This window comes from Scyliorhinus canicula, chromosome 3 (assembly GCF_902713615.1).
Source record: "Scyliorhinus canicula chromosome 3, sScyCan1.1, whole genome shotgun sequence".
NCBI lineage: Eukaryota > Metazoa > Chordata > Chondrichthyes > Carcharhiniformes > Scyliorhinidae > Scyliorhinus > Scyliorhinus canicula.
In genome coordinates this window covers 97,274,978-97,419,156 of record NC_052148.1, presented here as the reverse complement: position 1 = coordinate 97,419,156, position 144,179 = coordinate 97,274,978, and the positions used below count along the sequence as shown (strand labels likewise).

The window sequence follows — 144,179 nt, the reverse complement described above, 5'->3', positions numbered from 1 at the left end:
GGCTGCCCGCGTGTCAGCAGCGCGACCAGGCCACCGGGACACACAGGTATCCCGTGGCAGGCAGCTGCCGAGGTGTCGACTAACCTCCGTCTAACATGTCCCGTTTCTCTGCCCCCACCACCCTTCTGTAGGTTAGCACGATGTATGGGAACAGAACGGCTATGTTCTGCGCAGTGGTTGGGGCCGCTGCACTGCATTTGGCGATGCAGCAGCATCCACAGCCACAACCCGCAGTGGATGCAGGGCCAGCTACAGCAGCAGAGGGAAGGGCCGAGGAGTTGCCAGTCGTCGAACAGCATGGGGGGGAGGAGGAGGAGGGGGAGAAGGAGAGAGTGAGGGTGCAGCCACGGCGCCAGAGGCGACGACCAAAGCCGAGGGTGTACCGTGTCCGGGTCTCTTTCCTAACAATGATGGACATCATCTGCAGGAGGAGACTCCGGCTGAGTAGGCAGACGGTGATACATATCTGCCAACTCCTGTCGCACCTCGCCCCACGTGGAACGGGGGGAGGACACGCGATCCCGGTTGCCATCAAGGTGACGGTCACTCTTAACTTCTATGCTACCGGCTCCTTCCAGTCTCCGAGCGGGGACCTCTCCGGGATCTCCCAGTCATCGGTCCACAGGTGTATCCGGGATGTGACCGACGCCCTCTATGCCATCGCGGACCGCTACATCACCTTTCCCGAGGACCAAGCAAGTCAAGACTCACGAGCTCGTGGATTTGCCAGCATGGCCGGGATACCGAGGGTGCAGGGGGCAATCGATTGTGTTCACGTCCCCATGCGCCCGCCTGCAGGGGACAGGGATGTGTTCACAAACAGAAGGGGGACATACTCCATGAATATCCAGGTGGTATGCGACCCCCACATGAGGATCATGAACGTCTCTGCAAGGTTCCCAGGGAGTGTGCATGACTCCTACATACTGGCGCAGTCGTTCATCCCTGCGATGTTTGAGGGACGTCCCCCCCGGCTGAGGGGCTGGTTGCTAGGCGACAGGGGTTATCCGCTGAGGTCTTGGCTGATGGCGCCTATACGGAGGCCTCAGACCAATGCGGAAACACGATACAACGAGGCCCATGCAGCAACCAGGGGTGTGGTGGAGCGCTGCCTTGGCCTCCTGAAGATGAGATTCAGGTGCCTGGACCGCTCCGGAGGGGCCCTGCAGTACCAGGCCGAAAGGGTCGCTCGCATTGTTGTGGTCTGCTGTGCGCTGCACAACATCGCGATGCAGAGGGGAGATTACCTGCTGCAGGAGGCGGAGGGAGAAGCCAGTGGCAGTGGTTCCAGCACAGAGGAGGAGGAGGGGGAGGAGGAGGAGGAGGAGGAGGAGGCTGGTGGAGTGGCGGGCACAGCACGCAGACACGACCCAGGTGCTGGTGATGTCCAGGAGGCGGCACGACAGACCCGGCGAGGACGGCGGGCACGCGACGCCTTGGTGGCAGCACGGTTCACGCATCGCATGTGACGTCCCCGCTGAACACCAAACCACCACCTGCATCGCTAGTCGTGCAGAGGGTCAACACACAACTTCCACCACCACAACCCCCCCCCACCCCCCCTCAGTGTACCCTGCTCCACTTCGACATCACCCTTACCACTGGGTCCAGACGGTATGGCACAACATTGATGGCTGTGTCAGCGGGTGTGATCAGTGCCATGTGGAATGATGACAGCCCGCTCTGCGATGAGCTGTGATCTCAGAATCGTTAGAGAGAATCTGACCCATGGCAATAGCTGAACCATCCACCTTGGCGGCCGCTGAGATCGTCACTGACACTCCATCACGTGCCCGCGTGGGCTAGCTGTGGGAGGGGGTAGGGGCAAGGACTGCACACCCAGCACCGAAGTTTCACCACTCGTCAACCCCAGCGACACTCGGTCACCATCACAAATCCTGTGGCTGTGGAACAATCACACGGTATTACAAGTAAGGTGGAACAGTGCGTTTAATGTTAACAATTATTTACAGGTGCCCTAGCCCCTACAACTAAACTGTGCCCTTCACCCGTGCCAACTTACTCTGTGTCTATCTTAGTTGCCTTAGGGGCCCTACCACTACGTCTACGTGAGACCCCAGATGATACAGCAGGAGTGGAGGAGGATTGCTGCGAATCGCCCCCCTCGACTCGTTTCTCCTTGGCCAAGCGTTTCCTGGGGCGACCCGGCCTTGATGGGCCAGGCTGCTCTGCGGGCGTCTCGGGTGACGTTGTGCCACCCTGCTCTGCCTGCTGCCCACCCGATGCACCAGGGATGGGACGGGGGGAGGCCGAGAATTCCGGGACGTCCCGTGATGGACTTAATGGGACGGACCCAGAAACCTCCTCCTCCCTCGGGGAGCCCGGTGGCCCCCGGGGCCTCACTTTGGGACAGAGGTGCAAGCGGGGAGGTGCCCCGTCGCACCACCGACACCTGGCGCTGCCAGTCCTGGAGGCCTGCAACGGTATCCACCAGGATCCGAAGATTTTCAGAGACGGAGTCCAGGGAGTTAGACATTCCCGCCAGGGACTGTGCGATCTCAACCTGTGAGTGCACGACGCCATCCAGCACATGTGTCAGGCGGTTGATGCTCTCGGCGACTGACTGCTGCGACTGGCCAATGACCTGGTGAGACTGGGCCAAGGCCTGCAGGGCGCCGGCAATGTCGTTTTGGCTCTGGCACATTGCTGCCTGTGAGAGGGCAACCCTGTCCAGGGCCGAGGATGACGCGTGCATATGAACCCCAACGCCTTGCATCACCTGACCCATTGCCTCCACCGCGGATGCCATCCGTGCGGTGTCGGACTGGGTCTCTGCCATGAGCGGCACCACTCCCTGCTCGTGGACGCGGTTCGACTCCTCTAACAACGTCTGCAGAGTCTGGAAGGAAGCCCTCATCCCGTCATTAACCTTACACTACGGGCAATTTAGCATGGCCAATCCACCTAACCCGCACATCTTTGGACTGTGGGAGGAAACCGGAGCACCCGGAGGAAACCCACGCACACACGGGGAGGACGTGCAGACTCCACACAGACAGTGACCCAGCCGGGAATCGAACCTGGGACCCTGGAGCTGTGAAGCATTGATGCTAACCACCATGCTACCGTGAGGCCCCGTTATTTTCATTACAGTCACAGGTATAATTCCCTAGTCCTGTGATAGAAATAGAATGGACTGGTGACTCCTGGACACCGGGTGAATCCGCCCTCTGGGTGTTTAAATGAGCAATTCTGCTCATTTAAATATTCAGATCTGGATCTCGTCCAGTGAGGGTGAGGTCCAGATTTCACCAGGTGGAGTGAGTTGGGCGTCTCCGAGCAAGGTTTCATTCCTGGTGCGAGGCCTGATTTGGGTGGGGCGTGTGATTCACCCGTTGCGGCTGGATCTGTGGAGGGCTCAAGGGGTCGCTGAATCACGCCCTCAATCTATTGGGTCAAGTTTTTAAAGCAGGATCAAGAACCCAGAGCCCAGGTGGATTCTGGGTCCCAAACCTATGTCTCATTTGCTTAACTCACATGATGCTATTTTCAAATGCAAATGCCCTACTTGGGCAGGAGACAAGCTGAGCATCTGATTGGTAGCATTGAGGTTTTTCAGCAGGTGGGAGTTGCCTGCCTGGTGACAGCAGTAGACAGGCGGAAGCCATGATGGAATCTGCCAATGCCTTGCTGAGGAGAGCAGACAGCCTCTCAAAGGGCCAACAGCGTTTAGATATGAGACAGAATGTGAACAGGTATAACACTCATAATCAGGCACAGGATAACCGAGGACCCAATAATCCCTCTGTAGGGAAACTAACAACTATGCACAATCTGACCTCCTCGGCACATTAACAAACTCCGAATGGAGCTTAATGGGCTATTACGTGGAGGGGGAGACGTTTCCCCATTCCCTCCTCACTGTCTTCACTCTGAAAATTGCAGACTGTCCTGGAGGCATCAGAATCCAGAAACCATCTCCAGAACTGGGATATCTGAATTGCCCCCCCCACTGGGTCATGTTCCTGCCAGCAATTTAAAATCCAGCTCATTGTTCCTATTTAAAGCTGTTTGTAATGGCTGTTATAACAAAGTTAACATTTCAGGTCGATGGTATTCCTTCATCTGATGATGTCCCTCTTAATGGGTAGTGTCAAACAGTCCCTTTGTTCTCTGTCTGTGAACTCATTACCCTCAGGGTCCTACTGTGGTATTGTGTGAAGCAAATAATGGCATGATGGGAAAACTAGTCAAGTCTTCTTTGTACAATTGAATTTAACCTAAGACACAGATTCAGAATACACATAGACAGCATGTCCTGAGAACTGGGTGACTCTGAGAGTCTAGATAAGGCTTGAACTTAAAAGCAGTCTCAATACATAACAAGCTGAACAACTATCTCTTCCTGTTCCTAAACAAATTCTTCCCTTTCTTAAAACAAAGACAAGATAATGATATGAAACTCCAGTCCCCTAAAGGTCAGCAAGGTGACGCCATTGTAACGATTATTACTTATGTTTTACTTTCGATCAAATTCCTGACCAAGTTGTATTCATGTTATCTTGATCCTATAATGTATAAAAATCATCTTATTCTTCTGTGAGATCGCAGACTTGGGACGGACTCAGCAGTTTGTATTTGACTGCCTTCCGACTTCAAAAGTCTCAGCCATTTACTGCTAGCAGACAGTTCTAATTCGGAAATAAAGTTCAGTTTTGCTTACCTAATGAATCATGCTTGTATTTCTCTATCACAGTCAAGACGCGGGGAAAATATAAAATACAACACTACTGTCTATCATATTTGTTTGTTCACTTCCTCAAATGTGAGTCAGAATGTTCAGAAGTGGAGAAGAAAAACTGGAAGGAAATTTTTCAATTAAAGGGGAGAACTTATTAACATTTTAACTTTTTCTTTCCCTTCATAGGGTGTACTTATTGGCTGAGGGTTGCTAATCCTGGCTTGCACCATGATAACACTGTGGGGCAAAGCTCAGAGGCAGGCCATAATAACTACCAGTTCCAGTGCAGGGATTAAACCCACAATGGTTGTGTTATTCTGTGCCACCTAGAAAACCAAATCTAGCCCTGTCTTTGGTCAACACAATGAAAACACAAAACAGGGAAAGCAGGGAGCAGCCCTTCCTCCTCATTATTCTCCTTATTCTTCACATATGCATGAAGGGGTGGCATGGTGGCGCAGTGGTTAGCACTGCTGAGGACCCAGGTTCAATCCCGGCTTCGGGTCACTGTCCGTGTGAAGTTTTCACATTCTCCCCATGTCTGTGTGGGTCTCACCCCCGCAACCCCAAAATATGTGCAGGGTCGGTGGATTGGCCACGGTAAATTGCCCCTTAATTGGAAAAAAATAATAGGGTACTCTAAATTTATTTTTTTTAAATTAAGCCATGAATAATTTATTGAGTCTATGAGGCAGAAAATGGTTTAGCCATGACAAAAAAAGAGTTAAGCATACTTCTCAAAATGTTGAATCCTCTCTTGAAAATCGATGTGTGGTTTGATTAGCTGTGCTTGGAAAGTTTACCATCAAATGATTTATGTGCACCAAAGAAACGCTCAATACATTTGTTCTAACAGAACTGGAAGACATCATAGTTGGAAATAAAGCCTGCAAAAGGTTGGATTTGCAACAAAGCTTGAACAATTTAGGAATAGTAAAAGGCTTTGCATGTCTTCAAATTCAACTGCAAGGCGAAGTGTTCAAAGTGTCCACTTACTGAACTGAGAGTGATGTTTGTCTGGAAACAGGATAACTTTTTCAGTCAACAGGTTTCAAATGTTCCACTGAAAGGAAATCCAAATGAAAATATTGATTGATAATAAAAAAAAACAGGTTTCAGACACTAGATGGATGTATGTTGGTGACATCCCAAAAGCTTTCTCAGAAAATATTGCTGCATACCACACATCTTCAAAGGACTCAATTATCATGCTCCCTGTAAAGATTCCTCCCAAGACATTCAAAACCATTAAGAGGATCTTTGTCAAATAACTTGTGGACAGGCAAACAAACCAACACCAGCAAACTTATGTTTCCAGGAACTGTTAAACACTGGATAGTTCTTTATCTGTGCACTGTAATTTGATGTTTTTATTGAAGGCCTATGAAAAGTAAATAGAAGAGTCTCTGGGGCCAACAGAATGGAAGAGAACTGAAAATATTGCATGTCTTATCTAAACAAAGTAAAAAATAAATAATGTGGCTTTAACATAACTCAGAATAGTAATAAGGAACACTTTAAAGAGAATGAGTGAGAGTGAAGAAATTTTTTTAAAAACATATTTGTACCTATATATTCTCTTTCATGAGTGCCCCAAAGCATTACAGCTAATGGAGTATATCATTATTATAATGTAGGAAACTTGGCAGCAAATTTACACACAGCAAGCCTGTATACACAGCAATGTCATAATGACCAAATAATCTGGGACAGAATTCTCCATTTGGAATACTAAGGGCTGGTTTCTCCGATTCTGCAGCGTTTGGTCTTATGACCAAAAAGTTACCGCCGTGCCCGCATCGATACTCTGCCCAGCGGGGGGAGCAGCCACCCCACGTAAAGCTTTACCTGCGATACGGGCGCAGAATGGCCGAGTCCGTAGCTGCACATATGCACGGCGGCGGCCTGTGGCGGCTGCGCTGGAGAACATGGCGCCAGCCGCGCACGGACCCAGCCTGCTTAAAACCACCCCCCCCCCGAAACCCCCCTTGCCACCCCAGGACCAGCCCCCACCAGTCCCCCAAGCCCCCGCCGAAGCCCCACCTGCCATCGGAACAGCTCCCCCCCCCCGACCCCAACTGTGGCGCCGCTACGAAAAGTCAGAGGACGCATGTCCCACATCGCTGGGAAGTCGGCCTATTGGGGACGGAGCATCAGGGGAGGACCTCGGATGACATCCTGAGACCGTCCCAATGTTTTTCAGAGAGCGGCGCATCCGAAAAATGGTACCGGCCCTGATTTTGGCGTAAAAAGGGATTCTCCAGCCGACCGCCGAATGCAATTTTGGCATCAGCAATTGGAGAATACCGCCCTAAGTTCTCCAGTCGGAGTAGAATCGCTCCTGGAATGCGGTGGTGCTGGAGCGACGCCTGGGAGTGATTTCCTCTCTCTTGTCATGCACATTTATGCATCGCAGGCAGCTAACACGATTCCATTCAGAATCCCACTATTGGGCTGCCATTTTGAGTGGGAGGTCCCATACCAAAGTCCAGCAGCTGGCCCTTCTCCCCGCCCCCCACCCCCAATAATGCAAATCCTGCCCCCACCCCCAGCTGAGAAGCAGGGAAATCCTCTCCCCCCCACCCCACTCCCCACATTCCACAGGAATTACGGTTCATCCTCCCCACAGTACGCACGGATGAGGGTGACCCCCCCATCAGAACCCCCAACAGAGACTCCCCATCAAAACTCCCCATCAGAACCCCAAAAGAAACCCCCTATCAGAACCCCCCATCAGACACCCCATATTAGAGACCTCCATATCAAAGACCCCACATCCTGGGCGGAATTCTCTGACCCCCCCGGTGGGTCGGAGAATCGCCCGGGGCCGGCGTCAATCCCGCACCCGCCGTGTCCCGAACTCACCACCCCCCGAGATTCGACAGGGGCGGGAATTACGCTGCGCCGGTCGCCGGGCCCCCCGCGGCGATTCTCCGGCCCGCGATGGGCCGATGTCCCGCCGCTGACAGGCCTTTCCCGCCGGCATGGTTTAAACCGCCTCTGGTACCGGCGGGATTAGCGGTGCGGGCGGGCTCCAGGGTCCTGGGGGGTGGGGCACCGGGCAATCTGACCCCTGGGGTGCCCCCACGGTGGCCTGGCCTGCGATCAGGGCCCATCGATCGGCGGACGGGCCTGTGCCGTGGGGGCACTCTTTTTCTTCCGCCTCCACCATGGCCTTCATCATGGCGGAGGAGGAAGTGACCCCCTCCCCTGCGCATGCGCCGGTATGATGTCAGCAGCCGCTGACGCGCCACCGCATGTGCGGACTTACGCCGGCCGGCAAAATCCTTTCGGCCCCGGCTGGCATGGCAGCAAAGGCCGTTCACACCAGCCGGCAGAGTGGAAACCACTCCAGCGCGGGCCTAGCCCCTAAAGGTGCGGAGAATTCCGCACCTCTGGGGCAGCCCGATGCCGGAGTGGTTCACGCCACTCTGACAGGCCGGGACTTCCCGCCCAGCTGGGTAGGGGAGAATCCCGGCCCAGATACCCCCATGTCAGAGACCCCTACCAATCAGACCCCCCCATAAGAGACTCCCATATCAGTGGCGCCACCATCATACCCGCCCCCATCAGAGACCCTCCTATCAGAGACCCCCATCAGTCACCCCTGCCTGGAAACTAAAGTGAAGTCCAGGCAAAAACAGTGAAAAGCTCCTTCCACCTGCCTCTCAAACAGAAGTGTAGAAAATAGCAGATGTTATTTCATGGAAAGCCAAAATACATCACAAGACTTTAAACCCCTTTGGACCCTTTGATCTGTGAGGCTTCTATTCACTTTCAAAGAGAAACAGCTTCAGTAGGCTGTAACTGACAGGGTAATAGCTTCCAGAAAGCAGGTATCTGGATTGTTTATTTTCATTTCACTTCATGCTTGAATGTGTCTCAAGTACCCTGCTGTGAAGCTACCCATAATGATTCTAAACATCTAGGAGATAAATACTTTCACTTCCTCGTTTTCTCAGCAGAAATCACTTAATTTCTTTTGATGTGGTGAAGACCTGTCAATCATAACTAGATTCTCCCGCTGCATCAGAAACCCAACTACTGGTGGTGGGCAGCAGAGAATCCACCCCTTGTTGGTTAGTGAAGCTGATTTGAGGGATGAATATTGGCCAGGACACCAGGCACAACACTCCCACGCTTCTTCAAAATAGTGCCATTGGATCTTTTATATTACCCTCAGAAAGCAAACAGGGCATTGGTTTAACATTCCAGCCAAAAGTTTGCACTTCTGACAGTGCAGCACTCCCTCTGTTCCACACTGAGTGTCAGTCTGGATTTGGGGGTCTCAGGCTTCTGGGGTGGAAATTAAACAACCTTCAGACTCACAAGGAAAAGTGATGGCAACTGAGCCATAATGTTTTATATACCATATTTAATTGTGGGATAGCAGAAACCAAATCAAAGGAAATGTATTCAAGTTGAGATATTTATATTAATTAGTATGGGATAATACACAAATTGCAAATACCAGACATAGTAAGAAACTGTTAAACGCTGGTGTTTAGAGAGATTTGGGTGTCATTGCATATAATACCTGGAAATGTATGTTGGCCTTTATTGCAACAGTAAGAAAGTCTTGCTGTAATTGATGAGACCACAACAGGGCTACTGTGTACAGTTTTGGTCTCCTTGCCTAAGAAAGGACGTACTTGTCTTACTTGTACAACAAACATCCACTCATTAATCGGGGAAGATAACTGGGTTAGTGATACAGAGTTTATAGGATCATTACGTTTTGGGCCTGACTCTTTAATTTAAGGCAAATTGGAGGAATGAATGGAGTCATGTGACCTGATCTGAATTCTGCCTGACAACACATTTGGGTGATTTGATTGTTAAAGCTTGTGTGGGTTTGTTGCGGAGATCAATGTGGCGGAGGAGGGCAGACTGTCCCTCTGTAAAGAAGGTGCAAGATATTCACACCTGGAAGCAATAATGAGAGCATCTGTGTTGACCATGGTTAGCCGATTAGTCTCAAAGTATCACAGTGAGGTATTAAGAATGTCAAATTTCATAAACAGCTATACAATTGTCTATTTAATTTCACAACAGAATATAATTAAGGGCCTGAAGGATAGAAAATTAGTAATTCTACCTGGATACAATGTCCATATGATTCACATTGTCATCAGGATGGGCTTTAGCAAGGAATATGCGATAGGAAGCCATCGTAAGGTGGGTCTTCAGGTTCTCCTGAAAGATTCTTGAACCTCACGGACACAGTCAGTCTGCAAGAATCAGAGAGAGAAAACAGAGAGAAAGGGGCAGCTAGCCTCTGTTGTTCACCATGTAGAATGGAGATGGGAGATTGTGCTCAGGTCCCAAAATCATGATGATTTAAATGGGGCTGGAAGATTCTTCCAGCTTTGGCTAAAGGCAAGAATCTTCAGGGTAACCCTCACCATGAAAGTCAATTCAAGGATTAGAAGCCATCCAGCTAGAAAAGGAGAAAGGAAACACAGCCCGGGAGATGACAGTAGCTTTGGACTGGTTCCAGGAGAACAAAGTGTTTACTAAAGGGGCAGAGTAAAGTGGAATTGTGGAGGGGATTTTCTTCCACTTCAAAAGTTAAATGGGGAACCTTTTCTGTAGTTTAGAGTATAACTTGCCTACTGAAATAATATTTAGTCACAGTTTCTTTTAGTTTGTTTGTTACAGCAAAAGTCTTTAAACTGGAAATCACTCCAGTCAGTCACTGGAAAATTAACTATCTTCCTGAAAGTCATAAATGTCGAACTAGACCATAGCAGCTGTCCTATGGGGAGAGATTGAGTAGAACAAACCCATACTTATTAAAAGAATGAAAGATAATCTTAAGGAAATATGGAAGATTCTGAGAAGGCTTCTCAGGTGAGATTGTAAAAGGCTATTTCCCCAGGCTGGAGAGTCTAGAACTGGGGGCAATAGTCACAGGATAAGGAACAGATCATTTCAGATTGAGATGAGGATAGGTTTCTTCACTTTCTTCAATCAAGGGGTTGTGGATCTTTTGATACCTACCTCAGAGGAATGTGACTGCTCAATTAGCGAATGTATTCAAGACTGAAACTAATCAATTTCTTGGACTACAAGGCGGTCAAGGATATGTGGTCTGGAAAATGGAGTTGAGGCCAGAGATCAGCTTATTAAATGGCTGAAGTGGCACAGCAGGCTTGTGGGGCCATAGTTCCTGCTCCTGCTCCTATTTCTTGTGTTCTTATGCAGTAAAAGTGACTGTTAGAGCTTGTCCTCAAAGGATAAGAGTCAGAGTCAACATGGTTTTATGAAAGGTAAATCATGTTTGACTAATTTGCTAGAGTTCTTCGAAGATGTAACGAACCAAGTGGATAATGGGGATCCTGTAGATGTAGTATACCTGGACTTCCAGAAGGCATTTGATAAGGGGCTGCACACAATGTCAGATCACACGGGATTAGGGGTAATTTATTAGTTTGGACAGAAGACTGGCTGATGGACAGAAGGCAGAGAGTCGGAATAAATGAGTAATTTTCTGGATGGCAAGATTTAACTAGTGGGGAGCCACAGGATTCGGTCATTGGGCCCCAACTATTTACAATCAATATTAACGACTTGGATACAGGGATGGAAGGTTCTATAGTGAAATTTGCAAATGTCACTAAAATAGGTGGGACAGTAAGTTGCAATGAGAAAATAAGAACCTTACAAATGGATATAGATCAGTGGGCCAAAATGCTGCAGATAGAGTTTAATGTGAATAAGTGTGAGGCTATCTATTTTGGTGGGAAAAATGGAAAGGCAACTTATTATCTAAATGGGGAGAACTTTGGGGTGCTCCAATTCAGAGGGACCTGGGTGTCCTCGTGCATGAGTTGCAGAAAACTAGCATGCAGGTACAGTAGGTAATAAAGAAAGCAAATGTGTTGACGCCAGAGTAAACACCAGAGTGGTGCACACCAGTGTCAACGGGCCTCCTGGCCCAGTGATTCAGAGGCCCTCAGGGGGCCAGCACGGCACCAGAGCAACGGCCCTGCACTGCCGGCGGGGCCCTGCAATTATCTCCAAACCCATCTCCAAACGCCATGGCCTTGGCCTCAGCTCCTCCCTCTGCGGCTGGATCCTGAACGTCCTAACCCCAAGGCCACAATCAGTAAGGATAGGCAACAACACCTCTTCTACGATGATCCACAACACCAGTGCCCCACAAGGCTGTGTCTTCAGCCCCCTACTATGCCCCTTATACACCTATGACTGTGTGGCCAAATTCCCCTCCAACTCGATTTTCTGATGACACCACCGTAGTGGGTCGGATCTCAAACAATGACAAGACAGAGTACAGGAATGAGGTTGAGAATCTGGTGGACTGGCGTGACGACAATAACCTCTCCCCCAATGTCGACAAAATGAAGCAGATTGTCATCAACCTCAGGAAACGTAGTGGAGAACATGTCCCTATCTACATCAATGGGAACGTAGTAGAAAGGGTCGAGAGCTTTAGGTTTTTAGGTGTCCAGATCACCAACAACCTGTCCTGGTCCCCCCATGCCGAAACTAAAGTTAAGAAATCCCACCAACGACTCTACTTTCTCAGAAGACTAAGGAACTTTGGCATGTCAGCCATGACTCTCACCAACTTTTACATGTGCACCATCAAAATCATTCTTTCTGGTTGTATCACAACTTGGTATGGATCCTGCTCTGCCCAAGACCACAATAAACTACAAAATGTCATGAATGTAACCCAATCCATCACGTAAACCAGCCTCCCATCCATTGATTCTGTCTACAATTACCGCTGCCTTGGAAAGGCACCCAGCATAATTAAAGACCCCACGCACCCCCAACATACTCTCTTCCACCGTCTTCTGTCAGGAAAAAGATACAAAAGTTTGAGGTAACGTACCAACCGACTCAAGAACAGCTTCTTCCCTGCTGCCATCAGACCTTTGAAAGGACCTACCTCGTATTAAGGTGATCTTTTTTCTGCCCCCTAGCTATGACTGTCACATTACAGTCTGTAGTCTCTCCTTCCTTCCCTATGTCCGGTATGCGTTGTCTGTATAACATGCAAAAACAATACTTATCACTGTATACTAATACATGTCATAATAAATAAATCAAATTTTTAATAAAAGATTGAGGAAAGATCAAATTGAGGTCTGTATAATAAAAGGTATGAATAAAGTAGGCATGGAGCAGATGCTTCCTCTTGTGGGGCATTCTAAAACCAGAGGTCAGAGTCTCAGGATAAGAGTTAGCAAACTTAAAAGAGATGAGGAGAAACTATTTCTTCCAAAGGGTCGTGAATCTGTGGAATTTGCGACCCCAGAGTGCGGTGGATGCTGGGATAGTGCGTAAATTTAAGGAGGACTTAGACATATTTTTAATTAGTAATGGGTTGAAGGGCTATGGAGAATAGACAAGACGGTGGAGTTGAAGCCATGATGAGATCAGCCATGATCGTATTGAATGGTGGCGCTGGCTCGAGAGGCTAAATTGCCGACTCCTGCTCCTAGTTCTTATGTTGTAAGAAATAACTATTCTGTCCAATTCCACCTTCCAGCTCTTCGTCTGTAGCCCTGTCGGTAACAGAACCTCAAGCACAAATCTGATGTTCTTGATGAATAAGGGGATTTCTTGATTAATAAGGGGATCAGGGATTATGGGAAGAAGGCAGGAGAATGGAGATAAGGAACATATCAGACATGATCAAATGGCGGAGCAGACTTGATGGCCTGAAAGTCCTAATTCTGCTCCTATATCTTATAGTCTTGTGGATAAGTTTTATGCTTTTTACTGACCTTGTTTTGAGCCAGTGGGAGCTCAATACTAAAACTGTAATGACTGGCCCATAGCCCCAGAACTGGTGGGCGTGATTCTCCGCTCCCCACGCCGGGTGGGAGAATCACGGGAGGGCCCCCCGACAAATTTCACGCCCCCCGCCCCCCCTGCGATTCTCCCCCCCCCCCCCCCCCCCCCCCCCCCCCCCCCCCCCCCCCCCCCCAGCTCGGAAGAATCGCCGCTCGCCATTTTTCACGGCGCACGCCGATTCTCTGACCCGGATGGGCCGAGCGGCCTGCCGTTCGCAACCGTTTCACGACGGCGGCAACCACACCTGGTCACTGCCGTCATGAAACAGGTGAGATATGCCCGTTTGAGGCTTGTGGGGGGAGTACAGGGGAAAGAGCACCACAACTGTGTTCGGGAGGGCACAGGCCCGCGATCGGTGCCCACCGATCGTCGGGCCGGCGTCCATATCGGACGAACTATTTCCCCTCCGCCGCCCCGCAAGAAAAGCCGCCACATCTTGCGGGGCAGCTGAGGGGAAAGACGGCCACTGTGCATGCGCGGGTTCATGCCGTCAGCGTCATGACGTCAGCCGCGCATGCGCGGATTGGAGCCGGCCAACCTGCGCATGCGCTGCTGACGTCATTAGGCACGCCGGCGCGTCATTCTTGGCGCGACACCCCCGCAGCCGAGAATTACGGAGCGCCGCTCCTAGCCCCGCCAGGAGGGGAGAATAGGGGGCGAGGAGCGGCCTCCGAGGCCGTCGTGAAACTCGGCCGAGTTCACGACGGCCCTCCCGATTTTTCCCGGGAGCGGAGAATTCCGCCCGGTATCTTCGCATCCTTGCCATTCAGGTCTTACAGTATTGGAATATGCAGTCAGATTTCCAACCTCCCCTTGATTTTTCAAGTGCTGTGTACAGTAGCAAAGAAGACTAGAGACAACGGCTTGCTGCTGCAATGAAGGCCGCAGCAATTAGTTGCGATAATAGAAGCTTCCATAGTTGTGTAAAAAAATGAGGCAACACAGAAATTGTCCTTCAGCCAAAACAGCAGAAACATTGAGGTGTGTTGACTCTTCTTTTTATTTGACATCAGGCATGTTCCAATGGAGCATTAGATATGTGACCTTATTTGAATATATTCATTCATTTGAGCTCTGCCCAAAGGCAGGTTCTTGACTCAATTTCTGCCATTGTTTCATCCTGAGCTATTTTCTTGGCAGCTTTTGTCAGTGGATGTTTGCCAGTGCCTTCCACTCTCAGGGGCAGGGTAGCATGGTAGCACACGTGGCTAGCACTGTGGCTTCACAGCACCAGGGTCCCAGGTTCGATTCCCGGCTTGGGTCACTGTCTGTGTGGTGTCTGCACGTTCTCCCTGTGTCTGCGTGGGTTTCCTCCGAGTGCTCCGGTTTCCTCCCAAAGTCCAAAGACGTGCAGGTTAGGTCGATTAGCAATGATAAATTGCCCTTAGTGTCCAAAAGTATTAGGAGGGGGTTATTGGATTATGGGGATAGGGTAGAAGTGAGGGCTTAAGTGGGTCAGTGCAGACCCGATGGGCCAAATGGCCTCCTTTTGCACGGTATGTTCTGTGAGGAGGCAGGGTCCCAAGTCTAACTAAGGAATAAATAGGAATAAATCCATATTGTTGGGGCTATTCTGAACCCTGTGCTAGCCGTCTACCTAATCGAGTTAACCAATTCCCATTCAAATAGATCAGTCACCGTAATTCATAGAATCATAGAATTTACAGTGCAGAAGGAGGCCATTCAGCCCATCGAGTCTGCACCGGCTCTTGGAAAGAACACCCTACCCAAGGTCAACAACTCCACCCTATCCCCATAACCCAGTAACCCCACCCAACACTAAGGGCAATTTTGGACACTAAGGGCAATTTATCATGGCCAATCCACCTAACCTGCACATCTTTGGACTGTGGGAGGAAACCGGAGCACCCGGAGGAAACCCACGCACACACGGGGAGGATGTGCAGACTCCGCACAGACAATAGGAAATCGGTTGTGACATTTCCTTTCAATGTGACATTTTCGGGATGTGAGTATCACTGACAGAGCCAGCATTTATTTCCCATCCCTAACTGCCCTCCATTTCAGAGAGCATTTGAGAGTGTTTTTTAAAAATAAATTTAGAGTACCCAATTCATTTTTTCCAATTAAGGGGCAATTTAGCGTGGCCAATCGACCTACCCTGCGCATCTTTGGGTTGTGGGGGCGAAACCCCCGCAAACACGGGGAGAATGTGCAAACTCCACATGGACAGTGACCCAGAGCCGGGATCAAACCTGGGACCTTGGCGCCGTGAGGCCGCAGGGCTAGCCCACTCCGCCACCGTGCTGTAGATCTGGAGTCACATGAAGGCCAGACCAAGTAAGGATGGCAGATTTCCTTCCCTAAAGGACATTAGTGAGCCAGATGGGTTTTTACAACAATTGACAATAGTGTTATGGTCATCATTGGAACTAATTTTATTTCAGATTTTTTTTAAAAATTGAAATCAAATTTCACAATCTGCCATGGCAAGATTTGAATCAGGTCCCTAGGACTTGCTCTAGGTCTCTGAATTACTAGTCTAGTGACAATACCAGTGCGCCGCTGTGCCACTGCCTCCCCAGCAATAGAGTGCAGAGATTTGCTTGCCCAAACCATGGAAACCATCAGCAAGGACCCAACACTTGGAAGATTTTTCTTCATGTTTACAAAGTGCAAAATTATCCAGTAGAATACTAAACAAAAACTATCTTACAATGCCCTTCTGCAAAGTATATAATTTACTATCACAGATCAGAAAATGATATACCCACGATTAACTCAGGCAGTTCAGAGTTAATGACCAACTTTATCAAATAAAGAATCTAGATCGGCGCAGGCTTGGTGGGCTGAAGAGCCCATTGCTGTTCTTTGAGTAATTTTTAAGCAGAAATTTAATGCATTAACCTGTGTAAATTGTTTGATTTAACCCGTGTGACTGATGGTTGCCATCATACTTTTTTGTGAGTCTGCGTTTAATTCATATTCTTTAGGATCAATTTTCCAACTTCATCTGCAATTGGGAGCATCACATACCAAGAGCAGAAGAGGAAATTTCAGGCAGCTACTACACCCAAAAATATCACGCTGCTCTTGTGCAATTATCTTCCAACAGTGTAAAGTCATAACATTTTTCTTTCTCATGTACTCACTAATATTGCAGTTGTATCCGCATAATGGATTCGAGATATAATGCCCTTTATTTTCTAACTCAACTATCACTAAAAAAAAACAATTTCCCCTGATGGGTGAATCCAGGAGCAATGGGGCATAATTTTAAATAAGGCCCAGACCTTTTCGGAGTAAAAGCAGGTAATACTTTTTCACACAAAGAATAGTGAAGAATTATGAACTCGCTCCACCAAAAGACTGAGACGAGATATTTTTTGGGTAAGGATATCATACAAATGAAGCAAGGGCAGATGAATTGAATTGATGTGCAAATCAGCCATGATCTAGTTCAATTGTGAAACAGGCTTGAGGCCTAAATGGCCTATTGCTGTTCCTATATTGTAAAGTAAAAATGGGAAAATATGTCAGTTGAAACAAGGAAGTCTGGCAAAACCTGACCTGAGGGTACATGAGAAAATGTAGGGAAAAATTCCACGAAGGGTTAACAGCAGCTACAAAAGAAGGTTTTGAAATGCAGATAGCCTTTATCAAAAAGGCGTTAAGAAATCAGCTTGTGACTGCTCAAGCTGTAAAACTGATGCATGACTTTCAAGTCAGAGCAGATTGAACTTTTAGTTACATGAAAAGAAACAATATTTTGCATCTTCTTTGAAGTTAATTATTTTAGTAAGCAGCTAAAAAAGAATTGCCAGGATCTTCAGTTGAATTGGGTGACAAATATTTAGGTGTGAAATCCTGCTGACACCATATGGGAAGCCGGAGACGACGTGCCCACGAGAGCACAGGTTAACCGCACATCAGGCCCAGAGTTCTGACAAGCTAAGGGCACTATTTGGTAATAAAGCAACTTTAGAAGTGACAGGAACCAGAATCGCTCTAGGATCAAAGCACATTTGAACATTACAAAGGAAAAAAATGTAATCAGAGTTCAATGAGCTAAAGTCATGCTCAACATGAATACATAATTGTGTTAGAAGTAATTAAGATTAAAGGTACCTTGAACAATGAAGAGCAAAACAAAGTTTTTTACGATAATGTCATATAAACTTAATAACTGTGGTAAGGGAAATATAACCCCCTAAATTGGAAACAACCACCAGAGTCAGCTCTCGTGGCTGCCCTCGGTCATGGGAAGGATAGAACACAGAAACTGAGCAGAACAGTGAATCTATCAGGAGAAAAACAAAAGTTATAGAAGAAAGATTGTCAAGGCAGGCCTGAAGGTCTAACAACTGACCAGGAGGATCCAAAGAAAAGATCTTTTTACCTTTCTGTAAAAACAGTGATTTCATCTTTTAAAAGAAGAAATATAATAATAAACTAACTTAACGTTTTAACCTGAAACAGTAGTTATTACAAAGTCTACTTTACTTACTTAGCAACACGGGACCCAGGCTACTAAGTGGAAAGTTGATGAAATCTTCTATGAAGATATGGGTTATTCGGAGGGATAACTTGAAAATATAGTTTGACCCGAATAGCACCCATCTAAGTCTGCATAGGAGTCAGGGAGTGAGAATCCCTGTTCACCATTTAGAATGTCTTATTGACCCTTTTTGGTATAGGGGGAATTCTAAGAATAGTGGTGAGTTATTTACTTCAATATATGTAGAACTATAACAGAGATTACTGGTGTTTGTGTCATCAATAATTTATCTTACCAGCTCTGGAAAAAGTCATGGGCTTGATTCTCTGCTCCCCGACGCCGAAATTGCGTTCCGCGACGGGGCAGAGAATCTGTTTTGGTGCCGAAACCGGGACCGGCGACGGTTTTCCAATTCTCCGCTCCCCGAAAATTGGAGTACTTGTGGAGTATGCTGCGCCGAGTATCTACTGCCTGAGGCCATTGCCTGTGGCCCGACCCACGATACTCTGTCCCCGATCAGCCGAATTACCGATGGCGTGAGACTCTCATGGTCCTGCCATTCGAGAACCTCACAAGGCGGCTGCAGACTCAGTCCAGGGTCACCACAGTTGGGGGTAGGGTCAATCGGCGGGCAGGGGTGCTTCATTTGGGACTGGGGGCAATGTGGGCAGATGGTCCGGGGCGCGCGAGCGACCAATGCGGTGCACTTTTTTGGCGGTCCAGGTCTGTCGGCTAAGGTCCAGGCCACCACCATGCGAATGCACAGCCTCTGGCCCGGAAGTGCTGGGGGTCGTATCAGCAGCTAGAGCTACGAGCTCTACGATGGCTCCCTGCTAGCACCCAGCAAAACCGGAAATCTGTGGCCTTTTGACGCCAGTTTCCCTGGCATAAAAGACCAGTTTTCCCGACAGCGTGGGGACTTAGTCCCAAAAACGGAGAATCCAGCTCAATGTTTTTATTTACTTAGTCAAAATAATGTTTAATCCAAAGTAAAATAACCTTTAAGGCATGAAAGAAACTGAGTGTGGCAAATGTTGTTGCGGATATTCGGTTCATGTATTTCCAATGTGTATAAGATTCATCCAAGAACACAGATCTCATTAACAGACCTGCTCCATCGTGCTCTGTTTTCAGAGCTCTCCCACACAACATGCACAAAGGTTTCAGTGTTTGTAGCATGCTTGGTGCAGATGGGAGGGCCCACTGGAACCTTTTTGCTTTTGGCTCTGTAAAATATACTACAGAATTTCATTTCAACAGTGGGTGTGATCTGGGATATGCCAAATGAATGAAAATAACTCCATTAACCATCTGACTAGAACAGGAAGTGCACACAATAGGCATTGCACACTGGGGTCCATTATAGAAAATAGATCCCAACAAAATGTTTAGCCTAATAAATCAAATGGATAGAAAAACTTGGAATTATTTTTCAGTATGACAGTGGTAGATGCTGTAATAGGTTAGACACTGGCCTTTCACTTCTGGGGTCAAATTCAGATGGCTGGAAGCCTGCTGGCTAAAAAGATCCGATACAAAATGTATTTGCAAAATTTCAATCCACTTCCTGGTGAGCGAAAATCACAGCACAAAACTGAATTGACAATACCACTTTAAATTACACTGCAGAAGTAGAACAAATGGGCACAAATTTAAACTTGCAAAGGTAACCATCAGGGCTGATATCAGCAAGTTAATTCTTCCTCACACAGAAAGTGACTTGGAAGGCTTCCAGATGGCGTAGTGGAGACAAAAACCTTGGAACCATATAAGAAACAACCAGTTTCAGTAATGAGGGTAGTGTAGGCTTTTTCTGGATGGATGAAATGATGAATCGAATAGCCTTCCTCAACAATAAGAATCTCGTGGTCTTGTATGATTTCACTCAAATGTTAGATTCTGAAATTGGAAGTGCTCAATCCTTATATTGAGTGCCCCACTTTCAACTTCAGTTTCTATCATTCCAAGAAACACAATAGTGGATGGGATAAGGCATTTCTTCCCACAGGGATATTTTTTGCTTTTTAATGAGACACATACAGAAGCGAAGGGTGCTTCAATAAAGACAAGTAAATCTCTCAACAACACCACTTAATTTAAAAGTGGCTCTGTATTTTACAACAGTCCACTTGTTTCATATGTCTGAAGTTCAGAATAATGACTGGAGATTCTAGTCTGGGTTTCCTTTTCTATTCTTCTCCAGATTGGGATAAGAGGTTTGGAAATTTCAGGGAAAATTATGCAGTGAGACCTACTGTCATCTCCTTGTTCCCAATCTTGAGCATCCTCTCCCTGATCCCACAGGAACCACTGCTCTCCACTCTTTCATCATTTTCTACATAGAGATAGGAGGTCTGAGTTCAAGGCAAATTCTTCTTCCATCCACTCTTCCTACTGGTACTATTCAGTTTCCAGTTGAAGTCCTGCAGTTGTATCTGAGGTAGTAAAGATAAGATCTGGAAGTAGAAGAATTGATAGAGACCTGAATAATGAATCGTGACGTCCTTGCCCTCCATTTTGACCATGGATATCTACCAGTGTTGACATTGATCATGATCTAGCTACCTACTGGCTTCTTGGTCTCCTGCCTTAGCCTACGTTTAATTTTCCTGGAGCTACTGTTTTCCAGCAGGAGTAACACTGTGAATCTACCGCATTTTTTTTCCTCATCATTTGTTCTTGGGGTTTTATGCTGTATTGTTGTCTTCAGACACTTGTAGGGCTGCAGCTTTTATGTTGAGCTGTGGTGAAGTTTCTAGGCTGCAAAAGCTTTGCGCTTACACTCAATTGGGTCCAGTATCTCTTTGCCACTTTCGGCAAACTAATCACAATGGGCGAAATTCTCCGCTCCCGTGATAAATCGGGAATGCCATCGTGAACTCGGCCGAGTTTCACGACGGCCTCGGAGGCCGCTTTTCACACCTAATTCACCCCCACCCGGGGGGGCTAGGAGAATCGCTCCGTAACTCTCGGCCGCCGGGCCTTGACGCTTGTGTCAAGGCGGCACGCCGAGAATGACGCGCCGGCGGAGCCTATGTGACGTCAGCCGCGCATGCGCAGGTTGGCTGGCTCCAACCTGCGCATGCGCGGCTGATGTCACGACGGCTGATGCCTCAAACCCACGCATGCGCGGTTGCCGTCTTCCCCTCCGCTGCCCCGCAAGACGTGGCGTCTTGATCTTGCGGGGCGACAGAGGGCAAAGAGTGCGTTGCTTTGAGACGCCGGCCCGACGATCGGTGGGCACCGATCGCAGGCCAGTCCCCAGCCGAGCACGGCCGTGGTGCTCACTCCCCTCTCCGCCCACCACAAGCTTCAAACGGCACTTTGGCGCCCATGTTCATGACGGCAGCGACCAGGTGTGGTTGCCGCCTTCATGAACCGGTCGGGAACAGCGGGCCGGAGAATCGCCGGTCGCCGTGATAAACGGTGAGCGGCGATTCTTCCGAGTGGGGGGTGGGAGAATCACGGGGGACGCCGGGGGGGCATGTCGTGAGTCGCCCGGCACTCCCGCGATTCTCCCACCTGGCGTGGGGAGTGGAGAATTCCGCCCAATGTTTTCTGATAGGGAGACCAAAGGCCTCTTCACAAGTACTTGTTATGGATGCCTTACATCGACCAGGTATTGTGGACGCACAACAGCTCCTCGTGGCTGGGAATTCAGAGATTAGCAGTGAGATACTGGCCGGGAAGGGTTGCCTTGGTGGAATATTTGAGGCCTTCCATGTTAGGTTTCTTCTGCCGTTACTTCTGTTGCCTCCATTGTTTGGGGGCCAGGTTGATGGAGGTGGTAGATTGGATAAGGCTGTGATCAGTCCAGGAGTCGTCAGTACCAGTCATAGTAAGAAGTCTTACAACACCAGGTTAAAGTCCAACAGGTTTGTTTCGAATCACTAGCTTTCGGAGCACTGCTCCTTCCTCAGGTGAATGAGCTGCACTTCGAAAGCTAGTGATTTGAAACAAAGCTGTTGGACTTTAACCTAGTGTTGTAAGACTTCTTACTGTGCCCACTCCAGTCCAACACCGAGATCTCCACATTAAAAATGGTAGTGAATGAATGTTCGTTCTTAACCTAATCACGTGTATAGTTGAAGAGGCTAATGGTGCTTCATGGCGATTCACAAACGAGTTCAGCTATAGGCTGGTGGATATCTAAAATCAATATTGTTATACTGGGGTTATAGTGATACTGGCTAGTGGTGTGCTATATGCTTTGTTATTTAGGTTCACCTAAGGAAGGAGCAGTGCTCCAAAAGCTAGTGATTCGGAACAAACCTGTTGGACTTTAACCTGGTGTTGTAAGACTTCTTACTGTGCTCACCCCTGTCCAATGCCGGCATCTCCACATCATGAGTACCAGTCATGGCACGGGTGATGTTGGCATCTCCACAGTCCCTTGCTCGAATGATAGCATGGTTGAGCAGGTGCCAGTATTTGGACTGTGGATGCTGCCATGAGGTTGTGTGTTTGTGTCGCTGGTGGAACAGCATGCTGGTTATGACAAGGTGATGTTCTAGACATTCTGTTAGAGGGACACTGTTGGAATTTGTTTTCCTTACTCCTGTGCTTATTACACTCCTTCAGAGATTTGTGTCCTTCTGATGTGGCACTGAAATCTTTGATGCAGATCAGTTTACTGACAGCTAGGATTCGGGTGAAGGTTTGCTCAAGGTAGGTGTAGAATCCCTCCTTGGTCTCATACATTGCCTCAAGTGTAGGGCTGTATGTGCGTATGACAGTGTAATGCCAGTTCTTCAGTAGGATGTGCCATGGCGAGAGACCAATTATCACCACTTAAGCCCCATTTCCATACAATTAACGAGAGCCACCTATATCCAGCGGCCTCCCGTCATTCAGTAAGTGTTCACGATGGCACCGAATGGTACTCCTTTTGCAAAATGTGAACCTGGTGGAAGGACTTCTGTGCGGAGCCGAGGAGGTGAGTAGCCATCTTTGCTCACAGACAAAGAGCCCAGGGGCACTGGGTTTACCACCCCAGTGCTCAGCAGGGGGTGGAGGACTCTCCACAGGGGTGGGCCGCCGTGGGAAGGTGGGGGCTGTCGTGTTATGTATTCTGGGATAACACAGGCTGAAACTGGATGAAGCTTTAACCAAAAGATACTCCAGACCTTGAAATTAGTTCAATCTGATTTATTCAATTAATAGCAAGGTTATTACAGTTCTCTATGAGTTCGACTCTCTGCTAACCTAAGTGTGGTTACTCTGTCTGACTGAACCAGACTAGCTCTTAGCCACGTGGTGGAGGTGTTATACTGTAAATACACCCTGACTCACTCTGTAGATGTTCATCAGTGGAAAGAGGCGGAGTGTGAGTGTCTCATGCCTTTTATAGTGAGATACCACCCCTGAGTGTCCTGCCTGCTCATTGGTCATGTCCTGTTCTCTGTGTTCATTAGCTGCCTGTCTGTGCCTGTCTGTATATCATTATCTGCATGTCTGCATATCATGACAGGGGGGAGGCACTGGGGGGGTGGAGGCAACTGCACATGGCACCACCATGAAAACCCCTGTATCGTGTGTACCCATTCTGGGGGAAAGCCTTGTCCCTTTCCGTCTGCTCCACCGACCACCCATAACCCCCATCGACTGCAGAGGCCTATGGCCATGTGGTCAGTGGGAGGGATGGGTCAGTGAATAAGGTAACAACATTTCAGGTTTGACAGGTCCTTTAGCAGGGACCCGGCGGTTCCTCAGCTGTGCAGTGTCAGCAAGCCTCCGCATTGGTGACCGCTCTGTTCTCGGCCACATCAGTCACCTCCAGGGCACACTCCTCAAAGGAGGTGAGGATTATGTCTGGCACCCCTCCGCCAGTCTGGGCCCTCTCCCGACGATTGTGGGAGAGCTTTTCCTGAGGAGGCACAGAGAGGACATTGGTAGCCACAAACGTGGTTCACAGTGGAGGGAGGGGGGGTGTGAAGGAAGGGTTGGGGGTTTGAGGAGGATGAGGATGGAGGGAGGGTTGGGTCGCATGGGGAGTTGGTGGTGGATGCTCACATGGCGGCAGAAAGGGCTGGGGGTGGAGTGGGGGGCATGGGTGTCTACTAACTCGTGCTGCCCAGTGTAGGTGTTGACTTTTTGGAGGCCAGTCCCCTGGAGGCCAGTCCTAGTCACAGTCCTGGTGCCCACAGCCAAGGCTACCTCATCCCAGGCAGCAATAGCTGCCCTATGGCTGACCCTCCGGGAGCCACAGGGAAACAAGACATTCCTCCTGGCCTCCCCTGTGTGTAGCAGCTTCCCCAGATCTACATCCCCAAATCTGGGGCCAGGCTCCTGGCAGTCACAACACAAGTGAATTAACCAATAATTCTTATAAAAAATACCCAAAGTCTTTGGCCCTTAGTCGCCCAATAATTACCATCACCAGGTTTGTAAATTTAAACACAATTACTTTTTTTTATTTATAACAAGACCTATAACAAAATATGCAGCAAATACAACTGGATAACTATTACCTAATCTCCCATTTTAACCTTCCCCGCCCTTCACACGCACACACACACGATAAACAGAGGGGAAGAGAGGGATGAATAATAATAAGCAAAAGGAAGAAAGAGTCAGATGATGTCTTTATTACACTTGTCTTCAAACGAGCCTTTCAGGTTGAGATTTCTGCTTTCCTGTCTGTAACGGTTTTCACTGTAGATTCATTCAGGTCTCTGCTGTTTCAGAAATACTGCTTTGCGCCAATTCATTGGCCACCAGCCAAGCAATCGAAACGAGTCCCACCCCATCTCTCGGGTGCCACGAAGTCTGGGTCTAAACTGGTTACAAAGTTAGAAGCACCATTTACTATGTTGCAATTTCTTGAATTCCTCATTCTCTCTGCTCCTTGATTTGAAGATACATGTCCATTAAGTATCCATGGATCAAAAATGATAAGGGGAAAAAAAGAAAGGAGAAATAAGGGAATCAGCAGGAAGGGCGCTTATATACTGGAAACAAAGGTACGATTCACCGGAGAAGTTTCAAAGTACGTTTTTGGGCACGTTTGGCAGGGTGTTTCCTGGTAGCTGCAATGCCAAGATTGACACCACTATTCAATATCACTTAGCTTTTATTTCAGGCCTCGGGGAGTTTATCCCCATTGAGGCTGCTCTTTAAAAGTTTTCTGGCACTGGGGAGCTGAGCTCACCAGAAGGACGGGCTCGTCGCAGATCATGGCATCATTTTGAAAGGCTGCCCCAACTTCTACACCTCCCCCCCCCCCCCCCCCCCCCATTTCAGGACCACCCTCCCCCCTGATTTCAGGATCCCCCCATTCACCCCTAACGTTTCTGCGGCTCTCTCAACCCCCACCTTCATGGGCATGGCCTTTGAGGCCCAGACCCTTGGCAGTGACAATCTGGGACCTATGTATTGACAGCCTGGCATCCTGGCAGTGTCACTACGCTGTGAAACTAACCGCAATGTTTACAAACATCAGGCTATGATTGACAACTACTGGATCACATTAAAGAGAGTTGTTCCTTTTTGTTAGTTTCACAGCTGGGTACTTCAAAGCCACTCAAGCCTGAAGGGAGATGAATGAAACAATACAGAGAATGCAGGATGTGTGTGGAAGCTGTCAATCACAACCTAGGGAAATCAATAGCAAAGAGAAATGAATGAATGACTTGCAGGTCACAGATCTGAGGGGATTTAAACACATCTGACTGGTTTTCTCTTTCCAGGAATTGATAGGAGCTACTTCCTGTGTCTGAGACAGCAAGTGTATTGTACAGTAGGTTTTAAAAACAGTGATTTATTTTCACTGCCTCTGTCTAAACTACCTCTAGCTTCCAGGCAGGGGTCTCACTTGTGGAGTTCTTCCAGGCAGGAGTCTCTTTGCTTGGGGCTTACAGGCAGGAGTCTCTCTTATGGAGAGTCTCTGGTGCCACTCTCTCTAATTAGGGGGCTCTGGTGGGGGTCTCCATATTTAGCAGGCCTCTGATGGGCGTCTCACATATTAGGGAGTCTCTGGTGGGGTGACGATAGCGGGGGGGGGGGTCGGGTCACCCCCCCATACTAGGGGGCAGGGGGTGGGTAGACCCAGAAAACCCCATGGAGGGGGCTGAATTGCATTGCAGGGGGGAACATTCAAAATGACGGCCTGACGGCAGGATTCACTAAGGAACCCCTCACAATCCTCGCCATGCAAATAAGGTGTGATTCAGCTCTGGCAGAACATTCCAAATGGAGAATCCTGCCACTGTGGACATCTATGTGTACTTATGTAATGTAATTGGCAAAATATGGTATAAATCAAATTCAAAGTTAGCACAGGTTTGATTAACTTGATGAAATAACAGAGAGAGTGGATAAGGTTAGTGCCAATGGTAGTAAAGTCACCATAGTCCCAGACGACCATAGGTTACTTTCACTTTGAGGGGGAGAGCTGACTAGTGGTGATTTAACCTGAGGATCACCTCAAGCGAGGGGGGCCTTCATGAATAATCTCAGCCCAATTGAACTCGTGCTCTTGGTCTTACTCTGCATCATGAACCAGCTGTCCAGCGAACTGAGCTAAACCAACCCTGGTGTTACTTAATTGGACTTTCAAAAGGTGTTTGATAAAGTACTGCATAATAGGCTTATTGGCAAAATGAAGGGATAATGACTATATGGATACAAAAATGGCTATGGTACAGGAAACAGAGTTGTTTAATAGTCCCACTCCCCTGCTCTTCCATCACATCCGTGAAAATAGTTCTTCAAGTATTTATGCAATTCCCTATTGCTTTCAGACTGGAGGGAAGTGTGCACTGGTGTCCCCAAGGCTCGATGTTGAAACCACTGCCCTTTATGATATATATTAGTGACCTGAACTTGGATTTACAGGGCATCATTTCAAAGCCTGAAGATTGAAGATGACACAAAACTCAGAAATTTAGTAAACACGATGATTAACAGACTTCTGGAGCACATAGATATGATGGTGAACTGGCAGAAAAAGCATAAGTGACAATTAACATAGAAAAGAATGACCTGATGCATTTTGGTGGGAAGAATGAAAGATAATACAAATTAAATGGTCCAATTTTAAAAGTGTTCCATGAACAGGTAGACCTGATGGTGTAAATACGCAAGTCTTTGATGGTCCCTGCTCAAGTTGAGAAGGGTTTTAAAAAAGTAAACAAGACCTTTAGCTTTATAAATAGAGGCATAGCATTCACTAATAATTAATAATCTTTATTGTCACAAATAGGCTTACATTAACCCTGCAATGAAGTTGCTGTGAAAAGCCCCTAGTCGCCACATTCTGGCGCCTGTTTGGTACACAGAGGGAGAATTCATAATGTCCAATTTATCTAACAGCACGTCTTTTGAGACTTGTGGGAGGAAACCGGAGCAGACACAGGGAGAACGCACAGACTCCGCATAGACAGTGACCAGCAAGGTGGCCATTTTCCTTTGACCCCATTTATCACCACTCTATGGCTCTCCGATATTCTTCTCCTCCACATTGAACCGAAAATCAATGCAAGGCCATGCCCGGGGGGTAACAACAAACAAACAGAAATATGAAATTCTCTCTCCAGGATAGCCATGGATCCTGGGGATAATTGGATCCTTTTGAGACTGAGATTGATATGTGTTTATTTGGCAAGAGTAACCACGGTAGGGAACAAAGGTGGGTATATTGAGTTGCGATATAGACCCTCCATGATCACGTCCGAGCAGATCAGAGGGTCTGATCAAGGTGTACAAAATTATGAGGGACATAGACAGGGTAGATAGGAAGAATCCTTTCCCCTTAGTAAAAGGGTCAATTACCTGGGGACAAAGATTTAACGTCAGTGGCAGGAGATTTGAAGAGAATCTTTTTCATCCAGAGGGACAAAGAGACACATAAGCAACAAAGTTATGCATAATCTTTCGAAAAGGCTGGGTAGGTGCTGGCTGGAGTATTGTGTTATGTCTGAGCACCGCACTTTAGGAAAGATGTCACGGCCTTGGGGAGAGTGTAGAGGAGTTTTACTGAAATGCAAAAGAACCAGACATGAAGAAAGAAATGCAGTGAGTTGTTGTGATCTGGAATGCACCACCTGAAAGTGTGACAGAAACAGATGCAGTGCCAAATTTAAATAGTACAAAATCTTACAACAGAAGGAGCAGTGCTCCGAAAGCTAGTGATTCGAAACAAACCTGTTGGAATTTAACCTGATGTTGTAAGATTTCTTACTGTGCCCATCCCAGTCCAATGCTGGCATCTTCACATCATGGCGACATCGACACCGCAAATTTCAATAGGGAATTGGATAAATACTTGAAGAACAAGTCTCAGGGATGTAATCATAGAATTCACAGTGCAGAAGGAGGCCATTTGCTCCATCGAGTCTGCACCGGTTCTTGGAAAGAGCACTCTACTTCAGTCCACGCCTCCACTCTATCCCCGTCACACAGTAACCCCCCTAACCTTATTTTTTTGGACACCAAGGGCAATTTATCATGGCCAATCCACCTAACCTACACCTCTTTGGGCTGTGGGAGGAAATCAGAGCACCTGGAGGAAACCCTCACAGACACAGGGAGAACATGCAGACTCCGCATAGACAGTGACCTAAGCCGGGAATCGAACCTGGGACCCTGGAGCTGTGAAGCAACTGTGCTAACTTCAATGACAGAGCAAGGGGGTGGGTCTTTTGAATAATGCTTTCCAAGAGCGGTCAGATTAATGATGGGCCAAATGGCCTCCTTTAGTGCTGTTGGATTATATGATTCTATGAAATAACCTGCACGCTCAATGTTAAGACTGTAAAAATAGTTAACATTAAGTAAACATAATATGTTGAACATATTTTATATAAGTGGCTCAGAGATTATTCATTGACTACCAAACCCATACAAAGCAGTAAAGTCCAAAAATTAAACACTGCATTCCTTAAACGTTTGAAGGGTGATGCTACGTTGAAAGCAGGTTAGAACTGGAGTTATCTTCCTGAGCAATGCTCCTGTATTGTGTGAGTTCATGTGCTGGCTAGGTTGGCTGGAAGTGTTAGAAATATGAAATTCACACAACTGCTAACAGAGAGACCAAAACCCAGAAACAACAATGTAATTTATTTCGAAAAATGTTCTACTCATAGGAAAGTTTGAAGAGAGAATTGGATTTGCATACGTAAAATAGGAGTCGGTGTTCAATATGGCGGGCAGTTTGCGCACTCTCGTTCCACACCAGAAGTGCATCGCCTAGTATATTGGTGTGTAGGGTACCTGCCTGAACCTGAAATTAGCCCATTATATCCGGACATCAGGAACACAATGCCTGCTTCAGATCCCTTTGTCAAACGGTTTACAAATGACCACAGCAGGGGCCATGTATGCTGCAGTCAGTTTCATTATATGTGCAAAAGGAAAATCAACTAGAAAGAAATATAAAAACAGATTGCAAGAGCTTCTACCAATATGAGAACAGGAGGGGAGTAGCAAAAGTAAACATGGGTCCATTAGTGTGACTCACAATTCCTACTTTGGCATGGAAGTCTTTGCCATATTTGCTGCAGAGGAAGATAGTGAGCTAAGAAGGTGCATGATTTATTGGCCTCTGTTTTCTCTGGGCCAGCTGAGCTTTTCATTTCTGCTTGCCTCTTCCAATACCCTTCCAGCCAGTCTCCAGAGGTCACGGCTCTCAGTGAGCATCTCGCAGTTATCAATGTCAATCTCTGTCGTTCTCATATCTTGCTTTTAGATATCCTTATAGTGGAGGTATGGACACCCAGGAGGGGTGACCCAGTGGCCAGTTAACTGTATTGAAGGTCTTTGTGTAAATGGCCGTCATCCATCTGATGAACATGGTCAAGCCAGTGCAAGCATTGTTGGTTTAGCAATGAGTGTATGCTGATGGAATTAAATAATAATAATCGTTATTATTATCATAAGTAGGCTTACATTAACACTGCAATAAAGTTACTATGAAAATCCCCTAATCGCCACACTCCGGTGCCTGTTCGGGTAGGGAGGGAGAATTCAGAATGTCCAAATCACATAACAGCACTTCTTTTGGGACTTGTGGGAGGAAACTGGAGCACCCAGAGGAAACCCACGCAGACACGGGGAAAACAGGAATCGAACCTAGGACTCTGGCGCTGCGAAGCAACAGTGCTAACCACTGTGCTATCAATTAGCATGCTCAAGGACCTCTAAGTTGCTGATCTTATTCTGCCAGGAGATGCCAACGATATGTCTAAGACAATGAAGATGGACAAAACAGCTGCAGTTTCTACCATGTGGTGACAGCATCAGATGACAGATTGTTGGTGATTGTAGAGCCTCAATATGTGAAGCTGTCAACAATCGCAGGATCACATTGTCAATGCTGATCGATGAAGGTTTGGCAATATGCTAGACCATGATATTTGTCATCAGAGAGAGCACACCAAGTATTTACAAGAATGCTTCCAGGGATGTGGCCGTCAGTTAGGTAGATTGATTGATTAGGCTGTTATCCTTTGAGAATAGAAGGTTGAGAGAAGATTGGATAGAGGTGTTCAAAATGATGAGGTATCCAGACAAAGTAGATAAAGAGATACTGTTGGATAACCAGGGGACCCTGATTTTAGATGAATGGCAAAAGAACCAAAGGTGACCTGAAGAAAAACCTTCTTATACAGCAAGAGGGTAGGATCTGCAATGCATTGCCAATATCAGAAAGGAATGAATTTATACCAACAACGTTTCCAAGCTACATTAATTTGGAATCTGCCTTTGCCATGCTAACAGACCAAGAAGTAGGGAGGGGAGAAACAGCATTCAAAATATAGAAAGCAGCTTGACTGTTTCCAATTCACATTTATTTTACAATATTGAAATTTGCCATTTGTGGGCTGAATCTACCGATTTGTTCAGATTCTATTGTCTTCTTTCATTCTGCTGGTGTCATTGGACATAATGCATGATAAATAGCATTTCTTCTCATCTGTTGCCAATTAACTTAAGTGGAATTAGGGTTAAATCACACTGTCAATTGTCAATTGTCCAATAAATTCACCGAAGAATACATCATTAGATGGAAATGTGGATCAGATGTGAAAGTTTGTTAGGTAGATTGAAAAACTTAGCTATTCTCCAATCAGTTTTTCTCGTAAGCAAATTTTCATTTTTTATTTTTTAAATAATTTATGCCAACATCAATCTTACATATAACAATTACATCCAACTCTCAATACGTAAAACAAATCTATTTAATAAAAGCATACACTCTTATAAAGCAAAAAAAATGATTGGCACTGCTCTTTTTCTGTCCCTGCGCTGCAAATGGAATCAAATATGGAGATTGTTCTTTGCATTGTCTGCCCAGCTTTTCACATCTTCCTTCAACAAGGAGTCGGGAACCATCTGGTCCTGTTCCTCTTCATTGCTGCCAACAGCAGCATTCCTGCATTGGCCAGTAAGAAGCACAATTCCATAATCTTTGCCCTTCAAGGAGAATATCATCACGTTCATCGTCAGCCAACTTAAGACTGAGGGGACCATTGAGAATGCTACACTATCAAGCTTTCCAAATTTGTGTTCCTCACAAGTTTGACACTGGGGTCTTAACTCCACTAAGTTCTGACACAGCCCAATATCGACAAAAGTGGGTTACTTATGCAACTGAAGGCAAAATAATGCATATAGTGACATTAATTGTTCACAGATTATCGACTTTACCAATGGTCTTGTAAAATATAAAATAATAGATTAAATGAAAATATCCTCTATAGTGTCTAGGCCAACTTTCAGAATGAATTACACCTGAAAAGATTAGACCTTAATTTTATATAAGATTACTTCAGCCCTGCTTCTAACTTTTTGAGACACAGAGCAGACTGATTAATAATGAATGTAGTTTGAAACATACACTAATATAACAGCATGAGACCCTTACATTCTGATTGCAGTGTGGCATCATTACATAATGCATGTTAAATAGTCTGCAGTCACAGGGGACAAAAAGTTGAATATTCAGTAGCTCAACATTTCAAATGGAACCTGCTCACCCACACAAGAGGTGAGCAGAACAGTTCCTTTCTCAGTCTTTAATTGGAATGCATTGGATCCAAAACACTACAATTTTAACTGCATATTTATTTTCTTGATATAGTCATTACATCATTTTCTTTATCAAGTTCTCAGTTTCTATTATAAATTTTCAAAAGAAGTTTACATGTTCATCAAATATAACCTACCCAGCACACCTTGGGTGGGATTCTCCAATAATGGGGCTATGTCCCCACGCCAGCATCAAAAAGCGGGTGTGGGGACAACTTTCCTTAAGAAAGTCCAGAGTGATTCTCCAATTTGCAGGGGGCGAGCAGAGACCCGGAGTGCTTCTCTCAGCTCTGGCGGCGGATACGGGGCCCTGCACTTCCGGTCAAGAGTCGGCGCATGTGCATGCGCAGCCTGCGGCGGCCGCCCCGTGCGACATGGTGGACTCAGCCCGCGGAGCGGCACCAGGTATGTAGGTCCCCCCGGGATTGCGCGTGCCCACGGATCAGTGCCACCCGATCGCTTGCCTGGCTTACTGTGAGGCCCCCCACCAGGATAGCCGCCACCGGCCGTTTCCGACAGGCAAAATGTGGTTGGAACTACACCATCGGGAACTTGGCCAGTTGTCCTCGCAGAATCGCTGTGGGGGCTTCTGGCCCCCTACACACGCCCCATATAATAACAAAATAATAAATAAAATCGCTTATTGTCACGAGTAGGCTTCAATGAAGTTACTGTGAAAAGCCCCTAGTCGCCACATTCCGGCGCCTATCCGGGGAGGCTGTTACGGGAATCAAACCGTGCTACTGGCTTGCCTTGGTCTGCTTTCAAAGCCTGCGATTTAGCCCAGTGAGCTAAACAGCCCCTGTTTAGGCCGCGCACATGCGATTCGCGGCGATTCTCCTGGCACCAGAGAATCGCAGGAGTGGCGTTGCGCCGGATTTCGGCGTCAACGCCCATTCTCTGCCCCTGCGCGATTGCAATTTTGGCACGGAGGCTCAGAGAAACCCGCCCCATGTGTTTTGTACAGAATAATGTGCAATTATCTACCATTTATAAATTGGACCTGTAATGCAAAATAAATCAAAATATATGGGCGGGATTCTCCGAGTGAATCCTGCCCCGCCACCCCAACGCCAGCTGCCGGATTCTCCAGCACCGGTTTTTGGCAGGGGCGGGAATCGCATCATGCCGGTCGGGGGTCATTGGCAGTGGTCCCCCCAGCGAACCTCTGCTCCGCGATGGGCTGAGTGGCCGCCCGTTTTCAGCCAGCCCTGCTGGCGTAAATCAAACAAGGCCCTTACCGGCGGGACCTGGCTCTGCGGGCAGCCTGCGGAGTCCTCGGGCGGAATCTGGCCCCGGGGCCCACCGATCCGCGGGTGGGCCTGTGCCGTGGGTGCACTCTTTCCCTCCGCGCCGGCCGCTGTAAACATCCACCGTGGCTGGCGCAGAGAAGAACCCTCTGCGCATGCACCGAGATGACGCCGGCATACGCTGGTGCTCCCGCGCATGCACCAACTTGTGCCAGCTGGTGGAGGCCCTTTGGCACCGGTTGGCGCGGCGCCGGCCTGCCGCCGCTGGCCTAGCCCCTGAAGGTGGGTAGGATTCCGCACCTTCCAAGCAGCCCAAGAGTTGTTCATGCCACTCCCCGGTGCCGGTACGGCCCACCCCGCCGGTTAGGGGAGAATCCCGGCCATGTATTTACAATAAAATCTGGATTATTTTGCAAAATTCTATATGCACTCATATTTATTCTTGAGAATAAATACAGCACAGTAATGCAGAAGTTAGCTCTTTTGCTTCACAGCGCAGGGTCCCGGGTTTGATTCCCGCCTCGGTCACTGCCTGTGTGGAGTCTGTGCGTTCTGCCCGTGTCTGAATGCTCTGGTTTCCTCCCACAGTCTAAAGATGTGGAGGTTAGGTGGATTGGCCACGCTAAATTGCCCTTAGTGTCCAAGAAAGGTTAGGTAGGGCTACAACGATAGGGTGGAGGTGTGGGGATAGGGTGGAGAAGTGGAGATAGGGTGGCTGAGGTAGGATGCTCTTTCCAAGGGCCGGTTCGGACTCGATGGGCTGAATGGCCTCCTTCTGCACTGTAAATTCTATGGTTCTAAGAAACGTCTTCACTCAAGAGGCAGACTTTGGAATGCTCTACTCCAGTGGGCTGAGTATGTTCAGTCATTGAATATATTCAGGATAGACATTGATAGGCCTTTGGAAACTAAGGCTGAAATTTTACAACCATTGCTGCCAATGGGACCTTCTGGTCCCACCAACGGTGAGCTCCCGCCGCAGGTTCCCAAGCAGTGGAGGGTACTCACAACAGGAGAACGCATTGACAGCAGCAAGACCAGAGGATCCCACCGACGGTCAATGGTGGGCTGCCTCGGCTGCCGCAGAGCATGGAAAATCCTACCCTAAATAAATTAAGGCATATGGGGATTGGAGGAAGTTGGATTGAAATAGGATATGTCTTGATGGCATGAAATGGCAGAGAAGGTTTGAAGGGCTGAATGGCCTACTATTTATTCTATATACTTATTTGCGACAAGGACCGGTCAGCTAGTTTTGGATTTAATAAAATAGCAAGTTGTATTTTAATCACGAAAACATGGTTTAAGAGAAAGAAATGTTGTTAAAAAAAAGGGGAGAGCAGGCAGCAGGAAGTCGCTGATCTCAGTTTGTCTGGAGGTCTGAAGTCCATTTGCTTCAAAACAGGTAAGACGGATGAACTTAGAGCTTGGATAGGGGAGTTGCATTACTGGTTAGGGAACATATCACAGCTGTGCTGAGAGTGGATATCTTGGAGGGATCCTGCAGTGAGGAATTATTATAATAATCTTTATTAGTGTCACATGTAGGCTTGCATTAACACTGCAATGAAGTTACTGTGAAAATCCTCGAGTCACCACACTCCGGAGCCTGTTCGGCTGCACTGAGGGAGAATTCAGAATGTCCAATTCACCTAACAAGCACATATTTCGGGACTTGCGGGAGGAACCTGGTGCACACGGAGGAAACCCACGCAGACACGGGGAGAAGGTGCAAATTCTGTAATAACAGTGATCCAGTGGGGAATCGAACCTGGGACACTGGCGCTGTGAAGCAACAGTGCTAGCCACTGTGCTATTGTGTCACTCATTAATAGGGAGGGTGGAATCATCTATGATTTGTACTATAGGCCTCCTAAGAGCCAGCAGAATACAAAGGAACAGATATAAAGGTCAGATTCTGGAAAGATGTGAAAAAAGCAAGGTTGTTATGGTGCTGATTTTAATTTGCCCCATATAGACTGGGACGCCCCTAGTGCCAGAGGTTCAGATGGAGAGAAATTTGTTGGGTTGTCCAAGAGGGCTTTTTGAAACAGCATATTGATAGTCCAACCAGGGAGGGGGCTTACTGAACCTAGTATTGGGGAATGAGCCCAACCTGGTGACCAAATTTTCAGTAGGGGAACATTTTAGGAATAGTAATCATAATTCCGTACGTTTTTGAATACTCATGGATGAGGAGATGAGTGGTCCTCGAGTGTGGGTGCTAAATTGGGGAAAAGCTAACTGCAACAGAATTCGGCATGAGCTGGAGAATGTGGATTGGGAGTGGCTGTGTGAGGATAAATCCACATTTGATCTGTGGGAGTTTTTTAAAGACCAGTTGATTAGAGTGCAGGACGCCATGGGTGCGATTCTCTGCTCCCCACGCCGGGTGGGAGAATTGCGGGAGGACCAGGCGACTCATGACACGCCGCCCTGGCAACCCCACGATTCTCCCACCCCCCCGCTCGGAGAATCGCCGCGCGCCATTTTTCACGGCGACCGGCGATTCTCCGGCCCGGATGGGCCAAGCAGCCTGACGTTCCCGACCTGTTCACCCCGGCGGCAACCACACCTGGTCGCTGCCGTCGTGAACATGGCGTCAAAGCTTCGTTTGTGGCTTGTGGGGGGTGGAGAGGGGAGTGAGCACCACGGTCGTGCTCGGGAGGGGACTGGTCCGCGATCGGTGCCCACCGATCGTTGGGCCGGCGTCTCCAAGGGACGCATTCTTTCCCCTCCGCCGCCCCGCAAGATCAAGACGCCACGTCTTGTGGGGCATCGGAGGGGAAGACGGCAACCGCGCATGCGCGGGTTGGAGCCGGCCAACCTGCGCATGCGCGGCTGACGTCACTTAGGCGCCGCCGTCGTGTCATTCTCGGTGCGCCGCTTTGACACAAGTGTCAAGGCCCGGTGGCCGTGATTTACGGAACGCCGCTCCTAGCCCCCTATGGGGGGGGGGGGGGGGGGTGAATAGGGTGCGAGGAGCGGCCTCCGAGGCCGTCGTGAAACTCGGCCGAGTTTACGACGGCCTTCCCGATGCCGCGCGGGAGCGGAGAATCGCGCCCCATGTCCCTGCGAAAATGAAGGACAGAAATGGCAGGATTAGGGAGCCACGGATGACAGGGGAAATTATGAGACTAGTCAAAAAGAAAAAGGAAGCATGCATAAGGTCGAGGCAACTAAAAACAGATAAAGCTTTTGAAGAATATAGGGAAAGTAGGCGCAAACTCAAACAGCGAGTTAGGAGGGCGAAGGGCTAAGGGGCTGTTTTGCACAGGGCTAAATCGCTGGCTTTGAAAGCAGACCAAGGCAGGCCAGTAGCACGGTTCAATTCCCGTAACAGCCTCCCCGAACAGGCGCCGGAATGTGGTGACTAGGGGCTTTTCACAGTAACTTCATTTGAAGCCTACTTGTGACAAGAAGTGATTTTCATTTCATTTCATTTAAGTGAGGTCATGAAACGTCATTGTCAAGCAGGGTCAAGGAAAATCCAAAGGCCCTTTTGGGCAGGAGGGTAACTCGGGAAAGAGTAGGCCCACTCAAGGACAAAGGAGGGAAGTAATGCATAGAGTCTGAGCAAGTGGGTGAGATCCTTAATGAGTGCTTTGCATCGGTATTCACCAAGGAGAGGGACATAACGGATGTTAAGGTTAGGGATGGGTATGTGAATACTCTGGGACATGTCAGCATAATGAAGGAGGAAGTATTGGATGTCTTAAAATGTATTAAGGTAGACAAGTCCCCTGGGCCGGAGGTTACTCTGGGAGGTAGGAGAGGAAATAGCTAGGGCCTTAACAAATATCTTTGCAGCATCTTTGACCGCAGGATAGGTTCCAGAAGATTGGAGAATAGCCAATGGTGTCCTTTTGTTTAAGAAGGGAAGCAGGGATAATCCAGGTAATTATAGGCCGGTGAACCTGACGTCAGTGGTGGGGAAGCTGTTGGAGAAGATACTGAGGGGCAGGATTTATTCACAGTTGGAAGCAGATGGGCTTGGTAGTGACAAGCAACATGTTTTTGTGCGGGGAAGGTCATGTCTTACCAATGAGTTTTTTGAGGAGGTGACAAAATTAATTGATGAGGGAAAGGCTATGGATGTCTTCTACATGAACTTTAGTAAGGCGTTTGACAAGATCCCTCATGGCAGCTGGCACGAAAGGTAAAGTCACATGGGAATCGGGGTGTGCTAGCTAGATGGGTAAAGAACTGGCTTGGCAACAGGTGACAGAGAGTAACAGTGGAAGGGAGTTTTTCAGAATGGAAGCCTGTAACTAGTGCTGTGCCACAGGGATCAGTGCTGGGACCGCTGTTGTTTGTAAGATATACAAATGATCTGGAGGAAAATGTAGATGGTCAGATTAGCAACTATGCAGATGACACTAGGATATGTGGAGTTGCAGATACTGAAGGGGCCTGTCAGAGAATAAACAGAATATAGATAGATTGGAGAGTTGGGCAGAGAAATGGCAGATGGAGTTCAATCCGGACAAATTCAAGGTGATGCATTTTGGAAGATCAAATTGAGGTGTGAATTATACAGTAAATGACAGAACCCTTAGGAACGCTGACATACAGAGGGATTTGGGCGTTCAGGTCCATAGTTCCATGAAAGTGGCAATGCAGGTGGATAAGGTGGTGAAGGCATATGGCATGCTAGCCTTCATTGGCCGGGACATTAAGTACAAGAGTTGGCAGGTAATGGTACAGTTCTATAGTTGGGCCACATTTGGAATATTGCGTGCAGTTTTGGTCGCCACACTACCAGAAGGATGATGATGCTTTAGAGAGTGTGCAAAAAGTTTACCAGGATGTTATCTGGTCTAAAGGATGTTAGCTCTGAGGAGACTTTGAATAAACTTGGATTGTTTTCATTGGCAAATCGGAGGCTGAGGGGAGACCTGATTGAGGTCTACAAAATTACAAGAGGTATAGACATGGTTAATAATCAGAAGCTTTTTACCCAGGGCGGAAGACTCAATTACAAGGGGGCACAGGTTCAAGTTGTATGGGTAAAGTTTAGGGGAGATGTGTGGGGAAGGTTTTTCATGCAAGGGTGGTGGGTGCCTGGAATGCGTTGCCAGTGGAGGTGGTGGAGGCAGGCACGATAGCAATGTTTAAGATGTATCTTGATAGACACATGAACGGGCGGGGAATGGAGAGATACAGGTCGTTTGGGCAATAAGTACTAGATCTAAATAAGAAATCTGGATTGGTACAGGCTTGGTGGCCGAAGAGCCTGTCCCTGAGCTGGAATGTTCTTTGTTCTTTGGGCAATTGTTCAGATATAAATCAAATAATTATATCAAATGATATAATTCTATAAATGACCTAGTGCAGTCATTTTCAAACTCAGGGACGCGACCCACCGGGGCTGCGGAGCGATCAGTAATGGCATTCCTGATTGTAGAAGAAGTACCCAATGACAGCGACCGGCTTTTGAAATGCCGTTGCAGCCAGCTTTCAGAATGCCGACCGTCCTGCCCTTGTGGCCCCCTCAGCTGGATGTAGCAGTGTGCAGGCTTGGAGTCCAGCGGGACAGACAGCCTCCTCTGAAATTCAGTGCGCTATCCCAGGAGCAATTGTTTTTTTTAATGGAGTCTTCCCGCCAGAAGCGGCGACAGAGAGGTCTCACTGGCGTCATGTACTCTGGTTGCAAAATTGCATTTTGTAGCTGCCAGCAAGCAAGGCAACAGGATTGTGTAAAGAACTGAAATGGATCATTTTGGAATAAGGAAGAGAGGGCCAGAGACACAAACAGGCCAGGATCTCACAACTGAATCTATTGGAGAGAGCTTCTCTGAAGGTTGGCCAGTGTGGGCTCCAATAGTCGGCTGGCATGGGTCCTGAAGGTCAGCTGGATGGGTGCTGAAGGTCGGCTGGCATGGGTCCTGAAGGTCGACTGGATGGGTCCTGAAGGTCGGCTGGATGGGTCCTGAAGGTAGGCTGGATGGGTCCTGAAGGTCGACTGGATGGGTCCTGAAGGTCGGCTGGCATGGGTCCTGAAGGTCGGCTGGCATGGGTCCTGAAGGTCGGCTGGCATGGGTCCTGAAGGTCGGCTGGCATGGGTCCTGAAGGTCGGCTGGTTGGGTCCTGAAGGTCGACTGGCATGGGTCCTGAAGGTCGGCTGGCATGGGTCCTGAAGGTCGGCTGGCATGGGTCCTGAAGGTCGGCTGGCATGGGTCCTGAAGGTCGGCTGGTTGGGTCCTGAAGGTTGGCTGACATGGGTCCTGAAGGTCGGCTGGCATGGGTCCAGAAGGTCGGCTGGCATGGGTCCTGAAGGTCGGCTGGCATGGGTCCTGAAGGTCGGCTGGATGGGTCCTGAAGGTCCGCTGGCATGGGTCCAGAAAGTCAGCTGGATGGGTCCCGAAGGATGGTTAATTGGTAAAAATGGGTCTGGGAAAAAATGATTGATAAACACTGACCTAGTGAACATGCAATGACGGTATAATATCACAGTATAATAAATACCAATTACATGTGTTATATCCAATATCACTTTTGTAGAATTCACAGCAGGAGTACCTTTAGCAGCACTGCTATAACAATAGCATAATAGTTCTACTTTTGCAACTCATTTGTGTACAACATAAAATATATAATTGTAGGGGCTAACTAATGTTTCAGTATCTTAGCTTGAATTATTTTCAAATTGGTGAAGTATATTTACAGAACATCTTCCAATTCCCTCCAGAGAACCTATTATTTTATAGCTCATGTATTAAATTATTGAGACATGAATCATGAAATCATTATCAGGATGTGGGCATCACTGGCAAGGTTGGCATTTATTGACCCAATCTTGTTGTTCTAACAAGGCAGTGATCCGCCTTCTTTTTGAATGGTTACAATAATGATTTGATACAATCAGGTCACTTCAGAGGGCAGTTCAGCCTCAATCACATTGTCGTGGGTCTGGATTCACAGGCAAGCCCGCTGAGTCAGGGCAGTAGGTGAACCAGTTGGATTCTGAGACAAATCTGTTCATTTTTTTAATTAATCCCAATTTTTAAAAAAAAATTGAATTCAAATTCCAAATCTGTTATGGTGACCTTTTTAAAAAGGGCAGGATTTTTCAGATGGCAGTTTTGATTGAATTACAGGAAACTGAGAGTAGCGATGAACAGTAGTCTTTCGACTTGAGAACGATATACAATTGGGTTTGTTGTTAGGACAACTGTTTTTCTTTAAATATATTAATGACCTAGTCTTAAGCAAGAAGGATTATTTAATCAAGCATTCAGGGTCCTGGGCTTCATAAGTAGAGGCACAGAGCACAAAAGAGTCCAAGGCACAAATATCTTCAGCTACTTCATCAATGACCTTCCTTCCAACCTAAGGTCAGAAGTGTGGATATTCGCTGACAATTGCACAATGTTCGCACCATCCATGACGCTGCAGACACTGAAACAGTCCATGTCCAAATTATCAAGACCTGGACAATGTCCAGGTTTGGGCTGACAAGTGGTAAGTAACATTGAAGTTACACAAGCAATGGCCATCTTCAGCAAGAGGGAACCATCACCTCTTGACATTCAATGGCATTACCATTGCTGAATCCCATACTTTCAGCACCCTGAGGATTACCATTGAACAGAAACTGAGCTGGACTAGCCATATAAATATTGTGGCTACAAGAGCAGATCAGAGGCCTGTGGTGAATAACTCACCTGCTGACTCCCCAAAGTCAAGACTGTGATGGAATACTTGCCTGGATGAGCGCAGCTCCAACAACACTCAAGAAGCTCGACACCATCCAGGACAACGCAGCTTGATTGGCATCCCTTCCACAAACATTCACTCCCTCCACCACAGTGGCAGCCGTGTGTACCATCTACAAGATGCGCTGCAAGAATTCACCAAGGGTGAGATTTTCCAGCCCTTCCTTCTGGAATCTTCCAGTCCCACAGAAGGTGATCCCCATGGCGGGTTCCCCAAAGGTGGGATGAGTGAGCTATGCAACACGCCGTATAGGACTGGAAGATTCCGCAGATGGCCAATGGCAAGCCACCTCCGGCAGCAGAAAACCATGCGGTGCCCAGGAAACCCCACCGCCTAGGCTTCTGAGGCAGCACCTTCTAAACCCACAACAGCTATCATCTAAATATTTTGGAAATCATGTGAAAATCATGTTAAAGAGGTTTTTAATTACTCTAGTTAAACGCCTAAATGTCAAGGAAATATGAATGGGATACCTGAACTAATGAAGCGGTTAGATTCTAAATGGTCAGATTATCTAAGATAGATACACAGGGAAGACTTGGGAGCATCGGTATGCATTGTGAAAGAAACATAGAAGCTAGGAGCATGAATAAGTCATTCGGCCCTTCGAGCCAGTTCCACATTTCAGTTTGATCATGGTGGATCCACAATCTCAATGCCACATTCCTGCTTTCACCCCATGCCCCTTGATGCCATTAAAATCTAAAAATTATCTATCACTTTCTTGAATACGTTCAGTAACTTGGCCTCCACTGCCTTCTGTGGTGGAGAATTCTACAGGCTCATTACCCTTTGATTGAAGACATTATTCCTCATCAGTCCTAGATGGTCTACCCGGAAAGGATAGCGTTATGTGAGCCGTCAGAAACTATTTACTTTCACAAAGTTTTCGGTCTTCGGAATAGGTTGTCTGTGCTGTGATAAGCATGGATTTGCAGCCCTTCAGATGGGAGAAGGACAACTTTTGTTTTGTATTGTTTCAATTGAAACCAGCAGGCAAAGTGAAGGCATTATTGGTGCACACTAACAAAAACAAGTTCAGGACTGAGAACATGGGGCTGGATTCTCCGTTTGGGAGACAAAGTTCCCACGCTGGCGCGAAAACGGTGGTGTTTTACGCCAGCAGGACTGCCGCAAAGCGGCCACTGATTCCCTGCTCCAGGGGGGAGGGCTAGCAGCCAGGCAGCGTAGACCTCCCAGCTCTAGGTGCCGATACGGGCTGGAGCATTGCCGGTTCCGTGGCCTTCATGGCGGACGCAACCTGCGGACCCGGACCACAAAATAGTCCCCCCCCTTTGACCGGCTCGCGCACCCCGGACCGCCCCCCCCCCCCCCCCCCCCAAAGTGCCCCCAGCCTGAATAGTGCCCCCCCCTGCCTGTGGCGGCACTGGATTGAATCTGCAGCCGCCATGTTGAGTTCCCGATATATTAGATCACACATGTCCCATACCATCGGGAACTCGGCGTCGAGGACGGAGCATCGCGGGGCGGGCCTCAGGCAATGGATACAGAGTGAGTCGCACTCCTAGAGTACACCACTTTTCAGGGGGTGGAGCATCGCGAAAGTGGCGTCCCGATTCTGTCATCATCAGTGATTCTCCGCCCCGTCGACGAACATGATTTCAGCGCCAGGGACCGGAGAATCCAGCCTTTTGGTCTCAGCGGTCAGATACCCCGTGTGGCAGCTGCGAACTGTGTCCAGCGCCGCCAACAGTAGGGCAGAACCGTGCTGCTGGTCGGGGAGGGGGGTCGGGGGGAGGGGCTTCGGCGGACGATGGCCCAGGGATGGTAGGTGATGTCGAGGAGGGCATTACCTGGCAGGTCGGGTCTGCACACGGCTGGCGCTGTGTTGTATGGTCTGACCGCTGCAGGTCATCGCCTTGCGCATGTGCGACCATGGATCCAGCAATTCTCCAGGTGTTTATATCGGGAAGGCGCTGTGTTTTACGTGGCGCGGCTGCTAGCACCTCACTGGTCAGAGGATCGGGGCTGGGGCCGCGCCTATTTCTCCCATGTAAAACGCCACGGATCCTCCGGACATAGCCCCAAAATCAGAGAATCCAGCCCCAAAACTCTGGAGTCATTTAAGAAGCAATTGGAATGGTGTAATGGATGGACCCAGTGTTTACAGAAGGATAAACTGAACGAGCTGGATGGTCTGTGAAGATCTGCCCAAAGGGGAAAAACGCAATGTTCTCTTTAAAATGTAGACGATGTACGTGGCCAGTTTTTGTTTTCACTGTGAGATACCTTTTAATTCTTCTGCACAATATTTATAACGGAAAGTATCTTCCAGGTTACTGTGTGATCACACGTCACACAACTTTACGGAACATTAGTAACAGATACAATTTAAAAGGATATAGGCACCGACAGATAGGTGGCCAAGTGTACAGGGGAAAATTTCTGGTAGCTTTTACAAAGATTCCTAATATTTTTTGTATACATATTTCTGTCTTCGTAAAGGCTACTTGGATAACAAATTACCGCCAAAACTTAGTGACTGCCAATTGAGAGACAGGAAGCAGAGTCTTCCTCTAGGGGACAAAACAACATAATACTTGAATCACCTATTTAATAGCCGATGTACTGGACATAATACTTCATGAAGTAACAGTGAATGGTAGCCCTGTTTTTTATTTCAGTGTACCACCTCACAGGGCAACATTTTAGTATGCCAGGAAGTAAGTGGAAGCAGAGACCACAGCTGAAATTACTTCCACTGGCAGTTCCAGTCCTAAAGTACACATTCTCTTGCAGGAACTGGCCCGCCTCCGCCATTGCCTTGCTAATGACTCAGGTTGTTTGTAAAGTGGCTCTAACGATACCACTAAGTGAGTGGGTTCAGTTTCGGGAGCAGTCTGGCCTGGCTCGCATCATTCCAACATTCCTCCTCACAAAACATAAAGGAAATAAGATCCCTAAATATGGGGAAGGGGGCTAACGCTTCTCTAATTGCACGCCGGAGAATCCTGCTCGGCTGGCAATCAGCAGCACCACCTACAGCTGCAGACTGGAATTTCTCCACCTGGAGATTAAGTACGCCATCCGAGGGTCAGAGGAAGGCTTCCTGGATACTTGGGGGCACTTTGTCGGTCTGTTCCAAAACCTGGGTTTGAGGCCAGCAACGAGGAGTAAGTTAAGAATAAAAAACTAAGATAGATGAGGAACCAAGAAATGTATATAGGGTCAACTAAATGAAAGACAAAATAAACGTCTCTGTACAATAAAGTAAATTAACGCGGGTAAAAAAAACGTGATGTATATATACAATTGTTTATAAATATGAGAAATGCCAATAAAAAGATTTTTAAAAAAAGGAAATAAGATCCTATGGACCAACCCTTTGTGTCAATATGGTAAACTTTGAAAATAATTGCACGTGTAAAATCACTTGGCTAAAACACCTCAGCGACAAAAAAACACCTCAGGATATTAAAAGGCTTTCTTCAGACCTCACTAGGAAACCGTAAGACAATCTCTAGCAAAACTGGATGCTCATTTGAAATGGATGGGTCCTTGACAGTGCTATTTCCACACAAGCTCCAGGATTGGGGTCTCATTTAAATGTTCGACCGCCAAATTCTTGGCACTGCTTGAAAATCTCATCGAAAAATTAAATTGGGTGGTAAATGGTCAAAACGGATCTCAAATCAGTTACATGGATCTTTACACTTGATTATCTGACGCAATGGTTAGCGAAATCCAAACAAACAAAACTTTTTTTACCTTTTAAGTTTGGCCACTGAATAAAATAAATTTATTTTAAAGTAATTAATTACCTGCAAAACATATTGAGCCATCCTGCGAGACATGATGTGCTGTGTAAATAGGAGTTCTTCCTCATCTACATCTGAAATTCTTGTGGAATTTATATATTCTAGAGAGTAAATCTAAAAGTTTTAATATTTTTGAAAAGATGTGCAAATGCAGTTTTGGTTCTGCATTGAATGCTAATGTTTTTGTTTCTATAATTCTGTAAAGGACTGTAAAGGAAGACCATCTAGTATCAGAGCACAATGCATCAATGCTTCTATTAAAAAAGAGGAACTACAGCCCATTCCTAATAATGCCTTTTTTTTAAATCAATTGATGGGGTGTAAGCATTGCTGCCAAGGCTAGCATTAACTGCCAATTTTTAATTGCTTAACACTACCTTCTCTTCTCAAGGGCAATAAATGCTGGCCTTGCCATGCACACCCATATTCCACGAATGAATAAATAAAACATGAACTGAAGAGCTGCAATGTTTGACAGCATGGATCAGATTCACACTGTGATCAAGTGTCTTTGAGTCTTGTCAGCTTTTTTCAGATATGTAACGCGTCTGATTTCTTCCTTCTCAGTAAAACCTGTAATCTTATTATACAAGAACTTCTTGAATTTACACTCAAAATCTCATTGGAATTGCATTCAAGCTATCGACTGATGAAATGTTATGATCACTAGAAATGTGACTGAGAAAGTGGAATCCAGGAGTGCTTAGGTCGGCTGCCAATGAAGCTGACTGCTTTTGTTCCTTTGCCCTGCCAGTCATCAAAGAAGGGCCACTCAGTCAGTTTTGAACTGAACAGACCAGTTCAAGGGTAGCTATCCAGTAATGTTATTGTTAAAAAATGGACAGCAAAATCTCAGTTTTCAATTGTCAGATCCAAAATATGTGTTGTGTGTGAGGGCATCAGTATTGCTTTTGTGCATTCATCAGTGAGCCCATTCATCATAAATGGCATGATCCAATATATATGTCCTCGATTGTTCAGCACGCTGCTAACAGTGCTCCCCATTTTGGAAAAAGCCAGTGAATAATCTTACAACATTAAGTGAAGCCACGTTTGAGGATCAGCCTGAGGAATAGACTTCCATCACTAAATACAGATAATGGACAATGGGCTAAATTCTAACCATAAAAAAGATGGGTTTGAGTTGGTGGGGTGGGGAGTGGGCAGGTTTAAAGTCAGATGAATGAGTTTCCCCATCTAAACCCACTTTCAACTTGCCCAATTCTGGCTTCAACTGAGACTGAAAGATGGCAGGTGATTAAGCCACTGGTTGACACTTTGATCTGGGCACCCATTCCCCCCCCCCCCCCCCCCCCCCCCGGTGTTGAATCACCTCCCTCCGCCCACCCATCCCTTCCCCTGAGGCATCCAACCCAGTCCCCACCTCTGCCTCTTCCCCAACAAGGGCCTTACCTCCACCTCAAGGATTACAGCCCATTCTTATATCATCCCCTTCTCTCCCCCGTTGACTCCCCTCCCACAGTCGGTCCCCCTCGCCTCCAACCTCCAGTCAACCTCTCGCTAACTGCTAATTACCTTTATCTCTGCTGGCATTTAAACATTTTTTCCAACAACTATGCACTTCACAGCAAGGTGATCAAACTGTGAAAATTACACAGATCAACTGATTCATTTGCTGTTTAAGGAGTATTGAAGGATCTTAATTGCAGCTGTAGTTTGACTTTATCGTAGTCAATACTGTAGCAAAACAGAACTTTCACAAATTTCACATTTGAGAGATGCATATTCCTGTGAGCTTGTCCGCAGTTTTTTTTATTGAACATGTTTTTCACTGGTGACTGGAAATTATTTAATACAGGCGCTCAAAGTAGAGACAGATATGAGCCAGTTTGAGAACAGCATGAGGAGTCTGCTGCCTTTTACCATTCACATTCAAATTCTTTCCAGATTCTTGTGTTAGTTGAGAGTTAAAAGAGAAAATAGCGAAGTGTCTTTATATGATGAAGCAATTTTCACACGGCTAGTCAGTGGGTGCTTATTAGTTTATTTCATTCGCTAACTGGGATATAATCATTACTTCTACAATGTGTTGCTCACTGCTGTCCTACAGGTTTTTGGCAAAAGGTATTCGGCCTCTGAAAAGGCCGAGCAAAGTAGTCAAATTAGTGGTAGAAGCATATCCATTTCACTATCGGAATTTTACAACTACTAGAGATGTGACTTTAACTTCCTTATTCATGGATGGATGTTGTCCGGAAGGTGTTCTGACGCACAGCATAATAGCAAGTTAGTAACAATTACATTTAAAAATTGCACATTTTTATGATATAAATAACAAAGCATATAGCACACCACTAGCCAGTATCACTATAACCCCAGTATAACAATATTGATTTTAGATATCCACCAGCCTATAGCTGAACTCGTTTGTGAATCGCCATGAAGCACCATTAGCCTCTTCAACTATACACGTGATTAGGTTAAGAACGAACAGTCATTCACTACCATTTTTAATGTGGAGATCTCGGTGTTGGACTGGAGTGGGCACAGTAAGAAGTCTTACAACACTAGGTTAAAGTCCAACAGCTTTGTTTCAAATCACTAGCTTTCGAAGTGCAGCTCATTCACCTGAGGAAGGAGCAGTGCTCCGAAAGCTAGTGATTCAAAACACACCTGTTGGACATTAACTTGGTGTTGTAAGACTTCTTACCAGACTGAAAAACACAGGGCAGGATTGTTTACTAAGAGGCAATTAGTACTGCTGACACTGTGAGGCAGCAGTGCTGACCACGGAGCTACATTGTTGTCCAAATGTGGGTTAATTAAGGAAAGTCAGCAAGAATTTAAGGGCAAATCACATTTCACTAGTTTGTTTGAATTTTTTGTCGAAGTAACAGAGAGAGTCGATGAGGGTAATGCTGTTGATGTGGTGGACATGAACCTCTAAAAGACATTTGATAAACTGCCACACAATAGACTTGTGAGCAAAATTAGAGCTTATGGAATAAAAGGAACAGTAGCAACATAGGATATAGAATTGGCTGAGTGCAGGAAACAGAGAATAGTGGTTAAATGGATTTTTACGGACTGGAGGAAGATTTATAGTGGAGTTCACCAAGGGTAGATATTAGGACCCCTGCTCGTTCTAATATGTAGTAATGACCTAGGCCTTGGTGTACAGGGTACAATTTCAAAATTTGCAGTCAATACAAATCTTGGAGGTACTGTGAACTGTGAGGAGGATAGTGAATGACTTCAAACAGATGCAGGAAAGTTGATGGAATAGGCAGACAAATTGCAGATGAAATTTAATGTGGAGATGTGCTATGAGGAGAAGTTGGATAAACTCGGTCTGTTATCACTGGAATGACGGAGGTTGAGGGGCAACCTGATAAAAGTCTACAAAATTATGAGGGGCATGGGCAGAGTGGATAGTCAGAAGCTTTTTCCCAGGGTGAAAGCCTCAATTTTTTAAGGTGCAAGGGGAAAGGTTTAGAGATGTGCGAGGGAAGCTTTTTTACACAGAGGGTAGTGGGTGCCTGGACCTCGCTGCCGGAGGAGGTGCTGAAAGCAGGTACGATAGTGATGTTTAAGGGGCGTCTTGACATATACATGAATAGCATGGGAATAGAGGGATATGGACCCCGGAAGTGTAAACAGATTTGGGTTAGAGGGCAGCATGGTCGGTGCAGGTTTGGAGAGCCGAAGTGCCTGTTCCTGTGCTGTACTTTTCTTTGTTCTTTGTATATGTGAATTGATTAATTTGGTAGAAAGAACGTGGAGAGACATATTCAAAATCTTGAATGGTTTGGACAGAATAGATAGGAAGAAGCTGTTGCCATTGGTGGAAGGATTGACAAGCAGATGACACAGATTTAAGATAATTCACAAAAGAAGCAAAGGTGGCATGAGCAAAAATGTGTTCACGTAACAGGCAGTTAGGAACTAGCATGCCCTGACTGAGAGTGGGGTAAAGGCAGGTTCAATCGAGGCATTCAAGAGGATTATCATCTCAAAAGGAAGGATGCGCAGGAAAAGGCAGGAATGGCACTGGATGAATCTGTCCTGTAATCATTCCGAATTCTTTGATTGAGTTTTAAAGCCCTATTCAATTCTGTAAAATAGGCTTAAGTTTGAGTAAAAGTAACAATCCAAAAATGTAAAATGTGCAAATAAAGTATTAAAGCTATAATGTGCATCAGTCTCTTCGGGATGATCAACAGTTCATCCAGCATTTTCTTCATTCTCGCCAAAAACGAAGTAAGGTGCCACTTCTGCATTGCGACGGACTCTAGTTAAGGAAATAAAAAGGATGCATTGTTATAGTCTTTTTATATTTTTACATTCTTCTTATATATACTTTACAAATGCAATAAAAACCCTGGGCTAGATTATCCGGTCATCGATGCTGAAATCACGGGCGGCAATCGGACGGAGAATATCCGTTTCCGACCTAATCGCTTTCACGATTCTCTGCCCCTCCAAAGCACCGTGTACGCAGATTACGCCGCACACCGTATCGACGGCCTCAGGCACCCCCGATGCTCTGCCCCCGACTGGCTGAGTTCCCAATGGCGTCGGTCGTGTGTGCTATCATCCGTCAGGAACTCGGCGTGGCGGCTGCGGACTCAGTCCAGCGCCGCCACAGTCGGGGGAGGGCTGATGCGCCTTTGTCAGGGGCTGGGGACACTTTTAGGGGGGTGGTCCGGGGCTTGTGAGCAGCCAAAGGGGGGGCACTGTTTTGCAGGCCTGGGCCGCAAGCCTCCGGCGCCATGTCGCCAGGCGCGGCCGCTGCAGTCAGATCGGTGGCCGTTTTGCGCTGAATTTTCGCTTGTAAAATGCCACCATTCCCACACCGGCGTGAGGACATAGCCTTGGGAATCAGATAATCTATCCCCCTGTCTCTTCCTCTTGTGAGTGTGGGAGGAAACCGGAGCACCCGAAGAAAACCCACACAGACACAGAGAGAATGTGCAAACTCCTCAAAAACAGTTGTCCAAGGTCAGAGTAGTTTCTTTGCAAACTAATTTAGGATATGTCCCTACCCGTTCCTCTGTGTTCAAGCAAACAAGCACAATTTGAAAAGCCTTCCTGAACAGAATCCCATAATTTCAATCTAGGGGCATGGTCAGTTTTGTGGGTGGGATCTGATCCAGTTGAACTGAACCTTGAACCGGCGCAGAAGCTCAGTGAACTACATGATCTTTATTTTAATTTAAAGTACCCAATTCTTTTTTTTTCAATTCAGGGGCAATTTAGTGTGGCCAATTCACCTACCCTACACATCTTCAGGTTGTCGGAGTGAGACCCACGCACACATGTGGAAAACGTGCAAACTCCACACGGACAGTGACCTGTGGCCAGGATTGAATCCGGGTGAGGCAGCAGTGCCAACCACTGCAGCACCGTGCCACCCCATGATCTTGGATATTGCTTTGGCCAATTGCATTGGAATCTGGTGCAAAACTAACAGAACAAAACGGAAACTCTATGCCAACATATTTGACAGATTCAAAGCTAATGTACTAATCTTTCAGCTGTTTTTCCTGCAACATCAGATAGGCACTGGAACTGGGAAAGTACACTATGTCATCCCTGAAGGAGCAGTGTAACAAATTACAACAGATATCTTACAATTCACTTTAAGAAGGAGGAGGAAATTACAATTTTTAATTCTCCCATAAACAATGCTGTTACTCTATAGAAAATTATGTCTGACACTACGGCCAGAATTTTGAAATTATGGTAGGAACATGCGCTCTCGCCCAATATGGTGGGTCACCTTTCCCATCAGAGGCCTCTGCAAAGCCATTTTACATCCCATTATTGGCAAGCAGATTAATGCCTGACTGGAACCCTGCCCCCTGACTAATTATCTGTGCCGCCAGCGGGATATCACCCCAGTCTGGAACATATCCGGACCCAACATATCCGGACATGCTAGGATTCAGGTGGAAAAAAGCCTGAGGCAACTTTCATAGATGGGGACGATAAAGGCCCCCGGCTTGTGGACCATGGAACGCTATGTGCAGCAGTGGGTGGGTAGAGCATCAGGACCTTCACTCTTCACACTGCAGGAACTTCCAGGATGTGGATCTTCACACTAAAGGTGGACGAATGTATGAGGTACTTTTGGGTAGTGGTGGTATGGGGGAGGGGGGAGTATTCCGGAAGACGAGAATAAGTTGAAATTCATTATAAGAAAGACAGGGGCTGGGACTTTCTGGTCCGTCATGGCGGGGCCTGTCACGGGAGATTCGACAGCCCAGCCAAAAGTCCAGTCCCTTTCAGCGGGACCAGACGATCCCACTGGCAGGTGTAGCCACCCCCAGTCACAGCCCTCACACATGAAAACGCTGTACAGCAGCTACTTGGGAACATAAAGGCAGCCCAACTCGCAGCATCTGTGAGACCTGGGACATGGAAGAAACAGAGCAAGGCTTGTTTCGACAAAACAGTACACGCCACTGAGTTTGCAGTAGGGAAGCAAGTGATGCTTTCCCTATACAACACAAGTTCATTCCTTTCCCCCAAATTTTCCGGACCGTACTCCATTTCGGACAAAGTCAGCCCCTCGGTATACAAGATTACATATCCCAATGGCAAGTCTGCGTGGTTTCACATAAACCGGCTCAAGGCTTATGGCTTGCAGAATAACCACACACACCACATCCTGCTCGCAGCAGCAGACGATCATGCCCCGCCCACAGATGACACATTCCTACCCTCCCCCAGCCAGTCCAGCCTGTCCTCAGACACGACTTCAACTCCACCCCCAGAGGCACGACTCGGCCTCTCCCTGCCCCCAACCAGCAGCGACAGCGACAGCAATGACAACAGCCACAGCACACCACGTTACGACTATCCCCCTGTACCAGGCCCCACTACCAGCGATTCCGAGCATGATTCCAGTGATCCCTTCGAGATTACGTACATAAAAGCCCCTGACCCACCGCCCGACGATTACGGACTGCACCCCAATAGCTCCAAGCTCGACACACGACTCTGGCACCGAGACAATTCGTTCAGGCTCATCCGGAATGATGAGATGGACCCCAATTCGCCCCACGCAGCTTTGGCAAGGTTACTCCAGTCGAGAGTATGGCAGCCGGGAGAAGATGATGACATAGAGTCTGACTCCCACCAAATGAATCCCTTTGCGACTCTGTTCGCTACTGAGCAATGAGGTGTCCAGATGATGGCAAAAATGAACCGATGGAGAGATGCGCGATGCTCCGCCCCCCACGCCGGGTGGGAGAATAGCGGGAGGGCCTCCCGCCATTTTTCACGCCGTCCCGCCATTCTCCCCCCCCCACGTCCGATCGCCTGTTCTGCCAGGCTCCGATGGCCGCAGCCCCTCCCCCCACCTCACTCCCGTTCACTGGCCGGCTTAGACCGGCCAGTGTGGAGGCCCCCACCCAGGTCCCTTTCCCCCTTGCCCGATCCTAGGAAGGCCCAAAAATCCTCTTTTAGCGCACAAACCCCACATATCCATCTACAGCCCAAAGAGCCCTCACTTCGAGTGAAAGTCCCATCACTTCCCTTGTCCAAATATATACAACATTGGCTCCTTTAGCCCATACACCCGCATGTAGTGAAACAAACAAACAAAAAAAAGAAAATACAGTCCTGAGGTTACATCGGCACATGGCCATTTCTCAATTTCTCAGTTCTGCCACAGTCCTTCTGCCTTTGCAAACTCCTCCGCTGCCTCCGCCGTTCCAAAATAAAAGTCCTTGAGCTTGAAATCACCCTCAGCTTCGCTGGATATACAATTCCGCACTGCACCTTGCTAATGTACAGTGCCCTCTTCACCTGGTTGAAAGCAGCCCGCCTCCTCGCCAGCTCCACCGTAAAGTCCTGGTATACACGTATACCAGCTCCAGCCCACTGCACCACCCGCTTCTGCTTGGCCCAGCACAGGACCTTCTCCTTCACACTGTACCTACGGAAGCACAGAGTCACTACCCTTGGCGGCTCACTCGCCTTTGGTACAGGCCTCCACGACCGATGAGCCCGATTCAGTTCATATCGGGAGGCATCGCAGCAAAATACTCAGTCGGTCTCGGCCCTTCAACTCCTTCGGACAGCCCCACAATCCTCAAATTCTGTCTCCTGGAACCTGTTTTCTAGGTCTTCCATTTTTCCTCGCAGATCCTTATTAATTTCCATAACCTTCCGCATCTCCTTCCCCATCGACGTAAGTTGATCACCATGGTGCAATAATGTCTCCTCCACTTGCTTCAGCGCATCCCCTTGCTCCCGCACCTCCGCCACTGCGCTCGCCACCGCCGTCGTCGCCGGGGAAATCGTCTCCTCCACCAGCTCACTCAAAACCTCCCTCATCTCCTTTCTCATTGTCTCCATGTATTTTGTAAACTGCCTTTCGAATTCTGCAGCCATTACCTTAGTTATTTCTTCAGCCGTAAGCAATGCGGCCTCCCCTGGTGCTCCAGCCTCCATTTTCCTTGGTGACCCCGCGGTGACCATTCTACTCCCCGACGAACTTTCAGCTGTTTTCACAGCCGTTTTCTTACTGGACCTCGACATATCCCTTCCCTGTACTTTCTCCTAGCCTTCACCGCCTTCGCTGCCCCTAGGACCGGGCATCAATCCCAGACAATGCCGTTCTCGAACGGGAGCCCTCCAAAGCGTGGCTGCCTCCCGCCCGCCGTCACGGAAGTCCGTTTGTTAGTGTTATTGTTAAGTGTTGTTTTAAATTTGCACATTTTTCACGGCCCCACACCACCACTCCTTTAACGCCCCCTGGCAGTTAATGGAACACATTTGTCCACAGACAACCGTTCAGAGGAATTAGTTTGTCCGCAGAAACCTTTCAGAAGTTAAAAGTTTGCCCAGAGACCATTTCATAACTGCTCTTCTGCTTCGAGAGAGAAGAGTCATAACTGCAACCCCCATGACCACCACATTCTTACCCGTTCTTGCCGGTTGCTCAGGCAGTAGAGAAACAGCACTAATCCCCGCCCTGCCTGAGGACCCCCCTCTGGTCAGCTACGCTCGGGTAGAGCACAAACGGCACTGATCGCCGTCCTACCCAGAGATTCCACCCATTTCTTACCCGCCGCGGCCCATACACACCCCATTTTGGCACTTTTAGTTCGAAAATTTTTTTTGTTTGTTTATGGCGACCCTTAGGTTGCTTCCGTATGCTATTTGCATCCTCAAACATTGGGATGGTAAATCGCACAGGCCAAAGATTCGGTTTTTAAAAAAATGAGGGAGTCACAGATGGTGACCAATTATAAAGGGTAATTGGCAATAAAGGACAGACAGACAAACACACAAGATCTTAAGCAAGGTAATAACAGGTATTATGCTTGTGTTCACAGGATTCCGGAACCTCAGGAACCACAAGAAGAAAAGACAGAAAGAAGAAAGATGAAGACGACCTCCATCTTTTTCACATGGATCTTAGCGGGATCTCTTCAACTGCGCATGAACGCTAACCCCCTCACCCCTATCCCTACCCCACAGGCCGTCAATGATTCTCACCCCTGCAATACACAGAGCCCCGACCTGGTGTGATAAGTTTATCACCAGGTATTCACTTTCATACGTTGTAGAAGCCCTCCTAATACTGGCGATACTTTGCAGTGTCATGCAGACAATTAGAATCAGAAAATGGCGAAGGAGAGCCTACCGCTCTCGCACCCCGGTATACAGGTTTGGGTCCCCTATCTTCGGATTTCACCAGACCCCCGGACCCCTTGACATGAATTAAAGTGCATCCGCTTTTTTGTGTGTGTTTTGTTTGTTTCAATAAAGAAGTGTAAACTCTGTTCTTGACTGTCAAGCCAGAGAAATATGTGTGCTGCCAATTATACAGTTAAGATGTTACAGAATATTTTTGGATAGTTTATTGAGGATAGAGGTTCCAGTTTTTTTATTTTGTAATGCATGCCTGAATGCCATAGCGCCCTGTAGAGTTTTGTTTTGATAATTATGTATTTAAAATGATTTTAGGTAAAATTGTGTTTCATAGTATAGGACAGTGTAGAGCCTAGTCATGGGTGCCCCGCTTGGTCAGAGAATGAAGACGACGCGGTATGTGATACTTCACGCTTCGCGTTGAGGATCACAAGGAGGGAGTGTAGCCACCTGGGGTGGCCACGTCCCGATTACAAAATGGACACTTTGCAAAGAATGAAGGGAAAAAAGGACAATACTGAGAAAGCAAGCAGGTGCAAGGTTTGTCTGTTGATTGGAGTTGCAGCTCCCAGACAAGACCGATAGTGCAAAACCATTAGCATACTAATGAGCCATCTCCGGGGACAAAAGAGAAACATTTAGGTAAACGATACTAAAGCAGACACCCCGGCGCCAGAGGAGACTAGAACAAAGCAGGCCAACGGCCACCTAGGGCCCGCCCAGCAATCAGGGCACCCACCTCTTTATTGGAAGAAATCGATCCCAATGATCAGGATATGGTCCAATTAATTGGGACCAAGTTCAAGGACTGCCCAAAAGCCGCGAAGCCCCCTTTGGGTATAAGAAGAAGCCCCCAAGAGAGAATCGTTCTTCTTGGCCTTGGCTCTCAGCGACGAGAGGCCTGCCTAGCAGCTGTACCAGAACAAGTAAGTCCAAAGTCAACGCACACTACGAGATAGACGCTCCTAGCTACTATTCCATACCAGCTCGACCCCAGCAGCCTCAGAACCGGACAACGGCCATTGTTTCTCTGACTGAGTGGGTGCCCGAAGCTAAGTATAGGCTTTAGTAGTAGTGACAGTTTAGTTGGTAGAGTTTGTGCATGAGTATAAGTGACTGTGTGTGTAAATAAATGAGCATTGATTTCGAACTTACTAACTGGTGTATCGAGTCTTTGATCAGTATTCGGTTGTGAACCTTGTGGCGGTATCGAAAGATACCTGGCGACTCTTGAGCAAACGTAATTAGAATTAAGGACGGTGACCATATTAACCGCCGTGAACAGAGCCAATTAAAGAGAGAACACAACGAGCAACACAGGCAGGGCCTGAAATTACCACCCACGAGGACGTTGTGACTGCGTTTGATAAGCTATAAGCTGTGTGGAGTGCCAAGTCAAATTCGCAAAATCGGTCTTTGTTGGATTTGCCATTGTATGTGCAATTTATAGTTTCTAATTGCCCGCAATTCACCTGTTAATTCATGTTTAACTTCTGCCAATTCTTGATGTTTGAGAGTAGGAGCTTATCTAAGGTACGTTTAATGTTTGCTTTTCCTGACTCTTGTCTCATTAAAATTCTTTGGATTTAAACCATGGAATCATGTGACTTATTTCTTTCAGTCAATAATTGGTATTTTGTATTTCTTTTTGAAACAAAAGGTTTCTGGTCTCTACCCAATATCATAACACAGTCCTTCAAAAAGAGAAATGCAATAATACAAACTTCTTCATTTTAATGTCTTGAAATTAAGCTTTTCAAATGGCATTTATGCAGCTAAGTGAAATACCTTGCTTCATTATAAAGATACTAGGAATTTTACTAAAATACTAGAAAAGGGTATTGCAAATCTGGTGAATGCATTTCACCTAATGCATGAGCTGTCTGTACTGTCTGTATAATGATGTGACCCATGACCCGGAAGTGATGATACGGGCTACTTCCAGGTACTGTACTGGAAACCCGGTGGGCTCTGCCTCTGGCTCCGCCCTCAACGGGGCCGTATATAGTCCGGCCACCTGTGGGTGGCACTCATTTGTACAACCGACTCTGGCAGACAAATTCATGGATATTAAAGCCTAATGTTCACTCGTTCTCACGGTCTCACTGTAAATTGACGGTATAACAATTTAATATCCATCGACAGCATTATGGAAGCCGCTCTAAAGCCAGATAAGCTCGAACTCGACACGCGGAGATCTTCGAACATTGGCTTCGCTGCTTCGAGGCCTACCTCGACTCCTTCACAACACCTACCACTGAAACCCTCAAGCTGCGACTTCTCCACGCTCGGGTGAGCCATCAAATTTCTGTGATGATCGAGAAAGCAGCCACATACAAGGCGGCAGTCGCAACCCTCAAGGTGCATTTTGTGAAGTATGTAAACGAGGTGTACGCCCGACATCTCCTCACGACTCGCCGTCAACGCGCTGGGGAATCGCTAGATGAGTACCTGGAAAAACTGACTCTACTCACAAGGAACTGCAGCGACTGGGATGTGACGGCGGAGGAACACATGAATCTACAGATCCGGGACACCAATGTGGCTAGGGTCCGATCAAACTACATCAGGCAGCGCTTGCTGGAAAACGGGACCACTGACCTGCGGGACACGGTAAAGCTAGCTACCTCGTCAGAGGTGGCCTACCAGAACCTCGGTGCATTCCCCCCGTACCTGGCGAACCCCTCGTGGACGCCATCGTCGCGACCCCCGTCGGATCCGACTACGTCGCGGGCCCGCGCGGCTGCAAGTCCAGCCCGGGGAACCGCAGTGCTACTTCTGCGATCAGGGTCAACACCCCCAGCAGCGTTGCCCAGCCCGCACAGCGACGTGCAGCGACTGTGGGAAAAAGGGACACTCTGCCAGAGTCTGTCTGGGCCGACCTAAAACCCAGAAATCATGGCTGCGTGCCTGCCCGGAATGCCCCCTTCAGACGCGTCATCAGCCTCGTGCGACTCGTGGGGGCCGCCATCTTGCCGACCGGCTCCAACACCAACCGACACATGCGACCGTTGGGGGCGGCCATCTTGGTCGCCATCTTCGACCAGGCCCGACACGTGCAACTCGTGGGGGCGGCCATCTTGGTCGCCATCTTCGACCCAGCCCGACACGTGTGACTCATGGGGCCGCCATTTTGTGACACCGACACCGCTGGCTACCCGCAGCTAGACGCAGTTACCCTCGACTAGTCGCAGCCGAAGCACTTGAAAAACTCAATGATGGTCGTCCGGGTCAACAGGCACGAGACCCCCTGCCTTTTCGACTCCGAGAGCACGAAGAGCTTTGTTCACACTGCTCCCTTCCCATATACCCCGCATCCCAAACCATCTCCCTGGCCTCCGGATCCCATTCCGTCCAGATCTGGGGGTACTGTATCGTTAATGTCGCGATGCAGGGCGCCGAGTACGCTCGTTTTAAGTTGTACGTCCTCCCTCACCTCTGCATCCCCTACTGCTTGGGTTAGACTTCCAAAGCCTAACCCTACAGTTTGGTGGACCCTTACCCCCCTCACGGTATGCAGCCTCGCAACCCTCAAGGTCTCCCCCCCCCCGACTGTAAGCCCATCGCCACCAGGAGCAGACGGTACAGTTCGCTGGACATGACGTTTATTAAGTCGGAGGTCCAGCGACTGTTGAGTGAAGGGATCATCGAGGCCAGCAACAGTCCCTGGAGAGCGCAAGTGGTGGTCGTCCGGACCGGGGAAAAGAATCGGATGGTTGTAGACTACAGCCAGACTATTAACCGGTTCACGCACCTGGATGCGTACCCCCTCCCCCACATAGCGGAGATGGTCAACCAGATCACACAGTACTGTGTGTTGTCAACGGTCGATCTGAAGTCGGCCTACCACCAGCTCCCAATCTGCCCGGAGAATGCCACGGCACTGCTTTTGAAGCAGCCGGCCGACTCTTCCACTTCCTCAGGGTCCCCTTCGGAGTCACTAACGGGGTCTTGGTCTTTCAGAGAACGACGGACTGAATGATGGACCAGTATGGTTTGTGTGCTACATATCCGTACTTGGACAATGTCACCATCTGCGGCCATGATCAGCAGGACCATGATGCCAACCTTCAGAGGTTTGTCCAGGCTGCCCAATCCCTCAACATCACGTACAACAAAGAGAAGTGTTTTTTCCGCATTACACGACTGGCCATCCTCAGCTACATCGTGGAGAATGGAGTCCTAGGGCCCAACCCTGACCATATGAGCTCCGTCACAGAACTCCCCCCACCCCACAGCCTCAAGGCCCTCAAACGATGCCTGGGGCTGTTCTCCTACTGCGCCCAGTGGGTCCCCAACAATACGGATAAAGCCCACCCACTTATTCAAACCACCACTTTTCCCCTGACGGCTGACGCCCGCTCGGCCTTCAGCCGCATCAAGGCCGACATCACCAAGGCCGCTATGCACGAGGTGGATGAGTCCGTCCCCTTTCAGGTAGAGAGCGATGCGTCAGATGTCGCACTGGCCGCCACACTCAACCAGGCAGGCAGGCCAGTAGCATTCTTCTCTAGAATCAACCATGCTTCCGAGATCCAACACCCCTCGGTCGAAAAGGAAGTACAAGCCATAGTGGAAACCATGCGGCACTGGAGGCACTATCTAGCCGGTAGGTGGTTCAACCTCGTCGTCTTCAAGTTTGACAACGCACAATGGGGCAGAATAAGATATGACAAAATCCTGAGGTGGAGGATCGAACTCTCCACCTACAATTACGATATCAAGTATCGTCCTGGGAAGTTCAGCGAGCCTCCAGATGCCCTGTCCCAGCACGCAAGATGACCGACTTCGGGCTATCCACAATGACCTCTGTGACCTGGGGGTCATCCGGCTTAGCCACTTTATTAAGGCCCGCAATCTGCCCTTCTCCACCGAGGAGGTCAAGGCCATGACCAGGGACTGCCAGGTCTGCACGGAGTGCAAACCGCACTTCTACTGGCCAGACAAGGCCCACCTGGTAAAGGCCTCCAGGCCCTTTGAGCGCCGAAGTATGGACTTCAATGGGCCACTCCCCTCCACCAACTGTAATATATACCTTCTCACCATCATCGATGAGTACTCACGCTTCCCCTTCGCAGTCCCCTGCCCCTACATGACATCGGCCACTGTGATAAAGGCACTGCACATCAACTTCACACTGTTCAGTTTCCCTGCTTACGTCCACAGCGACTGGGGCACATCATTCATGAGTGATGAGCTGCTTCAGTACCTGCTCAGCAAAGGCATCGCCTCAAGCAGGACTACGAGCTATAACCCGCAGGGAAACGGGCAGGTGGAGAGGGAGAACGTGACGGTATGGAAGGCCGTCCTTCTGGCCCTCCGGTCTAGACGTCTCCTGGCCCCCCCGCTGGCAGGAGGTCCTCCCCGATGCCCTCCACTCCATTAGATCACTCCTCTGCACAGCCACGAACGAGACCCCTCACAACCGCTTGTTTCTCTTCCCCAGGAAGTCCATTTCCGGGGTCTCGCTTCCATCTTGGCTGACAACTCCATTTCCGGAGGCACATGAGGAGCCATAAGACCGACCCCCTGGTCGAGAGGGTCCAGCTGCTGGACGCCAACCCCCAATACGCCTACATCGCGCACCAGGACGGATGGCATGGTACGGTCTCCCTATGAGATCTGGCGCCAGCTGATTCCCCTGCCAACGCGCCCCCCTCCCCGCTGCCTATAGCCACTGCCTGTGCCCCTTACGCCCTCCTGGGTCTCCTGTCTTGGCCCGTGCTGGCACTGCTGCCACCCCCTTGCCTACCCCCATCCCCCAACCGTCTCCGACACGCCGGACTGAGGCTCAAGCACCAGACACGACGTCCCGAGTCACCATCGGCAACGACCGTGCCCGCCGCATCGCCAGAGCTGAGGAGGTCTAAAAGAACGATCCGGCCTCCAGACAGACTGAACCTCTAACGACCCCATGTCACCCGCGCTGGACTTGAATTTTTTAACAGGGGGTGAATGTGGTGAATGTATTTCACCTAATGCATGAGCTGTCTGTACTGTCTATATAATGATGTGACTCATGACCTGGAAGTGATGATACGGGCTACTTCCAGGTGCTGTACTGGAACCCCGGTGGACTCCGCCTCTGGCTCTGCCCTCACCGGGGCCATATATAGTCCGGCCACCTGTGGGTGGCACTCATTTGTACAGCCGACTCTGGCAGGCGAGTTCATGGATATTAAAGCCTAATGTTCACTCGTTCTCACAGTGAATTGACGGTATAACAGCAAGGCATTAAATCATAGTTATAAGAGCTCTTGCTTTAGAGTGTAAAGTGTAGGGCTTCACGTTCATTGTAGAGAGGAATAGCACATTCTATTTTTCCACTATTGCTACTGGATTCAATATTTTCTTTGCTAAGCACACAAGCGGAATCCGGTACCATATTTCTAGACAACTTTATTGCTGGTGGTAGAGTAGTTTCGGATATAAACTTTAAAAAAAAGGTAGTTTTCTTGCCAATAACAATGACATGGATGACACAACTTAATAAGTAAGTTGGTGTTTTAAATATACACCCACATGTTACTTGAAACACAAATATGACACATCACCATTTATAAACCATGTTCTTTGGACAGCCGGAAACCCATCACCATATGAGTGTCCAAACCAAACTATTGCTAATGCTTTGCGCAGCCACACAAACAAATAACAGGAAATTAGAAACTTGGAGCAATCATAACTTCTCTTGAAATACACAAAAATCCATGTTTATATTGCCCGTTTCATTGAATTATGATAGAAATTATAACATAGAAATTTACACAAGCAGCCAAAGATTTCTCAAGCTTCTTTAAATAAATACATTTTAAAGTAACCATTGTAAGATGTTTGAGTACAGGCCAGACCATAGAAATTTTAGTTTACATTTTTAACTGGAGCTAGCTTGAATAATCCCAACTTCCTGCCCTTTTCCACTCATTTTATATATTTCCTGTTTGAATACTTACCAATCTCTTCTAAATGATATATTTCAAGTCTCAATAGCCACATTAAAGCAGATTGCTCCGTTTCACGAAACCCCTGTGAAAATTCATACTACCGGCCTTCTTTACCTTCTGCTGATACTGTTTAAGTCTTTCCCCCTTGTCACTAATTTGACAATCAGTGGAAATAAATGCTTGTACATATTCCCCATCCTCACTTTTATCTTGAATCATTCTGTAAATCCACAATTCTCCCTTACCCTCTCTAAAGGTAGAAATTCAGGGAAAAATGATCATCAGGATCAAAGGGTTGGGGATAATTTTAGCCTTATCGGACCAGTGGGAAACTGGTATGATTGTATCAATTGGCCATTTTACATTGTGCTCAATTTTACTTTTCATTGACTTCTATCAGTTTCCTGCCCAACAGCAATCTGGTAGTTAGATTCCCCCTATTTACCCATGTACTGACACATTTTTCAGCTCTCAATCTTAGAGGTATAAATGTTCTTTACCTCCCCTCTCCCCACAAAAATAGGTACTACTCCATTTATATCTCACCAGTGAACAACATCTATCTTCCCACTGCACTAATTCCATCTCCTCATAAAGTTTCTCATGTACCTTAAACATTATATCAGCACCAAACTCTGATAATATTCCTAAGCTATTTAAAAGGGGGAGCGAGTATGTCAACCCGCCGGTGTCAACCCTCTCCCGCCGGCATGGATCAAACCACCTACCTTACCGGCGGGGCCAGGCGGCGCGGGTCCTGTGGGGGGGGGGGGGGGGGGGGGGGGAGCGATCTGACCCCGTGGGGGGTGCCCCACGGTGACCTGGCCCGCAATTGGGGCCCACCTATCGGCGGGCGGGCCTGTGCCGTGGGGACACTTTTTCTTCCACCTTAGCCATGGTCTTCACCCGTCCGGGGGGATATTGGGGAAGGGGGATATGGTGGAAGGGGGATATGGGGGAATATGGTGGAAGGGGATATGGGGGAAGGGGGGATATGGGGGAAGGGAAGATATGGGGGGAGGGGGGTTATGGGGGCGGGGGATATAGGGGAAGGGGGTATATGGGAAAAGGGGGATATGGTGGGATCTGGGGGAAGGGGGTATGGGGGGATCTGGGGGAAGGGGGGATATGGGGGAAGGGGATATGGGAGGATCTGGGGAAGAGGGATATGGGGGAAGGGGGATATGGGGGGATCTGGGGGAAGGGGGGTCTGGGGAAGGGGGCTATGAGGGAAGGGGAGATATGGGGGAAGGGGATTTGGGGAGATCTGGGGGAAGGGGGTATATGGGTAAGGGGGATATGGGGGGATCTGTGGAAGGGAGATATGGGGAAAGGGGATATGGGGGGATCTGGGGAAGGGGGATATGGGGGAAGGGAGATATGGGGAAAGGGGATATGGGGGGATCTGGGGGAAGGGGGCTATGGGGGAAGGGGGATATGGGGAAGGGAGATATGGAGAAAGGAGATATGGGGAGATATGGGGGAAGGGGATTTGGGGAGATCTGGGTAAGGAGGTATATGGGGAAAGGGGATATGGGGGATATGGGGGAACTGGGATATGGGGGAAAGGGGATATGGGGAAAGGGGATATGGGGGATCTGGGAGAAGGGGGGATATGGGGAATGGGGGTATATAGGGGAAGGGGGATATGGGGGAAGGGGGATATGGGGAAGTGGGGATATGGAGGAAGGGGGATATGGGGGAAGGGGGATATGGGGGAAGGGGGGCAGGCAGTGGGGGTCTCACTTGGCGCTGCACGGTAGGCTGCCATTTTGCCAGGTCTCCGTGGGGGGGGGGCGTCTTTTGTGCAGTGACACCGCAAGGCGTTGAATGGCGTCACGCCGCTACTAGCTCATTCCCGGCCGGAGAATCCGTGAGGGGGAGGGCCTGACGCCGGAGTGATTCGCACCGTTTCTGCCGCCGGGTTCGGGGCATCGGCCGATTTACGGAGAATCCCACCCATGAACTCACAAAAGTTCAAATTAATTAGGACATAACTTTCTGCTGGACACATTGTTCCTTTATTAACAGTGTATATTTCCCACGCTCCATTCCTTTGGTACAATTCTCATCTCCAAAGATTTTTGTAAATTAATCTATATTGATTCTGCTATCTTTTGGCCAATTTATTCTGGGGTGCATACTTGATGGACCTGCTGGTAACTTTGCTTTATTTATTCCAGATTGGTTTTAGTAGTTTTCTTTTCCATAGTCTTCAGCTGGAATTCCTCTGAATTCCATTTTTATCTTCAACTGTTTAAATTGTGCAAGACACATAATTATCTCCACTATTTGTGGACAAGGTGCGGGGGTGGTGGGAAGGAGAAGGGGTAGAGTGGGTTAGGATGGAGAAAGAATCTTGTAAGGGATCGAGTTTGAGGGCTATGGTGACGGCAGCATTGCCAATGGCTCCGATTAGGTATTCAGGGAGCCCAGTGGTGCAGTCCATAGTGAAGATATGGAATCAGCTGAGGATGCATTTTAGGGTGGAAGGGATGTCGGTGCTAACGCCGCTGTGTGAGAATCATGGGTTTGAGCCCGGGGGGGTGGGGGGGGGGGGGGGGGGGGGGTGGGGGGAGAGAGATGGATAGTGGATACAGGAGGTGGAGGGAAGTGGGGCTAGTCAAGGTGAGGGATTTGTATTTAGAGGAAGGGTTCGCCAGTCTGGAGGAGCTCAGGGAGAGAGTAGAGTTGCTGAGGGGTAGTGAGTTCAGGTATCTGCAGGTTAGGGACTTTGCACGAAAGGTCTGGCAGGGGTTCCCTAGATTGCATGGATACACCCTGCTGGAGCGACTGCTGCTTCTGGATGTGGAAGGGGAGGGAAGAATTGGGGATATATATAAGTGGCTGGGTGAGCAGGGAGGCGAACGGGTGGTGAAGATCAAGAAGAAATGGGAAGCAAAGTTAGGAATGGAGATCATTTGGGGAGTATGGAGTGAGGTACTGCGAAGGGTAAACGGGACCTCCTCTTGTGCAAGGATGTGCCTGATACAGTTTAAGGTGGTGCACAGGGTGCATATGACTCGGGCAATAATAAGTGGGTTGTTTCTGGGGTAGCAGATCAGTGTGAGAGGTGTGAGCGGAGGCCAGCGAATCTTGCGCACATGTTTTGGGGTTGCGAAAAATTGGGGCGATTCTGGGCGGGAGTGTTTGCGGTCTTAGCCAGGATAGCGGAGGAGGAGGTGGACCCGGACCCATTGGTGCCGATATTTGGTGTTTCGGAGAAGCCGGAGCTCATGGAGAGGAGGGACGCCAATGTCATGGCCTTCGCCTCTCGGATTGCACGGCGACTAATTTTGCTGGAGTGGCGGTCGGCATCGCCACTGGGGGTAGCGGCATGGTTGGGTGACCTGTATGACTTCCTGTGGCTAGAGAAGATAAAGTATGAGTTAAGGGGCTCAGCAGGAGAGTGTGAGAAAAGGTGGGGGATGTTTGTGACCGTGTTTGAGGAGCTGTTTGTCGCTGGGCAATGGGGGGGGGGGGGGGGGGGGGTCAGGGGGGGGGGGGTGAAAAAGGAGAAAAATCTGTACAAACTGTACAGCTGATTGTTGGGAAGTATGTTTCCCGGGGTGTTTATTTACTGTAACCTACTTTGATACAAACTTGTAATAAAATGCATTTAAAAAAAAGTATCTCCACTATTTTCTTACTATCATGTACAAGAATCTGCTTAATCTCCAAGTGATCTTACTTGTTCTTTAGCTGGTCTTTTACTTCTTTGCTTAGAATAGCCCTCATTCGTATTTGTCCTGCAGTCAATCTTCTTTGATACTTCCTTCTCAACGTTTCTGGTCTCATTTTTAGCTTCCCTTTTATGTTTTGGGCGTAAAGTTCCTCTTCTCTTTCTTACCCCATATTATATTCCTCCTTAATTTCATTTTGGTTCTAATGTCTTTGGCTGGGATTTTCCTTTCTGGTTCCACTTGTTATTGAACCGGAAATTTCCGCCCGACATCGGAACGGAAATTCCTTCCAAAATCCATAAAGCCATACGAAATAGGATTAGGCAGTTCAGCCCCTCGAGCCTGTCCGCCATTTCATGACTGATCCAACATTTCTCACGTCCGCTTCCCAGCTCTTTCCCCATAATCCTTGATTCCCTTACTGATCAAGAATCTATCTCAGCCTTAAATATATGCAAGGACTCGACCCCACAGCTCTCGATAGCACGGAGTTGAAATCCTTTGCGAGAAGAAATTCCTCCTCATTTCAGTCTTAAATTGGCACCCCTTTATTCTGAGACTATGGCCTCTGGCCCTAGACGCTCCTATTTTTATTTTTAAAATATTTTTATTCGAGGCATTTTCAATTATATACAGAAAAAAAGAAACAAAGCAGCAGTAAATATCCTTCACAAACCACACACCAGATACCCAAGCTCCTCCATCCCAACCCACTCCCTCTGCCCCTTTTTCTAATTATAGTAACAAAAGAAACCCCCCCCCCCCGATAAGAACCATCCCCCCATACATCACCCCTCCAACGTTTTACCATTCTTTAAAGAAGTTGATGAACAACCTCCACTATCTAGAAGGACCCCTCATCTACACCTCTAATAGAAACTCCACCAAGTCGCTCACCCACATGGTGGCTCAGGGTCCTGCCAGCCTAACAATATCCACCTCCAGGCTATCAGGGAGATAAAGGCCATCACGTCAGCCTCTCTCCCCACCTGAACTCCCAACCCTTCCGAAACTCTAAATATTGCCACTACGGATGCGGAGCCACCTTCACCCCCAGAACTCCTCCAACTTCCTTCTTTAAAAATATTTTTACCAAGGCGTTTGTTTAAACAGTAAATACAATCAAGAAACAAGAGCAAAAATAAACAAGATCATAATAAATAACTAGCTAGCCAACGCCACAACCCTACTGCCGTTCTCCTCCTCCCGTCCTGCCTTCCCCCTCTCCCCCTGCTGATACCTCAATCCTCCTTGAAGAAGTCAATGAATGGCTTCCACCTCAGGACAAACCCATTGACCGACCCTCTCAAGATGAACTTGATTTTCTTCAACCTTTGGAAATCCGCCAGGTCGCAAAACCACATCCCTGGTTTCGGTGGCTCTGTGTCCCTCCACCCAAGCAAAATCCATCTCCGGGCTATTTGAGAGGCAAAGGCCAGGTCATTGGCCGTTCTCGCCCCTGGGTTCCTGGATCTTCCAACACTCCGAATATCGCCACTTCTGGACTCGGGACCACCTTCACCTTCAGCACTCGGACATCACGTCCACGAACCCCTGTCAAAACCCCTCCAGTTTCAGACATGCCCAAAACATGTGGACATGGTTCCCGGACCTCCCCCACACCACCCACACCTATCCACTACCCCCACAAAAAACCTACTCATCCTAGCCACCATCATGTGCACCCTATGATCTACCTTGAACTGGATAAGGCTGGGCAGCTCACACGATGAGGACACATTCACCCTCCTCAGGGCCTCCTCTTAGCTCCATTTCTTCCCCCATTTTCATGTCCCATTTCCATTTGACTTCCCCTATCGGGGCTCCTTCCCAGTCCATTAGTTCCTTATAAATCTCGGACACCTTACCCTCACCCAGTCCTTCCCCCAATATCACCTTATCCTGCAGCCCCGGGGGCGGCAAACAGGGAAAGGATGGCACCTGCTCCCTGACAAAGTCCCGAAACCGTAAGTATCAAAACCTGTTCTCTCTGGGTAGCTCATATTCCTCCACCAGATCCTTTAAGCTCACAAAGCTGCCCCCCAAAAACAGGTCCCCAAACCGCTCGATCCCTGCCTGTCGCCACCCGCTATCTCTTCTCTTAGGATGCGAGGATGCAAGCCATCAGGGGACTTATCTGTCTTTAGCCCCATTAGTTTGTCTAACACTACTTCTCTAGTGATGTAAGAAGTCTACATCACTAGGTTAAAGTCCAACAGGTTTGTTTCAAATCACTAGCTTTTGGAGCACTGCTCCTTCCCCAGGTGAATGAACCTACCTCTTCATTCACCTGAGGAAGGAGCAGTGCTCCGAAAGCTAGTGATTTGAAACAAACCTGTTGGACTTTAACCTGGTGTTGTAAGACTTCTTACTGTGCTCACCCCAGTCCAACGCCAGCATCTCCACATCATCTCTAGTGATGGTGATGGGATTTAATTGCTCTGTCATTTTCTTCAGTGTTGGGATATTCAAAGTATCTTCCATATAAAGACTAGTAAAAATCTGTTTAACTCCTCTGTTATTTCTGTGTTACATACATAGATGCATAGGTACACAGAAGATAGGAGCAGGAGGAGGCCTTTTGGCCCATCGAGCCTTCTCCGCCATTCATCATGATCATGGCTGATCATCCAACTCAATAGCCTAATCCTGTTTTCTCCCCATAGCCTTTGATCCCATTCTCCCCAAGTGCTAAATCCAGCCGCCATATATTCAAAGTTCTAGCATCAACTACTTCCTGTGGTAATGAATTCCACAGGCTCACCACTCTTTGTGTGAAGAAATGTCTCCTTATCTCGGTCCGAAATGGTTTACCCTGAAGCCTCAAGCCGTGTTCCCCTGGTTCTGGACACACCTATCATTGGTAACATCTTCCCTGCATCTACCCTGTCTAGTCCTGTTAGAATTTTATCAGTCTCTATGAGATCCCCCCTCATTCTTCTGAACTCCAGCGAGAACAATCCCAACCTAGTCAATCTTTCCTCATATGACAGTCCCGCTATCCCTGGTATCAGTCTGGTAAACCTTTGCTGCACTCCCTTGAGAGCAAGAACATCCTTCCTCAGAGAAGGAGACCAAAACTGCACCAATACTCCAAGTGTGGCCTCACCAAGGCACTGTACAATTGCAGCAACACGTCCCTGCTTCTATACTCAAAACTTCTTGCAATGAAGGCCAACATCCCATTAGCCTTCTTTACTGCCTGCTGCACCTGCATGCTTACCTTCAGTGAATGGTGCACAAGGACACCCAGATCCTGCTGTACACTCCCTTCTCCCAATTTACAACTATTCAGGTAGTAATCTGCCTTCCTGTTTTTGCTTACAACATGAATAACCTCACACTTATCCAAATTATACTGTATGTGCCATTGGTTTGCCCATTCACCCAACCTGTCCAGATCTTGCTGTAGGATCCCTGCATCCTCGTCACAATTCACCCTCCCACCTAATTTGGTATCATCTGCAAACTTTGAGATATTACATTTTGTTTCCTCACCCAAATCATTAATACATACTGTGAATAGCTGGGGTCCCAGCACCAATCCCTGTGGTACCCCACTGGTTACTGCCTGCCAATTTGAAAAGGACCCATTAATCCCTACTCTATTTTTCCTCTCTGCCAACCAGTTTTCTAGCCACCTCAATTCATTTCCCCCAATCCCATGTGCTTTAGTGTTACATAGCTATCCCCCAGATTCATTTTCTAAGGGCCTATGTTCACTTTTACCTCTCTCTTCCTTTTTATATAGTCAAGAAAGCTCTTATTGCCAGTTTTTATATTCCTCGTGGGTTTACCCTGGTAGTTTATTTTCTCTCTCTTTCTTGTCTTTTTAGTCCTCCTTTGCTGGATTCTGAATTTATCCCAATCTTCTGGGCTCTCACTGACTTTTGTCTTTTCTTTCAACTTCACACTCTCCTTAACGTCCTTGGTTGGCCATGGTTGGTTTGTCCCTCTCTTAGAATCTTCCCTACTTACGGGGATATATTTTTGCAGCGAGTCAACGGACATTTGGCTGGTCCGTCCAATTTTCCATCCCACCCAGGGCAGGAATCAGTGTGGGATCAGAAAATCTCAGCCTTTGTCTATTCATAAAACTCTACTTTGGATGCACATGCTTACTCCTGGTTGGAATGTGCCTTATCCACGCATATTTAAATTATCCGCTACCGATGTGCCATTTGATCTACTTTGTTCCCAGACAGTCAATCTGGGTTTACTGCACACATTATCTGGTCTTATTGCACACAGAATTCCAGTTTCCCGCCCGAATGTAATGTGGTAAATTCAGTTGGGTACCATATGTCAAATTTCAGTAGTTGATCTTGAAATTACACTGTGAATGGTACTACGTGAGCATTTTATTTCAAATGAAACTTTTTCTGAAGTAAATAGGTCAATGTCTCTATTGAGGCACAAGAAAAAACATTTGATGCACACATTTCAGGTGGTCATACCATATGCATATGGTGTAATTTCAAAGTTGAAAAGTTAAATAAGCTAAAAACATGAAAAAATACACAAAACTCCCTCAATCCTATAATCCGTGTGTAATTGGTACCAGCCACCAGTGAATAAAAATTTGCATCTCTGACTCTTTAAAATTTGGACCTTTGTTGTCAAGGTTTTGGCACAGGCTTTTGCCACAACCTTTGTTGCACACATGTATGAATTTCTGGCTGTCCTTTTCTGGTGCATTAATAACTCATTTTAAAAGTAACATTAATTATTCCTCTAGAATACAATGCATTTCACAAATAATTCAACTTGCTATTCATATAAATTACTTAAATTAAATTGGTAAAGAAATAGATCCGGCAGATTCTTTGACTTTTCATTTCAGATCATACACTTTGTCTGCCCATCAAACAGGCAGACTGAACTTATTACTTCCTAATGTCCATAACTCATTCATTATCACTAGACTTTATAATTGTCAACAGCTGCACAAAATACATACCCAATAAGCAGAGAATACAGCTTAACTACTACTGCATTGAAATGCCATTAAGAATGTGGCATTAGATGGCGGAAACTGTTATTAATGGTTAACTTGAAAGGCTGTAATTTCTAATTCACACAGGCAAACCAAATATCATCTGTCTTTAAATATTCCCCTTCCCCGACCACCACCGAATCTCCCTCACCGCATCTTCATATCTAAAACTAGACCAGCTGATTTGACTCTTGGGGCAAATATTGACATTTCTTCCCTTCCTTTCGCCACTAATTGCTGGCTTATAGCTCATCCCACAATGGACAGTGTGCATATCCTATCCTGCACTCCACATATTTGGCAACCAGTTTATTTTTCCTACCTGCTAGTTTATTCCAATAAAGCCAACGTTCATTAGCAATAAAATAGCTCCTACAGAGAATTTCCATTGGTTCATGGCACAGTTTTGAACAGAATACTGAACTTAAGTAACAGTCACATTTAACTTTTGATGCGAAAGGCTGGATTTTTGTGGAGTCGGGCCAACCCCAGAGGCCTTTAAAAATGGGGGCAGAATTCAAAGCGGAGATTCCTAGTCCCATTCACAGGCATTTTCGTCAACATGGGATAAGGGTGCAGATACTGAGAATGCACTCTGCACTCGCAGCCTGGCCAGTTCTATCACAGGGGTAAGCATCGCTTACTACCCCCAACACCCAAAATTTTCATGGAGTCATTTGAAAAAATAAACTCTTACAATCCAAGTGTCAATCAGACAGAGCAATTAAGGTATCAGTGGCAGAAGCTTTACCTCACTTTACACCTCTTAATCATGTCCAAGTAAACATACAAACAGCGCAAAAAACAGCTCAAAGAAAGCATAACTTATTATAACCTCATAAAGATGTCAATGAATCAAAGTGAACACTCCACTTCAGCATGTGAAAACAAACCCCCTGCTAAATTAAACTCAGATGAGTTTTGGTACTCAGCCAAGCATTTGTAAGGAGGCCACTTGTTTCTCCACATGATCTCATTATTTAATGAATAATTGCTCCTCCAATTGTTTTTAAATTGAAAACCCAGGACTACAGTAAAATATGGGGACCCAATGCAAAAATATGCTTAATCTTTGGAAATAAAGGTTCCATTTTTTTAATCTCAGCGATTTATCAAGAAAATATGATCCATAATTTTTCCAAATTAAAAAGGATACCAATAATCTGTTGAATTTACTAAACACACCTTACCTTAAGAATTCGCGTAGTCTTTCATCCATCCTCCACTTTTTATAAAAAGAATAGGATAGGTATATCAGGATTACGCCACCAATACAACCAAACACAGCTCCAGTCAGCACATCCCTGACCAAGAAAAGAAAGCATAATTGTCCTTAAACAAATGATATTCAAACATTATGTCATCAGAAATTGTGCATTACATGTACTCTGTTAGATTGAACATTTGTATATAGAATAATGAAAATAAACTGTTTCAAACCAAATCATAAACAAGGAATTGTTTGGTAATAGAGAACTTGAGTATTGCTGAAAAAGGAGGCATGATGATGAAACTTTTCACCTTGCATTCATCAGGACTGAATCACAAAAATACCAAATTTCAAAGGAAACAAAAATGTATACTGCATGAGAAAAGGGTGCTGATTGGTTGGCAAATAGACACTACAGAAGGATGGCACTGAGTCCAGAGGTGGTGATCTTCGTGGGAGTCAGATGACCCGGGAATCCAGGAGGAGAAAGAGGCACACGTTCTGGCCTTTGCTTCCCTGGTAGCCCGGAGATGGATACTATTAGCATGGAGGGACTCAAAGCCCCCGAAGTCGGAGACCTGGCTATCGGACATGGCTAGCTTTCTCTGTTTGGAGAAAATCAAGTTTGCCTTGAGAGGGTCATTGTTAGGGTTCACCTGGAGGTGGCAACCGTTCGTCGTCTTTGTGGGAAATTAATCGTCAGACGGGGGGGGGGGGAGTAGTTTAGATTAGAGTAGGGGGTCAATAAGAGTGGGATCGGTATGAGAGGTAAATGGCTTTTGCACTATGTTTGTGGTTTCATGTAAACTGTTTATTTTGATGTTGTCACTGTACCAAAAATACCTCATTAAAATGTTTATTTTAAAAAATTAAATACGTAGTTCTAATTAGAGGCCAATATGACCTCTTGATTCAGAGTGGGGGCTGATACCGGCAAGTAGGCTTTATAATGAATATTCATCACATTTAAATGTATGCAAATGACATTCCCGACAATGAGCGTCAGGCAATTATATCCACCATCCAAGCGCCAAGCGGACAATGGAACTCTGTTTTCCTGCCAAAGTCATAGAGTTTTGCAGCACAGCAAGAGGCCCTTCAGCCCACTGTGTCCGTGCCAGCCATCAAATCTCATTTTCCAGCACTTGGTCCATAGCCTTGTATGTTATGGCTTTTCAAGCGTTAATCAAAATGCTTCAATGTTGTGAGGGTTCCCCGCCTCTACCACCCCTTTAGTGAGATCCAGATTCATAGCATTCATAGAATTTACAGTGCAGAAGGCCATTCGGCCCATCGAGTCTGCACCGGCTCCTGGAAAGAGCACCCTACCCAAGGTCAACACCTCCACCCTATCCCCATAAACCAGTAATCCCACCCAACACTAAGGGCAATTTTGGACACTAAGGGCAATTTATCATGGCCAATCCACCTAACCTGCACATCTTTGGACTGTGGGAGGAAACCGGAGCACCCGGAAGAAACCCACGCACACACAGGGAGGATGTGCAGACTCCGCACAGACAGTGACCCAAGCCGGAATCGAACCTGGGACCCTGGAGCTGTGAGAAATTGTGCTATCCACAATGCTGCCGTGTTGCCCCTACCACCCTCTGGGTGAAAACGTTTTTCCATGAATCCATTTTAAATCTCCTGCTCCTTACCTTAAATCTATTCCCACCAGTCATTGCCAGGAGTATACGAAATAAGGTAGGGGAACTGGCAGCATGGGTTGGTACCTGGGACTTCAACGTTGTGGCCATTTCAGAGACATGGATAGAGCAGGGACAGGAATGGTTGTTGCAGGTTCCGGGGTTTAGGTGTTTTAGTAAGCTCAGAGAAGGGGGCAAAAGAGGGGGAGGTGTGGCGCTGCTAGTCAAGGACAGTATTACGGTGGCGGAAAGGATGCTAGATGGGGACTCTTCTTCTGAGGTAGTATGGGCTGAGGTTAGAAACAGGAAAGGAGAGGTCACCCTGTTGGGAGTTTTCTATAGGCCACCTAATAGTTCTAGGGATGTAGAGGAAAGGATGGCGAAGATGATTCTGGAAAAGAGCGAAAGTAACAGGGTAGTTGTTATGGGAGACTTTAACTTTCCAAATATTGACTGGAAAAGATATAGTTCGAGTACATTAGATGGGTTGTTCTTTGTACAATGTGTGCAGGACACAATATGTTGACAGGCCAACAAGAGGCGAGGCCACATTGGATTTGGTTTTGGGTAATGAACCAGGCCAGGTGTTAGATCTGGAGGTAGGTGAGCACTTTGGAAACAGTGACCACAATTCGGTGACCTTTACGTTAGTGATGGAAAGGGATAAGTATACCCCGCAGGGCAAGAGTTATAGCTGGGGGAAGGGCAATTATGATGCCATTAGACATGACTTTGGATGTGTTGGTTGGAGAAGTAGGCTGCAAGGGTTGGGCACACTGGATATGTGGAGCTTGTTCAAGGAACAGCTATTGCATGTTCTTGATAAGTACGTACCAGTCAGGCAGGGAGGAAGGGGTCGAGCGAGGGAACCGTGGTTTACCAAAGAAGTGGAAGAGGAAGAAGGAGGCCTATGTGAAGATGAGGCATGAAGTTTCAGTTGGGGCGCTTGATAGTTACAAGGAAGCGAGGAAGGATCTAAAGAGAGAGCTGAGACGAGCAAGGAGGGGACATGAGAAGTCTTTGGCAGGTAGGATCAAGGAAAACCCAAAAGCTTTCTATAGGTATGTCAGGAATAAAAGAATGACTAGGGTAAAGTAGGGCCAGTCAAGGACAGTGGTGGGAAGTTGTGTGTGGAGGCTGAGGAGATAAGCGAGATACTAAATGAATACTTTTCGTCAGTATTCACTCAAGAAAAAGATAATATTGTGGAGGAGAATGCTGAGACCCAGGCTATTAGAATAGATGGCATTGAGATGCGTAGGGAAGAAGTGTTGGCAATTCTGGACAAGGTGAAAATAGATAAGTCCCCGGGGCCGGATGGGATTTATCCTAGGATTCTCTGGGAAGCCAGGGAAGAGATTGCTGAGCCTTTGGCTTTGATTTTTAGGTCATCATTGGCTACAGGAATAGTGCCAGAGGACTGGAGGATAGCAAATGTGGTGCCTTTGTTCAAGAAGGGGAGTAGAGATAACCCCGGTAACTATAGGCCGGTGAGCCTAACGTCTGTGGTGGGTAAGGTCTTGGAGAGGATTATAAAAGATACGATTTATAATCATCTAGATAGGAATAATATGATTAGGGATAGTCAGCATGGTTTTGTGAAGGGTAGGTCATGCCTCACAAACCTTATCGAGTTCTTTGAGAAGGTGACTGAACAGGTAGACGAGGGTAGAGCAGTTGATGTGGTGTATATGGATTTCAGTAAAGCGTTTGATAAGGTTCCCCACGGTCGGCTATTGCAGAAAATACGGAGGCTGGGGATTGAGGGTGATTTAGAGATGTGGATCAGAAATTGGCTAGTTGAAAGAAGACAGAGAGTGGTAGTTGATGGGAAATGTTCAGAATGGAGTTCAGTTACGAGTGGCGTACCACAGGGATCTGTTCTGGGGCCGTTGCTGTTTGTCATTTTTATAAATGACCTAGAGGAGGGCGCAGAAGGATGGGTGAGTAAACTTGCAGACGACACTAAAGTCGGTGGAGTTGTAGACAGTGCGGAAGGATGTTGCAGGTTACAGAGGGACATAGATAAGCTGCAGAGCTGGGCTGAGAGGTGGCAAATGGAGTTTAATGTGGAGAAGTGTGAGGTGATTCACTTTGGAAAGAATAACAGGAATGCGGAATATTTGGCTAATGGTAAAATTCTTGGTAGTGTGGATGAGCAGAGGGATCTCGGTGTCCATGTACATAGATCCCTGAAAGTTGCCACCCAGGTTGATAGGGTTGTGAAGAAGGCCTATGGTGTGTTGGCCTTTATTGGTAGAGGGATTGAGTTCCGGAGCCATGAGGTCATGTTGCAGTTGTACAAAACTCTAGTACGGCCGCATTTGGAGTATTGCGTACAGTTCTGGTCGCCTCATTATAGGAAGGAGGGGGAAGCTTTGGAACGGGTGCAGAGGAGATTTACCAGGATGTTGCCTGGTATGGAGGGAAAATCTTATGAGGAAAGGCTGATGGACTTGAGGTTGTTTTCGTTAGAGAGAAGAAGGTTAAGAGGTGACTTAATAGAGGCATACAAAATGATCAGAGGGTTAGATAGGGTGGACAGCGAGAGCCTTCTCCCGCGGATGGAGGTGGCTAGCACGAGGGGTCATAGCCTTAAATTGAGGGGTAATAGATATAGGACAGAGGTCAGAGTTGGGTTTTTTACGCAAAGAGTGGTGAGGCCGTGGAATGCCCTACCTGCAACAGTAGTGAACTCGCCAACATTGAGGGCATTAAAAAATTTATTGGATAAGCATATGGATGATAAGGGCATAGTGTAGGTTAGATGGCCTTTAGTTTTTTTTTCCATGTCGGTGCAACATCGAGGGCCGAAGGGCCTGTACTGCGCTGTATCGTTCTATGTTCTATGTTCTAGGTAAGCTCCTTCCTATCTATCCTACCTATGTCCTTCATTATTTTGTACACCTCAATGAGGTCCCCCTTCAGCCTTCCCTGCTCTGAGGAGAAACTCGGCCTAACCAGCCTTTCTACTTCGTAGCTGAAATGCTCCAGCCCGGCAACATCCTGGTGAATCTCTCTGCACCCTTTCTGGTGCAAACACATACTTCCTACAGTGTAGCAACCAGAACTGCACACAGTACTCCAGCTGTGGCCTAATGTGGGTTTTACACAGCTCCATCATAACCTCCCTGCTCTTATATTCTACGCCTTGTCCAATAAAGACAGGTATCACATATGCTTTAACCACCTCATCTACCTGTCCTGCTGTCTGATCTTTTATCTTCCACTCCTGCTCACCATGACACCCGCCAAAGGTGTGGGGGAGCTGACGATCCCAGCCTGAGTTTCAACTGCTAGTTACATGTTGGAAATGTGAGAATTGGTCCATTGCCATTTACCATCTATTTATAAAATTACCTCTAAAATACCTTGTTGTATAAATTATAGCTTATCCAGTCGGCCGCTCCAAATATAGCCCTATCAATTGTTTTGAAAACTATTTCTATTGTGCTTATCCTGGACTTGAGTTTTAACCAATGTACAATGCTGTTGTACAAATTTTCAATTAATTTCTAATTACGTTATTACTTATAAACAGCATTTAATCCAGGAAAAATTGCCTCACTTGTATATCCCCCTAATACAACGGTAGTGAGGACATCATAGTATCTACAGTGTAGAAGGAGGCCATTCAGCCCATCAAATCTGCATCGGCCCTTGGAAAGAGCACCCTACTCAACAAGCCTACACCTCACCCGATCCCCGTAACCCCATCAAACCTATTGGACACGAAGGGGCAATTTAGCATGGTCAATCCACCTATCCTGCACATCTCTGGACCGAGAGAGGAAACCAGGCAACCAGAGGAAACCCACGCAGACACGGAGAGAAAGTGCAAACTCCACACAGAGAGCCACTCGAGGCCGGAACCGAACCCGGGCCCCTGGAGCCCCGGAGGCAACAGTGCCAACCACCTTGCCGGTGGATTGGCCATGGTAAAATGCTCCTTAGTGTCCAAGGTTGAGCGGGTTAGGAAGGGATACGGGGTTGCAGGGATAGAGCGGGAGCCTGGTTAGGGTGCTCTTTCAGAGGATCGCTGCAGACTCTTTGGGCCGAATGGCCTCCTTCTTTACTGTAGGAAATCTATGATTCTATGTTCAGCAGGGTGTGGGCAATCGTCTGTTCTGAATGTGGGAATGGATTTAATCGATTATCTCATCTGCTGAATCACCAGTTAGCCCGAAAGTTACTTTTTAAATGTATTCGTTCATGAGAAGTGAATGTCACTGGCAAGGCCAACAGTTGTTGTCTATCCCTAATTCCGACAACTGAGTGGTTTGCTTGACCAATTCAGAGGACAGTCAACCACATAGCTGCGTGTCAGGAGTCATACGTTGTTTGAAGAAACATCAATTATTATTTCCATGACCATTAAGGAGGTACCATAGCTTACATAATTTTCAAAACAACTTCATTGCCTGCTATCCACTTCCCTATCTCCTTGGGTGAAAGAAATAATATATAGAATTAATTGAGCAAGTTGTATGAAGTTGAAAGTGAGGGATATTCTCATAGAATTTCAACAGTGCAGGAGGAGGCCATTTGGCCCATCAAGTCTGCACCGACCCTCCAAAAGAGCAACCTACCCAGACCCACTCCCCCACCCCATCCACACAACCTCACCCAACCATTAGACACTAAGGGGCAATTAAGCATGACCAATCCACCAAACATCTTTGGACTGTGGGAGGAAACCAGAGCACCCAGAGGATACCCATGTAGGCACAGGGAGAAAGTGCAAACTCTACACAGTTACCTAAGCTTAGAATTGAACCCAGGTCCCTGGCACTGTGAGGCAACAGTGCTAAACACTGTGCCACCATGCCACCCGAGGTAACAGCCCAAGGATGTTTAATTCACTCAATTAACAGGTGTGTTCAGATATGCACCTAACTGAAAGATGAAAGGACTCATGTTAGTTTCCTGAGAGAGAGGTACTGGAAATATTCCTTGCTTGCATATTCCTCATGGAGAACGGCTCCTACTAAACATGTACATCAGTAGATTATGCATATGCAACCCATGATTTTCCAACCATCCATTTTAATGGTTGAAAAATGATGGGTCAAGTCCCCATACTTATAGATGTGCACGCCTGCCAGATGGAGTTCCATATTGGGAATACAAGAGGAAATTCATCTTCAAGACTTCCGAGCATTGTGATTTTCAAGTCTTGGAAAATTAATAAAGTGTGTTAAATATTATTCCATTGTATATTTTTTCTGCTTGTGATAATAAAATCATTTTGTAGTTTTAGCCTGAATTATCTGATCTGACTACCTGTGGATAGATTTACAACTTGGTGCCCGAACAATGTAGATCTGCTACCCAATGGAGACACCCTCAATTTTCACTTCCATTGATTTCAGTGGCAAAACACCATTTCAGAAAGTTAATAATTATGCTGAGACGGGGCAGCACGGTGGCACAGTGGGTTAGCCCTGCTGCCTCGCGGCGCTGAGGTCCCAGGTTCGATCCCGGCTCTGAGTTACTGTCCGTGTGGAATTTCCACATTCTCCCCGTGTTTGCGTGGGTTTCGCCCCCACAACCCAAAAATGTGCAGGCTAGGTGGATTGGCCATGCTAAATTCCCCCTTAATTGGAAAAAGTGAATTGGGTACTCTAAATTTAAAAAAAATAATTATGCCTAGACAGGTTACCCTCCTGTGGTTTACAGCACATCAGGATCAGCCTAGCACTGTGGCAGGTAGGCTTTGTTACAGTGACCTTGAAGTCTCTGGCAAACTGAGGACTACCTTGTGCCTGCCACTCTTTAGTAATCGGGTTTTAGACCGATGTAATTTCACGCTGGCATGAAGCAAGATTCCGATGGATAGCTGTTTTAATCAGCATTCATAAGATGTAAATAAATGCAAATGGCATTCATGCCACAAGTCAGCAGGACAACCGACCCACCATTAATCTGTCATTGGGAAAATATATAAAGTGATTTTATACCAGCAATTTCCAGTCTTTGGCTTCCGCTGATCCTTCATCCCACCCGCCATCAACCCGGCCAAGCAGCATGGGAGAATACTGAGGTGGCCACCTTTGTGACAAACGTGGAGATGTTTCACTTCCACAGGGCCATTATAGGTTGAAGCACTGATGCAGAACTAGAGTGATAAGTTTCCCTACTAGGGCAAGTATTTAAACATGTGAAGCAGAAGATCCCAGATTATTCTGTAGTCTGTGCAGATTTACATCTTGGTTGAATCAAGAGTTGGGTCACGTCAAATGGCTTTTACAATTCCAGACTGAGAGGAAATAGAGAAAAAAGCATCCAAGGCTCCTCAAGAAAAAACAACTATGTGGAAATTTGCTGAGGGTAGGATCAGAATTATCCTTCTTTCAAAACGTTGATACCTGGTGTAAACCTTTGAACAGTTCTAGTTCTCTCACCTTTGAGCTACAAGGGTACAGGTTCAAGCTTCACTCCAGAAACCTAAAAACATAATCTGGGCTGACATCCAAGTGCAGCACTTGGAAAGTGCTTTTGGCAATGACAATATTGGAGATACTAGCTTCGATATGTAATATTAAACTCAGGCTCCACATAATCTCTTAGATGGATCTTGACAATCCCATGGCAGGTTCGCTGCAGTACTGGCCCCTCACCTCTGGGAATGTTCAATGAGTCGTTGTCGAGGGGGTTCCTGCCACCCACGCTGGCACAGGCATCGATCTCACTGATCTTGAAAAAAACAAACACCCAACAGTGTGGGACATACAGACCTATCTCGCTCCTGAACACTGATGCAAAACTTCCAGCGAAAGTCCTGGCAACAGGACTGGAGAGTTGCTTCCCAGAAGTGATCGCGGAAGATCAAACTGGGTTTGTCAAGGGCAGACAGCTGACGGTGAACATCAGACGCCTGCTGAACGTATCCTTCAGGGAAGGAAGCCTGCCTTCCATACCCACTCTGGTTTATCCAGTGCACTGGATACTTATACAAGCAGACTCCAGTCTCATACACATTGTTGGCTCTTGACAAGCATCCAAAGTAGACAGCAAACCGCTCCGTTGTATCAAGTGCAAGAAGGCCCATCACCACCTATAAAGGCGACTGGGAATGGGCAATAAATGATGATCATGTCAGCAAACAAAGGTACTGAAAATGAATGAAAAAAACTTTGGTAAAACGCATATGAAAATTGATGAGGAATAATTGAAGGATGCTACAGAAAGGGTGGCACGGTGGCACAGTGGTTAACACTGCAGCCTCACAGAGCTAGAGACCCGGGTTTGGTTTTGACCTTGGATGACTGTGTGTGGAGTTTACCCATTCTCCCCGTGTCTGCAGGGGCTTCCTCCGGGTGCGGAGTTTCCTCCCAAAGTCCAAAGATGTGCAGGTAATTGGATTAGGCATGTTAAATTGCCCGTATTGCCCAAAGGCTAGGTGAGGTTACGGGTGAGTGGACATAGGTAGGGTCTGTGCAGACTCAATAAACCAAATAGCCTCCTTCTGCACTGTAGGGATTTGATGGATACATGAATTATTCAATCCCTCATGTGAAATGAGGAAATCTATCTGTGTATTGAGTCATCAGGAAGGGATAAAGCTGTTTTCAGGTCAATGCTGTTTAATTACATACTTTATGCTTATGTATAATTCATTTTTTTTAATTCACTACAGTTCTGCAGACCACATGCTGTCATCCCAATCCACTTTCAACTCATGCTGTGCAGATAAAGGACATTCATGGTTGCTGTATTATAGGTACAATCAAAAATGACACATAATATATACACTGAATTATTTACAAGATTAGCATCCACTTGAGTTTGCATATTCTAAATGTTAATCTATTAGGTTGTGCATTACATATACACATTGCCCTGACAGCTATGATGATGCTACAAAAATATATCAATCCAAAAATAGAATCAATCCCCATTCCAAACACCAAAGTGAAGTCAAGGCAGCAACCTTGCGATCTTAAAGATTGAGTGACTGTTACAAAAATAAAATATGCTCACAGCTTAACACGAATCCCTTCTCAAAACCAACTGCGGTGTAAGTCCTTCCAAACATGAAGTACTACTCACTATTAAAAATACATACAGCCTTTGCACTTATACTATTTTTATTAACTTACAAGAAACATAACTCAAATAAATAATCAGATGTACTGATAAAGGAAATGGATGTGGTGTATATGGGTTCCCAAAAGACATCTGGTAAGATTCTGCACAAGAGGCTTGTTGATACAATTAAGAGGCACAATGTAAAAGGGAATGCGGCAGTGTGGATTGGAGGTTAACTATTGCATTTTATCAAACAGCAACCAATAGCATTGAAAATGCAAATCTGGAAAATTACTCCAAAAGTAAGCAGCAAGATTGGTTGAGGGAACATGTTTTAAGCTCTATAAATGGAAAATTTAAGACTGAAGGCAGGAAAGAATGATCAATATATGAAATAGATGGACCACTAATAGTGAAACATCCTGCATCATTTTTAAAAAAATGATTCATTACTTCAATGGGAGGAATGTTAGTCATCCTGAAAGGATGGGTGGGAAACTACAGTGGGAGGCTCATCCACTACCTGGAAAACAGTGGCAACTCCACTGCAGTGATTTTCGGGAGGCCTGATGGGATTAAGTCCCGATCGAGTATTTATGTTCCCATCGTCCGGTTTCAAGCTGCTCAGCAGGAATTTCTCCCACAAGTCCCAGTGAGGTGCTGAAATACTGCCCCCAAGACCTGCTGGCCAACCTGATGCCAACAGCTCTCCAGTACCAGCAGCACCACTGGGATGGCCACTGCCAATACTTCAGAAGATCAATGCAAAGCACCAGGAGTAAGGTACAACATAGAACATAGAACACTACAGCGCAGTACGGGCCCTTCGGCCCTTGATGTTGCGCCGACCTGTGAAACCATCTGAAGCCTATCTGACAAGGTAAGTGGGATAGGTTTGCTGGGCCCAGATAGGGAGGCCCTGTATAGGCGGGGAGGTGAAAGGGGTTAGTATTTAGGGCAAGTGTGAGTCTTCACCCTAGGGCAGGCCATCGCTCTGGTGGATCTTTCCACTGGGCATGAAGGGACACCCCAGTTTATAGTCATACCCTTCAGGGTTTATCTGGTGAGTTATCCATGTGGCATAGCTCCCACCAGTCACCAGTTAAATGCCAGCAGTGGCAGAATGATGCCCTTAAATGGCCCTTAAGTGGCCAAAGGGAAGGTAGATCATCCTCATGCTTTTCCTTCCTGGGCTAAATCGGAGGGAGTTGGGAAGAAGACAGGGTGTCCGGCCCCCACTTTCCCACTTGATCACATGATCTCCCCACCCCGCCCCAAGCACCAGAACCTGCCACCAGGGAGGCCAGTAAATTCTGTTCAAGGAATTAAGATGGGCCAATGGCCTTTCTTATCCATAATTATTTTATGACAGGCACTAGAGAAATTAAATTGAAGTTTGCTGGTCATTAAAATATCAGACACAGAAAAAATGAGGAAGGAAATAGAAGGGTAGATGGAGTTTGCAAATAGGTGGCTGGTGCATTTCAACCCGAATGGTAGGTTAGGCAAGGATTGGTAATGCACAATTTGCAGCTGGGAACACAGTGAGGTTTTTAAGTATTTTGTAATGTTTTACACTGCTAACCTTTGCACCCATCGAATGCCTTAATTACATATCACTGTATAATCACAAATTGGCTGTATTTTCATTTATAATAATACATTGTTATAGACAGCATTATAAAAACTCAAAGCACCTGCTGTTAGATCAGTTCTCGAGCACCATCCAGCTATGGCATTGTAACCTACAATCTGTACAGACAAACTGTGCGAAGTGTTATTACCTTTAAAGCTAATGAAATACTGGAAAACATATTCAAGTGGTGTAAATACAAACTGCACAATCTAAAAAAGCAACACCCACTCAGTTGAACCTTTTGCGTCACATTCAATCTAAACTGAAACATATGGGGCCCCAAGTGTACATTGTAAACAAACTTCTGATTCACAGAAAAGTTGCTTAAAGCTTTAACCAAGAGATTAAACTTTTAGAAGCTGTCTGTGCAATTTCACTGCCCAAAAAGAATCCCGAGTAAAATTAGTGGACCACTCTAACTTATTTTTATGTCATCTGCATAATGATATGCTGTTGCATATGGCTAACTTGTTGGAACACAAATGCCTTTAAACTTAATTGCTAACAAGTCTGCGCAGCCACTCACAAATTGAATTCAAATGGTGAAATGTTGAAGTCATTTTTGCTGTTGTGGATCAAATAAATGCAAAATTGATATTTCTTTTAATGTAAAAGGAAATCTGTTGGATGATAGCTGAAATTAGCTGGAACAATTTGGAATCCCATTTCTATTCTTCTTAAATGCCACTTTACCTTAAGAATAGGAATCATATTCCAAGCATTCTAATCCACTTCAACTATTTCTCCTGGGTGATAGTCCAAGACCTAATTGGCTGCAATGTCAAGATTACCATAACAATTTTAAAAAAAAATTTAGAGTACCCAATTAGTTTTTCCAATTAAAAGGCAATTTAGGGGCACCACGGTGGCACAGTGGTTAGCATTGCTGCCTACGGCGCTGAGGACCTGGGTTCGAATCCCGGCCCTGGGTCACTGTCCGTGTGGAGTTTGCACATTCTCCCCGTGTCTGCGTGGGTTTCACCCCCACAATCCAAAAGATGTGCAGGGTAGGCGGATTGGCCCCGCTAAATTGCCCCTTAATTGGAAAAAATAATTGGGTACTCTAAATTTTTTTAAAAAGGCAATTTAACGTGGCCAATCCACCTAATCTACACATCACTGGATTGTAGGGGTAAAACCCATGCAGACACGGGGAGAATATGCAAACTCCACACAGACAGTATCGAACCCGAATCCTCAGCACTATAGGCAGCTAACCACTGCGCCACCATGCCGCCCTAAGATTACCATAACTCAATGGTGAAGAATGGATATTGTGTGCTGTCTAGCAATAAAGCACAATGCGCCATAAGAATATGGCCAATAAATTTACATACGGGGACGGTAATTCCATTCAAACAAAATGAATATTTATAAACAAACAAACCGGATGCAAATCTAAAAAACCTCAACTGTCACAGCGAGCAATAATATGTTCTCTTCCTTAATCTCAGTTTATAATGTACTACTCAAATTACTCTTCCAGGAGAGTAATTTGAGTAGTACATACTCTCCTGGAAGAGTAATTTGACTGTTCGTTTATATACATCCTTTGATGTTTTGCTTCCCTTCCTTTGCTCTCTCCTCCCTCTGTTGATTTGCCAGTTTTCTTATTTATTCCCATACTGGAGCATGGCAGAATTTACTAAAAGCAAATGTAGTTTCAGAATTGTATATGCATAAGCATTTTCACTGAGTAAATCATAGAAATAAAATCAGTTACAAAGTATTTCGAGTATTCAACCATACCCAATGCTAAAGAGCGGTGTACAATCCCCAAATTAGGTATCACAGGGTTTGGAGTAAATCATTTTTCTGTGGTCTCACATCCCCTCACCACAGAGATTCGGTTAATTACTTAATGTCATGCCTTTCAGTCAATAATTAAATTCTGCATTCAATTTGAACACCTGGGCTGCTTTTTCAATGACTGTGCTGCTGGGTATAGACCATTCATATATCAGTAGGCCACACATGATGTTGCCCATGGTGAATCAGAGGACACATTCACAAGACTTTCATTTTGGATACCGAATTGGTGTGATACTAGCTATTGGAAAGACTGTCCCACTTTCAGGTTCATGCTAAACTAATATTTTCTTGTCGAGCTACTGGTGCCAAAAGGGCATGTATTCATGCAGTGTATTCAGCTCCCTCTTGATAAGAATTCCTGTGCTATTGTTGCTACTGTATCACAAGGGGCTTATTTAGTAGTATCATTGGCAGTCACAAGATCTGGGAGAAGTTGGAATGTCTTTCAAGGTCTATTCTGGAATCAAGGGATAATTCGGAAATGAGGTTCGAAAGCCCAAGAGCACTGGAAGTGCTCGAGGGATCAGAGCACACTGAGAATTCAGTCCAAGGAATTGTGGGCATTGGGCAACTGGAATCTGTTAGTATTGGGACAGCTTGGCCTTGTTGTAAGGTTGTTTGGTGTCACACTAAGAGGTCTGGGGGCTTGCATTGTTAAACATAAACTATATACATATCCACGGTACAGCCATATATGGGTGCTATCTCCATGCTGACTCCTTCCAGACTTTACTCCCACACACAGTTTAACATTATGTGACTCTTTACATCGCACCATGGGTAGTACAGTTCTCCAGTCCCACAATAGCCCTTGTTCTGCCAAAACACCCTTAAACTATATGAAAATATGTAGGGATCCTGGAGGGGTGGGGGGGGGGCTTTGTGCCCATCAAAATTGAAAGGGAATTTTGGAACATGGGGGAGGGGAGGGGCAACTGGGTTTATTAGTTTTTGGGCAGTTCGATCTCATTACTCTGTGAGAGTGAGGAGTTCAAGGCAATGAAAACCAAGCTGCACTTGACTCGTTTTGAAGGATCAGGAACCAAATTCCATCATATTCCTACAAACCAGCAACCATTCCCAACCTGTTCACAGACCTGTTTGCGCTGCCAGCCACCACCCTCCAATGATTCCCTATCATTGGATGAATAGTTGTCCTCCTTACGTTACAGCTGTAAATGCACTTTGTGAACTGTTAGTGAGCCTTCTAATTTACTGGTTTTATTAAACATAGATTTTCATAAACATCCAAATTATGCTGTTGTATATTCAAAAGTTGATTGTTTCAGTTGTCAAGTTTTGTAATATTCAAAAGATTTCCCTCAAGTCCCCAAAGTCGTTTGTAAGAGAAATACATTTTACCCTGGATTTTTCAGCCATGGAGGGATGTGACTTAAATTAAAACAGAAAATGCTGGAAACACTCAAGTCAGTCTGCCAACATTTGTGGATAAAGAAACAGAGTTAACACTTCTGGTCGGTTTTGATTGCCATGGACACAGTCAATCAACATAATCCTAATTTCTCAAGACATTTCCTATTGTGCTTAACTCACTTGGAGAAACAAGCCTCGATCCTCATCAAACTTTTGAGAAAAGCAGAAGACTTACATTCTTGAAAAATATTTTTTTTTCTAACTGTTAACAACCAACTGTGCACAGGTGTGTTAATTACAGGCAACATTTTTTGTTCTTTGTATAGGTCAGCAGTTCATAATAGAAAAGGAGTAGAAATATAAGGCTGCCTGAAATAAAGCTTTGAGAATTTAATCTGCAGTTCCTTTTGAAGCCTTTGGAAAATAGAACAGAAATGTGCAAATCTCTTGAGGATGAAGAGAGAACCCTTTTACTTCAAATCCAAAGGCTAATGATAAATACTGGACAATTCAGCAAACTGCAACTTGGATTTTGAAAATGGAGGATGAGCCCAGAAATCAGAAGTCCACCCCCCGAACATGTCACCAACCACTTGCACAGGGGCGGGAATGAGGGTGAGTCATGCTAGGCATATTTCACAGAGATAGCTACCCATTTAAATGTGTGATCACACTTGTATGATTTTGATTAAATAGATTTGTGAAACACAATGGGTGGGATTCTCTGCTCCCTCAGCCACGTGTTTCTTGGGGCGTGTCAGAATAGATTCTCAGAGTCCTCCAACCACACACTTGCCATCAAACACCCTCTAAATCCCCTGCCCTTCACCTTAAATCTATGCCTCTTGGTTATTGACCCCTCTGCTAAGGGGAAAAGTTCCTTCCTATCCACCCTATCTATGCCCCTAATATTATACAACTCAATCAGGCCCCATCTCAGCCTTTTCTACTCCAAAGAAAACAATCACAGCCTACCCAGTCTCTCTTGACAGCTGGAATGCTCCATCCCAGAGAACATCCTGGTAAATCTCCACTGCACCCTTTCTGGTGCAATCACTTCCTTCCTATAGCGCGGTGATCAAAACTGCGCACAGTATTCCACCTGTGACCTAACCAGCATTTTATACAGCTCCAGCATAACCTCCTGCTCTTATATTCTATGCCTCATCTATTAAAGGCAAGTATCCCAAATGCCTTCTTAACCACCTTATCTACCTTTCCTGCTGTCTTCAGGGATCTAAGAACATGTACACCAAGGTCCCTCTGATCCTCTGTACTTCCTAGGGTCCGACCATTCATTTTATATTCCCTTGGTTTGTTAGTCCTCCCAAAATGCATCACCTCACACTTTTCAGGGTTAAATTTCATTTGCACTGTTCTTAGGATTTTCTCCTCATTATTTACCAGACCACCACTTTTGTGTCGTTTACAAACTTACTGATCATACCACCTACATTCACATCCAGCTCATTAATGTTTACAACAAATAGCAATGATCCCAACACTGAACCATGCAGAACACCACTGGACACTGGCCTCCAGTCACAAATACAACTTTCAACCACCACCCTCTGCCTCCTGCCACTAAGCCAATTTTGGATCCAATTTGCCAAATTGCCCTGGATCCCATGGGCTCTTGATATTCTTGATCAGTTTCCCATGTAAGACCTTGTCAAAACCTTACTGAAGTCCATGTAGACTACATCAACTACACTACCCTCGTCTACACATTTTGTCACCATCTCAAAAGATTCAATCAAATTTGTAAGACATGATCGCCCCTGACAAAGCCATGCTGACTATCCTTAATTAATCTTTACCTCTCCAAGTGGAGATTCATTCTGTCCCTCAGAATTTTTTCCAATGGTTTCCCTACCACTGAAGTTCGCCTCACTGGCCTGTAATTCCTGTTTTATCCCTACCACCCTTCTTGAATAATGCTACCACATTAGATGTCCTGCGGCCAGAGAAGGTTTGCAAATTGTCAGAATCTCTACAATCTCCTACCTTCCCAGTAGCCTGGGATGCATCTCATCTAGGCTTGGAGATATATCCACTTTTAAACCTGCTAAAATCATTCGTATCTCCTCCCTCTCAATGTTAATTTGTTTATATCATCAACGTCCCCCTCCTGATTTATTTACCTACATTGTCCTTCTCCATAGTGAACACGGATGCAAAGTACCCATTTAAAATCTCACCTACATCTTCTGGCTCCACACCCAGGATGCCACATTGGTCCCTAATAGGCTCTACTCTTTCCCTGGATCTTTCTTTAGATTTTCCTTTATTTTTCTCGCCAGTGTTTTTTCATGCCCACCTTCAGTCTCCTAATTTTGTATTTGACTAACCCCCTGCATTTTCCATATTCCTCTCAGACTTCCATTGTTTCAATCCCTCCATATCTGCCATAAACCTCCCTTTGTTTCCATATCCAACGCTGGATGTGCCTGGACATCCAAGGTTCTCTGGACTTATTGTGCCTAATCTTCACCTCTTTGGGAACATGTTGGCCCTTGTACTTTTTCTACTTCCTTTTTGAATGAATCCCACTGTTCTGATATAGGTTTTCCCACAAAGGGCAGCACGGTGGCACAGGCGTCACGGCGCCGAGGTCCCAGGTTCGACCCCGGCTTTGGGTCACTGTCCGTGTGGAGTTTGCATGGGTTTCGCCTCCACAACCCAAAGATGTGCAGGCTCGGTGGATTGGCCACACTAAAATTGCCCCTTAATTGGAAAAAAATGAATTGGGTACACTAAATCTTTAAAAAATTGTTTTTCCCACAAATAGCTACTCCCATTCGATATTGGCCACATCGTGTCTTATCCTATTAAACCTGGCCTTCTCCCAATTCCAAACCTTTATTTCCAGTCCACCTTTGTCCCTTTCCATAACATTTTTTAAAATTTTAAACATTTAAAGTGCCCAACTCTGCACATCTTTAGAATAGAATCCTACAGTGCAGAAGGAGGCCATTCGGCCCATAAGTCTGCACCGACACTCTGAATATTGAGCTGCCACAACTATATCTCTGTGATAGCAATAATACCATATTTCCATGTGTTAATCAACATACTCAACTCATCTGCCTTACTCGCAAGACTCCTTGCATTAAAATAAATGCCATCCAGCCTTGCCATACTTCTCCCTTGTGCCTTCACTCGTCTGTAATCACTCTGACTTAGTTTTTCTTCTATATTTGGCAGTGCATCACCTCATACTCTACCTCTACTCCATATTTCATCCTCCTGCCAGATTAGTTTAAACCATCCCACCCCAACAACACTTGCAAAATTCCCTGCAAGGGTGTTGGTCCTGTTCCGGTAAAGGTGCAACCCGTCCAACTTGTATTGGTCCCACCTTCCCCAGAAACGGACCCAGTGATCTATAAATCTAAAGCCCTTCCTCCTACACCATCTCTTCAACCATGCATTAATCTCTTCTAACCTCCTATTTCTTTATTCACTGGCACAAGGCACTGAGAGGCACTAGAGTAATCCAGCGATTACAACCTTTGAGGTCCTGCTTTTCAATCTGCTGCCGAGCTCCTGAAATTCTTGTTGCAGAACCTCATCCCTCTTTCAACCTTTGTGAACTGCGACCTCAGTCTGTTCACACTCCCACTTCAGAATGCCCTGCAGTCATTCAGTGACATCCGTGATCCAGCCACCAAGGAGGCAACACACCATCCTGTCGTAGAAACACCTGTTTGCACCCCTCACTATTGAGCCTCCTTCCACTATTGCTCTTCCACTCTTTCTCCTTCCTCCTTGTGCAGCTGTGCCACACACAGTGCCGTGAACTTGGCTTTGGATGCACTCCCCAGAGGAACTATCACTCACAACACTGAAAAACGGTTCTAGAGTGAGATGCACCCTGGGACTTTTCTAACTCCTGCCTGCCTCCCTTCTTCTGACTTGTGGTCACCCATTCCCTCTCTGACTGCGCTTCCTTAAGCTGCAGGATGACCAAGTCTAAAAACATGCTATTCACTCAGCCTCGCGGATGCACCTCAGTACCTCCAGCCGACACTGAAGCTTTGAAACCCGGAATTCAAGTTGGTCAAACCGGTGGCCTTTCCCACACACGTGGTCATCTAGATGGCAAGGAGCATCTGTCTATAAATTCCCACATGCTGCAGGCGATGCAACACACAGGACTGAGCTCCCCCTGCCATAATATTGGTTAAAATACTTTAACCGTAAATTTATGCCCAGTAGAAATTAATTTAACGTTTTTTAAAAAGGTCAAACTTTTACCTTAATGTGGTTTCCAAGTGGAGGAAACAACTTACCCGCTACCTACCAGTCAGCTCTCTCTCTCCCCTGTGCTGGCATCAGTTTTCAGAAATTGATGTCAAATCTTCTGATGCCGCCGTCTGTTGGGCATGCTCTGCTCCACCCTGCTGCTCCCTCACAGGTCAGCTCCTGTAGCTGTAACTCTTATTATTTATATTTCTCAGTTATTTATATATTAGGTCCTTCCCCCTCTTCTCAAAATTCCCACTGTCTCCAAATTCCCAACTTCACTATTCTGTTCAAATGCCACTCCGTTTCACACCCATGCTGCTCACACCCTCTCTGTTTTTATACAATTTCCAATTGATGACTCAACTGCCCGACACCTGGTGGTTAGCGTCTATTGAGAAACAAATGCTTACAATTGACAGTCAACTGCCACTGGCTGGCAAGGTCTGTTAACTAGAATTTCTTTCTTTTTTTAAAAAAAAATATTTTTTCCAATTAAGAGGCAATTTAGCATGGCCAATCCACCTACTCTGCACATTTTTGGGTTGTGGGGGCGAAACCCACGCAGACACGGGGAGAATGTGCAAACTCCACACGGACAGTGACCCAGAGCCGGGATCGAATCTGGGACCTCAGCGCCGTGAGGCGGTTGTGCTAACCACTAGGCCACCGTGCTGCCCAACTAGAATTTCTAATGTTCTACGCTTAAGTCAAGCTGCTAAACAAGGCTACAGCTTTTACTGATTCCACTTACCAATACTTCGCACCATCTCCAAGTTCCCAATTAAGCCACTCTATTCAGATGTCACTCCCTTTCAGGACTGCTCTGTTAAGGTGGAGAAATGAGCTCTTCACAAATACTTGGTGCCATGGACTGTGACTGAAGGTAGCATGCTGTGCTCCACAAACACTGACAGCCCCACTGGCTTACTGCTTCTCAATCACACTGCTATGCCAGCAGTGTGCAGCTGTGAAGGATCTTGTGAAAGGTCAACTGTGTTGGCGCATCCTGATAGATGGGTGGCGAGAGGGAAAGTGGTTGGATCAATGACCATGGCACTGTTCATTATTCATCCACCGAGACACGGCTGCTAGCTACATTACTTCAGAATATCTTTACCAGATAGTGGTGTCAAGATGATGCCATCTCCATATATATGTCTTGTAACAACTCCATGGCTCCAGTGCTTCAGTACAATGTGCTGTCAATAGACTGCAACCACGACAGCTCTTTCCCAGAGAAAGCCCATGACGCGCCATCCGTGGGCCATTTTCAGAGTTCCCACTCACCTGACGGGTCAATTACATCTCCTCTGAAGCACAGGACCATCACCTTCCAACCTCTCAAATGCACCTTTCTGTGCCAGAGATGCCCAAACCACATCATGCCCACCTACAACGCCACACCACTTTTGTGGTTACCCACCCCGGCCCAAAATATAACCCACCCCCACAGACCCATTCGGGGCCACATTTATAAAAATCATGTTTGCGGAGCTGGGAATTCTCCCAATTCTGAATATCCAATGAAGTTCCAGGCTTGCATGTGCAGCAGATGCAAAGGTGAGCGGAAGCTCCATTGTTCTGGGGGAAAATAAGCAGTTTATCCATGGTCTCAAAAATAATAACTTTAAAATAGGAATCAAAAGGCACATAAAATATCATTCAGTTATTTGATGTGACATATTGCTGTGAAATATGTCTTTCTGGAATTTATTGAATTTAAAACTTACTCTGGATATCATAAATATCAGTTACTGGAAGAAATAGTGGATGAATATGTTTTTTAAAAAGTATTTGAGGAATTCAATTTGTTCACTTTTTTTTAAATCGGTGGCTTTGCCAGGCCACCCTGCAGTGCCTTTTTTCATGTTTCATGCGTGGTTTCTCCTTTGCACTTTTCTGGCTGCTTTTAACACCAGACAGGTGAGTAGTGAGACAAAACTCATCCACATCCTCAGAATCATTATCTGAAGAGAAAAGACTGGGCTACTAGGAAAAAGGCAGGAGAGTGGGAGTAGATGACTACAGGTCTACCAGACATCTCCCTGCTGTGAGGTAACTATTATATGATTCAATAAAATGGCTTAAAAACAAGAGTAATCTCTCTCTTTGTAATGATGTGGAGATCTCGGTGTTGGACTGGGGTGGGCACAGTAAGACGTCTTACAACACCAGGTTAAAGTCCAACAGGTTTGTTTCGAATCACTAGCTTTCAGGGGCAGTGCTTCGAAAGCTAGTGATTCGAAACAAACCTGTTGGACTTTTCTCTTTGTGATGTTAGCATGGGTGTGATATTTCAAACGTAATGATTTGCTGCCCCCTAATGGTACAATCTTAAGGACCGTCAGTCAGCCAGTGTACAACCACTTCCAGATAGAAATGACTTCCTTATCTCACTTTCAAAGCATTGAAGTGGCATTTTAGAATGATTGCCTGAAAAAAAACACTTTACATTCCCTGCATTTTCTGAAAAAATAACTTCTTTCAAATCTTTTTGTTCAGTGATTTTCAATAGAATCCTGTATATCTAATTTGCTGCAAAATTAAAACAGGGGAGCAAATAAAAATGAAGGAGCGTGCCAAATTGTCTGAAAGCAAGCAAAGAGCATGGACATTGAAGTTAGACTGTTTTCAATAAACAGCAAGAAAATGGTGATTTTTCCTTTGACTTCAAATGTTCTAGATTATAGCCAAGTCTGAAATAGCTCCTGCTGAAGACAACTAAGTCATTATAGTACACACACATTTGGGGGGGGGGGGGGGGGGGGGGGTGCAGAAAGCTCTCTGCTGAGGCAGGTTTTGTGCCAAAGGGGAGTGAGGGGGGGAGGGGAGTGCTAATCAGATGAGAGGTACCTGATTGCTGGTTGCAACTGATACCAACTTAAGGGACTTGTCCCGCCACCACTACTGGTATTCACAAGCTGTTAGCGTTCCTTGCGGACTTCTAGTTCAACGGACCCAGCACTGAGGAGGGGGCAGCTGGCTCAGAACCACGCCAATGCCCTTGCTTCCAAACCTCTCCCTCCCTCCCACCACCCCCATCCTGCCTTCGCTCACCAGGATCCCTCAGCAATGCTGAGCCTCAGGTGGGTGCATTACCGACAGCTGCCACCTCTCCCAAAGTGCTGCTGCCAAGCAATGCCCAGCTGTTGCCTCTGATTGGCTCTCACAGGCAAGATTTCCATTCCCAGTGCCCTTGATCCCAGAGAAGTGCCCGAGAGGCACTTTGGACAGCAGCCTTCCCAAAAGGAGGTGACTCAGGGCTGGTTCTCTAGCCAGCAGCGAAGACCCACATCACCTCCATCAAATACCACGTAGGCTGCCACTTTAACCTTCTTTAGCAAAATGGCTAAAAAAGGAACCAGAGAACTTAAATGGGGCATATGAAAAAGATTAGATCATGTAGTACCTTCAGTTCCCTCCCGCTCTTCATAGAAATCATGACCGAACTGTATGCCAACTCTATCCACCCAACAAACCGCCATATCCCTTAATACCTTTGTCTTTAAATCATCTCATAATCAACTGAGTTTGCATCTTCTCTTCCTTGTGAGAGAGGGTTCCACACTTCCTGTGATGAAGCGTTTTCTGATCTCTCCTGAATGACTTTGATTTTAAGGTTACATCCCCCACCAATGGGAATTGTTTCTATCTACACAATCAATTAATTTAAAAATCCTAAAAAATGTCATTCAAATCCCCGTGTAAGGGTCCTTCCTATTTATTTCCTTATTTCCCCTTTCTTTTATTTTGCCGATCTTATTTTTGATCCATGGATGATGAATGGACATGTATCTTTAAGGCAAGCAGCAGAATTCAGAAGTTACAGGAGAGAACACTCTGCTAGTTGCAGCAGGTTTGAATAGGAGGCTGCTGATTTGTAGGAACCAATGAGAGAGTTGGGCTGGGACTTGGTTTGACTGATTGGCTGCTGGACAATGAATTGGCCCAAAAGGCTGTACTCTGCCCTGTAGCAGGTGGTGATTGAATCCTATCCCAGTGGAATGCTTTTCAGAGTCACAAAGAGTTTCAGTTTTGATCCAGGCAGCACTTAAGCAAGGTCCTACTCTCTCTCCTCCGTGTTTCCTCCAGAAAGGCTGACCTTCTGAAACTACAGAGAACCTAAATGAATCTATCTACGGGAAAAACATTCCAGGCTGCAGCCAAAGACTGGAATCTGCTATCTCTCTTTGGAAAGTCTGTGACTACTGTACTACTATCTATCTCCAGAATACCTGTGAGTGCTGTATTTCTGAAACTACAGAGGCCTGAATACAAACCACAAACTGAAAGTAAGGTGCTGGAAACAACCATCTGAAACAAGACTCTCTTTCCCTTTTACTTATGGTTTTTTACCTCTTTCTTCCCTTCTGTGGTTGTCTGTCTTGGGTTTTTGCTATTATATTTCATTATAGTTCTTGTTATAGACAAACTGTAATTGTGTTTACAATTACAGACCTGGTGACTGTAATTATTGGGCAGCCAAATACTTTGGGTATGTTTCTAAGAATTATTGGTTAATTCACTTGTGACTCCGAGTCAAGTGGAGCTGGAATTGACCGCGCACTATCCCAGGGTATCGTAACACCCAGTATTCTTCCATAATCTGAGGAAAACAAGTCTTATTTATAGATTCACTGCTCACAATCTAACACATCGAGCCCAGGGAACATGCTGCTAAGTCTGCACTGCAGTCTTTCCAAGGTCACAATGTCCTTTCTATGGTGCAGTGTCCAGCACTCTACACAGTACCCTTATCTAACCAGTAGCTTATATAGCTGTAATAAAAATAACTCCTTTTCATATTCTAGCCCACTTGTTAGAAAGGTGACATTTCATGACCATTACATTTTAGTGATATGCACACAAGGATTCCCATGTCTTTGGAACTCCACCCTCCCGAGGATGATCTGTCAGCTGCCTGCGTAGAAATCCATCTCCCACAGTTTTGCCCACTTCATTAATCTAGTTGTTGTAATGTAATGCTAAAATACTTATTATGCCACCAATCTGTCTGTCATCGGAAAACTTGGATATATGGGTCTCTATTGTGTTATCTAAGTCATTAATAAGTATAATGAGCTCTTAAGGTCCCAGCACAAATCGTTGTTTGACACCATGAGCCCCTTGTTTACAATTCAAGTACGTACTACATAAGAACATAAGAACTAGGAGCAGCAGTAGGCCATCTGGCTCCTCGGGCCTGCTCCGCCATTCAATGAGATCATGGCTGATCTTTTGTGGACTCAGCTCCACTTTCCGGCCCGAACACCATAACCCTTATTCCCTCTATTCTTCAAAAAACTATCTATCTCTATCTTAAAAACATTTAATGAAGGAGCCTCAACTGCTTCACTGGGCAAGGAATTCCATAGATTCACAACCCTTTGGATGAAGAAGTTCCTCCTAAACTCAGTCCTAAATCTACTTCCCCTTATTTTGAGGCTATGCCCCCTAGTTCTGCTTTCACCCGCCAGTGGAAACAACCTGCCCACATCTATCCTATATATTCCCTTCATAATTTTATATGTTTCTATAAGAACCCCCCTCATCCTTCTAAATTTCAACGAGCACAGTCACAGTCTACTCAACCTCTCCTTGTAATCCAACCCCTTCAGCTCTGGGATTAACCTAGTGAATCTCCTCTGCACACCCTCCAGCGCCAGTACGTCCTTTCTCAGGTAAGGAGACCAAAACTGAACACAATACTCCAGGTATGGCCTCACTAACACCTTATACAATTGCAGCATAACCTCCCTAGTCTTAAACTCCATCCCTCTAGCAATGAAGGACAACATTCCATTTGCCTTCTTAATCACCTGTTGCACCTGTAAACCAACTTTCTGTGACTCATGCACTAGCACACCCAGGTCTCTCTGCACAGCAGCATGTTTTAATATTTTATCATTTAATATTTGCTGTTATTCCTACCAAAATGGATAACCTCACATTTGTCAACATTGTATTCCATCTGCCAGACCCTAGCCCATTCACTTAACCTATCCAAATCCCTCTGCAGACTTCTGGTATCCTCTGCACGTTTTGCTTTCCCACTCATCTTAGTGTCGCCTGCAAACTTGGACACATTTCACTTGGTCCCCAACTCCAAATCATCTATGTAAGTTGTGAACAATTGTGGGCCCAACACTGATCCCTGAGGGACACCACTAGCTACTGATTGCCAACCAGAGAAACACCCATTAATCCCCGCTGTTTGCTTTCTATTAATTAACCAATTATCTGTATTCTCCATCTTCTCCTGCCTAATCAATCTCCCATCCAGGTTGATAATTCGTCTTCAATTCAATAAACTTTCATTTCGGATAACAGTCTTTTGTATGAAACCTTCTTGAATGCTTCTGGAAGTCTATATCATTTACATTAATGGACATTCCCCTGTCTCAAAAAACTTAGTTAAGTTGCTCCGACATGACCTACTCTTTACGCATCCACATTGGCTCCCTCCATTCAGTTCAAAATTTTGCAAGTGCTTCATTATAGATTCCACTAACTTTTCCACAACAGACTAATGGGTCTATAATTCCAGGTGTACTGGCTTTCTCTCTCATCTCTTTTTTAAAATAATAACATATATATTTGCAATTTCTCAATCTAAAGGGAAACTGCCTGAGTAGGGAGAACTTGTGAGATTATGGCTAAAGCATCTACAAATTCAAATTCTTCACCTATGGTGGTGCCATGAATTTGTGCAGCAGGGGTAGTGGTGTTTCACAGTGGTGTCATCATGTGTTGATGGTAGCGAAGCAGGAGGTGTAGTTAATTCTTTAGACGATCAAAGAAAACTATGAAAGAATATTGATAAGATGGGGCAAGGGCTAGAAAGTGACAGATGAAATATAATGTCAGTAAAAATGACATGATGCGCTTAATGGGCTGGTTTAGCAAAGTGGGCTAGACAGCTGGTTTGTGATGCAGAACAAGGCCAGCAGCACGGGTTCAATTCCTGTACCAGCTTACCCAAACAGGCGCCGGAATGTGGCGACTAGGGGCTTTTCACAGTAACTTCATACTTGTGACAATAAAAGGTTATTATTATTATTTAGTTAAACAAAAACAGACATTATATTCTGAATGGAAGCAAACTTGGTGCAGAGGGATTTAGTGATACAGGGTCATAGGACTTCAGGTTGATTAGACCACAGAAAAAGTTAATAGAATACTGGATTCTCAAGAGGGACAGAATATAAAAAAAGAAGTAAAGATGAGACTACATAAAATCTTAATTAAACTTCTGTAAGAGCACTATGTGCAGTATGTCTGTAAATTTGGTGCTTTACAGACAGCAAAATTCAGATTCACTCAGACGTCATCTGGTATGAGAAATTAGGATGACAAATATAAAGAAAGAACGGAGATTTATTTCATTGGTATAATGCAGATTACAGAACAATAGGGTGGCAGTGTTTAGAATTATGAAAGGATAGCGCTGGTTAGATAGAGGCAAACTGTTTCCAGCCATTTGAAAGGTCAAGGACAAGAATAATAATAATAATAATAATAATTGCTTATTGTCACAAGTAGGCTTCAATTAAGTTACTGTGAAAAGCCCCTAGTCACAAGAGACAAGATTCAATGGAAGATATTTAGGATAGAGCTGTGAGGTGCTGGAATTCACTTCTAGAATTAGTAATTGAACCAAAAACTGAAACTATTGACAACTAGAAGTGAATGGAGGAAAGGGAAGGGGAATCAAGGGAGAAGGAAATTGGGTGATAAATGTGATTTAAATTATTTTCTCCCTTGGCCATGTTAGACCAAATGGCTGGTTTCTGTGTTGTAATTTCGAAATATTTCTTTATTTTTCCTTTAATGTGGCTGCCTGCCTGTCATTACTTCTTCCTATTGCTGCTGCTCTGCCTCCATTGCAAGATCACATCAAGGAATGAAGGTCAGAACTTGATAATAGAAGTTGGAAAGCAAAAGGTTGCTCGGAATCAGTTAGCAAAATATTCCGAGTTGCACAGCTATGAAATAATGGGGGAAATTTTATCAGGAAAGAGGAGGGGGACTTGGGTGGGTGTGTGTATGTGCATGAGTGTACGCATGGAGTTAAATCCAATAAAAGTAATTTAGGGTTGGGATTTCAGCATCATCCACTCCACTTCCGGATTACACGCAGGTGAGTTTGTGGCCGAGTGGGGAATGCCCTTGGAGCTATTGGTAAGTAACTAAATTATTCTAATCTATAATTAGCTGCTGTTTAAGCCATCTATTCTGGCATTAGCAACTAGCGCATCTACTTTCCGAGCTGTCAGCAAGTTGCCAGGGTCACTAAGCGCACATCGAGAAGTGTTTTTTTCAGTGGAACTGACAGGCTGGGGTTTGAACAGTGAAACTGAGTGCTGCAGCCATACCCAGGTAAGAGCTTAGTAATCACAGAACTTCTGAGGATGTGCTTTCACTGCCTGACAGGTGATTGCTAACTTTCTGGAATCCAGTTACACCTGCCTTGCACTTCACTCATCTACAGCTGCACTTTCTTGTTGTCATTCCTCAGCACAGGCACGGGAGTCGGTTATGAAGTGCCACCTTGCATCTCTGATGAAGAACAAGAGGAGTAGCAAAACTAACACCATCAGCAGCCTCAGCTACCTGTTCCTGAGTCATATGGCCCTCCATAAGGCAGAGGGGATGGACACAGATCCAGTTCCATGGAGGCGAGACCCCCCAACACATGGTCTATAGGCAGAAAATCAGCACTCTCTTAACATGTTTAAGTAACAGCGATTTCAGAAACCTCTGATATAAATTTTTTGAGGGCAATAGCTGTACATAAACTCTACTTTGGAACAAATATGTAAGCGTTACGTACGAACTGAATAACTTGGCATGGTTCAGATGGCCGCTTAAAGTAGACTGTGTTTTTGTTCTTGATGTGGATGGTGCCGTTGAAGGGCGAAAGCTTGACTCTACACCTGGAATGCAATAAAGTGATACTTCAATGGAAGAGAAAGGAAAAAGATTAAGTTTCCATATTGCAACTTTAGGAGTATAGAGCTCTGCACCCTTTTCTATTTTGCTTTGACAAAAATCCTAAATGAGTTTCAGTCATTATATGTTAGTACATTTATAATCTTGAAATTTTTGAATCAAAGGGCAGAGTAGAATATAGAACTGGTATAGAGGCAGCAGGAAGAGTAAAACAGTCCTCAGCAAATTAACAAATTGGAAATCCATTTTCATGTTCTGATAAACCCCTGTCCACACCCCCCCATGAAAACTTTGACCTTTTATTTATTAATTTGTCAGTCACCTATTTAGTATAGGAAAACAACAGGAGAACATTTCCAAAAAGTAATTTGACTGAAACTAAGACAGTAATTGAAAATACCTCAGGTGTGAAAAAAGGTGAAGGTTTTACACGCAGTATGGATGGTATCATTCATGGAACCGGGCGAGCTGTTCTGTACAGCAAGAGTAAGAACCAGTAGCATCACCAAAGGACAGTTAGATTATTAGTACAAAACCAAAATATTGCGGAGGCTGCAAAACTGAAATAAAACCAAAAGTTGCTGGAATGGCTCAGCACGTCAGGCAGCATCTGTGGAGAGAAACATAGTTAGCTGGACCAATCTAATAGCCCCGCCTGACTTATGAAGTGATGCGGCCAGTAAACCTCTCGCACGATGTACCCAGCTCATTACATCTCGCGGGATCTAACGAGATCTCGCGAGGCGTCGCAATCTGGATCCCGCCCATCCAGATTTGCATATTCAAGTGAATAATTAGCCCCAGTTAAATATGTCTATGCTGGATCTATCCAGCACCTGGGATTGAATCCCCTTGCCTGAGAGACCCGAGGCTGTGCCATTTAGCACTGGTTTCCACAAACGTGGACCAGGCAGAATAGTACTTGGGGAGGGGCTGACCCAAGCAATTGGATGCCACTGGGTGATTTCCTCTGGGCATGGTGGTACCATGGCACTGCTGATGCCACTCAGGCAACACTGACACTGCCAACCTGGGACCCTGGCAGTACCACCTGAGCACCCTGGGAATGCCACCCAGGTGGTACTGCCAGACTGATAGGGGCACGGGCATCTTGCTTGTGCTAGGAATCATGCTCGGGGGTGGCCTGCCCTCATGAGGTGGGGTGAGGGGTCTCGAGGACCTCTAATCGGTATATTGGGGCATGGGGCGAGTCCGGGGATCAAGGGATTAAGGTGCCTATTTCTTCCTGCACTGGCGAGCTGAGCTCCTCAGTGCAAGAAATGAAGGTAAGTGCGACCTTGGCCGGACCTTCCTCACTGAAGCCCAAAAAAAAAAAGTGCAATAGCGGTGCCGTTTCCGGTGCTGCATGTGCCGGGAAAAACCCGGCTAAATACGCCCACAACGAGACTCTTTTTTTTCTGTGAAATCTGGACAAAATTGTCTTTCATCAGAATTGAGGGAAGATCGGAAGTGGCTTCAATTCGGCCTATTCTCTCTGCATCCATTCCATCAAAACCTTACATACCATTAAAGTCCTCTATTAGGTTACCTTCTTTTATTTGGCGATTCTTTCCTGATATGTATACCAATAAATTTCAGGTGTCATCCTTATGAATCTTTTCTGTGCCCTCTCCAATGTGCTTTTTATAATATGACAACTAGAACTGCACGCAGTATACTCCAAGTGTGGTCTAACCAAGGTTAGATACAGGCTTAGCATATCTTTCCTACTTTTCAAGTCTCTGCATCTGGAAATGAGGGCCATTGTTTGGTTTGCTTTTTTAATGACCTTGTTAACCTGTGGTACACCCTTTAGTGATTGGCGCAAGAACAGAACTGAAGAGTGAAACAGACTCAAAATGTTGCCTCTATATTTTCTCTCGACAGATGCTGCGTTTTTCCAGCATTCTCTGTTCTTGTTTCAGATTCCAGGAGCCGCAGTATTTTGCGTATTTTACTGATTGGAGTATTTGTTCCAAGATCCCTTTGTTTTCTCTACCACCACCTTGACTTGCACCTTCCAATTAATAAGTGATCTTCTCCCTGTTCTTCCTTCCAAAATATTCAGACTTTGTTCACCAATTATTAACCCATCCTGCAAGTTTAATAATGCCCTCCCATAATTTTTTGCAGCCCTCCTCAGGATTAACTATCCGTCCCAATTTGGTGCCATCCACAAATTCAGAAGTGTATTTTTTATTTCTAAGCCCAAATCGTTAATGTAAACTGTGAACAGCAGTGGTTCCAGTAAGAAGTCTTACCACACCAGGTTAAAGTCCAACAGGTTTGTTTCAAACACGAGCTTTCGGAGCACTGCTCCTTCCTCAGGTGATTCACCGGAGAAATAATTACAGTGGGCAATACTCGAATGGGTTTGGTGTTGTTGTCGCTTGCTTCTCCCGGACGGATCTCGCTGCCGTCTTGTGCTCACCTCCGCTTCTGCCGTTCCTCCCGTCTTTCGTCTTTATTCGCCTCGTTCCCTGCTCCTGGAGATGCCATGTTCGTTATTGTAACCTGTGCCTTCCTTCCTTCCGGCTCTCATTTCCCTGCCTCCCCCCACCTCCCTGGTTCTTCTCTTTTGTTCCCTATCTCTTCCCTCCCCCCCCCCTCCCGTGGTTTGCCTTTCTTTTCTCTTAGGTTAAGCTGCACCCCCCCCCCCCCCCCCCCCCCCCCCCCACCTTCCCGGACTATCTCTCCCTTTCATGCTTTTGCTACTTTCCCCTGATTCTTGGCCACCCGGCTATTCTTCCTCTTGTTCGTTGGCCAAAAATAGGTCCCGGAACAATCGCGTGAATGGCTCCCACGTTCTGTGGAAGCCGTCGTCTGACCCTCGGATGGCGAATTTGATTTTCTCCATTTGGAGAGATTCCGAGAGGTCAGTCAGCCAGTCTGCAGCTCTGGGCGGTGCTGCTGACCGCCAGCCAAACAGGATTCTACGGCGGGCAATCAGGGAGGCAAAGGCAAGGGCATCCGCCCTCCTCCCCGGGAATAGATCTGGCTGGTCCGAAACCCCGAAGACCGCCACTTTCGGGCATGGCTCGACCCTCACCCCCACCACTCTAGACATTGCCTCAAAGGCGGCTGTCCAGTACTCCACAAGTCTGGGGCAAGACCAGAACATGTGTCTTTCTGTCTTTTTTAAATATGCTATCTCTAACTGATTGCCTTTGCACATAATTAGCTGCTCCACTGCTAAAAAAAATGCTGACGAGGCAACAAATCCGCCCCTAATTAGAATCTTATGTAATTATGTAAATTTTGCTGTCCATCTTCATGAAGCTCACAACCAATTTTATTTCCAGGCATCCCTGGGAAAATTCCCTGGTGCCAGGAATACAGAATCTCTCACTACTACCACCATCACCACCGAGCCCTTCAAGTCAGGACTGGGAAAATTCAGCCCATTAGCTCTGTTCCTTCCTCCACATGATGCTGTCAGACCTGCTGAGTATTTCTAGCATTTTCCTCATTGTTTTTATATCAAAACCATGTCTTCTTTCTGAACAAATATTAAAAGTTACACTATTATACCTGTATCAATGCTGACGTTTGAAGACTTGAGAATTGTTTCACCATTAAAACAGTTCACACTGATGGTGTAAAGAGTCCCAGTCCTTCGATCTGTTAGCTTCAAACTTCCATTTCTGAAATTGTATCAAACATATTAATTAAATATACCGACATGGCATCAAGCAGCTGTAAAATATTGTAAACCATTTGGACGGGAGTCTCCGGTCACCCAGCCGCGTGTTCGGCGAGCCGTTCGCTGGCGGCGAGATTCTCTATTCTCGCCAATTGTTACTAGGATTTCACATCAAAGCCACCCAACACTGCCCAGGGTAGTAGAGTCCCAACAGCCAGAGAATTCTGGCCAGTAAACGTAAACATGAAACACAAAGCACCTCAAGTGTGGGCCGGAATTCTCTGGCCATTGAGATTCTTCTTTCCCGCTGGCAGCGCACCCCCGCCCACTGGTTTACTGGTGGCATGGGCTGGCTTCAATGGGAAATCCCATTGACAAGCTGTGGGAGTAGAAAATCCCGCTCCAGCAAACGGCACACCGCTGAGAAATACGCGACTGGGTGAACCGGAGACTCTGCCAATAAACAGGTGATAGATCAATGGATCAATGCATTTGTTGAGAGAGGAATGTTGTTTTTTTAAATATAGAGTACCCAATTTATTGTTCTAATTAAGGGACAATTTAGCGTGGCCAATCCACCTAGCCTACAATCTTTGGGTGTGGGGATGAGACCTGGGGAGAATGTGCAAACGTCACACGGACAGTGACCCGGGGCCGGGATCGAAGCCGGGTCTTCGGCGGCGTGAGGCAGCAGTGCTAACCACTGAGCCACCGTGCTGCCCGAGAGAGGAATGTTGTTGAAAAGGGAGCTTTCAGCTCTTCCTCAGAAAAGTGTAGCAAGATATTTCCTGTCTATTTGACAGGATTTCAGCATAATACCTCAACCAAAAGTCAGCAATGAGAGTTTCCCACAATATTTAGGTCCAGGTATCACAGTAATCTGAGCAAAATGGATTGAAGTAAAGCTTGCAGAATTTTAAATGTAAAATATTATGCCCATAATTACTTTACATGGAAGTCTTTTACATTGGTTCAAAAACCCATTTTCCCAAAGCTGACAAATTTACCGACTAACAAAATATTAATAATAATCTTTATTGTCTCAAGTAGGCTCACTGAAATGAAGTTACTGTGAAAAGTCCCTAGTCGCCACATTCCGGCGCCTGTTCAGGTACACAGAGGGAGAATTCAGAATGTCCAATTCACCTAACTGCACGTCTTTCAGGGCTTTTGGGAGGAAACCGGAGCACCCGGAGGAAACCCACGCAGACACGGGGAGAACGTGCAGACTCCACTCAGACAGTGGCAAGCCGGGAATCGAACCTGGGACCCTGGAGCTGTGGAGCAACAGCGCTACCCACTGTGCTGCTGTGCTGCCCATAATGTGACCACACACCTAGTTCAGAATGACGAGTTTCCATCCATTGGGCTGGACTTTCCTTTCCCCAACCATGTGTTACTTGGTGACACACCGTTCGCTAGTGGTGGGATTCTCTCTTTCCGCCGCTTGTCAATGGGATTTCCTATTGAACCGCCCCACGCTCCCGGGAAATCCACAGTGGAAAAAGAAAATCCCAACGGACGGAGAATTATTCTGTCTGTTCGAGACTGTTCATTCGTTGTGACCAGAAGCACAGGGTGCACAGCCACCCATGATCCCAGCATTCATCACCTGGACCTGCAACAACCAGCACTTAATTGAAGCCTGACTCTGGTTCTATTTCTTCTGCTGCTGCAATTACTTTAAATTATTTTCAATTCAGTTTAAATTAGACTAAGTTCAGTCAATTATAGCAGAGCAGAGCACGCCTGTGTGATATTTGAGTCATGGAAGTCCCTCAGTATCACCACACTGTGGTTCTTGCACTTCCCTGCGGTTTTCCTGCAGATTTGTTTCTTACCTCTCTCCCACTCTCTGGAGATGTATAGAATTATCCCATGTCGCGTGATGTTATCATTTTTGTTCAGCAACCCTAACCAAATTGACTCTGTCCTTGCCCTGTCAAGGACATTCTCTCTTTCTAACATTACAAGGTCCTCCCTAATCAGTATTGCCACCCCACTTCCTTTTTTTGCCGTTTCTATCTTTTCAAATCACTTTATATCCATTTATATTAAGTACTTACCCCTCACCATTTTTAAGCCACGTTTTCATTTTTGATACCATATCACATACCCACACGGCTATTTATACTTGTAGCTCACCAATCATATTCATGACACTTTGTGTCCCGGGTCCCGGCGTAGCAGAGTAGCACCAACCACTCTGGCGTCGGGCCTCCCCAAAGGTGCGGAATTCTCCGCACCTTTAGGGGCTAGGCCCGCAGCAGAGTGGCTCCCGCTCCGCTGACTGGCGCCAACGGCCTTTGGCGCTACGCCGGCCGGCGTTGTGGCTGGCCAAAAGGCCTTCGCCGGTCGGCGTGAGTCTGCGCATGCGCCGAAGCGGGACGTCACCACCGGTGCATGCGTGGTGGAAGGGGTCTCTTCCACCTCCGCCATGGTGGAGGCTGAAGAAAAAGAGTGCCCCCACGGCACTGGCCCGCCCGCCGATCGGTGGGCCCCGATCGCGGGCCAGGCCACCGTGGGGGCACTCCCCAGGGTACGATCGCCCCGCGCGCCCCCCCCCCCCCCCCAGAGGACCCCGGGGCCCGCTCGCACCGCCAATCCTGCCGGCAAAGAGGTGGTTTAAACCACGTCGGCGGGAGAGGCCTGACAGCGGTGGGACTTCAGCCCATCGTGGGCCGGAGAATCGCTGCGGGGGGCCCGCCAATCGGCGCGAGGGGCACGCCAACCGGCGGGGCATGATTCCCGCTCCCTGCCGATTCTCGGGTTGCGGAGAATTCCGGCCACGGCGGGGCGGGATTTACTACTCATTCCTGTTAAAGTGTAACTCATCCCGTTTGAATGGGTGCCTTCTGTTCCAGAACTGGTCCCAATGCCCTGAGAATCGGAAACCCTCTCTGCTGCACCATGCTTCAAGCCATGCACTGATCCCCCCATAGCTTTGTATTTAGATTCTGACTAGCATGTAGCACTGGGATTAATCCAGAGATAACTATCCTTGAGGTCCAATTTTTTTTTAAAAATATTTTTATTCAAGGCATTTTACATATAAACATGAAAATATCAGAACACATGAACAGAAACCACCAGCTTCCAACTTCCCCCGAAACAAACACCCCACCACACCCCGCTTTCCTAATTTTTATCCCCTATTCGCCCCCACCCCATTGACACCTCAATCCACCTTGAAGAAATCAATGAGCAGTTTCCACCTCCAGGTGAAGCCCTTCTCCGACCCCTACAAAGCGAACTTGACCTCCTCCAAATGCAGGAATTCTGCCAGGTCGCTCACCCACACCCTCAGCGGTTCCAGGTCCCGCCAGCGCAACAAGACCTGTCTCCGGGTTACCAATACTTCGACCTCTCTCCCCACCTGGACTCCCGGATCTTCTGCCACACCGAATATCGCCACCTCCGGACCCAGGGCCACCCCCACACCCAGAATCTCCCGCCAGAACCCCCTCAACCTCGGACACGCCCAGAACATCTGATTCACGGGACACCCCCTCCACACTGCCCATACCTATCCTCCACCCCCGACAAAGAACCGACTCATCCTCGCAACTATCATGTGGACCCAATGCACCACATTAAACTGGATGAGGCTTAACCTCACGCACAACAAAGACAAGTTCACCCTCCACAAGGCCTCTTTCCACATCCCAGCCTGCACTTGAGGTCCAATTTTTTTACTTCCTCCCTAACCCCTGATAATCTGACCATAGGACCTCGATACCTGTCCACTGTATGTCATTGCTACCAACGTATACGACAATATCTGGCTCACACCCTTCCCTCTGCAGAATATTCTGCACCCTCTCCATGATGTACTTCATTTTGGCACAAGGAAGGCAACACACCGTACAGAATTCAAAACAATGTTTACAGAAACGCCTGTCTGTTCCCCTAACTGTGGCATCTCCTATAACCACTGTATTTCAATGCTTAGCTGTTCCCTCCTGTACAGTCCTTTGTCCATGGTTTGGTCTGGACTCTTCTAGGGTATCATCACTCCCAGCAGTCTCCATTACTGAGTACCTGTTTGAAAGTGACGCATATCCCAAAAGCTCCTGCATTAGCTTCCTCTTCCTACTCTACGGGAGAGCCACGACCATCTCCCGTGACCTCTCACTGCCTGTGGGGTGACCACCTCCTGGAACATATGATCCAGGAAACTCTCATCCTTCCAGATGCTCCACGGTGACTTCAGCTGCCCCTCAACTGAGAAATCCTCAGCTTGAGCACTAGCAGCTGAAGACACTTCCCATACATGTGGTCACCCAAGACATGTGAAGTGGCCTGAAGTTCCCACGTAGCACAGGAATTGCAAGCAAAAGCTTGCAGATGCCCATTCATGATGTACTTGGTTGTTAATATTGATAGATTTCTTCTAACAACAGAATTTTTAATTTTGTACCTGTCCACAATCAGATTTCACAATTAAATAATCTGTTTATGTTCATGATTTTTTAAACATTTTAAGGACTGGGTCATGTTTAGCTCACTAGAGGCTGGTTTAGCTCACTCGGCTAAATCGCTGGCTTTGAAAGCAGACCAAGCAGGCCAGCAGCACGGTTCGAGTCCCATAACAGCCTCCCCGGACAGGCGCCTGAATTTGGCGACTAGGGGCTTTTCATAGTAACTTCATTGAAACCTACTCGTGACAATAAGCGATTTTCATTTCATTTTCATTTCTTATTAAATCTTTTAGTTTTTTTCCATTCTGTCAACCTCATTATGAATTACAATTTGTGTAATCATCTTGGCTTCTATTCTCTAACCCATACAAATAACTTTTAATGCAATTTGTTAAATACCTTTCTAATCTAGTTCCCTCTTACTAATATGCTCTTCTTTGCAGAAAGATGGAACAGTTGACAGGAATAGCTGGAATAGATGAACTAGAGGAACGCCATATTACTCAGAGTTTTGAAAATCGAAGCAACTACACCACCAGTTCTAGCAGTTCATTCTTTGCAGAATGGGCTGAGTGGCCTACATCTGCGCCACAATGGTTACATTCAAAGATTTTTTGTATAACTTTGCTTTGATTCATTTAACTTCCATAGAAGCTTTGGTATTAGGCCTTTCAGTGAATGTTCATCATCTCTGATTTGCAGGCCTGTAGCTTGGATCCTTTCCTTCTCAATAGGGTCAAGCTAGATGCAGGATAAATATTTGACTATTTACAACATGGTCTCGCTGCCTGTTTGTAGCAGCCTGAAAATGCATTAACTAATTTCTCGTACACTTCAGCTAGAAGCAGTAGAGAGTGCAACAGTGCCACCTTGTGATCTTTGAAATCAAATGAAAATCAGGAAGAGAAAATATTTATCTTGAGGCTTCCTTAAAATTAAAAATTAATCTGGGCTAGGAACAATGCTCAGTGTGGAAAGTAAATATTATAAATAATAATTGGATCACATATGGAACCTGGATGCCTTAGAAAGGACTAACACACCTGCTATGGTTCAAAGAAGATTGGCATGGATGAATGACTTTGGGCGAGATTCTCCGTAGCCCGACGCCAAAATCGGGATCACCGATCGGGCGGAGAATCTGACGGCGGATCCAGGGCAAGCCCCAGTTTGACGTTGGTTCATGATGTCCCGCCCCCTCCCAATCAGCGTCATCAGGATACACACTGCGTGCAGTCGCAAGGCCGTTGGCGTGTTATCAGCCGGCCTATCCACGATGCTCAGCCCCGATGGGCCGAGTTACCGACGGCGCGGGACATGTGTGGTCCCAGCAGTCGGGAACACAGCATGCCAGCTGCGGACAGTGTCATAAATACGGGCATGTTATGTGGCTTGAGCTGCGAACACTGAACTGGAAAACACAGATTAAAATTAAAATCCCTATCCAAACTCAGAGATCAGAAAAAATATCTTCCTCTCCACCATTTTCCTTAAAGACCTTTCCCTTCTCCCAAATGGATGATTAACTGGATTGGAACACAATTGAAGGTCACAACCTAAAATCATTGGGCTGGATTCTCCGTTCCTGAGGCTAAGTGCGGGCTCGAACGGAGAATCAGCGGACGTTTCACGACAGGAAAATCGGCGCAAACCCATCACCGATTCCGGTACCGGTGAGGGGATAGCACCGGCACCGCATGAAATGCCTACGGAATGTGCTGAAAATGGCTGGAGAATGGCCATGTCCCGGGCCGCGCATATGCAGGGCTGATGATCTGCACCAGACACGCCAGAAAACATGGCGCTTGAACCCTAACCCGCCAACCGTGACCCCACAGCCCACCCCCTGGCCACCCCCAACCACTCCCCCCAGCCCAAGCGGAAGCCCCCCCCCACCCCCCGCAATAGGCACTGATTGTGGACGGGTGTGGCGGTGTCAGATTCCATTCTCCGCCCGATTGCCGATCCTGATTTCGGCGGCAGGCTACGGAGAATCCCTTTTACTAAATTAAATTTTAGTTCCTTTTGTCAATAGAACACAAAATTGAAAAAACTATTTCTTAACATTTGAAACATAAAATAAGGAATGATTAAATTAATACTCTCCAAACCTAAATGAAATATAGATATTTGCCATGGAAAGGTTAAAGCCAAATCTGTGCAATTTCCAAAACATAATTTCACTTTTGAAGGTTCAAGGACAAACTAAAGGCAGGGAGAGCCTCCAGGCTCTGAATTAATATACTGCTGTAAAATAGATACACTGATCCAGGTACCGCTGTAATTTTAGTTTCATTGATTGCGGTTCCAGTGCTGGAGGGATGTGATAGATTTACATACATAGAATTTACAGTGCAGAAGGAGGCCATTCGGCCCGTCGAGTCTGCACCAGCTCCTGGTAAGAGCACCCTACCCAAGGTCAACACCTCCACCCTATCCCCATAACCCAGTAACCCCATCCAACACTAAGGGCAATTTTGGACACTAAGGGCAATTTATCATGGCCAATCCACCTACCCTGCACATCTTTGGACTGTGGGAGGAAACCGGAGCACCCGGAGGAAACCCACGCACACACGGGGAGGATGTGCAGACTCCGCACAGACAGTGACCCAAGCCGGAATCGAACCTGGGACCCTGGAGCTGTGAAGCGATTGTGCTAACCACAATGCTACCGTGCTGCCCCTGATGAAAAGATATATCTCAAAACTGTTTCAAACTAAATCTTAAAGGATATAAACTCAGAATACATATAGAGGTAAATGTGGAGTAAGCGGTTCATGTTCTCCCTTCTGTCGATCATGGCTATCTGCTTCATTGTGTACTCATAGATAGCAATACACCAGTCGGAAAGTAACAGTTCTGGGGGAATGCTTAGAATCTGTGACATGAGATAACATTTAGAAACACATGGATTATTCAAGGTCAGGCAGCAAGGATTTGTCAAAGGCAAGCTGTGGTGATAGATTTAAAATAGTTTTTTGCGAAATTAATGATTGGGTGGATAAAATAAATGCAGAAAATGTTGTGCATACAGATTTTCAAGTTGTTGGACATGGTGTGTCACAATAGGATTTTCAGGAAGTTCAGTAATATGAGGTTGAATTCTCCTGTACCCGGCGGGGCGGGGGGCCCAGCTGGACGGAGTGGCGTGAACCACTCTACCCGCCCCAAAGATGTGGCATCATCTGCACTTTCAGGGGCTAGGCCGGTGCCAGAGTGGTTTGCGCCCCGCCGGCTGGCGCGGAAGGCCTTTGGCGCCACGCCAGCCGGGGCAGAAGGGACTCCGCCAGCCGGCGAGAGTCCGCACATGCGCGGGAGCGTCAGCAGCTGCTGACGTCATCCCCGCGCATGCGCAGAGGGGGGTTCAGCTACACATCGGCCATCGCGGAGGCTGACTCGGCCGATGCGTAGGAAAAGAGTGCCCCCACGGCACAGGCCCACCCGCGGATCGGTGGGCCCCGATCGCGGGCCAGGCCACCGTGGGAACACGCCCTAGGGCAAGATCGCCCCGCGGCTCCCCCAGGACCCCGGTGCCCGCCCAAGCCGCCAGGTCCCGCCAGTAAGGGGCCTAGTCTGATCTACGCCAGCGGGACTGGCAAAGAACCAGCGGGGCTTCGGCCCATCGCGGGCCGTAGAATTCGGGCAGACCCGGGGCCCATTGAATCGCGCCAGTCCCCACCATTCTCCGAGGCAGGCGGCACGATTCACGCCTCGCCGACTTTTGGAGGGCCGGAGAATTTGGAGGACGGCGGGGGCGGGATTCATGCCGGCCCCCGGCAATTCTCCGACCCGTCGGGGGGTCGGAGAATTCCGCTCATGGTATGAGAGGACTTGTCGATACGTGGATCATTGTTTAATAAACCTGAGATAAAGTTGGAGTTAATGGGTTCTGTTGGGACTGGATTGGTCAGTGCTGGATTTACTTTGGTTCTGAAAATACATGGACGACTTGGGTTTAGGGACAGGGAACATAATCCTAAAACTTGCCGATAGGACAAAAAGAGGAGGCTAGATATGTATCAGCCAATCTTGTGAATACTGCAGGAAGACAGACAGGTGAGTGGAATGGCTAGATGGATGTCAGATACATGGCGGAAAAAAAATCAAGGATCGGAAATATGCACTGAATGGAAAGATATTGAAGGGTGTGGATAAACCATGTTATCTAAAGGCTGAAGTACATAAGTTCCCTAATCATAGAACAGTACTGCGCAGAAGATGGCCCATTTTATCTACAACAGCTCTCCAAAGAATAATCCAAATAAACCTATTTACCTGCTTTTTCCCCCACACCCATGAAATCTTTTCTACTTTAAGTATTTGCCCAATTCTCTTTCAAACACTACTATTGAATCAAAGACTGTTCCAGGGCATTACCACATGCTGAGTATAATGTTCTTCCCCACATTCACCAAGTCTTCTCAGGCAACACCTTCCAAACCCATGACCACTACCATCTAGAAAGCAAAGACAGCAGAGACTTGGGAACACCACCACCAGGAAGAACGCTACTCGACCACTCATCACCTTGGAAATTTATCACCTTTCCTTCACTGCCACTGGGTGAAAATCCAGGAACTCCCTGTCAGCACCCTGGGTGTACCTATACCACATGGACTGCAGGGGTTCAGGAGGACAGCTCACATCATCTTCTCAGGGCAATTGGGGATGGGTAATAAATGCTGCCCTAGCCAGCAATGCCACATCCTATAAATCAGGGGTGGGCAAACTACAGCCCGCGGGCCGCATGCGGCCCGCCAAAGGTCTTTATGTGGCCCACCAAGATAAAGTCATATTTTTTTTAAGGTTCATTGGGGGGCTCTTGGGTTACTTACTGGTATAGGGTGGATACGTTGACTTGAGTAGGGTGATCATTGCTCGGCACAACATCGAGGGCCGAAGGGCCTGTTCTGTGCTGTACTGTTCTATGTTCTATATGAGGCGCCCAGAATCATAACCGGGTGAAGTAATTATTTTACTTAATATACTATGCGGCCCTTTAAAATTGTGAATTTCTGAATGTGGCCCTTGCACGGAAAAGTTTACCCACCCCTGCTATAAATTATATCTCTTGCCAAAACCTGAAATCTGTGTCCTTGTATCAGCGTCCTTGTATCAGCTAATGGGAAGAGTTTTTCCTTGTCTTCCTTATCTAAGCCTACCATAATCTTGTACACCTTTGTCAAATCTCCCCTCAATTTCCTTTTCTCCAAAGAGAACAATCCTCTAACTTTGTAACTAGAACCCCCTACCCCTGAAGTATCTAGCAAAATCTCCTCTGTGCTTCTAAAGGACACTCCCATCTTTCCTAGTGTTGTTTCTAGTGCAGAGGATACTGGAAGTCTGCAGAGGGATTTGGATAGGTTAAGTGAATGGGCTCGGGTCTGGCAGATGGAATACAATGTTGACAAATGTGAGGTTATCCATTTTGATAGGAATAACAGCAAACGGGATTATTATTTAAACGATAAAATATTAAAGCATGCTGCTGTTCAGAGAGACTTGGGTGTGCTAGTGCATGAGTCACAGAAGGTTGGTTTACACGTGCAACAGGTGATTAAGAAGGCAAATGGAATTTTGTCCTTCATTGCTAGAGGGATGGAGTTTAAGACTAGGGAGGTTATGTTGCAATTGTATAAGGTGTTAGTGCGGCCACACCTGGAGTATTGTGTTCAGTTTTGGTCTCCTTACTTGAGAAAGGACGTACTGGCGCTGGAGGGTGTGCAGAGGAGATTCACTAGGTTAATCCCAGAGCTGAAGGGGTTGGATTATGAGGAGAGGTTGAGTAGACTGGGACTGTACTCGTTGGAATTTAGAAGGATGAGGGGGGATCTTATAGAAACATTTAAAATTATGAAGGGAATAGATAGGATAGATGCGGGCAGGTTGTTTCCACTGGCAGGTGACAGCAGAACTAGGGGGCATAGCCTCAAAATAAGGGAGAGTAGATTTAGGACTGAGTTTAGGAGGAACTTCTTCACCCAAAGGGTTGTGAATCTATGGAATTCCTTCCCCAGTGAAGCAGTTGAGGCTCCTTCATTACATGTTTTTAAGGTAAAGATAGATCGTTTTTTGAAGAATAAAGGGATTAAGGGTTATGGTGTTCGGGCCGGAAAGTGGAGCTGAGTCCACAAAAGATCAGCCATGATCTAATTGAATGGCGGAGCAGGCTCGAGGGGCCAGATGGCCTACTCCTGCTCCTAGTTCTTATGTTCTTATGTTTCTTTGAACCATTTGTTTCCTTTTTCACTTCTCATATGTGCATTTTGTATTTAGACCATAACATATAGGAACATAATAAGGCCATTCAGCCCATTGAGAATTCTCTGCCATTCGATCATTACTGATATGTTTCTCATCCCCATTCTCCTGCCTTTTCCCCGTAACCACTGATCCCCTAAATACTCAAGAACTTATCTATCTCTGTCTTAAAGTCACTCAATGATTTGGCCTCCACAGCCTTCTAAGATTCACCACCCTCTTGCTGAAGAAATTCCTCCTCATCTCACTTTTAACGGAAGTGAGTCTGAGGCTGTGCCCTCGGGTTCTAGTTTCTCCTACCAGTGGAAACATCTTCTCCACATCCACTCTATTTAGGCCTCAGTATTCTGTAAGTTTCATCCTTCCAAACTCTGAGTACAGACCTAGAGTCCTCAGCCGTTCCTCATATGACAAGTCCTTCATTCCCGGGATCATTCTTGTGAACCTCCTCTGGACCCTCTCCAAGGTCAGCACATCGTTCCTTAGATACAGGACCCAAAACAGCCTTCACAATATTCACAATATTCCAAATGAAGTCTGACCGGTACCTTATACAGCCTCAGCAATACATCCCTGCTCTTGTATTCTAGCCCTCTGGAAATGAATGCTAACATTGCATTTGCCTTCCTAACTGCCAACTGAACCTGCATGCTAACATTAAGAGAATTCTGAACCTAGACTCCTAAATACCTTGTCAGATTTCCGAAGCTGTTCCCCATTTAGAAACTAGTCTATGCCTCAATTCGTCTTATCAAAGTGCATAACCTCACACTTTTCCACACTGTGTTCCATCTGCAACTTCTTTGCCCACTCTGGTAGCCTGTCCAAATCCTTCTGCAGCCTCCCCACTTCTTCAATGCTACCTGTCCCCCTACATGGGCGGCACGGTTGCAGTGGTTAGTATTGTTGTTTCACGGCGCTAGGGTCCCAGGTTAATTTCCCTCTTGGGTCACTGTCTGTGCGGAGTCTCCCCGTGTCTGTGTGGGTTTCCTCAGGGTGCTCCAGTTTCTTCCCACAAGTCCCAAAAGGCATGCATGTTAGGTGAAATGGACATTCTGAATTCTCCCTCTGTGTATCCGAACAGGAGCCGAAGTGTGGTGACTAGGGGATTTTCACGGTAACTTCATTGCAGTGTTAATGCAAGCCGACTTGTGACAATAATAAAGATTATTATTATATCTTTGTATCAACTACAAACTTAGCAACAATGCCATCAGTTGCTTCTTCCAGATTGTAAATGTTTTTAAGGTAAAGATAGATAGTTTTTTGAAGAATAAAGGGATTAAGGGTTATGGTGATCGGGTCGGAAAGTGGAGCTGAGTCCACAAAAGATCAGCCATGATCTCATTGAATGGCGGAGCAGGCTCGAGGGGCCAGATGGCCTACTGCTGCTCCTAGTTCTTATGTTCTTATATCGTGAATGGTTGTGGTCTCAACACTGACCCCTGCAGAACACCACTAGTCAGCAGCTGCCATCCTGAAAAAGACCCCTTTTTTCCCCCTCTCTACCTTCTGCCTGTCAAGCAATACACTATCCATGCAAGAGTACCTTGCCCTAACCCCATGGGCTCTTATCTTATTTAGCAACCTCCTGTACAGCATCTTGTCAGCGGCCTTCTGGAGATCTAAATAGATCACATCCACTGGCTGTCCTCTGTCAAATGTCCTCGGTACCTCCTAAAAGAAGTCTAACAGATTTATCAGACATGACCTCCCCTTAGTGAAGACGTGCTGACTCAGCCCTATTTTATCTTGGACTTCCAAGTACTCCGCAATCTCATCCTTAATAAAGGACTACAAATCTTACCAATGACTGAAGTCAGGCTAACCAATCTATAATTTCCCATCTTCTGCCTCCCACCCTTCTTAAACAGGGCTGTTACATTAGCCATTTTCCAGGCCTCAAGGACCCTCCCTGACTCCAGTGATTCCTGAAAGATCACCACCAATGCCTCTTCAATCTCCTGAGCTATCTCCTTCAGAACCCTGAGGTGTAGTCCATCCGGTCCGGGTGATTTTGCCACCTTCAGATTTTTCAGCTTCCCCAGCATTTTCTCCTTAGTCGTGGCCACTACACTCACTTTTTCCCCTGATTCTCCTGACGTTCTGGTATGCCACTGGTGTATTCCACCATGAAGATCTGATGCAAAGTACTTATTCAGTTAGGTCAAGGTAGGACTTACATGGGTACGTGGAAAACAGGAGTGAGAATAGATATCTCTGTCTATTGTTAGGATCCCGGATGACAACCCCCAACAATTTGCAATTTGTTAAACTGTGAGGAATGGATACTTTGCCCCAGAAGTGATAACATTGATCAACAGCTATCTTTTATGTTAAAACAAACATTATAAGGCATTCTTCAGTCTCCTCCCACTGAAACATCCCATGACCTGTTTATCCAGGATTAAACACCATCCCTCATAAATTATCTACACCCCAGAGATCTTCCAAAATCAAAACAAACGTTCTATTAGCCATCTATCTGTAAACAAGTAAATGGTTAAAATCAAATCTTGCCTCACTTTTACAGCCCCTTAGTCACAGTTTTAGCAGACATACTACCCGTATGTAGCTTAAACCAGGATTTTTTATAACATTACTGCAACAAATATAAAATATAATGTATAACAATTTCCTACATTAATCGCACTATAATTGACCACCACATAAAGTGAACTTGGAACAAGCAATGAAAGGATTTTTATTGTTCTTATAATGTTTAGTTGTGACAACTAACATAATTTATGTTAGGAGGAAGTGGCAAAGTACTGAGAAAAAAGTGATTGAACCAGAAAATGAGAAATGAAGGATTCAGCAACATCAAGGAATGATATTGATAAAAATTGGGAGCCCTCCTTCCCCTTGATTTGTGTCAAAAACAGTTAAATTGAGTCACTAGTGGCAGTTGCATAAAAAATTGTACAAGTAGGAATGTTTCAAAAAGACTTCCAGTGACACGGATGTGCTAAGCGGACGTACGAAAGGTGGCTCTCCTCCTAAGGATTCAGAATTAGGCACTTTTAGTCAAAAATAGCCTGCCAGAACCGGGAAAAAAGCATCTCCTCACCCTCTCCAACTGAAATACAAAGAGCGATGCTGAATAATAGCAGCTCCGGCCACACCCAAAAGAGACCAACAAGCCGCACCCAAAACTCCCCCTCACGGGAGAGCGCATGGAAGAAGTTCCACACCACAGAACTAAGGGAACTCAAAGAGGACATTAAAGTCGACATAAAGGCAGTAGTCAAGGTGGTGGTCATGGAGGTACTGGCTGCCATGCAGGTGGCCCTGGACAAGGTGGAGAGGCAACTAGAGGCCCAGGGGAACACCATTGAAGAGCTAGAAAGGCCTCAACAGACCAGAGTGACTGGCTCATTGCCCTGGAGATGGAGATAGTGAGGTTAGTGGTGACACAGGGGAACCTAAAGGGGACGATAGAGGGCCAGGAGAACTGGTTGCAGCACCAGAATCTGAGGATAAAAGGCTTGCCGGAGAGAACCAGAGGCAGGAACCCATCAGACTATGTAGCCCAAATGCTGGGAAATTTGGTGGGAAGAGGCAGCTTCCCTAACCCGCCAGAGATAGACAGAATCCACAGGTAACGCCAGCTTAAACCCAGATCCGGGGAGCAGCCGAGGGAAATAATCACCAAGATGGACCGGCACCAAGACCGGGAAAGAATCCTGCGCTGGGCCAGGCAGACAAAGGCCTGCAACTGAGAGGGACACCAGATTCAGATATACCATGACATTGGGGCAGTCCTGGCCAAGCACTGGGTGAAGTTTCACAGAGTACAGGCGGTCTTGTCAAAAAGATACTGTACCCAGCCAAATTATGGCTCACTTTTCAGGGAAGGGAGTGTTACTTTTCGGCCCCTACGTACAAGAGAATGGGCTGGGAAGGCAGCAACAGGAGCAATGATGAAATGGTCACCTGGAAAGACTGGAATGCTGAAAGACAATTTGCACGGGACTGTACCACCTCACTCTCAACCCAAGAGCTAAAACAAAGAAAGGAGGGACAATGGCAGCAGAGCACAGGGGGGGGAGTGGAGGAAGAGGGGGAAGAAAAGTAGTGGGCGAAGGTTAGGCTTAGACTGATCCCAGAAGGTGGGGGGTGCCAGGAGCTACGTGTGAGGGTGGGGGGGGGGGGGGGGGGGGGGGGGGGGGGGCGCGTGGCACATCTCCCACCGGGGAGAGAGCCCCTGGCGACGGGGGGGGGGGGGGGTATCAATGGGGGAGGGGGGATAGTTAGGGGGGTACACATGGGGGGAGAAAAGGCCACAAATGGTGGAGCCATAGTACGGAGAGGGTACAGAGGAAGGAGGGGGAGAAGCAGAACTATAGAGGAACAAAGGGTCAAGTGGGGCCAGGAGGAACTGTAGGCTAGCTACAACAGCCAACCTATGACAACAAGAAACATAATGGCAGCTACTTTGGAGGGTCCCCATACAAAGGGAAACCCTGGAGTGCAGGAGCTCACCCACAAGGTGTACACATAGGTGCCGGCCATGTTGGGCGGCCCCTGGACAAAGGGAAACACCGGAGCGCAGGGACCAGGCCTCATGGTGAGTACAGTGGCCTTGGCTGTCTTGGACGGTCTCTTAACAAAGGGAGACCCTGGAGCGGAGGGCACGTCCACAAGGTAAGTATGGTTGATCCCACAGGAGGAGACCCCAAAATCCCCCATCAGGATATTCACCTGGAAGGTCCAAGAGATACACCTGAGGGAGAAGGAGCGACTGGGGTAAGAAAGGGCTGGGTGGGACAGATGTACCATTCATGCTACGGGGTGAATGCTAGGGTGTTGCCATACTGCTCAGTAAGATGGCAGCATTTACCTTGACGGAGATGGTAACGGACCCAGAGGGACAGTCCTGAAAGGGGCGCCGGTAGTCCTGGTCAGCGTGTATACTCTCCCAACTGGGACAACACGGTGTTCATAAAAAGGACCATGGTGGAAATCCCCGACATAGACATGCACCGACTAATCGGGGAGGGGGGGACACACATTAACTGTGTACAGAACCACGGTTGGACAGATCAAACCCCAAAGGGAAGACCTCAAATATGGCAAAAGAACTAGGCGTACTTATGGAGTAGATGGGGCAGTGGACCCGTGGATTTCACATACCCAGGCATGTCTTGTCCCAGGTACACACGGTATATGTACGCATCAATTTCTTTGTGGTGGGGAAAATGGTGCTTCCAGGGATAGTAGGAGTGGAACACTCTGCAATTGTATGCTCCGATCACGCTCCACACTTCATAATAATAATTTTTATTAGTGTCACATGCACGTGAGAATGGAAACAGGCCGTGCCCAATGGGGAACACGGGGGACCATTTACAAACACAGACAAAGCCAGCCAACTGCTGGCTCACCTACTGAGAAAACAGGCTGCCACGAGGGCAATAGCACAGATTAAAGATAACGAAGGCAGACTGGTAGCCGAGCCGGAAAAATTCAACGAAAGATTCAACTCCTTTAACTGGGGGCTGTATACCTCCAAGCCCTCCCCCCCGAAGGGACTCGAGGATGAAGCAGTTCTTCGACGGACTGGACATGTCAGTCATGGGGTGATGTGACCATCAATTCACAAGACACATGGTTGGAAGTGAACAGTGGTTTTAATAGTCTTTCAACAGAGCCTGCCTGTGACGAGATGAACTGGCAGGCAGGCTCACGACTGCCAAGCTTTATACTTCTGGTTAGTGGAAGGAGCCATGGGCGGAGCCAAGAGTGGAGCCCAGTACAAACTCCTCATCTCGCCCTATGGGCAGAGCCGCGCAACTGCTCGTATACAGAGCTTACATAGACACAGTACATCATATATAATAACAGTGTGAATTACACAGACTGTGATTCACCACATGGGCGAAGATAGGAAACGGGGGCTGGAAGCATCATTGGAACTGGGAGAAATCATGGAGAGCATTAACTCCATGCCAGTGGGGAACATGCCAGGGCCAGATGGATTCCCAACAGGCTTCTACAAAAATTTGCAGCAGCTCTTGACTTGTGGAAGATATTCACAGACCCACTAGCAAGGGACACTCTGCCTCAAACGCAAGCTTCAATCCTGCTGATAGCCAAGGAAAGACAAAGACCCAACAAGCTGCTCAATGTGGACGCGAAAATACTGGCCAAGATCCTGGCTGGGCGACTGGAGAACTGCATAGCAGAGGTGTCACAGAGGAACAGGCAAGCTTTATTGAGGATAGGCAGCTAACATTGAACATCAGGCACCTGCTGAAAGTGATTAGCAGTTTGGCCTTGGAGCAGGGTTCATTGCATGGGTGAAACGTCTTTACAGCGCTCGCATGACGAGTGTGCAGACTAACATCACCAGCTCTAAATACTTCTATTGCACAAGGCAGGGATTCCCATTGTCCATGCTTCTATTTGTCCTGGCAATCAAGCCACAGGAGATCGCCCTCAGAACGGCAGAAAATTGGTAGAGGGAACAGAGAGCACAGAGTCTCACTCTATGCCAATGACATCCTCCTCCACATCTTGGATCCCCAAAGCAGCATGGAGGGCATCATGAGGCTCCTGATAGCGTTCAGAGCCTTCTCGGGCTACAATCCCAACCTGAGCAAAGTGAAATCTTACCGGTGAATCCGCAAGAGAGAGGGGCAGAGTTGGAATGACAGCCGTTCAAACAGGCCCAAAACAAATTCAGCTACCTGTGTACAGAACCCACGGTTGGACAGATCAAACTCCAAAGGGAAGACCTCAAATATGGCGAAAGACCTAGGCGCGCTTATGGAGTAGTTGGGGCATTGGACCCGTGGATTCCACATACCAAGGGAGAAGGAGTTCTCCTTCTTGTCCCAGGTACATAGGGTATATGCACGCATTAATTTCTTTGTGGTGGGGAAAACGGTGCTTCCAAATTACCCACGACTGGACACAGATCCACAAATGGAACCTGACAGGTCTGGTGGAAAAGGTAAAGAAAGACCTGCTGACGTGGGACGCACACCCACTCTCCCTGGCGGGGAGGGTGCAAACGATCAAGATGAGCATGCTGCCCAGGTTCCTCTTCCTGTTCTGATCTATACCAATCTACATTCCCAAGCCTTTTTTAATACAGTGGACAAAATGATCATGACGTTGGTGTGTCTGGGGGTGGGGGGAAGAATCCAAGGATCCCCAAAGAGGTCCTGCATAGAAAAAGACGCATGGGAGGCCTGACCCTCCCAAACCTGCAATACTACCACTGGGTAGCCATAGCTGAAAGAGCTCCTCCCGTACTCTGCAAGAAACATCACCCCAAAATGGCCCCCATTTAGAACATTCTCGAACCACTCCACCTCCCCACCCTGACTCACTACAGCCCATCACGCATTGCACAGACCACAAGAAACAGAGTGCAATACAATTAAACATTATGCACCCAGCACCGAAGGGCCCTTCTCCGAAAAAAGCATCTATTTAACTTCACAACAAAAATACAAACATACAGAAAAGGTGGGGGGGGGGGGGCTTATAACTGACTTTCCCACTCAACAAAAAAAAAACGTGTGACAACATTTAACAGAGACAGAACTTCCACCCATGTTCCTCTTGCAGCCCTCCCCAACTTATATTCCTTAATAAAATCATTAGCCTCCACCGGCGTCCCAAATTAATATTCCAGGTGCTCGAAGTTTGACTGGGTACGATACCTCACACTAAATCTGGCACCGGTGCAACACTAGCTTGGCCTTGTTCAACCCCACCTGTCCCTTGGCCAGCATCGGACCACGCACCGCACTTTTTAGATGTGACACTTTGTTCAGGTCAAGCACAGAGTCCAGAGTGGAGGTTGGATTCGCGCTGATAAACCCAGATTTGGTTTTCTTCCCAATCGCAACCCCGCTGCGCCCTGGCTCACCTCAAGATCTTTTCTTTGTACTGGAGCTTGTGCACAATCACCGCCCAAGGCGACTCCCCCGCTCTTGGCTTCTGCCTCAGGGAACTATGGGCCCAATCATCCTGCGGGGCCTTGTCCAGCACCTTCTCTTACACCAAACCTGCCAGCATCCTCAGGACGTAGCCCATTGCAATTGTTCCCTCCACTCCCTCTGGAAGGCCCACAATCCAAGATTTTGCCGCCTGGACATCTTTTCCTGGTCCTCCACCTTTGCTCGCAGCGTCTTCCACATGTCCCCCAGGATCGCCATCTCCAGTCTCACAATCCGGTCGCTCTGGTCGGACACCACCTTCTCCACTTCCTGTATCGTCATGCCCCTTCACCTCCAGGCGCTCTACATCCGTTTCAAGTCCCACGGAGAGATGCCACTGCCCCCTCAATTGCCTTTGACCAGTCATTCTGCATTTCTTTATGCTGCGCCACAATTCATCCTCAATGAAGCTCATCAACTACTCCATTGGCAGCTTTCCAGTCAATAATGACCGTTCCCCCTCTGCCATTTTCCCAATTGATGCCGGGCCACGAGTCTCCACCAACTCTTTAGCCAGGCCTCACACTGTGTTCTATTGAGTTTGTTACCCTGTATTCATGCCTGTCCGGCAGAGAACCCATTCCTCTCCACTCTCCGGACAATTTTCCGCCAAAATTCCCCAAACTCCCATGATGGGGCACTGTTTAAATTCTTCTTGTAGCCTTTCTCTGTCAGCAGAGCCAGGTTAGTCTTCTGAACTGAAGGGTTGAAGTCTCACAGCAACCACAGGGCAAGTGCCTCATAGAAACACCAAGATGAAGGAGTGCTGAAGTCATTAGTTTATTTTTGTTTGCATTATGTAATGATTGATTTTATAAAAGTGCACTTTCTGGTGGTTTTCACTTTGGAAAGAGGGTGATTTGATGGCCATTGTTACATGAAAGTTAAGAGCATGCAACTGTTCATGGTTGTGGTTCAAATTACTAACATCACTCTCATTGATTATTTCATCACATTGTTGCCTCCCTTTCTCATCCTCTTTGTCCACATTCACCTCCTCCTTCTCCTGTTCTTGCTCCTCAGCTTCTCATCTGATAGGTGATGGGAAAGGCTGATCTCTCATAATGGCCAGATGGTGCAGCTTGCAGAATACCAATAAAAATCTTGATACGTGTTCAGCTGAGTACTGCAGGGCTCCTTCCGATGCAACAGAGGCATAGATTGAAGATGCTGCTGGTGTGCTCGATATTTCTTGTGGCATCATGGCTCTCGTTGTATCCCTTTTGCACATGTATACACAGGTTCCAGGCCAAAGTCACAAGTCAGCTTTGGGCACTGAGTGACACCATGATCTGTCTGCTCTATTTGTTGCCAGGGGTCAAAGTATGCACTTGTATATTGATCACCTTCTTCGCATGGTATTATGATCACAGATCAGACCCCAACAATTGCTAGGATACCAGACAGAAACCCCCAAATTTTATTTAATTTGTAAGACTTTGAGGAAAGGATATTCCCTCCAGGAGTGACTCCACACACAAATAGGGATATGGTATATTAAAACAAACTTTATTATTAACACAGTATTAAACTAACTTTAATATCACTCAAGTAAATGCTTACGGTTACTAGTTAAACTATGCTTAACAATAAAATGAAACACTTTAAATCCTAACTGCTATCTTTCTATCTCCAAGCAAAACCCACATTATGTTAAAATCCACTTTTAAATAGTTTTCAAATACAGGAATACTTGCTGTATAGAGATATCTGGGAGAAACTGCTTTGATAGAGATCCTTCAGGAAACAGCCTGCAGAATCTTGCCCGTGTCAAACTATTGTTTAACTTTCCAGCACTTGGCCAAAAGCTACTGTTCTGTTCACAGAAATATCTAAACTGAAACTCAACATCTGTCTGCTTCAGCCCCTGGCTCCTCCCATTAACTACATGATCTCTATCCCACTAACTGGGTTATAACCATCTCACTGAGGCTAAACACAACGGGCGGGATTTTCCGTTCCTGAGACTAAGTGTTGACGCGGGCGCAGAATTTATGGAGTTCCATGACAGCAAAACTGGCGCCGCACCTGGACTGATTCTGCTACAGTTAAGGGGCTATTACAGGCGTTATATCGAGGCATCTCGATTCCAATAATAAACGGTACGGGATTCACCGATTTTGCGATTGACACTCAGGAGACTGTCAAGCTGCAGCCGCATTTACACACTTCACTCCCTATGCACACTATCCCAACCAACAAGATGGCAGCAAAATGCGAGGCCCCACGCTTCACAGATGCAAAGCTGGAGACTCTACTGGACGCAGTGGAGGAGAGGCGGATGATTTTGTACCCCGGCCTGGAAAGGAGGCTGCCAGTCGGCACCATTCGCTGTGCCTAGGTGCAGGTGGCAGAGGCTGTGAGTGCCATGGGCAACACCATCCGGACTGGACAGCAGTGCCAGAAAAAACTGGACCACCTCCTCATGGCAGCCAGGATGAGTAGGAAACACTGTGCCCCTGGCACCAACCCCCATCCCACACTCCCGTAAGCCTACAACCCCCAAACAGGCAGTGATGGCAAGGTGACCTGGGCACTGAGGGATACCCACCCCTCGGCTGCATGCGACATACTGTCTAAGACTGTTGTTTTTTGTTTGGCCACTACACCTCCCCGCCCCCATTCCCCAAGGAGAAGGCCGCCCATAACAGCCTTTCACCGTCAGCCAAAGGAGAATCCCACCCAAGGAATTAGAGGTAGAAAATGGTACAATAGATCTGAGGACAAAAGAAATCTCATTTCACGCAAATTCACTTCCAAGATAATTAGTCAGGATAGAAGCTATGTTTAAATTGAAAAAAAGATTGGCTGGATGAGGCAAAGAAGATGAAAGGATATGGGAACAAGGTGCCTATAAGTGATTTGAAATTTGTTTAATGGAGGGTAGTTACAAGGTTGCACTGGTATGCCAAATTGCCTGTTTCTCTGTTGTGACTTCTATGTATTTTTCTGATTGGGAATGTTGTCAGAGATGCTCCTGTTCCACCACTGCAACTTCATAAAAACCTTGATTGTAAATTGAACAGGATGTTCACATATTCACAAGATGCAATTATTATGGTGCATCTCATAGAATGCACTTTGACTTCAAAATATTTCAAAGTCACACAGCTTCACAATCACCATACCGATCTGAAATGTCCTTTAATTATATAATCTACAGGCAGCACAGTGGTGCAGTGCCTCATACTGCTGCCTCACGGCACCGAGGTCCCAGGTTCGATCCCGGCTCTGGGTCACTGTCCGTGTGGAGTTTGCACATTCTCCCCGTGGTCTGCCTGAGTTTCGCCCCCACAACCCAAAGATGTGCAGGTTAGGTGGATTGGCCACGCTAAATTGCCCCTTAATTGGAAAAAATTAATTGGGCACTCTAAATTTTAAAAAAATTATATAAACTACATCCGTCTTAGAATGATTTACTTAATCAAATTGTAGTAAATGCAAGAGAAATAATAAGGAAAAATCTGTAAACTGAGCATGAAGTTCTAATGTTTCTCTACTTTCTTCAACTCTATCTGTACATTGCTTTACCTGGGCAATAAAAATATATCGTCTTCCTTGCTTCCTTTTACAAAGACGACAAGAACGCATCGTAATATAGAATGAAGATGTGAATCCCACTTAATTTGGATGGTCGTAGAGTTTTCCACTTTCACCTGCACATCAACATGAGGTCCCACGACATCTGTAATACACAACATTTAAAACTGAACTTTGGTTAAATATTTTCATTTTCAGAATCTGTCAGGGAGGGCATGATTGAATTTGAGAATTGGTCATTTTTAATTGAGTGGTTAGCTTGCCAGATCATCAGGACCTGCGATGTGAAAAAAGGTTTAATGACCTTATCGGTGCTGTCAAGGTTAAACGTCCCTTACTCTGAATACAGTCCTAGCATATCACACTTTCCCAGCAAACACCACCAATCAATTCCTCTTCCCCTGCACAGGCTTCTCCTCTAATCACAACGGGACATTTTGCTACGCCTCCTTCACCCTCAAACTCAACATTGATATTGCCCTCATAACTTGCACAAGTACCATTCTGCTTTTGCCTTGTTTGGACTTGAATTAATTTTCACATTTTCTGATACTTTGCACTGTGCCACTTTCTCTCATCCTTTGACTCTCTAACACACTTGGTTACTTTTCTGTTTCTTCCTATTAATGCTCACAATCTGTTACGCTGTCTTGCACATTTTCACAATCTTTTCACATGTCATACATTAGCAAACTCTTACTATTTTTGCAGAGTAACTTTGCACTCAACAGTAGGTGGCCTGTTCGGTTGTTGCTACTCGTGGTGTGTACTACTTGGACACCATGAAGTAGTTTTGTTGAAGTTCCAAAGTCTTTATTGACATTACTGAACTATGTATGTATTTACGGTAAAGGTAAGCATGCTGTTATGGGCCAGGGTTTAGAAAACTCCGAAGTATATTATGGAGTTCACCTGACCTATAACAGTTTGTTGATTTTGGCTACAATGAGCACAAGAGCCTGCCTTTCAGATGTTGTTCAACAGAATTCTGAGGCGCTTTTAATCAAAAAAAAGCTTTATTCTGCGAATTTAGTTAACATTTGTATAAACACACACAGTAAGAATTTTTATCAACTACACCATAAAGACCCCACACAGCTACAGTAATCTATGTATAACCCTGAATGATTTCCCCTTTAACTGTTCCAATTCAGTAACAAAATCCAAATAAAACCAGAAACCACTTTTCAAAGGTGTGGCCAAGCACACGGCACTCTTACTGGTATAAGACTTGTTATTGATACTCTGTTCCCCTTTTCAAACAGCAGGTTTGAATTCCTTCCAGAAATAAATTATCTCCTTTAAGTTATCAAGCCGTCTGGAAACAGCTTTTAAAATTAAGATAGAGACACTTCTTTTCACCTGTGCAGTTCAAACCAGTTCAAAACTCAAAGCAAAAGTAAAAACTCAGAGCCACAGCCCAGCTCCACCCACATGACATCACTGAAGCCGTGTGATAAGACAAAAACATTTCTTAAAGGGACACTCCCAGGGTAATACGAGGTCCTTACATGTTGCAATCTATCTCTAGACTGGCCTTAGCACTAGGTCATGTGCCTTCTTACATTACCGTGTGGGCGGTACTATACTCAGTCCCACCTCTGTGTACCAGATCCTTCAACCACAGTAAGGAGTCTGGAAGAACTCTGATATCATTGCGAGAGAGGACATGTAACACTGGGAACGGTGACTCACAGCAGCATTTGTCTGTTACTCTGGAGGGTGTGGGGGGGGGGGTTGTAGTGGGTTGGTATTCTGTTCCTTTGTTTATGGGGAGGGGTTAGGGGATGCTGAGGTGGGCAAAGTTGGTGTAGCGGAGTTGTTAAGGGGGGATAGCGGCAGACATTTTGGGGAGGCCCGAGGGTGTGCGAGGCATGAGCCGGGGGGAGCTGGTTAAAGAAGGGTTATGGCTTGAGGAACGGCTGGGTGGGGCAGGTATTCCATTCGGGATTGGATATGTAGACGAGAGGGGTGGCAGTGTTGATCAATAAGAGGGTGGCGTTTGAGGTGAGGAGTTTAGTGACAGACCCGTGGCACAGATTTGTGTTGGTGAGTGCGAGGTTGGAGGGGCCGTCAGTGGTGCTGGTGAGTGCGTATACCCCAAATCGGGATGATGTAGAGTTTTTGAGGTGAGTTTGGCAAAGATCCTGGACCTGGACATAGGCGAACCATGTTCATATGTTTGGTTGTGCCTGAGGTTTTTTTTTAATTTAATGTGCACAATTCTTTTTTTTTACTATTAAGGAGCAATTTAGCGTGGCCAATCAACCTACCCTGCACATCTTTGGGTTGTGGGAGTGAGACTCAAACAGACACAGGGAGAATGTGCAAACTCCACAGGGACAGTGACCCGGAGCCGGGATCAAACCCGGGTACTCGCGCCGTGAAACGGCAGTGCTAACCACTCCGCCATCACGCCACCTGGGTATGTCCTAGGCTGAGGGGGTTTTGTACAGGATTTGGAGATATAATGTAGAAGATTTGGGGGATATCGGTAGCTCCGTGTCCAGAGGTGGCAAGATTTGGGGTGTTGGGAGGATCCAGGAGTGCAGGTGGGGAGGGAGGCCGATGTATTGGCCTTTGCCTCCCTGATAGCCCGGAGACGGATTTTGTTGTGCTGGTGGGACCTGGAACCGCCAAGCGCTTTGGCAATTTGGCAGAGTTCTTGAACTTAGGGAAAATTTAATTCACCATCAGGGGTGCAGAGGAGAGGTTCACATCAAGGTCTGTCTACTTCTTTTAGGAGTATTGAGTCATCAGTGGGTGGGGTGGGGGGGGGGGGGGGCAGTGTTTTGTTTCTGTTTGGGTTGGGTTAAATATTAAAAAGGGTGGGAGCAGGTGCCAGTGGGGCAGCGGGTAGTGGGGGAGGAAGGATTATTGTGGGGGGGGGGGGTGTAAGGTGTTTTGGCTGTTTGCTGGTGCTGTTTTTTGTGTTTTTCTTCTTTTTATGTATATATTAGAAAATGCCTCCGATAAAATGTGTCGCAAAAAAATTATTACAAACTCGAAGAAATTCCAGGCCAATATTTTCTACAAAGAATTCCTTATTCAACCAAAATTATAGAGGTGGAAACACATACCATAGCAAGGTAATTGAGATTGGTTTCTCAGCACATCCAAAATATGTCCTAAAACAGTGAGATCTGGATGGGATGGAATGGATCAATTCTATGTTTTTTTTTCACACTTTTGAAACAGATAGCCACTTACTATAATGGGCAGCTACTGGATGGCGCAATGGCACAGTGATTAGCACTGCAGCGTCACAGTGCCAGGGACCCAGGTTTGATTCCAGCCTCGGCTGACGGTGTGGAGTTTGCACTTTGTCCCCGTGTCTGCATGGGATTCCTCCGGGTGCTCCGGTTTCCTCCCACAGTCCAAAGCTGTGCAGGTTAGATTGATTGGCCATGCTAAATTGTCCCTTAGTGTCCATGGACATGCAGGTAAGGTTATGGGGATAGGGCGGGGTGGGTGCGGGTGTGGACCTGGGTACATTGCTCTTTCAGAGAGTCGGTGGGCCAAATGGCCTTCTTCTACGCTGTAGAGGTTGTGCGATTCTATGATTTGTCAGTGAAAAGCATTCATTTTGGCCGACAGTGTGATTGTAATCAATATCTCTCTAATAATATGATTGTTTTTCATAGCTTTCAAGTGATAAAATCACCAGAGGTCACCATTCAATTTGATTTGTCCTAAGTATACAATATTCTGCCGACCACATGGTAACATGCCTTGTGCAGTGATTCACACACTTGATGTTACATCTGATCCTGGTCACCAGGTGGTGCTGTAAACTACCTAAATTAAAATGAAAACAGAAAAAGTCTGAACTATATAAATGAAAAATCTGAAGCAAAATTTTTAAAATGCTGGAAAAGCTTAACAGGTCAGGCAGCATGTCAAGCACTTTGGAAAGTAAAATGTAAGTGGCTGGACCCAGAGCCCGCCCCAGCAGCAAACCGTGCCACTTTGTTAAAAGGAGCCATGATCTGAAAAAATGTAACAAAAAAAGATACTCCCTCCACTTTTCCCACCTGAGACAGTCTCTTGAAAAAAAATCATAAGATCGTACCAATTGTGTACATGTCCCATCTTGTGTACATTGGGAATATAAATCTTACACATTGGGATTTTGCACCTTTACTTGTATAGAATTTCACTTTTTTTCTATCCTTTCACAGGACTAGGAGTTGCTGGCTGGACCAACATTTTTATTTCCCATCTCTAATTGCCCTTGGGAAGGTGATTGTGAACTGCCTCGTGAACCACTTGAAGCCACAGTGCTGTTTGGGAGGAGTTCCAGGATTTTGACGCAGCAACAGTGAAGGAACAACAATATACTTCCAAGACAGGATGATGTGATGCTTGGAGGGAAACATGCAGGTGGTGATGTTTCCAACTATCTGCTACCTTGTTCTTTTAGGTGGTAAAGGTTGTGGGTTTGGAAGGTCCTGTCGAAGGAGCATTGGTGAGTTGCTGCAGTGCATCAGTTGCCAATATGCTTCAGTGATGAAGGAAGTGGCTGTTGAAGGTGGTCAATGGGATGCTAAACGAGCGGCTGCTTTGTCCTGGATGGTGTCGAGCTTCTTGAGTGTTGTTGGAGCTGCACTGATCCTGGCAAGCAAAGAGTATCCTGGCTTTTACCTGGTAGATGGTAAACAGACTTTGGGGAGTCAAGAGGAGAGTTAATCTCCGCAGAATTCTTAGCATCTGTCTTGCTCTTGCAGCCACAGTATAAATATGGTACATCCAGCTCAGTATCTAGTCAATGGTGACCTCCAGGATGCTAAGATTGGGTTGCACAACCAGTCTGACAGGGTTAAAGTCAGGGCGCCAGTCTGGCAGTATAAGGTGCTCAGGTGCCAGGTTGTATAGCATCAGGTCCGGGGGTGCCCTTCCCTTATGAGGTGGGGTGAGGGAGGGTACAAAGACCCCCGAGCAGGTCGGGGCGATGGGGGGGTCCGGAGATCGGGGCGACATTTAAAAATGGCGCCCAAATCTTTACCTGCACTGACAAGCTGATTCATCAGTGCAGGAAATTAAGCTAAGTGTAGCCTCAGGGGAGTGTTCCTCCTCGCTGCCGTAACAAAAGAGGCCCCTTTGATAGCGAGGCTGAGCGCCAAGAAACACCCCGATAAACTTGCCCAAAACGGGACTCAGTTTTTTTCCTTTAGTTTTTTATCTTTTAGTCATTAACATTGTGATGTACTTATCCACTTTAAAATGTATTGGTGTGTTGAAGGGAAATTAATGAGTTGCCCACTTAGAAGCATGCTGGGAAATGCTTGACTGTAGTTTAACACTGCTTTTGAACAAAAATAAGTAGATCAGGTAACGTAAACAAAATACTGCTTAGTATTTTGATCTCGGCCTTATTATGATAACACACTGTCCTCCGAAAGATAACAAAATGCGTACTCGAGTTGTTTTTAGCCAAGGGCAATAACATACGTACTACGTATTTCATCTTACGTACTTTCCAAGGTATATTTAATATAAACATGGCTGTTACTTCAAGCTGATATTTCAGACTATAAAGATATGCTTTCTTCGGTCGAATCTCAGAGTGCTGTGTAATGGCTATGCAGCCAAACCACTCCTCTCTCCGCAAATATTTGTGGAACTAAATTTCCTTAAATTGAACCTCGAAGAATTTGTCTTTATTATAATTTCCACGACAGCGTGTTAAATAGTTCTGTAATAAAGTTGTAGATAAATTGGTAAAGTATAGTATCTCTTGTCATCTTCTGCACACAGTATAAGAACCCACCTCTCTTTTATTTTCTGAAAGCGGGAAGATAAAGGGCGGGATTTTCCGTTTCTGAGACTGTGCTGGATTCTCCGCTTACCAATGCCAAAATCGGGAAATGGAATTGGGCAGAGAATAGCCTCCAATGCCAAAACCGGGTTAAGCGCCAGTTTGATGGCAAATCGGGATGCTCTGGCACCCTGGAAATGGCATAAATGCGTCGCTAGCAGAGCAGCATGGTGCCGCAGTGGTTAGCACAGCTGAGTCACAGCGCCGAGGTCCCAGATTCGATCCCGGCCCTGGGTCACTGCCCGTGTGGAGTTTGCACATTCTCCCTGTGTTTGCGTGGATTTCACTCCCACAACCCAAAGGATGTGCAGGCCAGATGGATTGGCCACACTAAATTGCCCCTTAATTTGAAAACATGAATTGGGTACTCTAAATTAATTTTTTTTAAATGCACTGCTCGTCGTGCAGCGTTTAAGTACAGTAGCCATATCATTAGCGAGCCTGACACCTTATTCCTGACACCTTATTCTCCGGGGCCTCGCGATTCGTAGGAAATTGCTTGGCAATTGCTGCCAACCTGGACATCTGCCGTGCTGACTGCGATGGGGTGAGGGCCCTGCCAGGGCTGGGAGAGGGGATGGGGTTGGGGGAAAAGACCAAGCACCCGCGCCCCCCCCCCCCCCCCCCCCCCCCCCCCCCCCCCCCCCCCCCCCCCCCCCCCCCCCCCCCCCCCCCCCCCCCCCCCCCAGGACTGGGGCAATGCCCAGGCACAGTCACTATTACGACAGCTGTTTTGTTGCGCATCCACTGACCACCCACCTCGGCCCCAGTTCTACACAGTGCCACCGGCTGTATGGGTGCGTCCACCCCCGGCCTCAAACACCCTGCCCTCAAACACCCTGCCCAACCGGCCACCACCCACCAGGGGACCATCCAGTGCCACACCCAAGGCAGCTCCCAGTGAGGGCAGTGCCAGCCAACGGTACCCCTGGCAGCAGGGTCGGATGCCAGGACTGGGGTCACCAACGGTGCTGGACACTGACGGAGCAGGGGTGAGGGGGTGGGGGAGGGACATGAGTGGACGGAGCCCGCACTGCCAACCGGGGCCACCGGTAGACCACTGAACCTTGTTGGGCTCAGGAGTATGCGCCATGCTAACATGTTGGCCTTTCACCTCCTGCAGACAATTGCGTTTGCCGTTCAACCAGCAATAGTGGCCGCCCTGGTTATGCGAGATGCCCTGTGGCCGCGTGAGCGGGTGCCGCTCGGAGAGGAGGGGGAAGCTGCAGCAGCAGAGCGTGCTGCAGAGGAACGGGCTGCAGTGGGGCAGGTGATAGCCGCACAAGCTGGAGAGCCAGCCGCCCAACAGGCCGAGGAGGTGGAGGTGCCAAGGAGGCGCCACATGAGGCCTCAAATGTACCAGCGGCACATGTCATTCGAGGACCTGCCGGACCGGGCATGCCGTCGGAGACTCTGGATCAGCAGAGAGACAGTGCTACACACCTGCCATATGATGGCACACCTGGCATTACGGGGGTATGGGGGAGAACATCCGCTCCCGGTGTCCGTCAAGGTGACAGTCGCCCTGGACATCTAAGCGACGGGGTCCTTCCAGTCGCCGAGTGGGGACCGTCCGGGATCTCACAGACCTCGGTGCACCCACACCGTCATGGAGGCCTTATATGCCCAATACATCCATTTCGATTTGGACCGAGTCAACCAGGATGCCCGGGCAGCAAGGTTCGCCGCCATCGCTGGGATGGGGGTAATCGACGGGATGCATTTCACCCTACGAGCACCTGCAGATAACAGGTCGCTGGACACAAACCAAAAGGGATACAAATCAATGAACTCCAGGTGGTCTGTGACCATCAGCTGCGCATCGAGCACCTCTGCGCCCTATACCCAGGCTGTGTGCACGATTCCTTCATCCTGGCACACTCGATGGTCCCTGACATGTTCGAGGGGCAGCCCCCATCCCACCCCGGCTCAAGGGTTGCATCCTGGGTGACAGGGGTTACCTGCTGTGGCCATGACTGATGACACCTATCCGGACGCCATTGACCGACGCGGATACCCACTACAACGACGCCCATACAGCGACCAGGAGTGTGATCGAGTGATGCTTCAGCCTCCTGAAGATCTGGTTCAGGTGTCTGGACTGCTCTGGAGGGGTCCTCCAGTACAGCGTAGGAGGGTCTCCCACATTGTGGTGGCCTGCTGCATCCTCCACAACATCGCGCAGCAGAGGGACAATGTGCTGCAGGAGGAGGATGAAGCTGAAGGGCAGGCCTCGTCTGACGAGGCAGGATGTGGGGGAGGGGAACGATGAGCAGGACATGGACCTGGGCAGGTGCGGGTGGCCACATGATGTTATCGCCAAGGCCAGCGCGCATGAGACGCTCCGATTGCCCCCAGGTTCACCAACTAGGAGGGAGAGGGATGAGGGGGGTATGGTGCTGGCCAGGGGCACGGACATCACATCCCAGACCCACACCCCCTCATTTCTCACCCCATCAAGCCCCCCCCGCTTGTATACCCCTCCGTTATATGAGGCGCTATGAAATGGTAGCCCTGGGTTGGCAGTAACAGCGGGTCTGGTCCATGGGATGGAGGATGATGACAACCTGCTCTGCAATGAGCTCTGGTGCTCCACATCGTTTGACAATGTCTGACTCATGCTCACAGTAGCACCTTTCACCTGGGTGATCTCTGTGCCTTGATCCTTAACTTTAACCTACGTGCTGTATCCGCACCAACTTAACTGGTGTCTAAATTCTTAATCTCGTTATTCTCATTCTATGTGTTTCCCCAGACAGTACATCAGACATGGAGGCGGCCTGCTGCGTTTCTCACCTGTGGCAAGAGGTGCCTTTGCTGGCTGCTATTCAAAGGGCTGGACCTAGATGGGCCCGGCCAATTTCAGGTGTCACAGGTGATGAGGTGCCACCCTCTTCTGCCTGCTGCCCATCAGATATACCAGTGTCAGGTCGGGGGTTTAGAGCTCGAGGGTGCTCCAGCACCTCCCCTGCGGGAGGCACCGGCTTGGTCGCATCACTTCCTCCTCCCTCTACTCTTTGGGACGGAAGTGAGGCCGGAGTCAGCTCTGGAAGCTCCACCTGCATCTGACGCTGCCAGTCCTGGAGCCCTGCTCTCGATTCATTCAGGATCTCGATGCCGTCGGCCATGGAACACAGAGACCGGAACAGGTCCCTCAGCAAGTGCGACATGTTCCCCTGCACCATGATCATGCCCCTTTGTCCCTCGGTCATGTCCCTCTGTAAGTGGCTTTGGTCAGCCAGACCTGACCAATGCTCTCGACACCATCACCCATGACCCTTTATGATTGGTTCAAGGTCTGGAGTGCCACACCAATGTCCATGACGGCCCGGTATATGGCTGCCTGTGAGTGGGCTCCCCTGTCCTCAGCCATTGATTGCAAAGTATGCCCCAGGTCTTGGACATCTTGACCCATTTCAGTGATCTTCTCACCCAAACCTTCCACCATGGACACCTGGGTACCATGCATTGTCAACACGATCTTGCACCTGCACCGCAAGGTGTTTGGACTCCTTCAACTGCACTTGCAGGCACTGAAAATCTGCTGACAACCCCTCCTGTGCCTCTCTCCAGTCCCACTCGGAACCTGGAGGCGATTATAGCGTCCTGTGTGCGGCCTCCCATGCCTGCCCAGGCCCCATGTCCTCGCCCTCCCGTGCACCCTCTTTGTCGGACGAGGTCTGGCGTTCATCTCCTTCCTCTAGCATGTCACCCCTCTGCTGCGCGATGTTGTGGAGGATGCAAATGGCCACCAAGAAATGGGAGACCCTCCTTGCGCTATACTGGAGTTACCCTCCAAAACGGTCCAGGCACCTGAACCACATCTTCAAGATGTGGATGCGCCGCTCCATAATGCCTCTAGCCACTGCATGGACATCGTTGTAGCAGGTCTCTGCGTCGGTCTGTGGCCTCCAGATAGCTATCATCAACCACGGCTGCAGTGGATAACCCCTATCGCCCAGGAGCAAACCCCTCAGCCAGGGGGACACCTCGAAGAGGCCAGGACGAAGGGATCGTGCAGGCTGCCCGGCTATCGGGCGCAGACACGCATGATACGCATCTCATGGTCACACGCCAGCTGCACGTTCATCGAGTGGAACTCCGTTTACATTGTGAAGACCGGCCTGTCACCTATAGGTGCTCCGAGGAGGGCATGTATTCCATCGATCACCACCTGAACCGAGGGCACCTTGGCAATGGTGGCAATCCCCGTTGTTCAGGCATCCTGGTGGGCTCGGTCCACATTGAATTTGATGCATTGTGCCGACTGGGCATATAGAGCCTCTGTGACGGCACATTTGCACCTGTGCACCGAGCTCTGTGAGGTCCCTGACAGGTCCCCAATCGCCGTCTGGAAGGACCCCATGGCACAAGTTCAAGGCGACCATCACCGTGACGGCCACCAGGAGCGGGTGTCCTCTTCCATACACCCGTGGTGATCAGGCAGATACATCGCACTGTCCCCCTGCTCTGTCCGAGTCTTCGACAGCATCCCCAGTCCGGCAGGTCCTCGAATGACAGGCTCTGCCAGTACATATGAGGCCCCATGCGGTTCCTCCTTTGCACCACCTCCTCCCCAGGCCTGTTAGGCAACTGGCTCGCCATCCTCACCGGCAGCCTCCTGTTCCTCTGGAGCAGGCTCCACTGTTACAGGATCCTCCTCGAGCAGCACCAGCTTGTACAGCCTCCATGAATCCCCCAGGACTGCGGTGACTGGGATGAAGGCCACCATTCCTGGTTGAACTCCAAAGTCCATTGCCTACAGGGAGTGAAAGGCAGACATGTTAGCATGGTGCGCACCCCCGTGCCCAACAAGGTCCATCAGGCTACACGGTGGCACTGGTTTGCACTGTAGACCCTTTCCTCGTATGCCCCTCTCCCCCATCCCCACAGCCACCCCAGCTGCTCCCCCTGACACTCTGCTGACCGCATCCCTGGTCCCGTCCGTGCCCGGCAGCCTGGGGGCCTCTTGCCATTGCTGCCAGGGGTACCGGTGGCCCTCATTCGGCACCCTCCTGCAGGGGCGACTGTGGGCGTTGCCCTTGGGTGGGCAGCATATTGCCCCGTCGGCGAGTGGAGGCCGGTTGGGGAGGGGGCATTAGTGGGGTGGTGGGGTCTGGGGGTCAATGAGTGCATCCATACAGCTGGTGTCACTCTGCACGACCTTGGCCAAGGTGGGCGGTCAGTGGGGTACGTAGCAAGCTGGCTACCTTGCAGACCATAGCAATGACGATCCATGCCTGGACACCCCTGTTCACCCCACGGCCTATCCCTCGCTCCCCCCCCCCCCCCCCCCCCCCCCCGCCAAGGGCTGGTGAGGCCCCCCGCCGCCAGCCCTGCCAACATCCCCCGGGCGGTGGCGCAGCATCGCGAAGGCTCCAGAGAATACCAGGTCATGCAAATGGCCTTTACTGCACGCTTGTACGCATTGACGCCGCTGTCGAGGCCCGGAGCAATGAAAATTGGAGTTTGCCAGCACCTGCCACAACTTTTGCTTCACGACCAATTCTCCGCCCGATCGCCTTTCCCAATTTCGGTATCAGCCCACAGAGAATCCTGCCCATTGTGTTTAGATTTAGGTAAGCAGGTCATGGGATCTGAGTAGGACAGAGATGGGAGGAGCCAGGTATGTCTATAGTTTTGCGGTTTGATATAGGTTGGGAGTCTGTTAAGAGTTTTAAGTGAACAGCAACTTTTGTCAAACATTGTCAGGTTAAGCAGCAGTCTGACACAGACAGAAGAAAGTGCCAGCTTTCCCCCCAAAAGGGTCTCACTCTCTCTCTTCAAGCAGTCTTTTCAAGAATTCTCTATACAGTGTACAGGAAGTAAGCCTGCATTTGTTAACTTTATTTATAAGGGGCAGCACGGTGGCCTAGTGGTTAGCACAGCTGTCTCACGGCACTGAGGTCCCAGTTTAGATCCCGGCCCTGGGTCACTGTCCGTGTGGAGTTTGCACATTCTCCCCGTGTCTGCGTGGGTTTCGCTCCCACAACCCAAAAATGTGCAGAGTACGTGTATTGGCCACGCTAAATTGCCCCTTAATTGGAAAAAATAATTGGGTAATCTAAATTTATCAACAAAAACTTTATTTGTAAGTGGATTTTGACCTGTGATGATGGGCTTTGCATAATTGGAGATAGAGAAAGTATCAGTTAGAAGTTAAAGGGTTTCCTTTTATTTTAAGAATTGTTTAACTGTTAATTGAAAAGCTATTTTCTGTGATGTTATGTGTTTAATCCTGTGTTAAGAATAACGTTTATTTTAATATATCATATATCTATTGGTCAGTGAAATCAATCCTGGAGCGAAGTATCCTTTCCTCAGTTTTAAACATTGAGAAAAGTGTTTGGGCTTCTTATCCGGTATCCTAACAAATGTTGGTATCTGGTCCGGATCTTAACAGTCAGCAGAACCACCAGAACAACTGCGTAAATGGGAATTCAATAAAACCTCATAAAAATTCCAGATGAACAAATATTAATCTTTTAACTTCCCCGTAAAATTTGTGGATAACTCTGAATTATTTTTTCTGCAAAGAACATCAAATAATCCACAACCTTTTTGGAGAAGATTTCTATACATTATTTATTTGTAAACTATCGTTAATTTGAGTAAATGTAACAATGGATGCTTTTGTGCTGCTCATTGCCCCACCATTGCTCCACGCTCAGGAGAAGAGATGCCAGAAGAACAGGTTTTAAGTAACTTTGATGTTGAAAATGTCAATGGGGAAAATTTGCACACCTTTAATGCTGGATCTGTGCATTTTCTGGGTGGGTGGGGCTGTCATGTGAAGCTTTCCTGTGAACGGTATTTATACATAATGCAACGAACAATCGCACAGTGATTAGGCTACTTTTACCAAGACTGTCGTACCATATTACACTAAACTATGCCTCAGCACTATGTTCAAGAGTTACAGTTGCTGTTTTTATGGCACACCAGAAACAAAACCTGAATTTCCAGAATGTAGGAATGTCACAACATTGCTTGTTGGTATCGAGCCAGAATTCCAGATGCAGATTTCTTCTCGGTGCCATGCCCTTCCAAATCTGACAGCAAGAATAGATTTTTATTATAAACGAAAAGTTAACGGAAACATCCACGGTGAGGTAGAAATTGATGTGACCATCAATTCAACTAGAGACACGATTGGAAGTAAACTGTGGCTTTAATAGCCTGCCTGCAACCAGAGGAACTGAGGGCAGGCTCATGGCTGCAGTACTTTATACTTCCGGTAGTGGGAGGGGCCATGGGCGGAGCCATGGGCGGAGCCCTGTACAAGCTCATCATCTCCCCCTATGGGCAGAGCCGCGCAACTGATCACATACAGAGCCCACAAGGACATAATACAATGCAATGCAATACAGCGTGAATTACAATACAGTATGAATTCACCACATTCACCCCCTGTAAAAAAAATCAAGTCCGGCGGGGGTGACGGGTCTACAAGTTGAGCCGGTCCGGTGGCTGAGTCATCCTTTGGGATCGGTGGAGCACCGGGTTGCAACCTCTTCGGGTGGCTGGGTGGTGACGATCGGTGTGGGTATGAGGGTACACTCCAGGTGTGTTTCGGCCCGAGCTTCATTCCTGACCGGTGCGACGGGCGACAGGGAGCACAGGAAACCTATAAGCGCGGGGGCGCCGAGCGTGGGCAGGAAACTTATAGGCGCATGGGCGCAGGGGGTTGGGTGGGGTGTAGTGTGACCAATTTAATAGTCTTAGAAAACTTGAAGAAAGCTACTATGGAATCAGCCCTCAAACCTGACCGACTAGAACTCGACCCACAGGCTGCAGAGGCGAAGGAAATCTTCATACACTGGCTTCGATGTTTCAAGGCCTACCTGGCTGAATCAAGCACATCCGAGACTACAGAAGACAGAAACTCAGCCTACTTCATGCACGGGTGAGCCATCGTATCTCTACGCAACTCAATTGTACCACCTCATATAGGGAGGCACTGGCTATGCTTGACCGATTGTACGTGCGGCCGATTAACGAGGTCTACACGCGGCACATTTTCACGACCCGCCGCCAGCGCCCCGCAGTCGCTGGAAGACTTTCTGCGCGACTTGAAAGCCCTTGCTCGGGACTGCAATTTTCCGGATGTAACAGCCCCCCAACACATGGAAACGCTGTCCGTGATGTATACGTTGCAGGGCTCAGGTCTAACTATGTGCGCCAGCAACTACTTGAAAAAGGGGCCCAGAACTTGGAGGACACTGTAGAGTTAGCCACGACTATGGAGGTCGCGTTCCGCAGTCTGAACTCATTCCCCGCGGACCAAGCGACCCCATCGTGGGCCCCCAACCAGCGACTGCCTCAGGCCTGCGCCGCGCAGCCACCCACCCACTATGGAGCGCCAGCGTGCCATTTTTGTGGTCAGCCCCAACACCCACAGCAGCACTGCCCGGCCCGCAACGCGACCTGCAGGAACGCGGTCGCGCTGGACCAGTCGCGCCCGAAGCACCCCCAGAGCTCGATGATGTCCGTTAAAATCAACGGGTACAGGACACCGTGCCTCTTCGACTCCGGGAGCACCGAGAGCTTCGTACTTCCTGACCTGGTAAGACCTGGTAAGACCTTGCTCCCTATCTTCCTTGCACGGCAAACTATCTCCCTCGCCTCGGGCTCGCACTCAGTCCACATACAAGGGCGCACCGTCGCAACCCTAACGATTCAGGGCGCCAGCTACTCTAATTTCCAGCTGTACGTACTCCCCGACCTCTGCGCCCCACTCTTACTCGGGCTCACCTTTCAATGTAACCTCAAGAGCCTCACACTCAGCTTCGGCGGACCCCTACCTCCACTCACTATCTGCAGTCTAGCGACTCTGAAAATCCCCTCCACTCTTCGCTAATCTCACTGCTAACTGCAAACCCGTAGCCACTCGCAGCAGGCGGTATAGCCTGCAGGACAGGGTATTTATTAGAGCCGAAGTCCAGCGGCTCCCACGTGAGGGAGTCATAGAGGCCAGTAATAGCCCCTGGAGAGCTCAGGTGGTGGTCGTCAAGAGCGGGGAAAAGTTCCAGATGGTGGTTGATTACAGCCAAACCATTAACCGGTTCACGCACCTCGATGCGTAGCCCCTCCCCAGAATTACAGACATGGTCAATCAGATCGCCCAGTACCGCATATTCTCCACGGTGGATCTGAAGTCTGCTTATCACCAGCTCCCAATCCGCCCGGAGGACCGCCACTACACGGCGTTCGAGGCAGATGGCCACCTCTTCCACTTCCTCCGGGTCCCCTTTGGCATCACGAACGGGGTTTCGGTGTTCCAACGAACAATGGACCGAATGGTGGACCAGTACGGGCTGCGGGCCACGTTTCCGTACTTGGACAATGTCACCATCTGTGGCCATGATCAGCAGGACCACAACGCCAACCTCCACCGATTTCTCCAAACCGCCCAGAAACTCAATCTCACTTACAATACGGAGAAATGCGTTTTCCGCACTACCAGACTAGCCATCCTCGGCTATGTCGTGGAAGATAGAGTCCTGGGCCCCGACCCGGACCGCATACAACTCCCTCTCCCTCATTGCCCCAGGGCCCTCAAAAGGTGCCTGGGATTCTTCTCTTATTACGCCCAGTGGGTCCCCCAGTATGCGGACAAAGCCCGCCCACTATTTAAGACAATTAAATTGATGTTACCATCAATTCACTAGAGACACGATTGGAAGTAAACTGTGGTTTTAATAGTCCTACAACTGAGCCTGCCTGCGACCAGAGGAACTGAGGGCAGGCTCACGGCTGCAGCACTTTATACTTCCGGTAGTGGGAGGAGCCAAGGGTGGAGCCCTGTACAAGCTCCTCATCTCCCCCTATGGGCAGAGCCGCGCAACGGTTCACATACAGAGCCAACAAGGACATAATACAATGCAATGCAATACAGTGTGAATTACAATACAGTATGAATTCACCACACTAAAGTGGGTTCTGCTGCCTGCTATTGAAGTCAATTGAAATGAATATCAGGTGTGAATATATGAAATGTTCCCTTTAAACCAGCGTTCGCTGCAGATGCAAATGGCGACGGGGGCGCAAAATCCCACAAGGCCAGAAAGGTGAAATTCACAACATGTTGTCCCCAGCTCCACATTGCTGTATCGAGGTCCCACATGTGAAAATATAACCTAATTAGCGGGATGCCCGCTGTGATCCCCCCCCCCCCCCCCCCCCCCCACACACACACACACACACACACACACTCCCATTGCAATGTCCGAGCGACTTCACCGCCGAGTGAGATATCGGAGGTGAGCACACACACTGCCACTACCCACCAGGGAGTCCATGGGGAAAGAGGGCACCGGAGAGCCATGGAGGAGCACGCTAAGGGGGTCGCGCTGCCTGGGTAGGGAGGCCGCAGGTTTGAGGGGGAAGCCGTGAGGTCGGAGGGATGGAATATGTGGGGGCAGGGGGAGGGAGGTGGAGAAATCATGGCAGAGCAGGCTCAAGAGGCTGAATGGCCTACTTCCATTCCTAAGTCTTATGTTCACATGTCCAATCATGACCATGGTGTTGATGCAATCATACACTGTAAGGATGTGTTCACAAGTACAAAGAGGGAGGGAGACAGAGGGGGTGGGGGGTGATAGACAACCAGGTATGAAGTTAGCTAGAGTCACAACAAGAACAAGGGATGATGGCTGTGATTGCTGGAGGCCAATCAGTTGGCTTGATCAACAGTCCCTCCACCACTGGCACACAGTGGCTGCAATTGGTAATATCTCCAGGATGCACCACAACAACTCGCCAAGGCTCCTTCAACAGCATCTGGGAACCCCCTGATATTCTCAACCTAGAAGGATAAGGGTAGCAAAGGCATGGGAACACCATTACCTCCAAGTTCAACTCATCCTGGATTTGACATTTTGTGCCATTGCTTCATCGTAGCTGGGTCAAAACCCTGAAACTCCCTATTGAACTACACTGTAAGTATAGTTCCCCACATGAACTAGGGCGGTTCAAGTAGGCTTAGCACTACCTTTCTCAAGGGCAAATAGGGATGGGCAATAAATGCTGGCCTTGCTAGTGATGCCAAGAATAAAAAGAAAACATCACAAGCCACTTCACGATATGTAATAAAGCTAAAGAACTGAGACTGGGCCGAAGAGATATTCGGACATATGATCAAAAGCATTATCAAAGGTAGGGGGTTGGATTCTCCATTTCAGGGACTATGTCCCCCCCCCCCCCCCCCTCCCCCCTACCTTTGTGAAAACTGTGGTCTTTTACGCCAGGAGAACTGGCATCAAAAGGCCACCGATTCACAGCCCTGCAGGGGGCTAGCAGGCAGCTGTCGTGGAGCTCGCAGCTCTAGCTGATTATAAAGCCCCCCACACTTCCAGGTCAGAGGCGCTGTGCTTCATGGAGGACTCAGCCCGCAGACCTGGACCGCCGAAACAGTGCCCCGCATTGGCCGCTTCCCCGACCCGGACCGCTCGCACTCATAGCCCCCAGTCCCGAATGAGGCCCCCTCTGCCCGACTGAGTCAGCAGCTGCCACGCAAGGTTCCCGAACGGCTGGGCCAGATTAGAACCACACCGTCGGGAATTCGGCCAGCCGGGGACGGAGAATAGCGGGGCAGGCCTCAGGCAATGAATGGCCTGAGGCGATGGATACTCGGCTATTGGGGGGGGGGGGGGGGGGCAGAGAATAGCAAAACCGGCGTTGGACCTGATTTTGTGTGGGAAAACGGATTCTCCGCCCCGACGCAGATCACGATTTCAAAGTTGGGGTGCGGAGAATCCAGCCCAAGGTTTATGGATCTAGGTAGTAGAAGAGCAGTTAGCACTGTTAGCACTGCTGCCTCACGACGCCGAGGTCCCAGGTTCAATCCCGGCTCTGGATCACTGTCCGTGTGGAGTTTGCACATTCTTCCCACGTTTGCGTGGGTTTCGCTCCCACAACCCAAAGATGTGCAGGCTATGTGGATTGGCCACTCTAAATTGCCCCTTAATTGGAAAAGAAATAATTGGGTACTCTAAATTTAAAAAAAAAGAAAAGCAGCAAGGTTCATTGTGCTCAGACCACAAATTGGGAGGGTGGAAGAAGCACGTTAGGCCAGAACTGAAGTACCATCGGCTGTAGGACTGGGAGAATGAGTGTTTAACTTGAAATTTTGTTTATAAATATTAACTCTTAAGGGTCTAGAGCCGCCAACCAGTTCTATTTGGAATTACTAAGTCCAGAGGTATTCATTTTTTCTATTTATAAACAAAAAGGACGGACCAGAAGGGAGGGCATCACATCACGTTGTAAATTAAATGTCAATCACTGTTCTGCCAATGCGTCGAGCATTCTGTCATTTCCCGCATTATGAATCGAGGTTGTGTCTCCCCCTGCAAGGAAATAATTACAATATTCTGTCTATCAGTGACAGCACTCAAAAATTTAACTTTAAAATAACTAATTGGAAACTTATGGGGTAGGCTTTAACAGTTGTTACAGCGAAGCAACAACTCACAGGAAGACCCGCCTATTCGATCCTCATTCGTCAAGTGTCTGGAGTTTGTATTGTAGTCAGTTGTTTAATTAGGTACTGAGCGCATCAATCATGTCACACTGGATGGAAACTTCGCCTTTGTGCTCGCTCGGTGGACAAAGTGTGCAGCCTGTTGGACTTGCCAGGGAGGAAGCGACTGCTTGCTCAGCCCTTACCTTCACTGCACACGATGGGTGCGAAGGACACCAGGAGCAAGAAGTGCAGGCTCATGTTGTGTGGGCTCCGGTGAAGAATGTCCTTGCTGCCGAGAGCTTGCCTCCCATCCCGCGCGCTCGCTGTGTTAGCCGCCCTCCCCCTGGGCAGTCGGCCAGCTCTGGCTGCGCGCGATCGGCCGCCCATCGCTTCCCATCATCATCCGAGGCGGAGCTGACCCATAGTCTAAAACGACTCAAGGAAGCCTATCACTCCACAGTCTGGCCACACTTGCTTTCGCCTCTCAAATTGCTTTCTTATTTTTAGCGAGTGAACATTTTAATCATGTAAATTTTGCATTAACATAATTAAATTTGTCCATGGCGTTATCTTTTGGTTGACCTCAAGAAGAGCTTCTGTTTCTTTACGCAAATTGCAGCACCTCTGCAACATAGGCCAACTTGCTCCTGCTACTCATTGCCTGCTGAAAAGCCTTTGTACCTCAAGTGCACTCCTAGCCGGCCTCCCATTTTTCACAACCTGTAAATTAATCCAACACTCTGCTACCCATATGCAATTCACACCAAGTCCTGTTCACCTATATCCTCTTTTAGGCAGCCCCTTGGGATTGAGAATTGCAGTTCCACGGGTTCCAAGAGCGGCAGACTCACATGGAGGGCAGGTGGTGCTTGAAAGTTTGGGTAGATGGGTTGTTTGGAGGTTTGTGTACTCCTGCCAACACTGCTTCACATTCCCAACAAAGTCTCTTGATCTGTTTGGTGCCTTCCCAGATGAGCTTTCTCCATTTCAGTTGGTGACAAGTCAGGGACTCTCATTCATTATTCCCTGGGTAAGCGATGTCTTGGTTTTAAAATCCTCATACTCATTTTCAAATCCCTCTACAATGAGGTCCTTCCCCATATCTAATCTCCTCCAGTCCCACAACAGGCCCACT

At 47.2% G+C, this 144,179-nt stretch overlaps 1 protein-coding gene across 1 annotated transcript; it reads right to left on the bottom strand.

Moving 5' to 3' along the window:
• Positions 1-48,311: 48,311 nt before the first annotated feature.
• LOC119962827 lies at positions 48,312-143,404 on the bottom strand. Its single transcript, XM_038790959.1, has 6 exons — positions 143,248-143,404; positions 124,752-124,905; positions 102,469-102,581; positions 98,819-98,921; positions 71,213-71,326; positions 48,312-49,021 (listed from the first exon to the last, which is right to left on the bottom strand). Exons 1-6 carry the CDS (start codon positions 143,300-143,302, stop codon positions 48,955-48,957), a joined length of 606 nt encoding a protein of 201 aa, XP_038646887.1. The 5' UTR covers positions 143,303-143,404; the 3' UTR covers positions 48,312-48,954.
• Positions 143,405-144,179: the final 775 nt, after the last annotated feature.

Coding starts and splice junctions, on each gene's coding strand:
- LOC119962827 (XM_038790959.1), bottom strand. CDS start 143,302: ATGAGCCTGCACTTCTTGCTCCTGGTGTCCTTCGCACCCATCGTGTGC. Junction 124,906..143,247: donor ACCCATCGTGTGCAGTGAAG/GTAAGGGCTGAG, acceptor TGTGTATTACAG/ATGTCGTGGGACCTCATGTT. Junction 98,922..102,468: donor AAACGTCAGCATTGATACAG/GTATAATAGTGT, acceptor ATTGCATTCCAG/GTGTAGAGTCAAGCTTTCGC.